Source organism: Equus quagga, chromosome 7, assembly GCF_021613505.1.
Source record: "Equus quagga isolate Etosha38 chromosome 7, UCLA_HA_Equagga_1.0, whole genome shotgun sequence".
NCBI classification, from domain to species: Eukaryota; Metazoa; Chordata; class Mammalia; order Perissodactyla; family Equidae; genus Equus; species Equus quagga.
Genome location: NC_060273.1, coordinates 35,636,468 through 35,751,629, shown reverse-complemented (window position 1 = coordinate 35,751,629; position 115,162 = coordinate 35,636,468). Strand labels below are relative to the sequence as shown.

At 52.5% G+C, this 115,162-nt stretch overlaps 7 protein-coding genes and 1 non-coding gene across 18 annotated transcripts in view; 3 read left to right on the top strand and 5 right to left on the bottom strand.

Moving 5' to 3' along the window:
• Nucleotides 1–5,444: 5,444 nt before the first annotated feature.
• TRNAW-CCA (transfer RNA tryptophan (anticodon CCA)) lies at nucleotides 5,445–5,516 on the bottom strand. Its single transcript has one exon. It is a non-coding gene; the product is annotated as a tRNA-Trp (tRNA).
• Nucleotides 5,517–30,190: 24,674 nt separating this feature from the next.
• On the top strand, nucleotides 30,191–37,622 carry ATP5MF (ATP synthase membrane subunit f). Its single transcript, XM_046665926.1, has 4 exons — nucleotides 30,191–30,259; nucleotides 35,248–35,355; nucleotides 36,622–36,738; nucleotides 37,491–37,622. The coding sequence occupies exons 1-4, from the start codon at nucleotides 30,247–30,249 to the stop codon at nucleotides 37,517–37,519; spliced, it is 267 nt and encodes an 88-aa protein (XP_046521882.1). The 5' UTR covers nucleotides 30,191–30,246; the 3' UTR covers nucleotides 37,520–37,622.
• An 890-nt stretch (nucleotides 37,623–38,512) lies between these two features.
• Nucleotides 38,513–55,313, bottom strand: CPSF4 (cleavage and polyadenylation specific factor 4). 6 transcript variants are annotated; one of them, XM_046665912.1, is made up of 8 exons: nucleotides 55,071–55,313; nucleotides 52,104–52,154; nucleotides 50,260–50,412; nucleotides 45,888–45,983; nucleotides 45,419–45,512; nucleotides 44,165–44,237; nucleotides 42,483–42,653; nucleotides 38,513–40,240 (listed from the first exon to the last, which is right to left on the bottom strand). In XM_046665912.1, the coding sequence occupies exons 1-8, from the start codon at nucleotides 55,171–55,173 to the stop codon at nucleotides 40,223–40,225; spliced, it is 759 nt and encodes a 252-aa protein (XP_046521868.1). In that variant the 5' UTR covers nucleotides 55,174–55,313; the 3' UTR covers nucleotides 38,513–40,222. The 6 variants fall into 6 exon arrangements, with proteins under 6 accessions (XP_046521868.1, XP_046521867.1, XP_046521872.1 ...); XM_046665911.1 differs by having other exon boundaries at nucleotides 38,513–39,494; XM_046665916.1 differs by having other exon boundaries at nucleotides 42,483–42,578.
• A 213-nt stretch (nucleotides 55,314–55,526) lies between these two features.
• On the top strand, nucleotides 55,527–69,945 carry PTCD1 (pentatricopeptide repeat domain 1). Its single transcript, XM_046665909.1, has 9 exons — nucleotides 55,527–55,769; nucleotides 56,584–57,085; nucleotides 59,180–59,320; nucleotides 60,676–60,894; nucleotides 62,766–62,867; nucleotides 64,861–65,568; nucleotides 66,724–66,840; nucleotides 67,556–67,738; nucleotides 69,470–69,945. The coding sequence occupies exons 2-9, from the start codon at nucleotides 56,606–56,608 to the stop codon at nucleotides 69,650–69,652; spliced, it is 2,133 nt and encodes a 710-aa protein (XP_046521865.1). The 5' UTR covers nucleotides 55,527–55,769; nucleotides 56,584–56,605; the 3' UTR covers nucleotides 69,653–69,945.
• Nucleotides 69,946–70,096: 151 nt separating this feature from the next.
• BUD31 (BUD31 homolog) lies at nucleotides 70,097–79,236 on the bottom strand. 6 transcript variants are annotated; one of them, XM_046665925.1, is made up of 6 exons: nucleotides 79,115–79,235; nucleotides 77,963–78,098; nucleotides 77,408–77,531; nucleotides 71,626–71,748; nucleotides 71,244–71,410; nucleotides 70,097–70,332 (listed from the first exon to the last, which is right to left on the bottom strand). In XM_046665925.1, exons 3-6 carry the CDS (start codon nucleotides 77,499–77,501, stop codon nucleotides 70,282–70,284), a joined length of 435 nt encoding a protein of 144 aa, XP_046521881.1. In that variant the 5' UTR covers nucleotides 77,502–77,531; nucleotides 77,963–78,098; nucleotides 79,115–79,235; the 3' UTR covers nucleotides 70,097–70,281. The 6 variants fall into 6 exon arrangements, with proteins under 6 accessions (XP_046521881.1, XP_046521875.1, XP_046521878.1 ...); XM_046665919.1 differs by lacking the exon at nucleotides 70,097–70,332 and adding an exon at nucleotides 70,457–70,591 and having other exon boundaries at nucleotides 79,115–79,236; XM_046665922.1 differs by lacking the exon at nucleotides 70,097–70,332 and adding an exon at nucleotides 70,457–70,591 and having other exon boundaries at nucleotides 79,011–79,127.
• Nucleotides 79,237–79,434: 198 nt separating this feature from the next.
• On the top strand, nucleotides 79,435–90,142 carry PDAP1 (PDGFA associated protein 1). Its single transcript, XM_046665918.1, has 6 exons — nucleotides 79,435–79,578; nucleotides 82,579–82,670; nucleotides 84,036–84,146; nucleotides 85,791–85,912; nucleotides 88,086–88,237; nucleotides 89,407–90,142. The coding sequence occupies exons 1-6, from the start codon at nucleotides 79,566–79,568 to the stop codon at nucleotides 89,463–89,465; spliced, it is 549 nt and encodes a 182-aa protein (XP_046521874.1). The 5' UTR covers nucleotides 79,435–79,565; the 3' UTR covers nucleotides 89,466–90,142.
• A 2,984-nt stretch (nucleotides 90,143–93,126) lies between these two features.
• ARPC1B (actin related protein 2/3 complex subunit 1B) lies at nucleotides 93,127–106,486 on the bottom strand. The gene is made up of 10 exons (XM_046665910.1): nucleotides 106,346–106,486; nucleotides 99,370–99,446; nucleotides 98,501–98,605; nucleotides 97,838–98,060; nucleotides 97,250–97,357; nucleotides 96,251–96,457; nucleotides 96,092–96,167; nucleotides 95,019–95,224; nucleotides 93,755–93,845; nucleotides 93,127–93,451 (listed from the first exon to the last, which is right to left on the bottom strand). Exons 2-10 carry the CDS (start codon nucleotides 99,431–99,433, stop codon nucleotides 93,413–93,415), a joined length of 1,119 nt encoding a protein of 372 aa, XP_046521866.1. The 5' UTR covers nucleotides 99,434–99,446; nucleotides 106,346–106,486; the 3' UTR covers nucleotides 93,127–93,412.
• Nucleotides 106,487–111,057: 4,571 nt separating this feature from the next.
• ARPC1A (actin related protein 2/3 complex subunit 1A) overlaps nucleotides 111,058–115,162 on the bottom strand; it is a 28,185-nt gene continuing 24,080 nt past the window's right edge. The window contains exons 9-10 of the mRNA XM_046666872.1: nucleotides 113,278–113,368; nucleotides 111,058–111,432 (exon numbers count right to left, since the gene is read on the bottom strand). Of these exons, the coding sequence (XP_046522828.1) occupies nucleotides 111,394–111,432; nucleotides 113,278–113,368 (130 nt within the window). The 3' untranslated portion in view covers nucleotides 111,058–111,393. The remainder of the gene's footprint in view (nucleotides 111,433–113,277; nucleotides 113,369–115,162) is intronic.

The following is a 115,162-nucleotide window of genomic DNA, read 5'->3' as shown; positions in this document are numbered from 1 at the left end:
ATAAACCCCAATTGAGGATCATTCTAAAAAACGGTGAGCCTATATTCTTCAAAAACATCAATGTAGTAAAAAACGATGGCAGGCTGAGAAATATACCAGGTTAAAGGAAACTAAAGAGACATGAAAACTAAATTCAATGCATAATCCTGGATTGGATGCTGAATTAGGGAAAAAATCTGTATAAGACATTATTCGGCCAATTTTTAAAATCTAAGTATGTTGTATATATTAGATATCATTGTCATGTTAATGTTACATTTCCAAGATTTGATCATTGTGCTGTGATTATATAAGAGAATGCCTCTGTTCTTTAGCATAATATATGCTAAAATTTATCATGATGCATGCTAAAATGTCTAGGGCTTAAGTGTCATGAGGTCTGCAACTTACTCTCAAATGATTCACAACAATGACAATAATACAAATAATATGTATATATGTTTGCATATAAATATATGTATATGTGTGTATGTGTGTATGAATTTATATACCTACAAAGCAAATACAACAAAATGTTAAAAACTAGTAAGTGTAGATGGGAAGAATATGGGAATTCATTTATTATTACAATTTTTCTCTAGGCTTGAATTACAGTTTTATTTTATTTTATTTTATTTTTGGTGAGGAAGATTGGCCCTGAGCTAACATCTGTTGCCAATCTTCCTCTTTTTGCTTGAGGAAGAGTGTTCCTGAGCTAACATCTGTGCCAATCTTCCTCTATTTTGTATAGGACACTGCCACAGTATGGCCTGATGGGCGATGCCTATGTCTGTGCCCAGGATCCGAACCAGCAAACCCCAGGCCGCTGAAGCAAAGCAATGTGAACTTAATCGCTAAGCCACCAGGCCAGCCCCTGAATTACGATTTTAAAAATTAAAAAGTTAGAAATTCTGGCTCCAGTATATTCCTATAATTATAGAGTAAAATAAAGCTTCTACACTCAGGCTCAGCAAGAATTTCTGTTGATTTATATGAATGGATCATCTTTCTTATTTCTTTGCATGCTTCACAACATTTTGCTGAAAATGAATTTTTTTAATATTAGAATGTGGTAACCCTGAAAATCTGATTCATCCCCCGTTCAGGGTTTTTCTGTTACTTGCTGTAGGCTGCAACTGATTGTTTAGTGTCTTTTCTAAACTATTTTTGTAAAGTCTGTATTCTTTGTCCTCGGTGGTCTCTGAAGTCTCTGTTCCTTTAGCTTGCATTCAGCTAGTGTTTTGACAGAGATTTCTTGAACGTCAGGAGGCAAAAAGAGAGAGAGAGAAACTCTCATTCTTTGTAGGTTAGCTCTATGCCTGGGCCTTCATTCAATACTCCGTTCATTTACAATTCTGCCTCCACTTCCTTCACTTCGCTTCACTTGCACTGAGCCTGGAGATCAGCCAAAGGCTGAATTCTAGGGCCTTCTCAGGACTTTTGTGAGCATGTATCTAAAGTAGCAACTAGAGCAGCCAAACAGAGACAGAAAGTAGAAGCGTGGTTGTCAGGGGCTAGGGCAGAGGGGAATTGGGAGTTCATTTCAGTTTTGCAAAATGCAAAGAGTTGTGTGGATGGATGGTAGTGGTGGTTGCACGACAATATGAATGTACTTAATGCCACTGAACCGTACACCTAAAAATGGTCCCAGTGGAAAATTTTATGTTGCGTGTATTTCATCACAACTAAAATATTATTGATGTTGATTACTGAGGTTTTGGACACCCCCTTAAATTTTGCTCCCAAGGCTCATCCTAGTGGGTTTGCATCCTCACTCAGTCTCATCTCAACTGGAAGAACAGGAGACTCTGGGCCAGAACCCTGAATCCCACCCCTAGTTTCATTTCTTGTCCGTCAGTTGCCGGACAGTTCCAGAGGATCCAGGAGCCCCTTACATAGCTAAAGAGGATCAAGGACCCGTGTCTCAGTCCCAGAAACCAAAGAAAGATTTCTGCATCTCGGTTCTGCAGAGGCAAGAACTGAGGGTCAGGTGGCCCGTGGCCCTGATGTAGGAAGCAGCAGTGTGTCCCAAATTGTGCCCCACTGGGTTGGAGAAAATGCTGCAGAGGCTCCACCTGTGCAGAGCTGAAACTAGCAGAGCCTAAAGGACACCTGAGGATTCCGAGGCTAGTGGGTAACCAAGGGCCCAGGAAACCAGTTGGTCACTCCTAGAAGCCCTTGCAACCATGGGCAATTTCACATTCTTCTTGGCTAGAGTTGAGTTGCTTTCCTTCCTCTCTAAGTCACGGGAATGGTGAAGTAGCTTCAATGCCTTCTCAGTCCCTACAATGTGCAGGGCTTTTGGCTCGAAGCAGAAGAGGAAGAACTGGATTTCACTAGGGGGAGGAGCCACAACCAGCACAGCTTATGGACTCCCCGATAAGGCCCAGCCGCCTCTTTCCAGGGGTTTTAATGAGAGAAGCTTCTACATGCTTCACACCAGAAATCTCTTTTCTTGGGGGTAAAAAAAAAAAGTTGTGTGACTTAATTGTTTTGGAAATTTCCATTTATCAAATGATCTAATACCCGAATGACTAATGAGGAATCTTTCAGATTTTCTGGAAAAGAAACCAATTCAAACAAAGGTGAAATCAACGTGCCACACCCAGAAATGTGGAATGAGTGGACCATATTCAATGTAAGCCAAGAACCCTGGGAAGGCAACACCCGTTGCAGTTCCTGGCTATCCGGCTGTACAGGATTTTGCAATGGGGAGTGTACTGTGCTCTCCACTGGGGTCGCCAGTTGGCAACCTTTTTCTTTCTCTCTTGAGTTTCTTTCCTCCCTCCCTGCCTCCCTCCCTCCCTCCTTCCTTTCATAAAGCTGTTTTGAAAATACACATTAAATGTATAGGTGATACCTGTCAGTATAGTACTACTGGGGAAATTGTTGTACAAAAAAATTTTTATAAGAAAGCAATGTTTCAGGATATACAGATATAGAAAAGTATCAGGGAAGTTGCACATCCCACAACAGCCTTGATTTCTCTGAGATGTTTGATTACGGGTAATTTTAACTTTTCTCCTCCAAATTTCCTGTATTTAAAAAAATCATATTTTACTTTTAAGAGGAAAAGAAAGTAGCAATCATCCTCTTTTTAAAATAGAGAGAGGGGCCGGCCAGTGACATAGTGGTTAAGTTCGGGCACTCTGCTTCGGTGGCCTGGGCTTCGCCTGTTCAGATCCTGGGCGTGGACCTGCCCACCACCTGTCAAGCCATGCTGTGGCAGCGTCCTATGTAGAAAAACTAGAATAACTTACAAGTAGGATATACAACTATGCACTGGGGCTGTGGGGAGAAAAAAAAAAAAGAGGAAGGTTGGCAACAGATGTTAGCTCAGGGCCAATCTTCCTTACTCACACACACACTAAAATAAAATAAAATAGAGAAAAACCAAAGTCATCTTCATAGGTGCGACTCTAGTACACTCTTGTGTGAAGGGCTGGAAGGAAGAGAAGCCCTATCCAGACATCAGCGTCTCCTCAGGCTTCCCTATGTGTTGTGCCTGTCAGGTGTCAAATATCTTCAGGTACATTCTGAGACTGGTGCCTCCCTGAAAGCTGGGTCTCGTTTGTTCTCTGACCTGTCGCCAGCAACTAAAACAGTGCTTGGACATCCTAGAATATTGTGGGTGTGTGTGTGTGTCTGTGTCTGTGTATGTGAGACTTATTACAATTATGGAAATGTTTGGGAAACAAATTAGGAAAACTGCTCTTAGGGTCACTCTAAAGAGAAGAAAACCTTCAGAAGCGAAGCCACCGCACAGAGAGCCCATTCCCACAGCAGCGCCCACGTTTCTCTTTACAGAAGACCCGCGCGCGACGCTCAGAGCCCCAGCTAAATTCCAGGCATCTGAACGTAGGGATGGGAGGGAGGGAGGGAGGGTCAAGCATGACCGTCCCTGGGCAGATGACATGGGGAGTCAGTCCTGCAGACCATTCTCAGGAACGTGAAGGTAGGAAGGGAGAGAGTGGACAGATTGGGTCCCCAGGCCACTTTGTGTCCCCCAAATAGGACAGGGCTCCAGCTAAGAACCCAGGCTGCTCCCAAACACCCGCTCCCGGGAAGACAAACGACTCCAAGCGTTTGCTTCCATTGGCTCCTCTCCCATTTCCCCCGTGGGTAGAAATTCCCCCAGGCGCCTGCTGGTCCTTAGGACGCTCTCTTGCCAAAGGGGACTCTCCCCGTCCCACCTCACATTCCTTCTAAGTAAAGCTCAATGGCAGCTGGAACCAGAAGTCCTGGGAAAAGGGTGGGACCAGCTCAGAGCGTAGCCAGAGCCTCAAAAGCCCCAGGGAGAGCTGGTTGTTTGCGGTTGGTAAAGGCAAGTATTTCCTGAGCCCCCATCCACAAGTCTGCTCTAAGTTTTTCTCTACTTTTCCCACCTTTTCACCTTGCTTTTGTACATCCTCCTGATGAAAGGACAAGGAGCCTAGAAGGAATCCCAAACTGTCTGGACACATGGATAGTAAATACCGAACTTTGCAACTGAGAAATTAGCATACGTTAAATATATGAAAAGGGTTGGTGTCTGTGACTTCCTGGCACAGTGTTAGCACATCTGACTTTGGACCCGGAGGTTGGGTGTTCAAATCACTTGGACCTCAGAGCAAGTGCTATGCTGTCAATTTGAAGATTTCATCAATTGTGCCTTTTAAAAACTATACCTAGAAGAGCCTTTTTATTATTTCTTTAAGCTCAGCAAAGGACAGGTTTTAAACTGAATGGGGAGTGGGGCTGACGCAGTGAAAGCTTAATCCTGACAAAGCCACAAAGATCTCCATTTGTGCAAACGGGTTTTTCCTTGTTCTCAGGTTACAACAACTGGTTTGTATCTGGAACTTGATTGTTTCATAGTCCTATTGGAGGGACGCAATTAGATGAATCCTAAGTAAAAAGGAGGTAAATGTCAGGATAATTTTCCACTCTCAGAGAGTTCAAGGACCGCACCCTCAACATAAATTGTTCATCAGCTTCACAGTATTTTCCCTTTAACCACAGTGTTCAGGGGCTTTTGACAAAGGAAGCTCAAAGTATGAAAAATGTGTGTGTGTGTATTTGTGTGTGTGTGAGGGGTGGGAGGAGGAGAAGAGAATTGGGAAACTGACTTCTTCATCAAGGTGACACAAATATCCACCCAGGGACACCATGCCATATCCATTTTGGGACCCAATAAAACCACTTTCACACCAGGGTAAATTCATTAACAAAGTCTCCTCATGCCCTGTTTTAATGTCATATCTGAAGCACAGCCCTGATAAGGAAACGAACAGAACAACCTAAATTTCAGCTCGTGTGGGTTTTTCTTCCCTTCTGGGTCATCCTTACCCTCCAGCTTAGGTGCCTGTCCAACGCTGAGTTGTTCACAAGAACTCCCTTTGGAGTAAAGAAAAGGTAAGAGAGAGTCCGACGTTAGGAGGTGCCAGACAAAATTTACCTCGGTTGCTAAAGAGAAGTCACAACCTTGACCCCGACGTGATTTGAACACGCAACCTTCTGATCTGGAGTCAGACGCGCTACCGTTGCGCCACGAGGTCTTGGGAACTGCCCTCTTTTTTGTGCTTTAGAAGGACAAGTTCAGGGGTTGTCAGGAGCAATTTCCAGTATTTGTTTCTTACACAGCCCTTATTTTGGCTTGGGGTTGACCATGAGCTCTTGGTCCGTTTTATAACCGGGCTGTGCAACCCGAGATGTAAATATCAATGAAGCAGGCGACAAGCTGAGGGTTCAGGAAATACTTGCCCCGGGGGAAACCCACCTCCCTACGGAGGCTCTTAGGAGATTTGGGAAGAGACTGTGGAAAACGCGAAAGGCAGCTCACAAGGAAACCTGGGGTGGGGTCGTCAGGGATCTGGGTTCTCTTCTCCTCAGCCCTTCTGCACGCGGAGCACCACGAGGATTTGCACGTGGGTCACACCGTCGGAGGAAACTAGTCCTCTTTATTAAAAAGGGCACTTAGAAAATTTTCTTGTTTTTGTTTTTTCTGTTTTAAAAAATAGCACTCATTTTAGAAACCTCATTGGATACAAAACAAACAAAGACAATACAACGGCAACAAAAAAACTACAATAAGGAGTGTTGAGAGCCTGCCAGACATGGGGCTCTGTACATCTTGCCACCTGACGTGATCTTTCAGGTTAAAGAAGGGGGTTGGGGAGGGGAGATTAATGATTGGGGTTGGGAGGTTGAGTGTGACGGCGGATAACAGAATTTCAGTCCTGGAAATTGTAAATTGGATAATAGGATTCAGCGCTCTGTTCACTGCGCTGAGTAGGATGGGGAGGAGCTGGCATCAGGGAGATTCTGGGCGCGGGAGTCATGGGGCGGCCAGCGGTCCCTGACTGGGGCACCATAAAGACCTCCTGGGTGAAGTACCGAGGCTTATCTCTCCATATCCTTCCTAGCGTAACCGGAAACCTTCCATCTCCGAGTTTTAGGACACACAGAACAGAGCGATGACTTTGAATTGGGAACAAAGAATCGTCTAATTTCCTCATTTGTGTGTCACAGCCCCGCACTGACAGACTAGCCCTGCGGGGAACGCTTTAGACTGAAGCCTGGAAGGTCTTAGGTTCTATGCTGGCCTTGGGCACTGGCATTGCTTTTTATTCCCCACATCCAGGCCTCCTGCAAGACATTTAGGAGGTCCCACCTCATTTATACAAGAGCACCCACGGCAAAGCTTCCACCGGAGATGCTGCGGTGAATTTGCTGTAGCGACTGAAGAGCCGGCCTTCACCCTTCCCAGCGTTTCGCAGAGCTCAGACGGCGCCACTTAAAGTTGCAACACGAAGAAATGTAGTTTTTTGTTGTTTCAATAATGTATTTTATTTTTCGACTATAGCAAGTGATACTAGTTTCCCTTTCTATTGGAGATACAGACTTATGGGATGTAAAGAATCTATAGATATATCTCCTAGTGGAATATATAAATACGTATTCTTTTTAATGAGAGTCGATTTTAAAATAACAGTACAGTGAGCGCTTCCCGGATGCAGACTTGGACATCATTTCCGTGCCTGAAACGAGGAATTCTCCCAACGCTCGAACCGAGGTGTGGGGCGTGGAGAGAGCTGAAGGGAACGGCCCCGCTATCTATCCCGCCAGGAAGACCCCCTCACACAGATGCCCTCGCAGGGTGGGCTCAGCCGCGGGCGGCCTGCGTCCGGATTGAGGTCCGCGGCTCCTCCCACGTGGACCGCTCTTGGCGGGCGCAGATGGTTCGCGGGTCTCGGTCGCAGAGACGCGCTTTCCTTTTGTTCCCTGTCTCACGTTAGAAGGGGAAAAAAAGTAAATGTGTTGAAACAAGAAACTTCCTGTCACCAATCACAAAGGAAGACTGCTACACTTGATGTCTCAAAAACCGCATTTTTAGTGAAACAAAATTACAGTACTTCCCTCTGGAGAGGCCGGACTCGACCATTCGCGAAGCAGCTCCGCGCCAGCACCTGTGCGGCGCTTCTGGAAGGTTGGTTAGGACGAAAATGAAGAAACCTGAATATCGCTCAGATTTAAAACCTACACCCTGACCCAAAATGTCGTTGAAGCAGAGACCTCCAGATCCGTAGCCCAACCTTCCTCTGCCCCCAAGAGCTCAGACTTGACCTTGACGCCCCAGTGGCCGGCAGCAGACTTCCTTGCCTTTTCCTGATTTTAGGGAGACAGCATCCAGTCTTTCACCAGAGTGTATGATGTGGACTATAGGTTTCTTATAGCTCACAAGAAAAACTACATATTTTCCCTCAGGTTGGCAGTGCCTACTGGTCCTGAAGATTTTGGGATCATTTTTTAGGAATTTTCTGGGAACTTATTACATGTTTACTTTAAAAAACAAGACGTGATTCATCCAGGGCGTTCTGCCTGATGCTCTGCATAGGGCCATGATTGAGGGGCAATGGGAACCAGCTGGGTCTCAGTGGGGCTCCATGAGCCGCCCACTGAAGGAGATTCTGATCATTGAGATGAAGCTTGTTCTTCTAATATAGGAAAAGACAAGAACATCTGCTTTCACCCCTCACATGCCCAGTCACTGCTTAACAGTCACCCATCACTGACCCCACTCAACCACAATCACTGACCCTTGAAAATCCCCAAATCACAGACCACGTTGATCCCTACTCCCCAACCAATGAGACACCCAAGCCAGAGTCCTGTAACTCAACCTCCCATCTCCATTAACCTCTTGACAAACACCTCAGTCACTCTCCCACACAGACCTGAAGGTCCCCCAACCTTCAGACCCTGACTTCCTGTTTCTCTCACTGGTCCGGATCCAGGTCTCTCGAATCTCCCTAGCCCTCGCAGGTCCTGCACCTCACTGCTCCTTCCTCCTTTCCTCAGGATTCTCAATCTGCTTTGAGCCTTTACTGGACTCAGTGATGCACCAGAGGTGAGGAGTGTTGAACAGGTAGCAGTCAGACAATGCTCTCTCCACCCTCACCCTCTGAACATACCCTGACCACACACACATAGCTCATGGTGACCACACATCCTTGGACACAAGCAAACGCGGACAACACACATACTCACAGATTCCAAATGACCAGAAGCCTTATGACTACACGCAAAACCTGATATCACAAGATGTGAAATATCCCAGCGACACATATACACACATCCTGACTATCCATACTCAGCCCAGAACCCCATACATCCCACAATGACCACACACCCTGTGATCACACGCAAATGCTCTCCACAAATGCTCTGACACACAAAGAGGAACCTGGCTGTGCACGTGTGGGCTGTGACCATGGGGCATTTCACTCTTCAGCTTCCCCCTGGAGGTCCAGGCCTGGGAGGGGAGAGGCATGTAGCACAGGTACAAAACGAAGGGTGCTCTTGGATGGCAACTGCATAATGAACATGAGAGCTCTGCAGAGCTGGTTCCTACCGTGAAATGTAAAACCAGAGAGATGGGTAGCCAAAAGAATCTGAGTGGTGCATAAGATATATCTGATACAAACTCATCAGCAAAAATGAAAATGAAAAATAAATGTATATTTTAATAGGACCTGAGTAGAATACATCAGGATTTAATGTGACTCCTAATAATTAATTATGGAGAATTCTCACTGGAACAATTGTCATGATTGCTGTTGAAATTCCTATTTAAGTGTTTCTCTATATAAAAATGAAGTAAAAAAAATTCTTTGATTTATAACATTTCAGGGCAAAAGAATTTCAGGTTCTGATTGTATCTAGCAGCTTTTGTCAGACTGACCCACCAAAGTCAGCTATAAAGCTCAACAAAGCACAGAAAACTGTTTGAAGACACTGGGAGAAGCCAGCACAGACACGACTTGAGGAGCTACCATCCCTGAAAAAAGGGAATTACGATGATGTGGATGCCAAGCTCACACAGGCTTCCCTCTGGGGCATTTGCAAATTTTCAGGGTGGGAGAAGAGAGTCCAAACAGAAAGTAGAGGCTTTCTGGGCTGAAGAGAAAGAGGCTGGCATTTGGTGCTAGGAAAATTGCTGGATGATGGAGGTGTTAACTAATCTTATTGTGGTAATCATTTCACAATATATACGTGTATCAAATCACCATGTTATACACCTTAAACTTACACAGTTATTCGTCAATTATATCTCAATAAAGCTGGAAAAAAATTGCAGGAACTTCTGCCTCCAGGTAGGGTTATTAAGTAAAAGCATGACAACAACTAGAGAAAAAGGATACCTTAAAAAAAAAATTTATGCTTTAAAACACCAAAGCCTGTGGAAGCAAAGAGGATCGGATGCACTAAGATTCCAGAAAGTGAAGAGCCCTTATTAGGTGAGGTGAGATCGCCAGACATTTCCACATCCGGGGGAATTTGCTGAATCTGGACACTGGTAATTAGATTTGTCATAATGGGGTAAATTCAAGGATTTAGAGGCTGATCAAGGGAAAAGACATGACCACAAGGTGGCAACAGCACACACTGAAATTTATTTGGGCAGTGATTTGAACGGTTGCAAGAGAAGGGACAATCCCTCACAGCAGGAAACCCTCCAGTGACAGCAGTGTATATTCATAACGTCACTATGTAGTTGAGATATCACTACAAATCTATCAGAATCGCTAAAAAGAAAGTGACAACTCCAAATGCTGTCAGGGCTGCAGAAAACTGGATCACTCATAGATTGCTAAGAGGAATGTAAAATGGGACAGCCACTCTGGAAAACAGTTTGATAGTTTCTTCAAAGAAAAAAAAAAGAACTAAAACACGTAACTATCATACAACCCAGCAATTTTATTCCAGAGAAGTGAAAACCTATGTTCACACAAAAACCTGTATACAATTGTTTATGGCCGTTTTATTCATAATAGCCCAAACCTGGAAACAACTCAGCTATCCTTCAGTGGGTGGTTAAATAAACTATGGTACAACCATACCACAGAATACTACTCAGCAATGGGGAAAAAATGAACTGTTGATACAATGCAACAACTTGGAATAATCTCTAGAGAATTATGCCGAATGGAAAAAAAAAAAGCCAATCTCAAGTTGGTTACGTACTGTATTATTCCCTTTATATAACATTCTTGAAATAATAAAAATTATAGCAATGAAGAACGGATTGGTGGATGGTGGCAGGAGGATAATTGGTATGGCGACCAGAAGTCAACATGAGGGATCCTTGTGATTATGAAATGTTCTGTATCTCAACATTATCAGTGCCAATATCCTGGTTGTGATAGAGTGTCATAGTTTTTCAAGATGTAACCATGGGGGAAAATGGGTAAAGGATATATGGCACCTCTCTGTATTATTTCTTACAAGTGTATATGAATCTACTATTATACAAAGGTTAAAAGTTTAATTAAAAAATCAAATGACCACCAGAAACAGGTTATTGGGATAGTCCAGAGGAGAAAGAACATTGATTAACACTATTAGGGTCGTAGTATAAATGAAAGAAATGTGGTTTGGCGTAATATATTGGAGGAACAATGCACACAATTTACAATGGGTTGTTAACGAGGAGGGGAGATAAATGGTGAAGAAATCCCTCCAGAGTTTGGAATGAAGTAACCAGGTGAACAGTAGCACACTTTACTTAGATGGAAAAGCTTGGGACACAAGTAGAATGAGGAGAAAGAGCGAGATTTTAATGTTGGATTATTTTTTAATTTAAAACTCACATAGGGGAATATTTGCTGGCAAAAACTGTGAAGGAGCTTTACAAAAGGTAGGAATAAAAGGAACTCAGAAAGGAGAGCGTTCTAAGGAACAAAGATGAGCATTTACCTGGACTACTGCTAGAATATCCAGCAGGATGGTAACTAGACAGTGTCCAGTGGATTTTCACCATGGACGTCACGGGTGGCCACGTCAAGAGCGATTTTTTTGTAGCGATTTGGTGGGAGAAGTGAAAGTGTAGTGGAATAAAGAGTGAATGTTGGGTGAGAATTCTGAGTGAGTGTTGATTGCCCCTTTTAGAAGTTTAACTGTGAAGGAACCCAGAGAAACAGGGGTCTTGAAGAGGGCAATGTGGCCTTAACAGAATGTTTAAGATAAGAGTTAGTTAGCATACTAAAGAAATGATTCAGTGAAAACATAGAATTTGAAGAGGCTGGAAAGAAAGATGTAACCAACAGAGCAAATCCCTTTAAAAGTGAGACTGGATACAATATAGATCTTTTATTTAGGGTTCAGCTTTTCTACCAAGAGGATGGAGATATTTTCTAATATAATGCAGCAAAGAAGGGTACAGCGCAGGGCACAGAATTTTAGTGGGTGGTGTGGGAAGATGATTCAACTCTCACCTAATGGGATCTATTTCTCAGTGAGTTGTTAGGCAAGATCATCAAGTTAAGACAAGGGGGCGTAGAGGCTAGAAGACCATGGAAGAGACTGGTTATAGATGTTGGGGTTTCAGGGAAAATAATGTTTATCAGTTAATCAAAATAATGTTAATCAAACATGAACTTATTGATTTCTAGTGACTGTGTGCTCATAACTGCCCAGACGAGTCAGGCTTCTGTCCTTCCCACGTGCCCCAAAACTTTCGCTTGCACAAGTGCTCAAGCAATAAGGTGCAGAACATCCCCTGAACAGCTCATGCAGAGAAACACTTCCTGTCAGTCCCCGGATCATGCTGTCTGCTCATGCCTACTGATACAAGCAAACCCCTTTCCTGCTTGATTTTGAGGTGCTTGCAGATCCCAAGGTCAGAGTGTTTCCCTGTTGCAATAGTCTTTTCCAGTAAACTCTTCCCTTACTAGGTCCAGATTTCCTTTTGATGCTGGACAATGTTGATTGCCCATTTAGCTTGTAGGTAATTTTGAATTCGTGGTGATATCCAATAGCCCAAAGTGAGTCATCTAAGAAGCGACAGCCCTGGGAACAACCCTCCCTGATTTTCCTTCATTTCCTGGTTAGGCAGACTCTCCAGTGAACAAGCTCCCTGACATTTTGGGTGGGTCGGTTATTCTGGGTCACCCTTGGAGGTAAAAATTTCAAACCCCTCCAGTGCATCAGTGGAGATCATCTCTTTTAAAAATATTCCTCCTCTTAAAATGGGGGTATTTGTACAAGTCGGACGGCAGGACAGGGGACCTACTCTTTTATAGATATAAATTTTCATCAATTTCCCACATAGCTGTTTAGCGCCAACTTCACCAACAGTCTGCAGATAAGCTTTGAAAGGTCATTGTCAGGAACAATCCCGAGATCTTCCACCATGCAAAGCACAGAGCTTGAAGTACAAACACGGTTCTCACCTCGTGGTTAAGTTTCCCATCATGGTCGCTCGGTTCTGAAAAATGCATTAATAGTGCTCAGGTGAGAACGCACGTGCAGCTGACGCTGTCACGGGAAATACAAGTATCTCCGGAATAATCTGCTCTCCCCTCCCCCTTCATTAACTGACACTTTGGCATTTGTACACATAAAATAATAGCTTGATTTTAATGTCCCCTCAGCCCTTCCCTCCACCCAAGAGAGGCGCCATCGCGGCGCTCCCCTCCGGCCTCTCTCTGCGGCATCCCAGACTCAGGGTGTCCGCATGGTGGGTCAGGAGGCGCCGGCGACCCCCGCGCGTGTCCCGGGGAGGGCGTGGAGGAGGGGAGAAGAAGGAGGGGACGCAGGTGCCACCGGCCGCTCCTGCGTGCGGTGTGTGAGGCCCTGCGGACAGCGGTCCTGCGCTCCCCAGGCCCTACCCTCCAGTTGACAGGGCCGGCATCCCCGGGAGCCCGAACGCTTGTGGTCTTGCCGCCCGCCCCGCGGTTCCCCTCTCCCAGCTGCGACCTTAGATCAGACCCTCGGACGGGACTTGGCACCTTCTGAGTGCAACCAAATTAGCGCAGTGAAACTTACAAGGATTCCCTGGGTGAACTAAGCTGGTGACTAAGGGCCCCCGCCGGATCCCCGCCCTGCAGAGGGCCGGACACTTCGGGTCCGGAAGACCCGGTCCCGGTGCCACAGGTGGGGGCTCAGATCCCGCCGATGCAGGTCATGGCGGGAGGGTGGGAGTTACAGACTCTAGCGCAACGGCTGATCTCTCCTGCCTCGAACGGCGGCCCATCTCAGGCTCAGTTATACGCGCAGACACCGTCTGTGGTCATTATAAGCATCATAAGGAAAAATTGAAATTAACTTTGAAGGGAGGGTTCAGGGGCGCGTGAAGCCCTCGACGTAAAAAGGGAGTCGGCCTGAAGGGCTCACTCCGCAGGGGTCCTGTCTCAGGAAGAGGAGGCCTTACTCTCCAGCCCTCCCTGTTCCCAGATGTGGAGGGAGCCGGGGAGGCGGGTGGAGAGCTTTTCGACCCAGCGGTGCGCGGGGACCTGCTCCAGGGAGGCTGGGGGATGGAGAGGAGGGTGGGGGGGAAGTCAGCTGCCCCCTCCGCCTGGAGGAGGGTGTTACTGCCCCCACAGCGGTGACCACCACATCAGGACGACTATCGAGGAGCTCTCCCCCCACTTTCCGCGTCAACTGCCGCTCTCATCCCAGACGCCGGCGCCCCTAGTCTGGGTGGGGTGGCGGCCCCTCCCACGGCGCAGCCGCTCGCCTACCCCCATCCCGAGGCGCGAGGAGGGGAGGGGAGGAGACTGCCACTCAAGGGCCGAAGCTGCGGGTGTGGACTAAGTTCCACCTTGAGCGCACCGGCTCGGGAGCGATGTCGCCTCCGCACCTGGCTGGTCTTGAAACCCTGACGCGCGCACACGAGAGGGGAAATGAAGGTGAAGGCCAGTGCGCTGGCGGGCGGGGGTGGGACCGCGAGGCCCCTCCAGGCTGAACAGGGCGCACCGCCGCCAGCCGCGCGCGGGGACCCGGAGCAGGAGCCGGGTGAGGACTGGAAAGACGGTCAACTCCGGCGGAGGTTGCGAGCGGTCCTGACGTGCAAATCGGCCGGCACAACTTGGGACACCTGCAAAGAAGTCATGGAACCTTCTAGCAGTTGTCCGTCTAGCAGGAAATACGCAGCTTTCTCCGATGAAGCGGATGATTGGAGGTCTGGGGGCCCAAAAGAGCTCAACTTATTCTCAGACTTTAAATGGGTGAGAAGCCCAGCTCGCTACAGATCTGTGCGGGGGAGTGAAGGCAAGGCCGGGTTCAGGCGCGGGATGCCGGCGCTCATCAGCCTCCAGAAACCGTGCTGGTTTAGACACAGGACAGTGGCCATGGGAGTCAGATAGCTGAGGGGGCGGGTGAGGAAGGCGTTCAGAAGACGGATGATGCAGGACCATTGGCGGAGAGAGACAGGAGTGGGCAGCGGAGTCAGAGGGCCGGGCGCTCTGGACATGGCAGGCGCTCAGTGGCTCTCCCCAGCTACAGCACAAGCGCAGCCAGGGGATCGGGCGGAATCCGCCAGAAAGAAGACCAGTTGAGGTTGACTCTGGCCTGGCCAAGTGAAGAGATGTGAGGTGTCCCCTGCCGCTGTCCTTTGTTCACTGACTCAGTGAGTACAGGCTACCGCCAGGGACTTTCCCTTCTTGCCCCATGTTCCAACTCCACGGGGTTGGGGGGGTCACAGTGCCAGATGGGGTCTTTGGCTGGGGAGGAGTACCTGTCAATGGGCAACGCAGGTAGGGTTGAAACTTCCCTGGAGCAGAAAGGTACAAGTCTGCTTGATCTTGATTTTCAGCATGAATGAACGCAGAGCCTGGTGATCCTTCTGATTTGGGGATTTCAAGCAGGAGGTGTCATAAAAATTACCACGGGATAACTGGCTAATCAGCACTTTTTGATCCTGGACCACAACTCTCCCTATCCTTGTGAGGCGGGGTTCACCAAGCCTTGGATGATTCAGCCAATAGCAATAGGGAGCTTGAATCCGAAGCAGGGAAGGCCAAGCCCCTCAGTTAATGTCGGAACAGACACCCGGAGTCCAGCTACCCTGGCCTTCAGTGCAGCCCTGTCTAATGCCAGGACAGCATCCCTAGTTTTTCAAAACGAAGTCAAATTTGCAGTCAGCAAAAGTCGTGGTACCAGAGCATCTCACTGGTGTTAAGCAACGTGGAAAACAGGACTGTCCTCAACTTCCAGGGAATCCTTGAGCTTTCCTCAGTCAGAGACAGTCAACCCGAGTGGAAAGACCCATAAGTACAGGTGGACGGAAAGGCAGTCCCAGAGTAAGTCTCATTCTGAAATGTCTCTCAACCATGACCACTGTGCCTGAAATACCAACTCAATTTCGGTCCTGAAAAGTTTCAATAGGTCTTTATAAGCTGTGCAGGGGAAGGGTCCTCGTGCCCTCTCATTACGCAGGAGAGAATGAGACCCTTCCATCCCTTCCTAGGGATGAGATTGGGGTGGAGGCAGGGGTCCACATCCACCCCGACCTGGTGGAGGGAGATGCAGCTGTAGCCATTAAATGGATGTCTCATGGTTAGCAGGTTGTATTTGATACCCTGTAGGAAGCTTCTGAGCCAGGATGGAAGGTTGTCAAGGAGGTTGATTGTGGGTTCCCAGAACATCCCTATTCTGATAGTTTTCTGTGGATGATTTACTGTGCCCTAGGTGCGTAGGTCACTACTGAAGATGAAATCTCAGGCCTTTGTTCCCAAATTCTCTTGTTGATTTTAATCCCTTAATTCAAATGCAGAAATTCTGAAAGCCAGAATCTCTTGTAAATTTAGAGCTTCTGATATAGCCTCAGGCGTCTCTCCATCAAAGGACTTTCTTCAACTACCCCATCCCTCAGCTGCAGGTTTCAAACTGTAGAGTGTCTGAGAAAACTCGGCCAGTCTGGGGCGAACCCAGTCCCTGACTTTTCCTAACAGAAAACATGTCTGAGTGGAAACCATTTGGGAATCACTGGTGTGACTGAGGCAGACATTGTACTTGGGGATGGCCAAGTCAAAGGAATGCTAAACAGATTATTCTGGTATTTTAGAGTTCATAGTTCAAACACTGGAGTGGAAAGATTAGGACCAAGACCTAGGGGGGAGGGTTTTGACCCATCTCTCTACATGCAGGGTGTTATAATTAGTCATCTATATAATCTGAGTCATGCCCAGTCTCCCAGCTGTTTCCCATTGGGATGCTCAGCACAATATCACACACAGGAGTCGTATGATCAAGTGATTTCCTTTGCCTCATCACCAAGCAGTGAAGAAATATGAACCGACTCTGAGAACGGTACTGTGAATTAAGAAATGCGACATTGCCTTTGCATTTGGAGGGGAAGAAGTTGGATGTATCTTGCATAGATCCATTATGGTGAGGGACTTGCCGAAAGAAAACGGTAAACGTTTTGGTTAACACTTTTAAATTGACTTGACCTCATGCCTACCCACACAGAGCTCTTGATGGAAAGCCCTTGGAGAACAGAGGGTTTGGAGATCTTGGGTAAAGCCTGGTTTGCAATTTTCCTTAATTTGTTAACTATCCTCTGCTCCATGGGGCTGTGTTCACTTATTGCGGTGATAGCTACCTAGTAATTTTCAAGAGCAAAACCCACATCATTCCATACCATCTCAGGAAGTAGAGTCGACCTCTGAATTTTAGTGTCTCATTTTCTGCATTCTTAGATTTCCTTCTTAGCATTATTCCTAAATCAACTCACCCCAACATCAGGGGCCATAGGCACGAAAGGCATTGTTCAAGGATGGGGGCCTCCCTATCAATCTTTATTTTTTGACACAGCACACTCGCTGAAATTTCCTCCCCTGATACTTTTCGTAACCAAACACCACCTCAAGTTTCACTAAATATAACTGCCTGTTGCCAAAATAAACGTTAAATACAAAGACTAGAAACATTTACAAACCAGAAAGAAAAGCTCCTTGATTAAGGTCGACAAATGACGAACGGGGAGAAATACACACTTAGGAACCAATTGAGAAATTAAGAAGGGCTTGTTGAGGCTGGCTTACCGTCACCAAGGAAACTGCTCAGGGGGCGGGGCTTCTGAGGGTCGTGGCTCGGGGGCCCGCCCACCACCAGTCCTTACGCGGCCTTCGTGCTGGGTTTTTAGTGGTTCCTGCTGCTGACTGCGCCCTGCCGGCGGGTTGGGGGATAGGAGGGAGGTTACTGTGTTTGGTGGCCTGTCCGATCCCAGCTGGTGGTGTGATCCTGGACCAGGTCACGATCTCTAAGCTCCAATAAATTCCGCAATAAGCCGTGAGACGTCTCCTGACTCGACAGTGGGCGGAGAGTAGGTGGGATGGAGGAGGGGAAGGACCCTCAGGATGACATCCCCGAAGGAGTCGAGTGGGCTTAGGGACTAGCACCACCTCCCACTGTGATGCACTAGGAAGATCTGCAGGGGATTGGCCGGTTGGCCGTTGGGCGGGGATAAAAGCCCAAGTCGCCAGGGCCTGTGCTTGACAGAGTCTTGGCGCCCAGAGAAGGTCTTCTAGCTCCTGCTCCTTCTGCTGGTTCCTTCCAGGAGCGCTTTAAAGCTGACTCTGCTGAAGTGACCACTCTGACCCACAGCTCCTCTTCTGAGCTCAGGCACGGACTTCTCATCCATATGTACCTTCTCTACCCTAGGGAAAGCCAAAGAAAAAGAGAAACACCAAGCTGAACCCCACTGGGTTCGGACGGAAACACCAAAATTCCAGTGCTGGTGGAGTAGCAACGACAGGAAGTGCATCACGAGAATGAACAACATCGTGAGCTCAGTGATCCCAGTATTATGGGAAACCTCAGAAAGCTTCGGGAACTCTGGCTGACAAAGGAAATAGAAGTGAGGGCGTGAAGTGCTATCAGCATGTTTGCAGAACACCAGAGTGAAAAAGACAGCCTCAGAAGGGGCGGGTGCCAGGTGTTTCTCATAGTCGGTCTTTTACAGTTTTGAAAACGATGCAGACCTCTTCCCAAGCCGAAGGAGAATGGAGGGTCAGGTGGGCAGGGGCTGGATGAACCTTGAGGAGGCTGAATCATGATGGGTGCTCACTTCGTGTGTCACAAGCCAGAGAGGAAAATGTAGGTAGAATCCTGGACCAAAAAAATCAGAGCCCTAATGAGCACCATTGTCAGGGGTTCTGAGTCTGCAAAAGGAGGAGAAAAAGAAAGGTATGCTGCCCACTCGGCCTCACTTAGTGCATTTTCTTCATCAAACTGGATGAATGAACATGTGAGTCCACGCTACTGAATCCTTTATGGGGGAGTGGCCAGCACAAAGGTTGTCCCACCTGTGATATTAACACTTAGCCCCACCAGGCACCCTCGGGGAGCACTGCACGCTTCATGGGGACCTAGCCATGCCCCTTGCACTCCATGGCTCCCCTCTGAGCTCTGCAGGCCTCCCTGCACCTGTCCAGGAACCTGGAGGGAAGTGAACACTGAGGGAGGTTTCTGGAAGTCCCTGAAAGAATCTGGGTGATAGCTTATCTTATCGTATTCTTGCTTTGAACAGGCTTCTTCCCCCATTGTCTTGACATCCCAATAGATTAGCTACCCTAAAACTTCACATCCCTTTGAATGGGGGACCTCCACAAAATGTGAAAAGAGGAAGGGCCTCCTAAAGTTTTTTCCCAGCATTTAATTATGAAAACTTTGAAACATGATGGATGAGTGAAAGAACTTTACAGATGACACATGTATTCCTGCAGCATTAATTCCATCATTAACATTTAAATGTTCTGGCTTTATCACATATCTATCCATCCCATCCATCAACCCATCTTATTTTATCCGTTTCAAACAAAATTGCAGACATCAGTACACTTTCCTTAAATAATTCAGAAGGCATGGTAACTAGAGTTCTACATTTTGTACAGTATTCATTTTAGTTGAAATTTGCTTGCAACGAAATGCACATCTTAAGCGATGAGTTTTAACAAATGCATACACCTACGTAACACGAACCCCTGTGAGGTTATAGAACGTTAACCTCAGCCCCACAAAATTCTCTCATGCCCCTTCCCAGTCAATCCCCACCTCTATCCCCACAAAAACAACCACTGTTCTGGTTTTTTCCAATGTGGCTACATTTTGTCTTATGAATGTCATATTAATTGAGTTTAATCGCCAATGGCCAGTGATTTAATCAGTCATGCCTATGCAATGAAGCTTCCATAAAAACCCGAAAGGACAGGGTTTGGAGAGTTTCTGGGTTGGTGACCAGGTGGAGGTGCTGGGAAAGTCATGCTCAGAGAGGGTGTGGAAACTGCACACCCTTCCTCTTGCATTGCCCTATGCATCTCTTCCATCTGGCTCTTCCTAAGTTACATCCTTTTACAATAAAGCAATAATCCAGTGAGTAAAATGTTTTTCTGAGTTCGGAGCTGCGTTAGCAAATTAATCAAACTGAAGGTGGGGGTCATCAGAACCTCCTCTCTATAGCCAGTTGGTCAGAAGCCCAGGTGACAACCTGGACTTGCAATTGGTGTCTGAAGTTGGGGGAGGGCAGTCTTGCAGGACTGAGCCCTTAACCGGTGGGATCTGACGCTGTCTCCAGGTAGATAGTGTCAGAACTGAGTTGAATTGTAGGACACTCAGCTGGTGTCAGAGAATTGCTTGGTGCTGTGTGTGGGGGGATCCCCACATATTGGAACTGGTGTCAGAATTGGAATCATGTGCTGGGAAGCTAGGACCAGAGGGGGAATTTGCCCTCGGCCACACAAGTCCCAGCATATCCAGGAAAGCAGTGATTTGTGCCCCTGCTGTGTCCTACTCTTGATCACAGCTCAGAGGGAGACAGGGCTGTCGGACTTTTATTTTTTGGCAATTATAAAAGCTAATATTGTTGTAAGAAACATTTGTAATGCCACCTTTTGTTATCTACAAGATTTAAGAGACTAATACATTTTTTTTAAATTATTAGCCTAAAAGTTAGTATTATTGTGATTTTGGTGTGTGATTCTTTATTATTATTATTTTTTACTTTCTTACTCCACCTTCTCAGGTCCCCCGCTTCCATCTGACAGCACAGAGATTAGCACTCAACCTCTGAAGGGTGGGGGTGGAGAAAGGGGACTGATTTTCCTCCTTCACCCTTAGCTTGGGCTCAGGCTATGAGCAGGCCTGGGAAGGAAACCAGATGAAATCTCTAACTCCCAGGATGATCATGGTTCAGCCTTTCACCTTTCCCATGTGTAAATGAAGGATTCACTCCATTGTCCAGGACTCCTCAGTAGATCCGAGCTGGAATGGCTAAAGTGTGGATGGCGTGTCCCCTCCTCTCTCTCCATTGCCAGCGTAGATTCTTGGAGCCCCACAGTCATCCTCTGTGCATGCTCCAGACAGGATCCTGCACACTCCTTGCCCCCCCGAGTCCAGCTCCAGAGAGCCCATGATGGTCATCGAGGGCAGGCTGCCTGGGCAGGAAGGTCACTTGCATGATGGCCTCCTGGGGTTACTCCTCTGACCTCCTGCTCCATCTCACCAGCTTTTGGACAGAAATGGCTCCTGGGACATACTCAGCGCTGGATTCCTGTCCCAGGGTTATCCGTTGGGCTTCAGAGAGAAAGAAGCTTTTTGTGTGTGTCTGTTATGCATAATGACTCTGCGTGTGTATTCTCAGGCAATAGCTTTCATTTATTAAGTGCCCACAATGTTCTAGGTTTTCTGATAAGCCTCTTCATGGAGCATGACTGTCATAATGACAATGTCAGTGCGTACTTCTGCTTAGACCCAGGGGCGCCCTTTCCATCCGGCTGCCTCTGCCATGTTCCTCACCTGCGTGGAGAAGGTGAAGGAAGTTCCTACATTAGGGAGACCCAGAGCACCAACTTCAGGCAGGCCATATTGCTGGGAGACCAAGAAAAAAACTCTCTCTTGGGTTAACTGTGCCCACAGGAGCAGGAGCAGAGAGCTAAGAGGACTTCACTTCCAGTTCGGGGACAACTCAATACTTTGGAGAGAGAATCTGCAGAAACCATTTGCCACTTTCTAGAAAACAATTGAGGCTGCTTTTGGGGCTGGGTTGGAGAACGTGACAACGACACATTTCTTCTCCCCAAAGAAGCATTTCTTAGTGTCTCAATTCTTGAAAACAAAAGGCAACATCCCGGAGTGGGTCAGTCTCTGAACTGCTTCTCTAACGCTGAGGCATCCAGCTGTGAATGATGCCCTGAGCGGGAGGGACCAGTAAGGGTGGGCACCAGAATGCAAGGTAGAGCTGTTTAACCAAGGACCATGGGTGGCCTCAGGACACAGTGAACACCCTGAAGTGGTTACAGATCATGAGGCTGGCAATGCATGGAGAGAGGGCTCACTGCTTTTATCTGATTTCCCCAAATCATCAAGACTCAACGACAGAGGTTCCTTGCCCCAAGCTAAATCATGACCCCAAGGAATTCTGACCCAGATGGGACCTTGCACACTACTCATTCCAAAATTTCCATCTTACGGATGAAGAACCTGTGACCAAATGAAGAAATGGTTGTCCAAGACCACACTGCAATTAAAGATTTGGGAAGAGACACAAAAGCATTGATATAAGTTGGGTGCCTGTCACCTATTATAAATTCAGCAGCACATAATCTTTCTTATTCTTTCACAAAAAGGGGGCATGTTATTTGTTGGTTTCCTTGCTTTGCTCCCCTTAAGGGAAAGCCAGCAGCTGCAGACCCTCCTTGTTTGAGGGTCTGGCTGATGTAATCAAATTCTGTCATGGGGGGGTGGGGGAGGTGTTGGGCTGGTGGGTCAGCCAAAGGATATTTTTTCTGTGTCTATAGTGCCCCCTGGCGGCTAATTGGATAACAACCCACCTCTACTGTTTGAATATAAGATGTGATGGCATGAAGATTTAGGGTCACACAATGATCCTCATGGGGAACTTCTCCATCAGAGCATACCTGGGGAATTCTCCAAGTGCACACGTTCAGAAAACTAACACCTGTGCCAATCTTCCTCCATTTTGTATGTGGGTTGCTGCCACACCATGGCTGACAAGTGGTGTAGGTCCACGCCTGGGATCTGAAACTGTGAACCTGGGCCACCAAAGCAGAGCACGCCAAACTTAACCACTATGCCATAGGGCTGGCCCCAATACCACGTTATCTTGATTACTGTAGCTTTATAGTAAGTCTTGAAGTCAGATAGCATCAGCCCTTCAACTTTGTTCATTTCCTTCAATATTGTGTTGGCTATTCTGGATCTTTTGCCTCTCCACTTAAACTTTAGAATCAGTTTATCAACATCTATAAAATAACTTGCAGGGATCTTGATTGGGATCGCATTGAATCTATAGATCAAGTTGGGAAGAACTGACATCTTGACAATATTGAGTCTTCCTATCCAGGAACCTGAAATACCTCTCCATTTATTTAGTTCTTTGATTTTGTTCATCAGAGTGTTATAGCTTTTCCTCGTGTCCATCTTGTACATTTGCTAGATTTATACCTAGGTATTTCATATTTTTTGGTGCTAATGTAAATGGTATTTTTAATTTCAAGTTCCATTTGTTCATTCTGGGTATACAGGAAAGCAATTGACTTTCGTATATTAACCTTGTACCCTGCAACCTTGCTATAATCACCTACTAGTTCCAGGAGTTTTTTTGTCATTTCTTTCAGATTTTCTGCATAGACGATCATATCATTCATGAACAAAGACAGTTTTATATCTTCCTTCCCAGTCTGTATACCTTGCCTCATTGCATTAGCAAGGACTTCCAGTGCCATGTTGAAAAGGAGTGGTGAGAGGGGACATCCTTGCCTTGTTCCTGATCTTAGTGGGAAAGGTTCTAGTTTCTCTCCAGTAAGCGTGATGTTGGCTGTAGGTTTCTTGTAGATAGTCTTTATGAAGCTGAGAAAGTTCCACTCCATTCCTAGTTTACTGAGAGTGTTTATCATGAACGGTGTTGGATTTTGACAAATGCTTTGCAGTGCTATTTGGCGTTGTCCTGCATGTGCCCCATGCACGGGTCAGTCTGGGGCCTGGGTAGTTGTTTACCCTGTGGCTCAGTTCTCAAAACCTTTGATATGCAGTTTAGGGTCAGATCCACACATGGGCAGCTTGGTGGTGAGGCCAGGAGCTTATATATAACTATAGGGGATCCTGAAAATACAACCTTATTAAAAGAAAATTGCATTTGAACAAAACCAAAGGCCCATCATTTAACAATGATATTTTAACATTCCTCTCACATATTATCCACTTGCAAGAATTTTGTCTTAAATATTTAAAAATTATAAATACCATTTCAGAATCTATTTTACTTTAAATATTACATCTTCCATTTTGCCTAATCCTTTTAATCATAACTCTAAATGTTGCATTGCGTTCCATCAAGGCTACTATGCTAGTATCTTAATTATCGCTCAATTATTACATAATTATTGCTTCCTTAGTATACAATTAAGGTTTACAGTACCGAACCCCAACTCTAACTTACAGGTAGAGCTCTATTAACACCAAAATCATTTCTGGATATGTCCCAATAGATTTCTCAGCACTAATTCCCAGAGAAGGCACATTCTTTGCTATTTTTGTCACCTTCTTCAGAAACTCCCACCCTGGAAAGTGTCAGGACCCATGCGAGCGACATGACAACCACATCCCAGTGTGAAAGGAGATCACTTCACCAGGTTCCTGTAACTTAGATCCAGCCATCCCCCCAGACACAGCCCGTCAATTCAATACCAGCATGCTGAGGCCATGAAACCAGTTCCTGTGGGGCCCCTCTGTGTAGGTGCTGAAAGAGAGAGCCACAGGGAGGATTTTCCAGAGAATTACTACTTAATTCTCTCTATTTCCATCACTGCCTTAGATTCCTCTTATGGACTTCATGTTTGCATCTTCTGAAAATTCATATGTTGAAACCCTAAGCCCCCAGGTCATAGTGTTAGGAGGTGGGATCTTTGGGAAGTAATTAGGTCCTGAGGATGGAGCCCCCAAGGTGAGACTAGCGCCCTTGTAAGAGACTGGAGAGAGCTTGCTTCCCTCTCTGCTCTCTTCCTTGTGAGCATGCAATGGGAAGGTGGCCGTCTGCAAACCAGGAAGAGAGCCCTCCCCAAGAACTGAATCTGCAGACACACTGTTTCCGGACTTCTAGCCTCCAGAACTGTGAGCTATAAATTTTATGTTGTTTAAACCCCCTCGTCTGTGGTAATTTGTTACAGCCCCTCAAACTGATGAAGACAGTCTCTTTTGTTCATTGTTATATTTCGGTCTTTCTAAGATTGTGTATTTCTCCATTTCCACGCACATCCACACCTTCCTTCTTCACTTCCCTTTCATTGAGTCCTTCATCATTTCCTAATTTGTAATTTTTACAATTTTCTCTTGCTTTTCAGTTCTTTTTTGTGTTTCAATACCGTTCCTTGTCTACAACTCTGTCTCACATTCTCTTCATAATGTGTTTTATTTTTGTTACTCCCATTTTTAATTTTTTTCAGCCATCTTTTACAACTTCATTTAATTTTATGTCCCCTCTTCTCTCATTTGTATCTTCCTGATTTGTAGTATAAATTTCATTTCTAACCTTTCTGCCTTTTAAAATTATCTTCTCATTCATTCTGTTTCCTGCTTTCTCCTAACCTGGTCTCTCCCTTTGTTACCCTCCTTCTGTCCTATTTCCCTTTAGTTGTATATAAATCAGATCCTCTGGGATTTTTCTCTTCTCTCTCTCTCTCTTCAGCACCTCTCACCTCTCCCCTGTTATCCTCCCCCCTACAGGCTGCGTCCTCTCGTGCACCACCTCTTTAAGCTTCCTCACCATCATAATAACTCTGCTTCTCTCCCACTCTCACTGTGATTCTTTTATGCACTGTTTTGTTCATTTACCTCTATTTTTTCACACAATAACTTAACAAACATCTACTGAACATCTCTGATGAGACAACCACACTTTAAGTTCAGAAACACAGCTTTAAAAAGGAGCTCAATTTATACTGAATGAAACAGAAAAGTAAACTGACCATTTTCTTCGAGTTTGATGGATGCTACTGCAGACATAGGTCACAGCGTACTCGCCAATAAGAACAGGATCACAGGGAATATTGTTTGATGTTGTGTCTATCTGGCAAGTGAAGGTAATGACCCCTACCCTCCAGAACCTTGGAAGATGCAACAATGATCGCAAAAGCCTTTATTAACTGTAATGAGCTCCCCGATATGGGGCTGTTCTCCCGGCAGGAGGCACCCCTATTGTTTCTGAGGTGATAAGAAAGGTCGTTCAAGGTCACCAAAGCTGGAATGGCCACAGCTTTCCGTCTAACAGAGAGCTGCTGCACCCCCTCTGGAAACCAGATCCCAATATGTCACCCCCAGAAATGCAAACCCCTTAGAACAAGTCTTGATGGGTCCCATGCCTCCTGCTCCTACACCCCTGCACACTGCTGGTGACAACTTGCTGAACTTGGCAGGACCTGAGATGAATTATTCTGGCAACACAAGAAAAACTTGCCATCTGAAGTTTCCTCAGACAGCATTGGATTTTTTGTTTGTTTTTGTTTTAAGAGAAGAAAGGAAAGAAAAAGCATTCCAAAGGAGATGAATGTCAAGAAACTGGATCTCCTCCCCAGTGAAGAGTCTGTTTTCTTGATGGACCTAGGAGAGGAGTAAATTCCAGCCCTCCACCCAGGGTGTGGACCTGACGCTGAGCCTCGGGGCCAGGGGGGTTACATGGTGCTCCTGGGACAGGAGCACCTTTGGGTTCACCCCTTCCTTGTCCCTGCTTCCTTCTGAGGATGAGCAACTAGGGTTTAGAAATCATGGGTCACGGGTAAACCCAGACATGGTGACCCCAGGCTTTGTTTGGACTCGTGGTTTTTACGTAACCACAAATCCTTCTGGTTTTCACACTTAGGCTCTTCCTTGAATAGAGAAGAAAACTGTACAGTCCTCAAAGTGCCCGGAGGCGGGCAGCTCTACCCAAGCCTACCCTTGCCGCTGTCTGCTGGTGCCTGCTGGCTGGGAAGGGGCCAGCGTTTGTCCCTGCGATGAAATCCCCGAATGTGGTTCTAACAACCTGTGCAGGAGCACATCTTTCAAATGCAAATTGTTCCAGAGCCCATACTCCCAACCACCTTCTTTACCGGGCTCTTACACTCCAGGCCACCTGCCCTCATCACTCCACTGCCTACACCCTGGAGCCCCCTGAAATGATTCAAACTTGCCAATCTTAAACCTGTTTTCCCTGCCTCACCTGTTCTGTCCCATGGAAACCACAACAAAGGCTCTTGCCCACATTTTTCCTCCCTCCCTCTGCCTTCTGACCCACCTGGTGCTTCCTCTGTTCTCTGTCCCATCCCCCCCCCCCCACTCCCACACACACATCCCCTTCTCTTGGAAACTGTAAATAATGAGCTATCCTTTCACTGGCAATCATCTCCCGATCTGTTGACCTCACTATATGTGAATAATAATAAAACCTACATTTTAAAACATGATCTAGGTATTAGTCACTGGCCACATTCATCAATCAATCAATTAACTGAAATTAAGTAAATAGGACTCAAAAACCAAATGTGGTCGGTGGCTATGGAATTGGACAGCGCACAGACCATTTCCATCACCACAGACCGGTCCATGGGACAGCGCTGGTCTAATTGCTCCCATCTCAGTGGTAGTTTTCCCACCCATCCCCTCCCAGGCCAGAAAATTGAGGATGTCCTCGACCCCTTCCCACCACCCCCTGTCAAACACAGTCCACTCCCAAGCCCGGAGGATCTGCCCGCTGAATGTGTCTGTCCCTGCTCTCCATTGCTTCCCTTCTGTAAACAGGCCAACCTGCCCTCTCTGCCTGCCGCCTCTCGCGACCCCCAGACGTCCACGTGGCTCACTCCGCGCCCTCACCGGCCTTTGCCACGTGTCACCTCTGGGGCGGTCTGCTCAGTCACCCTGTTTAAAACCACTGCCTCACGTCCCCTGGCACTCGCTGACCTTCACAGCTTTCTTTTTCTCCACTCATCACCATCAAACGCAATGGCGAGATCATGGCCATTTCCCAGGTCTCTCTTACATTCCGCTCTTTGGAGCGGAAGATGGCTTTGCGCCTCCAGGTCCCTCTGGCAGATGAGGCCACGTGACCAATTTCGGCCAATGAGTGTGCGCGGCGGTAGCGGTGCATCTCCAGGCCAGGGTGTGGACCTGCAATGCGGCTCCAAACTGGTCTCTTTCCTCTGGCGTGGCAGTCAGCTGGTTGACATAGTGGCTGCTTGTTAGCCTGAATCCCTGAGTGAGTACAACGAGTGGAATCCCTTGACTATCTGTGATGGGCATAACCTTTTAAAAATAAAATCCCTGGGATTTGGAGGGGTTTTTTGTTTGTTGGTTTGGTTTTTCTTCACTGCAGCCAAACCCAGCCCATCCTGACTATAAATTCCATTTGTTTGTTTATTGTCCTCTCTCCTCTGGAACGAACACTCCACAAAAGGCAGGGATTTTTATTTGCTTTGTTTTCCCAGGATCTCCAGTGCCTGGAACAGTGCCTGGCACGGAGTAGCACTCAATACTTGTTGACATGAGCATCCTGCAGGACTATGTCCCCTGCATAGCTGGCCTGCACCAGTTTTACACCCTCACCCCCCACCCCCCTTCATCTATTATCTACCCAGCAACCTGGGTTATTGTTCTAGTATGTAGGTCTGATCATGCCACTCTCTTTCTTAAACCCTGGCTGGCTCCCCATTGCTCTCAGGATAAGCTCCACTCTTCACCTAGCATTCACAGCATTTTGTGTTCTGACCCCTGCTTGCCTCTCCAGACTCATCCATCTCCAACATTGCTGCCACCATTCTTCTTTCTTTTTATTTTTTTATTGTAAAATATACATAAAACTTACCATTTTAACTTTTTTTTTCTTGAAGAAGATTAGCCCTGAGCTAACATCTGCTGCCAGTCCTCCTCTTTTTGCTGAGGAAGACTGGCCCTGAGCTAACATCCATGCCCATCTTCCTCTATTTTATATGTGGGACGCCTACCACAGCACGGCATGCCAAGCGGTGCCATGTCTGCACCCAGGATCTGAACCACTGAACCCTGGGCTGCCAAAGTGGAATGTGCACACTTAACTGCTGCACCAGCAGGCTGGACCCTTAACTATATTTAAGTGTACAATTCAGTGGCATTAAGTACATTCACATTGTTGTGCAAACATCACCACTATCCATCTCCAGAACTTTTTCATCATCTAAACAGAAACTCTGTACCCATTAAACAATAACACCCAAGTCCCACCATTCTGACCCAAACCCACTGCATGGCTCTATCCCTTTATGCCTTTGTACATGCAGTTCCTGGTGGCTGGAGTGTCCTTTGTCAGCGTGTCTACTTGTCAACTGTGTCTTCATTTTTCATTTCTTTTTTTTTTTAGCTCTTTTTTTTCTTTTTTGGTGAGGAAGATTGGCCCTGAGCTAACCTCTGTTGCCAATCTTCCTCTTTTTTTTCCCCTCTCCAAAGCCCTAGTACATAGTTGTATATCCTAGTTGTAGGTCATTCTAGTTCTTCTATGTGAGATGTCACCAGAGCATGGCTTGATAAGTGGTGTGTAGGTCTGTGCCCAGGATCCCAACTGGCAAACCTGGGCCACTGAAGTGGAGCACACGAACCTAACCACTAGGCCATGGGGCCACCCCCTGCATCTTCATTTTTCAAAAGCCAGCTCAGATGACCATCTCTTCCCTGAAGCCCCCCTAAATCTCTCCCTCCCTAGGAGCTCATGGCTCCCTGCTGCACACCTTCACATGCATCTACGACAGTGCTCTCACCTGTCTACACATCTGCCTCCCACCCAATACCAGGGATCCTAGAGCGCAGAGACCACGTCTGATTGACTGCTATGTCCCTAGTGCCCAGTACATTGTAGTGTGGGTTTGGTGAATGAATAAACGACTGATAAAGACGAGTTTGAAAATTAACTCCCCCAAGTCACTTTTCTGATGAAGTTATCAGTTCACTGGTCCAGTTCCTAATATCCACTCAGTTCCTAATCCTTTATTTATTTATTTATTTATTTTTAAAGATTGGCGCCTGACCTAACATCTGTTGCCAATCTTTTTTTTTTTCCTTCTTCTCCCCAAAGCCCCCCAGTACATAGTTGCATATATTCTAGTTGCGAGTGCCTCTGGTTGTGGCATGTGGGACGCCGCCTCAGCATGGCCAGATGAGCAGTGCCATGTCGGTGCCCAGGTTCCAAACCAGCCAAACCCTGGGCCGTGGAAGGGGAGGGCATGAACTTAACGACTGGGTCACAGTGCCGGCCCCTTAATCCTTTATTGTGACACATTGTTTCATTTAATTCCAACAACAAGGATGCCAGGTGAGGGCTGCATCCCTATCTTAGAGAGGAGGAAGCTGAGATTCAGAGAATCCAGTGTCTTGCCCAAGTCAGAATTGCTTAACCAGGAATGGAGCCCAGTTACTCAAGTTCTTATCAACACCAGATCGTGGCCTTCGCAGAAAAATAAAGATCGTGGTGAAGCATCATTGTGCCTGGAGAAGTGGCAGAAAGAAGGGCGGGAGCTTTGTATCCCTAGGGTCTTGCTTATTTCTGTCCTCAGGTCTCAGATCAGAGCTGGGACACATATAGGTACTCTTGAATCAAACCTACGTATTTGGAGCCTACACCTGGATCAGCTTTTCCTGGCGCCTGGGAATTCCTTGAGAGTCGCAGCATATCTCAGAGGAGGAAAGGCGACAGAGTAGGAAAGCCAGGATGCTCTGTTCTCCTCACTTCCTATTTTCGGTCCCTTCCAGCCTCCCCGTCTTCCTCCCTCCTAGGATTAGGAGCCCAAGCTGAGCCCCGCTTCTCCTCGCCCCCAACTGCTTTGCCCTCCACGGACTTCGCCCTTCACTCCATGGCGCACTTGCAGCCCCAGCCTCGTAGCGGTCGCGACCTGCTTCCCGTGAGCCTCTGCTCCCCGCGGCCGCGGGGCGCGTGCTCCTTTCCCAGCAGGCCTCGCGCGGCCCGGCACAGCGGACACCCAGGACTCCAAGATGGCGTCAGTCGGTGAGTGTCTGCACCCCGCTGGGGCCTCCAGCTTGGCGGCGGGAACCGGGGTCTGGGGTCCGGAACCTTCCTGGGAGGGGAGGGAGCTGCGGAGCCGCCTGCCCGTCGCTCAGGACCTTCACCGCGCCCTCACTTGAGACGCCCCGGGTCCCACGCATCCGACCCCTGTCCGCTCGCCCCGCCGCTCCACCAGCCCGTGCAGGGCCCGCGCCCCCTGCCGCAGCGGGGACGGGGAGGGCAGCCGAGCGCCGCGCCCCCGGGCCTGGGACCGCGCCCCTCGGCCACCCTGCCTCTCCCCGCTGAGGAGTAGGTGCTCTCGTCCCTTCCGCCACCCGGGCGCTTTGCACTTGAACCCTGCGCGCAGCTTCTGTCCCTTTTCCCGAAGCTGAAGCTCAAGTTAAGCCCAAGACGGTGCCTGACACCGCTTAAGATTCGAGGCGTTTCTGTTAAATATGCGCCGAAGAGGCTCAGAGAGGTGGAGTGACCCGTTCAAGGTCACTACTAGTGAGAGGGCTGAGCTGCCATTCAAAACTAGAAGTCGGGGGGGCTTGTCTCCTGGTAAACTGAGCTTTATTCCCAAAGATGACCTTATGCGCAGGAGCTTTTCGGTGACACATAAATCTCTACACTCATCGGACTGTGCACACTGATTTTTTCCCTTTAATACGAAAACCATGTTTTAGCCCTTGATCTTCACAGTTGCCTTGTCAGGAAGTCAGTGCCAGGAACATTGATCCCATTTTAAAGATGAGGCAAATAACGGACAGGGATGTGGGGTGGCCTGCCTGAGGTCACACTGCGTCATAGTGGCAGAGTTTTGATTAACCGGTGTGTGTCTTACCCCAATTTCTATATTCTTAGTCCCAGCCTGGTGAAGTGAAGAGGGGGTCAGAAAAGATGAGAGTGATGCTGTTTTTCCCATCTGTGAAAACAGGCGTGAGAATACTTACCCACGGTGGCTGTGAGCTGTTTAAACAAGGCAACGTGTAAAAGGGAATCATTGGGACTTGGCGTCTTATTTAAGCAGAGGGTTGTTGTGAAGAGCACTGTGGTCTGAGGATTAAACAATTTTGTACCCGTGAGGTACGTGGAACACTGCCTGGCCCACAGTCGAGTGCTGGTCATGCCAGCTTTCACTCTGTGACCCTTGGGCAAGGTCATAGTGGCCCATTCAGCATCACCCCAGGTGGAGGAATTGGGAGTCCAGGTCTCTTCAGTGTTGATGCTCTTTTAGAGGGTGTCTGCTGCCAGAGCGTGCGCCACTAGTTCACTAGCAAGTAAAGTGATGGAACTGTGAATTAACAGCAATAGATGAGATCAGGGGTCGGCAAACTGTGGCCAATGGGCTGGATTTCCCGGGGCCTGTTTTTGTATGTCCCGTGAGCTGAGAATGGTTTTTATGATTTTTAAAAATTTGTTTAAAAAAAAAAAAAAGACTACGCTCCAGAGAGCTTGGGTGGCCTGCAGAGCCTAAACTCTTTACTCTCTGGTCAATCCCTAGGTTGGATTTAGCACCCAGGAAACACTTGGCATTTTCATGCCTCCCCACATAGGTAGGCAGTGTGCTTCTTGAAGTAAAATCAGGCCAGGTAGCCCTGTCCCCAGCCAAGAACCTGTGGGCCTTCCACACCCTTCACTGAAAGTCTGTCATGACCGGGAACTGTGTGTGGGGATGCTCCCGCCTTCAGATAGCTCATAGGCAGAAAGACAGATCATAATAATACCCATTTATGTAGTACCTCGAGCCAAGTACTAAGGTGGGTACTGTTTTTACCCTTATTTTACAAAGGAGGAAACTGAGGCAGAGAGGGCAGTAACTTGCCCAGATGCTCAAGCAGTTAGGAAGTGGCACTCAACCCGGAATACTTGACCCCAGAGTCGGCTCTGTTCACGACTGCCCTCTACTGGTGTGAGTCAGCGACTGCAGAGGAGTGAGTGTCGGGGGAGGGTTCCAGTGAGGCTGCCAAGGACTGAGGCCTTTGTCTTCCACTAAAGGAGAAATCCTTGGAATAAGTGTGGGTGCATCTCTGATCAATGTGATGGTCCCTTGGAGTTTTGTGGGGGTGCTATATTTGGCTCTCCTTAAGGCTAATGTGATTTTTTTTTCTATGTTTAAAAATTTCCTAGTTTGGATTAAGGAAACACTCTTATCTTCATAGTACAGACACACAAATATGTAGAAAAATAAATTTTAAATTGTTGGCTTTTTTCTCCTGTGATGTGCCAGGGCACCATGCCAGCCCCTGAATGTGGTCATGAGAATGCAGAATATATTTTCATAGTTTGTGTGAATGTGAAAAAATAGCTTCACACTGGACCCAGAAGTGACTTTTTTTTTTTTTTTGAGTCACCAGCCTTACACCAATCAAAAATACTTTGATTCAAAATACTGTTTTTCTTTGGCACATCTCCCCCAACATAGTTCTATTTTTTAAAAGCATCTTTAAACTTTTTATTATGGAAGATTTCTGATACAAAGGCAATAGAATAATGTAATGAACGCTTCATACTCATTACCCAGTGTCAACAGTTAGTGACATCCTGCTAGTTGGTTTTAGAGTGACCTTTGCACTCCTCAGCGCATGCGCGAAGGCTTTGAGAGTGTCACAGAGGTACTGACTCTGTTCTTATTCAGGAAGAAATGTGGTACAGCAGTCCTTGGACTAAAAGCCTACCGATGCAAGTGAAGACAAAACTGGGATGTCAGATGTGTGCTTCTTCAGCTTTTCTAGAAATAGCACAGGGAAGGTGACAGAGAAAGGTATAGGTCATTCTCAGATGACATTATTGTTTGGTGTTGAACTTAATATCATTGACACTAATCTTTGCAACAGAGATTTGGAACATATCCTGAAATTCATTTGAGAGTTTCACACATTTCAAAAATATTACCAAACTAATTACCATTTTCTGTTTATAGAAGAACTAAAGGGTGTGATTATCCCCGTGTGGTTATCTACATGCTTAAAATGTCCGAAAGTTGGTTTATATGCCATTTCTTTCTCTACTCTTCTCCTTTTTTTCTTTGTTGGCGTTTCACGTAAACCTTAATGATATTTCAACAGTAATCATAACAGTTTACAGTTCTGAGCACTGTTCCATATGCTTTTACATAGATTCTCATTCAGTCCGTGGAATAAACCATTTTACAGATGAGGAAACTGGAGCTCAAAGGTTATATAGGAAGGAGGCGCTGGCGCTTGAGATAACGTGGGCATGGAAGGAGGCCTTTTAGGAGATGACACTTACCTTGAGAACACCCTGTGGCGATCCAGGGATACTGCAAAGCAAAGGCCTTTGGGTGAAAACAATCCTGTCCGTTAGCAGAAACGGAAGGGGGTTGGCTGAAGTGTGGAGAGCAGAGAGGATGAGTGGATATGAGACGATTGTCTTCCCCATAGAACATTGGCTCCTGAGAGGAAGGCTCTTGTCTGTGGTCAGTGCTGTATCCACAGTGCTTAGCGTGCAGCCTGGCATATGGTGGCTGCCCCACATTTGCTGGATGAGACTAGTTGGAAGGTTGGGGCCAGTTTGTTTGGAACAGGCAGCCTAAACTGTGACCCTAAAGCCATGTATGCAAGTCTCTTGACAAGCTGTCAGTCTGGCCCATCAAGGCCAAGTGTCTGGTTCACCAGATGACTGTGGTAGATTAGAAGCTGCTGTTAAGCTTTGCATTTCTGTTTATGGCCTGACAGCCTTTGCCCTTGTTAAGGGTTGGGAGATGTCGGGAGGCCTGTGGGATTCCCCAGCTGGACTCTTGAGGCTGGTCCTTAAGGAGCCTTAGTCTTTCCTTGGATCCCCAAAATGGAGAGGAAATCTTGGAGTGATCAGTCTGGCTCCTCCTGTGGTTGGTCATTTTTAGGGAGGGACAGTAGTCCTGGACTCCTTGCCCTGAAGAAGACACCTGCTAGGTAGCTTTTTAAAGTTGATCTCTGCAGGGGGAGAGGGGAAGGGAGACCATTTCCTCCTTAGGGGCATCTGGCCATTTACGGGTCCACCCCCTCCCCGACCCCCCCCCCCCACCCCCGCCCCGTTCTCTTCCTCAGCTGAGAGACGAGTACAGTATGGCCTCAACCAGGAGCCCTACTTGTCCTCAGTCCCCAGACTCTCATTGGAATACGGGGCCTGTTGGATCATTTGGAGTGGGTTTTACTAAGTTGACATCTGTGGTCCCAAGTAGGATGCCTGAGGTGGAAATCAGATTGGCTGCAGGAGTGCGGGGGCCAGACCTGAGGTTGTGTCCAGCCTCCACTGCCTGCACGCTGTGTGACCTTGGCCAAGTTGCCCAACTTTTCTAAGTCACTCCTGCCACCCTCTTTAAAATAAAGGCATCAACAACTGTCTGAAGATTAAATGAGCTAATATATGTAAAGTAAATACTAGTTTTGCAGTAACCTTTCTATTCTCTCCTCCACTTGATTACTTTCTTCCTCGTGGCCCTTGGTTCTCTTGTTACACAGTCATTCCCAGCAAGCTGTCATTCAAAATCCTCTTCATTAATAAAGCTGTCGCTGCAGCAGTTCTGCCATTGTATAGACTCCAGCTTAAAATAATGCACTTGGTATGACATACTTATTCATAACATCACTTACGTGCAGCCTCTGTGTAGTGATGTTATTGAATGCACCTTTAGTTTTTTTAAAGATTGGCACCTGAGCTAACATCTGTTGTCAGTCTTTATTTTTTCTTCTTCTTTCTCCCCAGAGCCCCCCAGTATATAGTTATGTCTTCTAGTTGTAGGTCCTCTTGGCTCTGCTATGTGGGACGCCGCCTCAGCATGGCTTGAGAGCGGCACTAGGTCCGCACCCAGGATCCGAACCCGTGAAACCCTGGGCTGCCGAAGCAGAGTGTGCGAACTTAACCACTCGGCCACGGGGCTGGCCCCCAGAACGCACCTTTACTGAATGGGTGAAATAAGTGACATAAAAGGATGTTTTGTGTTTTGGGGAGATTTTTCAGTGTGTGTGTTTTCTGCTCTTCCTTTTCAGTACCATTGAAGGAGAAGAAACTCATGGAAGTCAAACTAGGGGAGCTGCCAAGCTGGATATTGATGCGGGATTTCACCCCTAAGGGCATTGCTGGAGCGTTTCAAAGAGGTCAGAGCCAGCCTTACGGACATGTGTAGACAAAAGCAAATCTTTGAGTCTTCAGTTCTCGTTTGCCCTGAATTGATGTGGGCAGTAAAGGCCTTGCCTCAGACCAGTAAGTTATGGAGAGAAGGACAGGGAGCGACTGTTCATCCTGGAATTGCCGTGTTTGATTGGGCCTACCCAAGGCTGGCTCTGAGATATTTCGGCCAAAATGTTTTCCGTTGCTTTGAATTGGTACCACTGCCAACATCTTAAAGAAATGTCCATGAGCATTTTTACATCAGAAGATTTATTTGAGAGGAAAATGAGTTTGTAGCATAGCGGATATCAGTCCATAATATAATGCTTATCTCCCTGCCAGGCAAAACTTCCAAGATGAATATTTGAAATGGTCTGTCCTTCAGGTCTGTGCATTTTCAAGTGCTCGACTAGTCAGATCAGTCCCGTGGAGCCCGTGGCATCCTTCCAGGAATAAAGACCACATCATCCCACAGGGACCTGCCTGGTGTGCGGCCGCCTCAGGGCCCCTCCTTCTGTGTTTTTCCTTAGATTCTGGCTGCCCTGTGGCTGTCTTGTGCCACGTTTCCTCTTGCCTGAGGCCTTTCCTCAGCCTTGCTCTCAGATTAGAATGCTCTGCCTCGTTCGCACCCTTAGTTACAACAGTGCCTGACTCCTCAGTGGAGATGAGTGTGGCCTGTTCGTGCGCACAGCTCCCTGCCCTGCTCCTTCCTGGCATCCCTCACTGTTGTACACTGGGGCCTGTGATCATTTCATCCTTTTTTATTGACTAGGCCCTGAGCCCCTCCCAAGGGCAGAGACTATGTCTTTCCTCACTGGTGGGGGCATCCAGTAAAGAGATGAATGCACGAAGCCTTCCTCCTCCCCGAGGGCAGGCTGACGCAGCTGGCCACAGCCAAGTGGCCCTTACTGGGGGTTGGGTTCTCGGTCAGAATTAGGGTAAGGGGGTCCGCAGGGCTGGAGGTGAGGGTGAGGTAGGATCAAAGGCCGAGAGGCTGAGCCAGCTCTACGGCAAGGTCCAGACCAAAGAGAAGGGGCAGGGTCAAGGTGGGCCTAGCTGGAGCTTGTCCTGGGCTCTCGGGAACCCAAGACCCTATGGGGCATTTGTGCTTTTCCCTGATCAACCGGTGCATGTAGGGCGAGCGGCTTAGAGCCAGAGCAGGACTGGGTCCCTGAATTTAAGCCAGACTCAACTTTGCACTGCGTGAAGCGTTCACAGCAAAGCAGGATGGTGACCTCCTCTCCTGTTTGCAGGTTACTACAGGTATTACAATAAGTATATCAATGTGAAGAAAGGGAGTGTCGCTGGGATTTCTATGGTGCTGGCAGCTTACGTGCTTTTCAACTACTGCCGTTCTTACAAGGAGCTCAGTGAGTGTCTCTTGGATTGCCTTGTCTGGAGTGGGGCTTCCCATGAGAGGGTGGTATTGGTTCACAGTCAGATTCAGAAGTCCACCATTCTACTGATAGCTGAAGAATTGGAGGGACTTATCAGAATATAGTATATAGGATATTATTTTAAGTGAGAAAATTGTGGCAAAGAGAAAATAAAGACAGGAAAAATAAGATGAAACTGGGGTAAAGGTAATACTTAGGAAGCGTCCTATAAGATACTGCAGGCTGTGCGAAAGGTTGGTGGAAAGTTTGGCTTCATCTTGCTAGCAGCCAACACAATCAGGGAAATGAATTGAGTGGTATGATCAAGTGTCTGTGCAGTGTTCTAGAAAAGTGTAGCTGTTCCTGCTTCTGAGACCTAAGAGGAGCTTGTCTGGTGGGAGACGCTGACTGGGTTTCAGGGGCTGTTTCTGACAGCGTCCAGCCCCCAGCCAGTCTGTGGCATCCGAGGGGATGCTGGCTCTGAAGGATGGGTTCTTAGGGGCTGTCTGTCAGAGTGGGTGTTCCTTCTGGGAAGGAAGAGGCTGGCCAGGTGGCAGATAGCTCGAGGTGCCTCCCTGCCCCCAGATCTGCCAGTTCCACTGAGACACTGGCAGCAGGTTCTGGGTTGTCTCCTGAAAGGAGTTCTCTGGATGGTTCTCCACGACTTTGGCCTCCTGCCCTTGCAATCATCTTGTGCTTTCTTTATACCTTTTAAGAAACTTACTGTTTTGCCTTTCTAACTTCAGAACACGAGCGGCGGCGCAAGTACCACTGAAGAGGGCCCAGTGTGGAGGCGCACTCTGCATTCCTGACCGTGACCTTTGCCCGGCACCCCGAGCCCTTTCATATCCTGAGAACCCAATAAAAGATGACTGGTACACGGACTGCTTCACTGGTGGAGCCACTTCAGGGCTCTAGGAGCGCCTGCTGCCCATGGTGGCATGAGTACAGTTCCCAAAGGGGGGCTGTCCAGACAGCCCAGGGCTGTGAACTCCGATGCCTTGGTGGGCTCCCCACACCACCCTTTTGGGATCTTGTCCCAGCTCAGTAGGGGGGTGGGTATCATCTAGAGCTCCCTGTCAGCAATGTCCAGAGATGTTCCCCTGCACTTTGCCTTGGGCGTCATAAGCACTCTCGGCCTTCTGTCAGCTGCGGCTTTCACACTATAAAGCAGAAGCCCTGTGTTGCCCATCTTCCTGCCTTACCAGTGTATCAGGGACTCAAATGGGAGGCTGTGGTGACATGGGCCCTCCAGGTAAGGAAGGCTCACCTGCAGGAGGCTCAGTGGATGACCCAGAGGGTGAGGGAAAGGACAGCCCTATGGGAACTTGCAGCTGCCCCCGTATCCAGCACCCTCCTTACACCCTCGGAGGTCCTCAGTAAAGTGAGTGACATGAAGGCCACAACCAGTTGCTTGTTGAGGGGTGTGTGGTGAGCTTATGTACTGCGTGGAGTATAAAGGGGTGGGATGCTGTGGCTAACTATCTTCTAGAGGATGCGAATTTGAGTAAACACATATCCAACATCTGAGAGGAAGATCAAGAGACCTGCTAGGTAGTGGCTGTTCCAAAGGCCAAGCTTCCAGACTTTACCAGCTGCCAGTACAAAGGCCTCTTTCGCTGGCAGCATGGCTTCCCTTTGTGAGATTCACATTTGTTGAAAGGGGACAAGTGGGCGCTGCCAGCAGAGCTTCGTGCCAGACGGCTAGTGCAGCCAGTAGCAAGAGTCCTCTCCTCAGCACAGAGTCCCGGAAGTAATGAGACGCAGCTTAAAAAACAAGCTTTAATCAACTTCATAAAAATTGTTCTTGTAATTGAACTTGGATAGGCCCACTTGCCCAGCAGGTTGCAGGTGACAGTTTCACATTTCCAGGCTCAGGAGCAGGGTGGTCTCCTCCAAAGGCCAGAGGTGTCTGAATGACAGCACAGACGCTTGATGGGGCAGGAGGTAGGTGCACAGATGGACTGGGTCATCTATTGAAAGGGTGGTCTGCAGCTCCAGCTTAAGGTATACCTTAAACACTGTTAAGCAGGTGCCCCAAGAAAATAAGCCCAGAGGAAAAAGAGCCTCACCTTGAGAGGCCTGCACGCCTCTCAGCCGCTGCCACCTTGGAGCAGGAGCAGGAGCAGGACCAGGCCAAGGCAACAAGCGCCCTTGAGTTTGCCCTGAAGGGCTGCCTCCTTCAAATCACATTGATAGGCACAGCTCCGGAATCCAGCAGGATATGGAGGAAGCAGGCCTGACCTGATGGCAGCTTTAAATGACCCACCAGCCCCTGGGGTCACCAAGAACCGGTGTTTAATGGGACCCTGAGGGGAAGGACCGTCTCCTACACAGAACTGCTTAGCACAAGCCCTGCCCCTGCCTCCTCCCCTCCTCAGAGGGCAGTGTGCAAGGAGTCCCAGCCAGGAGGCCTTGATGCCTAGACAAACATGATGCTGACCTGAGGGACCAAACTGGAACATACGTCCCCGTTTTAAAAAAAGATTACAGCAAAATGATAGGGAAACTGACAGACGTGGCCCCTCAGAAGGATGAACCCAGCATGCCTGCCTGCCAGCTCTAGCCAGAGTTGCACCAACGCTGGCATTAAACAGTTAAATGCACGCTCCCAAGGATGACCCAGAGTTGTCTCCAACAACAGGGCCCCTCGGGCTGCTCTGAGCTGCCTCCAGCTGCTGTCACTGTCCACTGAGAAAGGCCAAGTGCCCTTTGGTGCATCTGTTGGCGTAGTGTCCTTTTTCACCACACTGGGAACAGCAGAAGGGAAGGAGGAGACAAAAACACCGTTTTCAAATGCAATTTTCAACTAAGGCAGCACCCACCGAATACCAGGTTGGGGACGGGGACTCTGACATTCTCACTGGGACAGATGTTGTCTCACACCCGAGGGAAGGGGAGCTCCGGAAGGTACAGTGGTGCAGAAACTGCAGCCAGCAACTCAGCAGATGGAAGAGAGACTGCCGGGGCGAGAGGAGGATCTGAGAGCGCACAGCAGGAGCTGCTTCGAGTGGGCCCATCTCCAACACGGGGCCTGCCCACGGAAGGGCTCTCACCGTGGGTGACAGGGTGAAGAGGAGCCCATGGCATCAGACTGCCCCGCCTGTCCAGAGACCAACCCTTCTGCACAGCTGGCCAGTCACTCACCTCTGAGGCACCGTTCTGGGACTCCCTGGAGACGGGGGATGGAACAACACAAGAGAAGCCACCTGGCTCCTACCCCAACTCAGGGATTCATTGCTGTGGACACTGAGGGTGGGCTGCACCCAGAGCTTTCCCTCCTGGCTCTTGCACACCTGCCTAAGCTACCCCTGGGGACAGGTTTTGGTCACAGGATCAGAGAGACGGGGCGTCGATTAGACTTGGGTGAACAGACCTGTAGAATCACCTCTCAAAAACCTAGCACCAACCCTGACTTCTCTTGGCTCTGATTATCCTGGCCCTTCCTTAGCTTCTCTTCCTTCGTTCCCGTTACTCCTCAGAAAGCAGGAGGGAACTGTAAGAAAGGGAGTGAACAGCAGCCTCAGGCACTGAACAAGGGGCTGGGAGATGGGCAAGGGCACCACTCTGCACTTCCCCACCCACTGCCCTCCCAGTCCCTGCTTCCTCGGCCTGGAATCCAGGCTCTGCCTGGTCACTGCCCAGCACTCTTGCCTACAGTACTCCTGTGACCCTACAGTCCCCATGTTCTCAAGTCTGTCTGGTCTGTAGGTGTGACCTTCGTGTGGATGGGTGGCCTGTGCAGCTGCCAGTCAGCCCTTCAGCTGATGTGAGGACCAGAGGGAGGGGCCATGCAGGCCCCTTCACAGCACTTGTCATGTCCATCGGCCTCCATGGCTAATCCTGGGGAATCCAGGATTCCCCAGGAGGTATCTTTGATAGTAACTGTGAAGCGTCCTTGGTAAGAAGAGGTGTCAGGTCCCCCCAGCGCCTCTCTGAGTTCAGGACTTCACAGAGGGAGCACTACTGAAGAGTCCTGGCCAGGGCAAGATGTCATCTGGGCTGCCTCAGGACACCTAAGTTTCCTCACTGTCCTCGAGAACTGACCATTTGGAAGCGGTCTGCTCTGTGTGGGGCAGGCTCCCCATTCACCTCACTTCTCCACACCTACTTTCTGTACTCTCCTCACTCAGGGCTCAGGCTCAGACATCTCTGAGGTCTTCCCTGAATCCACGTGCACTTTTAGCTTTGGTGTCTTTGGGCACTTGCCTCCGCAACCCCGGAACACAGATCCCTCCAGGGAAGCAGCACCAGTCTTTGTTTCCTCAGCAGAGCCGGCACAGAGCAGGTGCTCAGTGAGTGTCTGACGGCCATGGGAAGTGCCCAGTGGCTCGGCCTTTCTTTAAAATGTCTATGAACATTTTAAGTGTACGCCTTTTGACTCGGACCTTCCACTTGGAGTCACGGATGACCTTCTACTTGGAGTCAACATCATCAGACAAGAGCTCACAAATGTCTAAGTGTCAGATTCAGCACTGCTTTTAGCAGCAAAAGCTATAAATAACTTAATTGTCTACCAACAGAGAACTGGGAAAATAAACTGTGGTTGTATTATGCAGCCACTGAAAAAGATTAGACTTAGATATACTGACGTAGAGAGAGCCACAATATATTGTAAACAAAAAATTATAGGAATGGTATACATACTAGGGCCCTATAGATGTTAAAAATATATACCATCCTGTGCTTGTGTGAATGGAAGTTGAGCAGAGCAGTTCTCCAAGTAGGGTCCAGGGGCCCTGGCGGGGTCCTCGCTAGGAGTTTGGGGTGTAAAGGAGTACCGAAACCAAAAAGGGTGAGGACACACTGAATAAAGCGGCTGTTGTAGGAAAGGCAGGCATAGGGACAACACTCACTTTGTATCCTAAACACTTCTACATCAACTAAAAGTTTTTACAAAAAGTATGTACTAACTTTGTATTTTGTCTCCTAATTCCCAAATTTGAAGTTTCTGTGAGTCCAGTTCTGTTGTCAGCTGTTTCCACTGACTGAGTCGGTGGTGCTCGTTTCCTCCTACATTTTGTGATTTTTAATTATGAACTCATCTTCAGAACCCCGCTGTGGGAATTCTGTGTGGTCTGGGCTGGGAATAAATTCCTCAAAGAGCCAGGCACTCATCCAGGGCTGTTTTAGGTTAGAAAACTCTGCAGCTTTTCAGCCCTCACCAAGGGCATGAATGCAGGCCTGAAGTCATGGAAGGGCCCGCCAGAGGCTACAAACTCTCAAGGGACTCTTATCTCCCCTTTCCATGCAGAGCCAAGAATGAGACAGACAAGTTTTCTAGTAGATTTTTCAAGTTTACCCTGTAAAAGTGTCAACGTGTCCTATGTTACGTATGTGTGCGTAGGGGAGAAGCCTGTTCTAATCTGATTCCTCCCTGTGTGGGCCTTAAGCTTCGTCCCTTTCCCTTGGGTGTGCCCACGTGGCTTCTGAGGACAACACAGGCTCCAGAGCTCACTGCCATCCCTCAATTTGTGTTTCCATTTTATTCCTAGCCTCTGGAAGATTTCCTTCCCTTTCTTGCAAGTGCGCTTCATTCATTCAGCAGCGTGTTTAATCATTCCCCTGGCCTTGGTGTGTCGTGGAAGGAAGTAGGATGGTCTCTAGCCCAGCAGAGTGGCCCACTTTTACAATGAGCAAAAACAAAGGCGTTTTCATTTTTCAAAATTAACTATCTGGGGAATGTGGAACTGGCCACTGACTGAAGACCCCAGCCCGCCCCCAGCCCCGGGACTCACCTTGTAACAGGTGACCTGCTCCAGCGGCCGGGGTCCCCGGTTGCCTGCGCTGCTGTTTTGACTCTGCATGACCCCGATGACCTGTGGGGCTCTCTGCTGATTGGGAGAAGAGTTCTGACTCGTTAACTGGATCAAGGAGGACGACCTTTGTAATGGCGGATTGTTACTTTGCTGGAAAGAGTTACACAACACGGTTTTACTGCGGAAAACACGTGCACGCAGACTACCAATGGGGACAGGAAAAAAGAGGGCGGGACTTCTCCCGCATGACCAGCAGGAAGAAGGGCTTCCACGGTGGCCCCACTCAGGAGAGCAGGCGGAAAAGAAACATCTGGTGATGATGGCAGGAGCCGCTGCCCGAAAAACACCATGCAGACACACAAAAACGAAAAATAAAAGTAGAAAACAAAACATCAAAGAGACAAGGAGGTCTCTGGGGCAGCGGGGCAAGGGCATGAGCAGGCCTTACTTTTGTTTCTGAGGTTCTAGCTTCAGGTCAGGATGAACGCTTGGTTCAGCCAGATGTTTAGCAGCCTACACGGCGAGCAACAGTCACAGAAAAACAGTTGGAGGCTGACACGCTGACCTGCGGTCTAGGGGCTGAGAGGGCCCTCCACTAGGGAGTCATGAGAGCAAGGGGGACGGGGGCTCCTGGTGTGAGGACGGGACAGCGAGGCCAAAACCCAACCAAGTGGGTCCCTGGCTCTGGCCCCCGTAAATGCAGGCACCTCGAGCTAGAAAGCCCTAGTTGTCCTGGCTGTAGCCACACCCAGGAATTCCCAGCTTTGCTGGTGAGGAGTTCAATCTGATTTGCCCAACCTCCTGCGGGTGGGGGCAATGGAGTAGGTACGGCCACGCCCCCTGCTGGCTGCTCAGCGTCTAGCACTGAGGAGGGCCTGGCGGGGCTTTGGCAACGGGCTCAGAATCCAACCAGGTAAGACGTAAGGTGGCAGGATCGGCGGGCAGGTTTACTCAGCCTGAGACCTTGCCTGGCGCACTTGGCCAGCCCTTCTTCTGCGCCCCACTCCCATCACCAAACCCAGGGTGCCCTTGGTTTGGGGAGGGCTGCTGCAGATTCCCATTTGTCTATAGCATTTCCCTCTTTTCTCATACCTGAGGGGGTGCGCCCACTGCTGGGCTGTGGGACCCCCGTGTCTAGAAAATGGGCCAGCTGGTCCTTCGGCCCTCTGTTCTGTGCAGTTGGGAACCTTCACACAGTGCAATAACGGCACTGGCCAGAGCACCCCGGGTCTGCTCCTGGCCAGCTGTGGCACCTCAGGCAAGGCCCTCCCTCTAGGAGTCTCAGTTTCCCCGTTTGTAAAGGGAAGCGTCTGAACCGGAAGCAAGAGCAGCAGACACATGGGGCCCACACTGCCCTCTGCTCTGGCTCCCACGGCAGGCACTGTTGAGCTGCCACCGCACTCACCAGGCGAGGAGGGAAGAGAAGCCAAGTGGGCATTCAGCTCTAGCAGACAGCCCCCCATCTCTACAGAGAGATGCAAACTGCTTTGCTCCCTAAATTTTCTGCTGGAACACAGGGTGACTCCCCTCCTCTCCCCTCACAAGGGCTCCAGCTAGGTCTCCAGCAGCTCATGCACCAAGGCAGGCACCGAGTTCTCTGCTGCAAGGACACTGCCAGGGCTGGCAGCACCACAGGCCAAGGAAGGGCCGGGGCACGGTACCTTTGTTGGAGGCTGCGTCTGCTGCGGCAGTGGGGGCTGCTCGGTAGTTCCCATCGGCAGTTCAAATCGAGGGCTGGTCACCCAGCAGCCAGAGAGGAGAAGAACAGGAGAAGGAGAAGAGGGGATGAGAGAGGAAGCAGGCCAGGCGGTGTTCTCAAACTTTGGCCCCAGAAAATCACAGCCAGCCCCTGCCCAAGTACAGAGCAACAGGAACCGCCCAGATGTGGGGTGGGTGCTGGCTCTCAGTTCCACCCGAGGCCACGGGACGGCGGGGAGAACCAATCAGATGAGCCTGGGCTCAGGCCCAGCTCTGCCTGCACCTGGCTGTGAGACCCGGGGCAAGGGCTGCTCAGAGAAATGAAGGGAACAGCAGTTGTACTGTCAGAAGGCATGAGCCTGCTCCACGAGGGGCTTTAGACACAAGCCCCTCCAACCACACACTCTTCCCTGCGGGCTCTGACTCAAGTGTCAGACCTTGACACAGATCCCTGGAGGGCACGCCTGCCCACCCTGCCAGCAGGAATCCCTGTGCCACCTGCAGGCTCTTGGGCTGTCATCCAGGAAGCAGGGCACTGTGCTTCTGGGTGGGTGTCAATGGTGTGGACAGAGACAGCACAGAGGTAGGGGTGGGGTGGAGGGATGCTACTCCATGGTCCCGGCACCACCCCAGGAGAAGCCCAGCCCTACAACCACCCAAACTGACACATGTACGCTGAGGCCCGGGAGAGGAGCGCTGAGCCCTGCTGGGCAAGGACAACCTGGCTTCAGAGGCCCACAGACCTTTGACCAGGTGCCACCACGTGACCCCGGCCAGTGGCCGAGCTCTGAGCCTCAGCGTTCGCACATGTGGAATGGGCACATTCTCTCTTTCACACTCGTGAGAGTTACACGAACTAGTGTACATGGAAGCCCAAGTGCAGGGCCCCATATAGGAGGCCCTGAAAGTGCAGTTCCCTTCCTTTAGGGCACAGGTTCTTAGCCTGAGGTCCCTAATGATATGCAAGACTATGTCGGCATGAGTTTCTCTGAAGCACAGGGCCCATAGCTTTCATCAGATGCCCAGATGGCCTGTGACCCAATAAAGGTTAAGTGCTGGTCTAGGCAGAGCCTCCTCTGGGCTCAGGAAGCAGCAGTGGTCCTCCCTTCCCCCGACCCCTCTCCCCGGCCCTGTGCTGACACCACCCAGCAAGAGACATGGAGGAGGGGCAGGGGCAGGGGCAGGAGCAGGGGAGGGGGACAGGGGTGGCTACTCACTGCATGAATTTACACGAGGGCCCCTCGGGGCAGAATCCCACAAGGTAATTCACGCAGATGACTCTCCGCGTGTGCCGGTGCCTGCAAAGGGGACCTGTGGAGCCAAGCATCCAGGTCACGCAGCCAGTCCCCTCTTCAGGGGATGTCAGTCAGAGCCCTGCCCACAACACTGCCTGGGGTACAGAGAGCAGGAGCAGGCCTTCAAATGCTGGCTCTGCCTCTTATTCATAGGGGACAGTGGGCAGGGCACACAACCTCTCCAACGTTAGTTTCCTTATTAAAAATACAAGTGTGAACGAGCCCACACAGGAGCCTCGGGAGGCTCCAGTGAGCTGAGGGTGTGAAAAAGCCTCACCAGCCCCCAAATGCCTAACACCAGGTTTTGCTGAACAGGCGGGACAGGTAGAGTCGTGGGCAGAGGAAGGGAAGACCGGCCTCTCGCGGGGGGCCCAGGCACCCCGACACCTACCATGCTTGCAGAAGCCTCGGTCGTACCAAGGGCAGTCCTTGATCTTGGACTCGGGGTCGATGTGCAGGAAGGGACACTCCTTGTTGCTACATTCCCCTGCAGGGAAACCCAGACATGCGTCCACCTGGGACAGCTCTGGGAGAGCCAGACCCAGACCCACCTCAGCTTCTCCTGAGGCCGGGGCCTGCCGTGCGGCAAGGAGGACCAGGTGGTTCTGGCGTCCGGTCCTGGCCCGGCGAGCCCTGAGACCCAGGGCAGAGTGTCTCAGAGCCTGGTTCCTGACCTGCACGCGGGCTGTGAGGGTCCTCTCACATGTGTCTGTGCTGCTGCGAGGGTCAATGACACTGACAGGGCCAGGAACGGGGTACACACTCATCAAATAACTCATTGCTCCGCCTTTACCCAGTCAGAGGGGGCGTCCCGGGCACCATGGGGGCCCAGATATGCAAATGTACCAGTTGAGACCAGGAAATGACTGTTCCACTCTGATCAGTTCTCCACACAAACCAGCTGGGACAAGGGAAAGGTCTGCAAATTCTACCTTTTAGGACAAAAGCGGGCAAGATTTGGAACTCAAGGCTGGGTCTCCATGGAAGGACGTGATCAAGCCTCTATGACAGCCCCTCTCAGAAGCAATCTATCCAGCTGGCCCCCAGCACCTTTCACCTAACTCCACGAACTGCCTACCTGGCTGGCCAGGCCACCTCCATGCTTGTCCTCTCCAGAGAGGCCAACCTCATCACTGCTGTGCAGAGAAAATGCAAACTCCTTCCCAGCGCCACAGGTCCCACCCCTCCCCAGTCTCTTCCTCCTGCTAGCCACAGTGGCCCTGAGATGTTCCAAGACCAGGCCTCTGCCAGGGCTGGCCCCTTCTTGGCCTTCAGATCCCAGCTCAGGTCTCACCTCCACAGAGAGGCCTTCCCTGGCCATGCTGCCTAAAGCAGATTTCCTTCTGTGGTCCCAGCTTCAGAGCATTATCGAGAATAATTCTCTTCTTTTATCTGTCTCACTAGTGTATCTGCTGCCTCTTTCCCTGGCCACCAGAGCAACAGCTCCACGGGGCAGGGACTGGGTCTATCCTCTTCACTACTGTCCCTCCAGTGCTTAGAAGGGGGACACTCACCTGTGCCACAGGTGACAGGAGCTGCAGACAGTGCATCTGCACCAGGGCAGGCTCTGCAGGGGAAGGGCAGGCAGGGAGCGTCATAGAGGCCTCGGGGGCTCCAGGTTGGGACCATCAGCAGGCAAGGAGGCAACCCAGGCCAGCCTGCAGAGGCGCCCTCGAAAGTCTGCCCAGGAAGGCTGGCTCCATCCTCTGAGGCCAGATGGAAGACAGCACCCCTGGAGAAGCCAACGCCCCCTTACAGTGCTGTTAAGGGCAGGGAGATCGGGGGAGCTGGGAAGCCTAGACCCTACTTCTGTCTGTCTGCACTTCGCCTTCTCAGCTTATGCTGCCTCTACAAAAAAGCCACAATCATCCAGGAATAAGACAAGGGTGCCCACTCTTGCTACTCCTGTTCAACAGAGTACCAGAGGTTTGGGCCAGAGCAATTAGGCAAGAAAAAGAAATAAAAGGAGTTCAAATAGGCATTGAAGAAGTGAAACTCTTGCTGTGTGCAGATGACATGATTTTATATATAGAAAACCCTAAAGAATCCATCAGAAAACTATTAGAAATAATCAACAACTACAGCAAAGTTGCAGCGTACAAAATCAACTTACAAAAGTCAGTTGCATTTCTATACTCTAATAATGAATTAACAGAAAGAGAAGCCAAGAATACAATCCCATTTACAATCACAACAAAAAATCTAGGAATAAATTTAACCAAGGAGGTGAAAGACCTATACAATGAAAACTATAAGATATCATTGAAAGAAATCGATGATGACATAAAGAAATGGAAAGATATTCCATGCACATGGATTGGAACAACAAACATAGTTAAAATGTCCATACTACCTAAGGCAATCTGCAGATTCAATGCAATCCCAGTCAGAATCCCAATGACACTCTTCACCGAAATAGAACAAAGAATCCTAAAATTCATATGGGGCAACAAAAGACCCCGGACAGCTAAAGCAAGACTGAAAAACAGGAACAAAGCCGGAGGCAACACAATCCCTGACTTCAAAATATACTGCAAATCTATAGTAATCAAAACAGCATGGTACTGGCAGAAAAACAGACACACAGATCAATGGAACAGAATTGAGAACCCAGAAATAAAACCACACATCTATGGACAGCTAATCTTCAACAGAAGAGCTAAGAACATACAATGGAAAAAGGAAAGTCTCTTCAGTAAATGGTATTGGGAAAACTGGACAGCCACACACAAAAGAATGAAGGTAGACTGTTATCTTTCACCATACACAAAAATTAACTCAAAATGGATCATAGACTTGAAGGGAAGACCTGAAACCATAAAACTCCTAGAAGAAAATATAGGCAGTACACTCTTTGACATCGGTCTTAGAAGGATCTTTTCAAATACCATATCTACTTAGATGAGGGAAACAAAAGAAAAAATAAACAAGTGGGCCTTCATCAGATTAAAAAGCTTTTGCAAGGCAAAGGAAACCTGGAACAAAACAAAAAGACAACCCTCCAACTGGGAGAAAATATTTACAAATCATATATCAGACAAAGGGTTAATCTCCAAAATATATAAAGAACTCACACAACTGAACAACAAAAAAACAAACAACCCGATCAAAAAATGGGCAGAGGATATGAACAGACATTTTTCCAAAGAAGATATACAGATGGCCAATAGGCACATGAAAAGATGTTCAACATCACTAATTATTAGGGCAATGCAAATCAAAACTACAGTAAGATATCACCTCACACCAGTCAGAATGGTTATAATTAGAAAGAAATAACAAATGTTGGAGAGGATATGGAGAAAAGGGAACCCTCATACACACGGTGGGAATGCAAACTGGTGCAGCCACTATGGGAAAACAGTATGGAGATTTCCCAAAAAATTTAAAATAGAAATACCATATGACCCAGCTATCCCACTACTGGGTATTTACACAAAGAACTTGAAATCAACATTTCAAAGAGACTTATGCACCCCTATGTTCACTGCAGCATTATTCACAAAGGCCAAGACGTGGAAGAAGCCCAAGCACCCACCCACTGATATTGGATAAAGAAGATGTATATGTATACAATGGAGTACTATTTAGCCATAAAAAGGACAAAATTGTCCCATTTGCAACAACATGGATGGACCAGAGGGTATTATGTTAAGTGAAATAAGCCAGACAGAGAAAGACAAACACCGTATAATTTCACTCATATGTGGAAGATAAAGTAACACATGGACAATGAGACAGTTTAGTGGTTACCAGAGGGGAAAGGGATTGGGGGGTGGGCATAAGGGCTGAAGGGGCACATTTATGTGGTGACTGACAAATAACGTACAAATGAAATTTCACAACGTTATAAACTCTTATGACCTCAATTTTTTTAAAAAGCCACATTACCACTAACAAGCCAGCAGGCCAAGGCTGTTGGGCTGCTGAAATAATTAACGTCTCCTCCGGCAACAGTGCTCTGAAAGCGTGCAGCAGGCCCAGCACTCCTCAGTGCCCCCAGAGAGTACAGCAAGCTTCCAGCCTCCCGCTGGGCCCTGCACAGGCCCGGGCCCGGCAGTCCTGGGGCCAGAGCCCACTCTCATCCTGACCAACATGGCTTCTTCCTGGGCAACCTCGCCCAGAGCAGAGAGCCAGGGGATTCCATCAGAACCATCCAGCCCCACCACCCCCAGCCCACCCCTGCTTCTCCATGCAGTCCACTGAGGACACCTGAGGCCACATGTCCTCTAAGCAGGGATCAAGGCAATCTCAGTTTCAAGGTGAGGAGGAGGGCTTCCCCAGACCTGCTATTCTTAAGGGGTGTCCAGGACAGACAGGCTACTACCCTGGATCACGCTCCCAGAGAGAAGCAGCTAATTCAGGTCCAGGGACAATCAGTCCCACGCCAGAAGCAAAGGCTGATTTCGGGGAGAAGGCCGACCTGAGCAGAAACAAGGCCTCCAGCCAGCTGCACTGCTCACTCACCCACCGTGAATTAGTCTCAACTTCCCAAAGTACCTGAAAATGCTCAAAAACAGAAGCAGTACAGAGCCATGGGGATTATGAGAGAATAACTATAACTTCCCGTAACTAAAGGCCAGCTGAGGCTGGAAGGCACTGCCCAAGGTTCTCATGGGAAGCTGGAAAGACAGGAGACAGCAGACACCACAGGCACCTGAGCAGCTGCTGAACCCCTCTGGGCCATGGTTCTTGGGGGACCCTCCCCAGGGCACCTGAGGCTGGGGGTCGGGATGGAGGGGAGACCTGGACATCCTCCTTACCAAACTTCGAATAAAAGTAGCACTCAGGCATCTTGGTCATGTCGTACTCGTGCAGGAACTCGCACTGGTCCCCCTTCTTGCATAGCCCCCGCAGCCAGTGTTTGCACACAACTGTCTTCTCGCCACTGATGTGGCGGAATGGGCACATGCCCCCTGCCAAGGAAGACAGGGCGGTATGAGGAGAGAGGCGGCCCTCGGCCCGGGGCACTGGGCCACGGGAGCAGAGGTGCTCTCCCCCCACACCTCCCTGAGGCACCTGGAAGTAGCATGTCCTGGAAGGTGGTGTTGGTGCCCCTGGCAGAAGGCAACGTGATTTTAGGCAGTTCTGTACATGGGCACATATTTTAAGTTTTAATAGCTATGTATTTTATTTTGTTTGGGTAAGAATCTAAAATACCAAATCATTTCACAGAAATTACTGTAAAATGGAGGCTTGACAAGCCTGAGGAGGGGAGTGACTTTATTTCTTAATTTGCTTAAAGAATAGTTCCAGTGGTACATGGAACTTGTAGGGGTGGTAAAAGAAAGCCTGGGGTGTGGGACACACAGCCCTAAAGTACAGATGGTAAAGACGGCCACCAGCAGAAGCCTGGACTCAAGGCAGGGTCCATCTCTAGTTAAAAGTGCCCACTTAGCCTCCAAGAAGTAAGACAGATCAACTTCAGAACTGAAGAAATGCAGTGTACACAGACTGGAGAGGTCTGCCCTCTGCAGCAGGACCCAAGTGATCATCCCCCCAGATGGGCCAGAGCCATACCCTAGGAAAGGACTTCTAACTAGTGGCCTGGCAGGACTACTGGGAAGGCCCGACCAGCACGAGGCTATGACAGGAGATCTAGACCAGCCCCGGCCACCAGAACTTTCTGCAGAGATGGGAACATTCTCTATCTATGCTGTGGCTATTAAGCACTTGAAATATGGGTAGCGTTATTGAGGAACTGCGTTTTTTATTTTATTTTAATCAATTTAAGTTGAAACAGCCACATGTGGCTAGTGGCTACTACATTAGTTAACAAAGACACAGTTGTAGTGCCCCATGTTGAGGGCAGCTGTGCTGACAGAGGTGGCTGGGCAGAAGGGCAGAATGACCGAGCAAAGACATGGGAATGAGACCAGGAGCCCAGCAGGGGAAATGTCCCGACCAGATGGCCTGAGGTCAAGCTGGATGATCTGCCTGGCAGGTCTGTCGCTTCCATGGTAGATGACTGAGTCAGAGAACCCAAACTTGAAAAATCATCCATTAAACCCATCCCCCTTGCTCTAACTCTGTGCTCCTTATTTAAGCTTCTGATTATAATTTAGTTTCCAGGTAAATTTGCCTACAGGGAGAAAAACGCCCGGACCTATACAGGTAAGGTCTTGCCCAGCGACTCTTATCCTTCTAAGTTAGTGGATGGTCCGCTCATTAGTGGACAGTGCAGCTTCAGCTGGGGCTGGTTAGTGTGAACAAGACTCCACGAGACAGACCATTGTAGGTTTTTCTGGTGCAAGGCCACAGAGGACAGTGAGCCTGTGAAGCCTGTAGAATCAGAAAGGCCTCAGCCACTCACTAACTCTGTGACCTTGAGAAAGTTCCTGAACACCTCGGTGCTAGGGGCCTCTGTCCATCTCACAGGTCAACTCGTGGCCACTAGGAAAGTGAGGTGAGAAGGCAGACTCAGAGCTGGGTTCAGTTCTGTGTTTTAGGTTTTGGGCAGACCACCCCGACGTGTTCCTAGCCTGTCCAAACCACAGCGTCATCTAGGACAGAAAGCAATGCAAGCCTGATAGCCTACAAGTCTGCTAGGGGACAAGGTGGTGGGAGACACCGCAGTAGGAATGTGAGGGAGCCAGGGGTCTCTTACCTTTGCCACAGGCAGCTTTCAAAAAGAACTCGCAGACAGCAGCCCCCGACTCTGGAGAAAGGAGAGAAAAGGAGAGGCATCAAAGAAAGCAAAGTGCGACTGCTCCTGGTGACATCAAAGACGGGGAGGGAAGCCTTCTGGCCTTTAACCCACGGAGGGTTCAGGATACAGGAAACAGACTGGCAAAAGGATGCAAAGCCCGACCAAGCAGGGAAACAGCTGCTTATTTCAGACATTCCCTCAAAATGAGACATATACGTTGAAGACTGGTCCTTACTCAGCGCTTTCTAAGAACCTCCTATTAGTAAGATGCTTTCAGAGAGCTACAAGTGGGTGGGAGAAGGAAGGATGGAGCGCAACATCACAGAAATTAATTACCCCCAGCTCGGACCTTCCAGAGGGCTAATTTAGGGCACTTTAATGTGAGGCAGGAAGCACAAATAAGCAAATGGGGACTCTGAGTAGGGACAGGCTCCAGAGAAGAGGTGGACGCTATTCTGGAGGGAAAAGCATAATTGAAGATGCAGAAGCAGGACTACTCTTAACACACAACACCAACACACAACTATGACAAGAGCACAGTCTTTCACTTCCACAGATGCAGCTGGTTCAGGTGACGGGGACAGGAGAATAAAAAGTGAGTGTGGTGGAAGTCACTGGGCTCCAGGGGCAAGCTGTTCCAATGACACCAGAAATTCACCCACCACGGCTAGAGAATAAATTGTTCGTGGCTTTAAAAACAGTTTTCTTGGGGGCTGGCCCCGTGGCCAAGTGGTTAAGTTCGTGTGCTCCACTTTGGTGGCCTGGGTGTCGTTGGTTCGCATCCTGGGCACGGACGTGGCATCGCTCATCAGGCCGTGGTGAGGTGGCATCCCACATGCTACAACTACAAGGACCCACAACTAAAATATACAACTACATACTGGGGGGGTTTGGGGAGAAAAAGCAGTAAAAAAAAAAAAAAAGATTCGTAACAGTTGTTACCTCAGGCGCCAATCTTTAAAAAAATAAAACAAAACAGTTTTCTCTATCAGCAGGCATTTTAGAATTGCTGAAAACCAACTGACAGCATCTCCGAAGGCCTCTTACGTGCCTCTACTTGCTAACTTGCAAGAGATCCCTTGGCTCCTCGGAAGCAGGCAGGTTTTGCTGACAGACTTAAGGTTGCAGAACTGGGAGTCATCATGGTGTCATTCATTTGCATTTCAAAAAGTCTGAAAAGACTCACACTGAAAAACTGTATCCTTTAAGAGTATTTCTGGGCCTTCATTCTTTTCAGACGTTAAGGTTGCTTCATTCCTCAAAGCCAGAAGTCCAGTCCTGGTGACTGGGTCTCAAGTGGACAGGACAGAAGAGCACACCTTCAGGGCAGAACTGACACGTCTTCCCTAAACCAAGAGGGGAATGAAGTGCAGGGACAAGGGAGAGGGGGCTGCGGCCTCCCTGGGCTTTAACAAACTGAACCCAATCTCCAGCAGGCAGTGAGTGCTGAGGGCGCCTACCAAGTCTGAGGCTGGAAGCTAGGGCCACCCCCTGGCTAGGCTGTCCTTGACCCTCCCTAAGGACAGGTATGTGGGTGCCTCACCACTGCACCTGCCCTCACAGACTCAAGTTATCTGTGGTCCCAGGCTGAAGTAGGGCGGGAGGGAAAGAGCAGGTCCCTGCACGGACCTTCCATGGTCTCAAGCTAGGGCCATCAACACAGGAAAAGGCCATGTGTGCCAGAGCAGATGTACGTGTACAAACACAGTGATCACACGCATCAAGGGGTAGATAAATAAGTGTGTATCTGAATTTGAGCAGCTGCTTATAAGACAAGCACAGTGGAGACGGTGCTCGTGCATGTATAAAATCAGGTTGTCTGAGGGTAAGTCTCTTAGGTATAAGCAATATCTCGCACAGAAGTGTCAGCACAAGTGGGACAACTCAGAGGTCATGTGTGCATGACAAGAGTGGCCACTTGAGAGGAATGAGGCTGCAGGGACAGGTGGTTGAACACGGGCCAAAGTCCTCTGGCAGCTATGGGAAGACAGACAGCACAGGGAGCTGCAGACAGAACCGGTCAAGAACACTGAGAGCTCACTTGGCTGGCCATGCACTCAGTGGTTTCCTGCCAGTCCCTTCCCCCACCCAGGCCTCAGTTGCCCCATCTGTGGATTGAACTCAATGACCTCTAAGAGCCCTCCGAGCTTTAATGTTACAGCATCAGATGTCAACTGTGTCCAGAAAGGAGAGAAGATAAGAAAACTGCTGTTTTCTTTTCAAGTCCTAGACATCCCACCTAAATTGGGGGTGGGCGGAGAAGGTAGCGCTCAGGAAACTGCCTAGGTGTCAGGAATGACCCAGAGTTGGGGTCCAGAGGAAAAGTGGGGGATAGGCTCCCAGGCGCGGGAGTCCTAGGAGAGGAACGGAGCCTGAGAGCCTAATCACGGGTCTCTGGCAGAGAGGGACAGGCGGTCCTTCCCTCAGCACGACTCCTCCGACCCAGTCTGGATGAAAACAAGAAGAGGGCGCTCAAAGCGGGGGGCTGGAGGTGCGCAAGGAGGCTCTCTTAGTACTTTCCTGTAGCTCGGGGGAGGGGAGAGTAATTGCCAATCCGGGATACGCGCCTTCATTCAAGAACTCTTTGAACAGGCGGACAGGGTCCTGCCGTCCCGAAGACTGCCTTACAAGAGCCCAGAGGCTCGGTGATCCGAGGAAAGGGGGCTCCGGAGTCCGAGTGCAGGAAGAAGGGGATCCCAGAATCGGGGGGAAAGGATGCCCGGGACCGAAGGGGAGGAAGTCCCGACTCCAGGGGGAAGGCGTCCCGGAGCCCGGAGGACGGGGTCCTGGGACCGAAGGAAAGGAGGTCCCGATCCCAGGGGTAGGGCGTCCCAGAGCCCGGAGGAGAGAGTCCTGGGACCGAGGGAGGGTCCTGGGTCCGAGTCGGTCGCGCCCCTCGCCCGCCGGCCCCGGGCCCGCGCTCACTGTCCATGCCGGGGAAGGGCAGCGGCTGCGCCCCGAGCTGCTGCTCCACCGCGATCTCCAAGTCGAACTTGATGTGGTCCACGCTGGCGATGATTTCCTGCATGGCGGCGGCGGCGGCCCCACCGGCCCGGCTCCCCCTCAGGTCCCTCGGCGCCCTCACACCTCCACCCTCCGCCGGTCCCGCCGCACACCGTCCGCCGCCGCCTCGCCGCCTCGCCTTGCCTCGCCTCGCCGCCGCCGCCGCCACCGCCGCCCGAAGGATGCCGGGAGCGCCCGGAGCCCGCGCCGGCCCTCCGCCCGTCCAGACCGGGCCAATCGAGCGCGGAGGACAGGCCGCTCCGATAGGCCGGGCTAGCCGCCAGCCGAACGCCCGCCTCTCCTCGCCGCCGTGGGTAACCTGAAACCACGCGCGCCGAGAAGTCGTGACGCGGACTGCGCCTGCGCGAGGTCTCAGGGGCGCGCGGCGAGGGGCGGCGCGGCTGGCGCCCGAGTCGGGGGCGCTTGGCGTGACGCGGGGAGGCGTGGAAGGTGGCGTGGGGGCCGAGGCGGGACCACGTTCCCTGGGCCAGACCCTTGGCGTGAGCTCCTGTTTGACCCTCGCGGGAGCCCCGAACCCGGGCAGGGACAGGCCAGAAGGGCAGCGAGTGTCGCCGCCGGGTCGGAGCCGGGGCGTCTGGCGAGGAAACCGAGGCTCTGAAGGCCAGTGTGGACAGGGGTCCCGGGAGCGTCGGCGGTGGGGCGGGTCCCCGAGGGAGGACAGCGACAGCGTGCCTCTAATTCAGGGGTTACCAGCGTGGGCAGGTTAATGAACTTGAGTAGGAAGAAAATGACACCTTTCTTTTCTCTGTGCGAAATGGAGCATCGCCCTGGCGGAGTCGCGTTAGCAGTGCCCGAAGCTAAGTCGTGATGTCAGGTGGGGGCGAGTGTGAACGGATAGTTGGAGACAGTATCTGCAGCCGCCCCAAGCTGTCATTTACATGCATGACTGCTTGGACACCATGGGGTCTTGTTATTTAATGCCTTGAAAAAGAAGCGTGTATACTAATATAGCGTAAGTTTGTTTTTAGAACATTTTGATACTTATTTCCATATCATATTTGAGTGAGGCACAGGGAGATCGAGCAGTGGGCCCAGTCACACAGCTCTGGCCAGGACTCAAACTCCGCTCTGAGTTTAGTGACCTATCTTGTAGATCGTGGCTTGAGAATAGTTTCTGTCTGTCGGCTGCATCCTGGGCCAGCGCTGTGCTGCACACGGTATATCTGAGACCTCATTCAGTCATTGCCGCAGTGCTTGTGGGCGACGTTGCAGTTAACCCCAGTTTACAGGCGAGGAGACTGAGGCCAGAGCAGCGAGTGCCCAGGGACTCATGGATGGTTGTTTGGCAAGGCTGAAGTCTGACCCTAGGCTTTCTAGCCTCAGGCCCCGGGCTTGTAACCACTTGTCTGTCTTCTTTCTGCCTTTTGTGACTGCGACCCCCAGTTGACTTTATTATTTTTCTGACCTCTGCCAGGCCCTGGAGGGGAAAGCCAGAGATGGACCTCATGCGACTCGCCCTGCTCTTCTCTCGGCCCCGCCCGGTGGGACCGTCCTTCCTGCAACGTCTTGACCCTCTCAGAGCCAGGTGGGCAGGAGGCAGGGAGGGGCCTGCGTGGCTGAGGGCCATGGGGCTGCCTCGGCCAGCGCCAGCAGCCTTCTGCAGCTCCCTCTCTCAGCTGCCCCTCGGCCAGGGGAGCCAGAAGAAGACGGGCAGCCTCAGCTCAGACCCCAGCCAGCCCAGCCCTACGGCCACCCAGGAGGAAGAGGAGGAGGAAAGCTTTGGGACCCTCTCCGACAAATACTCCTCCCGGAGAATGTTCCGCAAATCGACAGCCCAGTTGTACAACCTGCGGCTCAGGGAACAGAGTGTTGAAGAAGACGAGGAAAGGGAGCCGGAGCCAAAACCATGGCGGGGCCGGAGAAACACTCCTTACTGGTACTTCTTTCAGTGCAAACGCCTGATCAAGGAAGGAAAGGTGATTCTGCTGCCCCTGGCTCGTCCTTCCCCTTGGTTCGGTGGTCTGTGAGGGGCCCCGCGTTCCCAATCTCCAAATCTTGGGATGCTCCGGGCTCTTCTTTCCTCTGGCGTCACTCACCCTGGGTGCTGTGCCAGGTGACCCGCCAGCATCCTGGCTTTCAGTGCCCCCCTCCTCGATGCAGTTCTGGCACTTGTATCTCCAGCCCGGCCTTCCCGTGGTCTCCCAATTTGTGTATCTAGCTTCCTCCTCGCCATCTGTCTTACACTTACCCACATCCACCGAAATTTTTTTTCCCCAACCTTGTTTACCCTACACTTTCTTCATCTCGCTGCAGAGCACTGGCGTTGTGCCATCCGCCCAGGCCGAATGCCTTCAGCTCGCCCCCGCTCTTCTCTTTCTCTCACCACTTCTGGCTTCACAGCATCACCAGTCCTAATACTTCTCATGACCCCACCCCTGAATGCCCAGGCCCAGCCTTCTCCTCGTCCGCCTCAGCTGCTGTGACACTTGGCACTGGGCTCCCCGGGGCTCTCTCCTCCGCTTGCCCAGATGTTGGCTGGCAGCACGGTGCCGTCCTGTTAAAGCAGAGAGCAGACGGTGTTACTGCTCTCTCCAGAACTCCCATTGTATTCACTGACACTAGTGATGTTCACTTTCTTAGATATTGATAACGACACTCCGTTTCTGTTTAACAGTCTCTTAGAGGTACGTGGTGAAGACTTTGTGAATGCAATGATAGAATGTCTGGAATTTGTTTTAAAAAATTCAGGTTGGAGGAGAGTGCAGGGTATAGATGAAACAAGATTGGCTGAACATTAATAATCATTGTAGTTAAACTGTTCTCTCTACTTTCGTGTATATTTGAAATTTTCCATAATGAAAAGTTGAGAAATAAACAAAGAGAAGCCAAAGGTCTCACAGTGGCTTATGAAGCCTGCACGATGTGCCCTCCACCCCCCTTATCTCTCTGCCCTCATCTCCCCCTCGCTCACTTACTCTGCTGCAGCCACCCCTGCCTCCTCTCTGTTCCTCCAACTCCCAGGCACACTCCTGCCTCAGGGCCTTTGCACTGGCTATTCCCTCAGATAGCCACGTAGCTCCTTCCCTGGCCTCCTTTGGATCTTTGCTCACCTGTCACCTTCTGGGTGAGGCCCTGCTTGGCTCTCATGTCTAAAACTGAATCTCCCACACCCATCTTCTGGCACTTTTTGCTGTATTTTTTTCATAGCACCTATTGCCGTTGACTTACTGTGTATTTTTCTCAGTTATTTCATTTGGCATCTGTCTTTCTACACTAGAAGATACACTCCCTGAGGGAGCTCCGTCTTGTTCACAGCTGTATCCCCAGCAAATAGACCTTGCCGGGTGCATAGTAGGACTCAATGATTACTGGTTGAATGAATGGATGAAAAAAATAATTAAGTGGTAAAGGAGTGAACTGAGGATTTAAAGGGGATGGTGTAGGAGTTGGGATGGGACAGAGACAACTGTGGGCCAAGGGAGTTTGCAGTCAGAGAAAGCTAGTCACCCAGGGCTGCCATCCTGTGCCATCTCAGGAGGCTGTCCCTGTCAATGGCCCCCTGCAGTTGTGCAGCACAGTGACTCTGAGCGTCCCCACCAAGTGACCAGAACCCAGACTCCTGTCAGCTCAGACGGAGGGGGCTGGCACTGCAGACGGGGTCACCGAGGAAGCAAGGACGGGCAGATCCTGGGATCCGCGGAATTAGCATTTTCTGAGGACTTCCTGAGTGCCAGGCCCTGGCTCCACTCTAAGCCCACAGATATGCAAGGACTGGCCCCGCCCTCAAGGAGTTCACTGTCCTGCTGGAGGGGAGGCAGTCATTGCAGTGGGGCCAAGAGCTCCCATAGGTGCTGGCAGTCCAGTGGGCTTTCCTTCCTGGTCACCATGAAGCTCCCTTGCTGCAGAGCACAGGGACCAAGAGGCTGGTGGCAGAGGCCCAGGGTAGGTGCTTGACTCCTGGGCAGGCCTGGTCTGGGCCCCAGGGAGGGTCCCTCAGCCTCAGTCTCCCTCCCTCTGCTGAGGGTCTCTGGGGCCACCCTGAGCCCCACCCTTGTTCCTCCCCGACACAGCTGGCTGAGGCCCTGGACCTATTTGAGAGACAGATGCTGAAGGAAGAGCGACTCCAGCCCCTTGAGTGCAACTACACAGTGCTGATCGGGGGCTGCGGGCGGGCTGGCTACCTGAAGAAGGCCTTCAAGCTCTACAATGACGTGAGTGTGGGGCGCAGGAGTGGCAGGGGCGAGGCTCCAAAGAACGTGGGCTTTGGGACAAAAAAGAGCTGAATGCAGGGCTGGCCCAGAGGTGGAGTGGTTAAGTCTGTGCATTCGGCTTCAGAGGTCAGAGTTTGCCCCAGGGTTTGCAGATTTGGATCCTGGCCACAGACGTACACACTGCTCATTAAGCCATGCTGTGGCAGTGTCCCACATACAAAAAAAAGAGGAAGATTGGTAACAGATGTTATCTCAGGGCCAATCTTCCTCACCAAAAAAATAAACAGAGAAAAAAAACTGGGTGCAGATCCTCACCTGCTAGTGCATTACCCTGGGCAGATGACTGAACCTCTCCGGCCTCAGTTTCACCATCTGTGAAATGCAGGTGACCGTGGATAAATACATGAGATGGTGTGAAACGTCCTTTAGCACCGGCCTGGACCATGGCAGGCCCTACCTCTCCCCTTCCCTTTCCACTGCCACCCCCAGTTTGTCCATGTTCCTTCTCTCTCACCCCCATCCTCACCCCTCTTCATTTTCAGTTAAGGAAACTGAGGCCCGGAGACATGAAGGCCGTGTCCAAGGTTAACCTACCCCAGAGTGCTGGAGTTGGGATTCGAGACCCAAATGGCCTCATTCTAACTGCTCTTTATACTCTTCCGACACCTGCCCTCAGGCAGCTGGCCCTTCTCTAGGAAACAGCGGGCGCTTGGCCTTTACCAGGGAGTGTGTTCAGTGACCCTGATAAGAGCGTGATCAGCACAGTGTCGACCCTCCCCCAGGGTTTATGACCCAGCAGGGCGGGGGGGCCCTGAGAGGTGCCGCAGTAACTCGCTCCTGGCTGCTGCTGGTCCGGGGGCCACTCTCCTACCCAACCTTTGCAACAGCCTTTCAAGGTGACAGTATCATCTGATTTTTCCCATGACGAGCTAACTTGCATGACCCCTCAGTTAGTAAACACCAGAGCTGGGGTTCGCTTGCCCCCTCCCAGCCTTTCCCAGACCAGACCCATCCCATGGCCCCTTAGCAGTTGGGGCGCCCTGGTCAGCCAGGGGTGGGAACGTTGGGAGGACCCCGCTGCAAAGCACCTCAGGCTCAGGATGGGCTGACAAGCGCCGGGGGGAGGGTCATTTCTTGTCCGGTGTGTCTAGAGTGCCGGCTCAGTTTTCAGAGTCCCTCAGGCTGAGTCGGGGGTTTGGAGAGCCGAGCTATGACATGTCACTCAGCTCTGCCTTAGCACAGACCCCTCTCTCAGGTGTGTGTAATGTGGCGACGGAGTCCTCTGTAGCTTCCTCTCAAGGTGATTGTCACCTGTGCGTCCAGCTGATCCTGGAGCCACCTCTGTTTCTCCACAGATGAAAAAGCGGGACCTGGAGCCCTCAGATGCCACCTACACAGCCCTGTTCAATGTCTGCGCTGAGTCCCCCTGGAAGGACTCCGCCCTGCAGAGCGCCCTGAAGCTACGGCAGCAGCTCCAGGCCAGAAACTTCCAGCTCAACTTGAAAACCTACCACGCCCTGCTGAAGATGGCTGCCATGTGCGCTGACCTCAGGATGTGCCTCGATGTGTTCAAGGTGGGGGTGCCTCTTCCTTCTTGCCAGTCCCGTGTGTCAGTGTGAGGCTGCGGCTGTCTGTGTCCCTCACGCAGGAGGGCTCAGGGGCCAGTGAGACAAACTCCATGCTGGGCCCTGGGCTTCACAGATGAATCCTGAGACTCTGCTCTCAGAGGCCTCGGTCTGACGGTCGGACAGGCCCCGAGCCCCATGATGGGGTGAGTTGTGTGTGCTGCTGCGTGCTGTGTCCCGCTGTGTGGGTGCCCTGGAGGAGGGTGGGCTTCACAGCATTCAAGATGAGTCGGTGCTCCCAGGGGAGGGCCTCCTGCTTAGAAAGAGCAGAGGGCTCAGAAGTCCTGGTGTCCAGGGGGCTGTGGAGTCTGGCCGGTGAGTGTGTCAGATTCGCAGGAAACAGGCGAGTGGAGGTGTGGGCCTGCTGAGCTGGGGCCCATCGGCGTTAGGGCTTTGGCCTACAGCCTCTTCTACTCCCCAGCCACCCTGTAAGAAGGGTTTTACTCCCAGTTCACGTAGAGGGAGACCAGAAGGGAGTTGAGCAGGAAGGACCACAAGCAGGTGGTTCTCAGGTAGCAGGGAGGCGAGGCAGATGCGAGTTAACACCTGAACAAAGGCTTGTGGGAAGCAGGCAAGGCTCTCGGTTCCCTCAGCCAAGCCTCAGGAGAACCAGGGCAGTGTGGGGGTCAGCTCACCCTGGCAGCCTTGTCCTCCTGCTCTTCCCACAGGCCCCACAGGTGTGGCGCTCTCTCCTCTCTTAAGTTCTGCCCACCGTGACTGGGCTGCTTTCTGTCTCGCTCCTGCCATTGCTGACCGACACTTTTCCTCACTGCACGTAGTGAGGTCTCCCCTCCCCATCCCAGGAGAGAGGGGCTGATGGGCTGGCCAGGCACCAGATGGTGCACAGCAGCCTTTGGCCGGTCCCTGGGTTGGCTGCTTTGAGCTGGCGCGCCCTGCTGAAGAGGCAGGATCATGAGGTCTCGAGCCTGGAGACATCCTTGTGAGTGATAAATCCCTCCATAGGGTGCCATGTGCAAGGCAGGTACCTGAAGCTTCCAGAAGATGGCAGCGTGGCTGATAGGCCTCTGGCCTGAGCTGTCCAGAGGTGTCAGATTGGTACTTTAGGCAGGTCACTGTGGCTGGTCGGGGCGAGGGACCAATTAAGAGACAGCTGTGCTTGTCCAGGAAGGGAGAGCATGGACTAAAGCCTCAGTGACGTGCAAGAGTTGGTGACAGAGGAGGAGGCAGGGGAGTGGCAGCAGTGGGGCTGGGAGCTGACAAGAGGGGCAGAGGAAGACAGGCTCGAGGAGACGCCGAGGTGCTGAGAGGTGAAAGGGACATCTCAAGAAGGCAATGGCCAACCCAGACACGCCCGTGAGAGGCGGATGGCAGCTGTTCTGCCCTGGGCAGGCAGCACGCCATCTCGTGGGGTCATTCCAGGGATCCTCTAAGGCGGGTCCTGCGGGTGACCCCGCTCCACGGAGGGGGAGAGTGAGACCAGGTAGCTTGATGCCTGCCCACCCCCACGCTGGCCAGTGGTGGAGCCGGGGCTTAAAGCTAGCTCTGTGCAATTCCAGAGCCTCGAGGACAGCGCCTAAAAGGGGCCACTGGGGTGGTCTTTGCAGAGGGGCTGTGCAGAAGTGATAATAGCAGAGCCAGGAAGAGAGGCCTGCGGGAGAGGGGGAGGAGTGCAGGCACCAGTTGGACAGCTCTGCTCCGGAGCTGGTTCTGATCCAGCCGCAGAGCCAAATTCAGGCCCCACCTCTCCATGGGCACAGACCAGGGCCTGCCCCAGAGTGTCGGCCCTGAGTCAGGCCCGTCGGGCTGGGCCAGGGCTCGGTGGCAGGTGCTCAGTGGGACCTCCTCATTCCCTCCCCCAGGAAATTGTTCACAAAGGGCATGTGGTCACAGAGGAGACCTTCAGTTTCCTGCTCATGGGCTGCATCCAGGACAAGAAGACAGGCTTCCGGTCCGCCCTGCAGGTCTGTCCCTCCGGCTCTGCCCTCCTGCCTCTCCCGCTTCCCCGTGCGCCTGCGTCAGGTGGAAGTCATGGGCCTGTGTGCATTTCTTGAGCACCTGCTACTGCCGTGTGCTGGGTGTTTTTATATTTTTGATTTTTTGGCCTTACCAGAGCACAGTGCTTCCCTGTTTTATGGGTGTAAGGGAAAGGAGGCCCACGGAGGCGGCCTGGCTGTCCTTTGAGTGCGGGCGCAGCCGGCCCACATTCTCCCACTCTGCTGGGTGGCCTTCTGGGCAGCCAGCCCAGATCCGCTGAGCTTATGGTCCCTGAATGCCTACAGCATGCCCACCGGGGTGCTCACAACCCATCCGCCACAGCCCCCCACTCAGCGTCTCTACAGGGGGCCCCCAGGAGCCTGCATTTCATCTTGAGAGATGCTCAAGGACATCAGAGTTGAGACACACTGCTCTAATCCCACCTCAGACCCCCAGAGAGGCCCCCTTATCAAGCGGGGAGGTGATATTAGAAGTGCCACCGCTGCTTTCCTAGCTTCTCAGAGCTGAGGAGGACGTGAAGCCCACGTAGAACCCTCCAACTTAGGGTGGGGCCCGCAGAACAGCGGCATCAGCGTCACCTGGGAGCTTGTCAGCAGTGCAGAGTCTCAGCCCCGCCCAGGTCTACTGCGTCCAGATCTGCATCTCAGCAAGATCCCCAGGTGGCCGGTCTACACGGAGTTTGAGCCCCAGTGACCTGGGACAGCCCTGGACCAATGTTGCCTCCCCTCTGCAGACTCCCTGGAAGCAGGGGCTGCTGGCTACCCTCTGGCTGCTTTTTAGTGAAAACCAGCCAAGATCTAGTTCCTACCACTCCTCGGCCTAGATCTGTTCTAGTTAGAAACGGTCTGTAGTGCTAACAGCCAGTTTGTGTCACGCACTTATTAAACTGCTCGAGCTAGGCACCATTAGCCCCGTTTTACAGATGAAACTGAGGCTCAGAGAGGGTAAGTAACTGTCTAAGGTCCCACAGCCACTAAATGGCAGAGCTAGGATTTGAACCAGGGTCCGTATGACTCTGCAGCCCAAATCTCTGCTGCCATGGGGTAGCATCTGTGTGTCCCTGCTAATCCTCGGTTCTGTCAACATGCCCCATGGAGGTGGCTGCCAAGACCCTTGCCCTCCTCGAGACCCTGTCCAGTGGGCAGCAGTCCTCTTGCCAGGTGACCCGCCCCGCCTCGTCTGCACACTCGTCCCTGATGAAGGCAGGAAGTCACGCTCTTAGCCCCACTGAGTGTCGCCTCCCGTCAAGCCCGCGGACAGAGGAGCAAGCGAGACCAGTGAGCCTGTGCGGCATCTTAGGAATGGCGCGGTCTTGGTGTCAGAACCACCCAGACATAATCAGAGTGGGTCGGTCACCTGTACTCCCCCAAGGAGGGACAGCCAGAGAAGCTAGGTTCTGGAAGAGTCTAGGCCAACTTAAGGTTTGGATTCGGCTGCACTTCCTGAGTGCCTACTGTGCACCCTGCCCCGTGCAGCCTTCTCACGCTTCTTTGAGAGCATGGAGTGGGCTCCGGGGGAGCAGGACTCAGCCAGGCAGAGCCTGGTGCTGGAGCACACGCCGAGTGTATGGACGCCACACTGTGGGATGAAAATGATCTCATCTCTCGAGGAAACAGAGCTGCCAGACCCCCGCACTGAACTCCCCAGGGGAGTACAGAGAAGATGGGCAGAGACCCAGGACAAAGCCTGTTGCCTGGTGCAGGGGTCCTGGGAGAGGGCAGAGGGATGGAACTGCAAGAATGGTTTTGGGGTGAGCTAGAGAGAGGAAAGGACTGGCACCCCCGTGAAGTGTCCCAGAGTCCCCAGATCCTTAGGATTCCTGGTTGCCCAGAGCCTGGTGTTGGGTTAGACACCCTCCGGGTCCTTCTCGCGCCCTTCGCGTTTTCTGGCTGATTGCTGGCTCCCAGAACCTACTCCTTGAGAGGGAGCACAGAGCTGAGGCTTATCTCTCCCCGGCAGGTGTGGAGGCAGATGCTGAGTCTGGGGCTCCAGCCGAGCCGGCATGGCTACAACCTGCTGTTAGGGGCAGCTCGGGACTGCGGCCTGGGGGACCCAGAGGTGGCCTCAGCGCTGCTTCTGAGGCCCAGGGAGGAGATGGTCCTGCTCCGGGCTCCAGCAAGTGGGCGGCGGGCAAGGAGGAGAGCCCGGGCCAGGACGGGTGACGGCCTGTCAGCCAGGCTGCATGTGGAGGCCCTGGAGAGGCAGCTGTTTCTGGAACCTTCTCAGGCTCTTGAGGGGCCTCCAGAGCCTCAGGAGGCTAGAGCCCCTGCCAAGGTCCAGACTGAGGTGGAAACCAAGATGGAGCCTGATCCCACAGTGGCCCTTGCCTCCGTGACCCCAGAGGCACCTCCTTGGAGGCTGAAGGCCAACCTCCTGACCCTGGGGGCGGTCTCCCCAAATGTGGTCTCCTTTGGGACTGTGGCCACCCCAGCCGACAGACTGGCCTTGATGGGGGGCCTGGAGGGCTTCCTGGGCCAGATGGCGGAGCATGGGCTCCAGCCCGACATCAAAACCCTCACGCTGCTGGCTGAGGTGGTGGAGCCCGGGAGCCCCGCGGAGTCCTCGCTGCTGACCATCCTGGACACGCACCAGGTGGAGGCTGATGTGACGTTCTTCAACACGCTGATGAGGAAGAAGAGCAAGCTGGGCGACCTGGAGGGGGCGAAGGTGAGGTGCACAGAGGCAGGCATGGGGCCCTCGACTGGGGCCCCTCTTTCCCCTTCCCTCCTCTGACCCTCCGACTGCAGGACCTGGCTCCCCTGCCAGGTCTGCCATCCGTCCCGCTGTCGGTGGGCAGACGGACCGGAGCCCCTGTTCTGGGCCTGCGCTGGAGTGAAAAGCTGGGAACCTAGCCAGCCGCCCACCTCGAGGAGCTCACAGATTGGTGGGAGGCAATGCCAAACACCCTCACACTGACGAGGGGCACAATGGCTACAGGGGTCTGTGGGGACATGTGGCTCAAGAGGTGGGTGGCTCATAATGATGCCTGAGTGTCCCATGCTTCAGCCACCTCCCCCCGACAGTGCCATCGCACTTACCTGGTGCCACACGCTGTGTTGAGAGCTTCACATCTGTTTGTTTCTTTAGTAACCACACCAGGCAGCTTCCCTGTTTCACAGGTGGGGACATGGGCCCTCAGGATTTTGTCCATTTGTTTCACACTTTTCCATATGATGCCTTTTTTGCCAGAAGCGCTGACCTGGGCACTCATGAGCATCATGTGACAGAGACACAGCCTCTGCCTTCAGCCCACAGTGCAGAGCACACCCTTCTCCAGACAAGCCAGACGTGATAGAGCCCCTCCCCGGGACTCTCCCTGAGCCAGCCAGGCTGAGCAGGCGTCCTCTTCCTCATCCTAGCCTGGGGCCCCCTCAGCTGGCGCTTCTCACATTGTTGTCAGCATTGTCTTCCACCATGGAGTGGGGGACCGTGAGCCCCCAGGGGCCCTGCTGCTCGATGGACGGTGAAGGCCCGAGTGCAGGATTAGATGGCCAGCGGAGGAGCCGGGAGGGGCAGGAATGTGAAGAGTGTTCAGGGAGAAGGGAGGGCATGCTGGAGGCAGGCAGGCTGGAAGGCAGGGTGCACTTGCAGAGCAGCCGAATCTCGGGCAGCTGGGCCCTGAGAGATGGCTGGACGGGACATGGGGCCCTTGAATGCCGGACTGGGGCCAGTGCCCAGTGTGGTCAGCAGAGGGAGCCAGGAGGCCTCTGAGCAGAGCCGTGCCCCTGGGGTGTCCAGTGTCCAGCATGGGCTGTGCCAGAGAAGGCTGTCACCAGGGCTGGTGGGTCACAGCTTACTGTGATGCCATGTTTGTCCCCACAGGCACTACTGCCAGTCCTGGCAAAGAGGGGAATTGTCCCCAACCTGCAGACGTTCTGTAATCTGGCCATTGGGTGCCGCAGGCCCCGGGACGGTCTGCAGCTGCTTGCAGACATGAAGGTGAGTGGGCCCACCTGGACAAGACCCGTGGTGCTGGGGGTGCTCAGGAAGAAAGCTGGGTGGGGGAAAGCGGGGGCCTGCTGAACCCCACAGGCCTCTGCACCCAGACAGGTAAACAGTGTGTGGGGGGGTGGGGCATGGAGAGTGGGGCTGCTCTCACTTCAAGTGTAGAATGGTCATTGGCCCAATTTGGGAGAAAGTAGACCCTGGTGAGCCGCTGCAGGAATGGCCAGTGAAAGCAAGGGGTATTACCATCTTGAAGGTGGTGGCAGTGGAGTGAGATTGAGGGGTGGGGACAGGTCTTAGCCCCAACCCTCTGAAGGGATGGAGGGTATTACCGGAGCAGGGATGTATCAGAATTCTTGGGGGACGGGGGGTGCAGTAAATCACAGCCGAGAGCTGAGGCGGTGGTCTTCTGCCTGAGTCCATTGATCTCTGAGAGCAACACTCGTCCTTCTCTCCAAGCTCTGCAGGTTGGGAGGGCGGGGTCCTCAGCAGGGTGGGATGGAAGCACACAGCTGGGGCGCCCGTGCTCTCCTTTTGGAGGGCACTGCAGCCCATTGTTGCTACAAGCTTCTGCCCTTCTTGTCCCTGGTCGCTGGTCAGCTGAGCAGACCTGACTGGCAGGGTAACGGCCCAGGCTGGACATGCCACAGCGGGCTGCTTTGTCCCAGCAATCACCGTCATCTCGCTGATTGTGTCTGTGCTGTTTCAGAAATCCCAGATGACCCCCAACACCCACATCTACAGCACCCTCATCAACGCCGCCCTCAAGAAGCTGGACTACACCTATCTCATCGACATCCTGAAGGACATGAGGCGGAACAGCGTGCCGGTGAATGAAGTGGTCATCCGCCAGCTGGAGTTCGCCGCCCAGTACCCACCCACCTTTGACCGGGTCTGTGCACCAAGCTCTAACGTGCCCGTTGTCTCCTTAACCAGCGCCACCCCCACCCCTGGTTCTGGCCCCTAGGGTTGGCCTTCCCTTTCTTTAAACTGTCAGTGGCTTCCCTCAGGAGAAATCCCAGACTCCTTAGACCACAGCCTGCGAGTTCCTGTCCACGTGGCTCTTTCATCTCAGGCCTCTCTTCCCTTTGTTCACTGTCAGTCCCAGCAGCCTTCCGTCATTTCTGAAGACACCACCAGCCGCTTTCCTGCCCTGGGGTTTTTGTGTTCCCTCTGCCTTGACCAGGCTCCCCCTGCTCCTCACATACCTGGCTCTTGCTCATCCTGTAGGTCTCAGCCTAAACGGCTTTCTCAGATGCCCCCTGCCTGCCTCCCTTCCTGTCAACATACAGCACAAGTCCTTTTCACGGTGTTCCACAGCCTCTAATTCACGCGTCACTCTTGCCCTCACACAACCATAAGCCCCTAGAGGTGGAGACCATCTGCCTTCCTTGCCTGGGTCCCCGGTCCCTGTCTGGTCAATGCCTGGTGCCCAATACGGACTGTGGTTTGTTGAGTGAATGTGGATGGCAGTAGGGCAGTGATGGAATGTTCTGTCATGGCCACTTCTCTCCCTGCCAATCTGAGGCTATCTGGCTCCGAGGGTTCAGTTTTTAGGTCTACTGAGTCAGACCCTGTGCTGACTGGCTCCACAGTAGCCGTGGCCTGGAGGAGCACAATCCCAGTGAGGAAGGAGACAAGGCAGCAAGGACACACTAAGCCATGGGGACACGGGGTCAGGGATGTGTGGGCTGGTGCGACACTCACGCGCCATTTTGAAGGCTCAGTAAGAATTAGCGAGACGGCAGTGGAGAGTATGTCAGGCGGAGGGCAGAGCCGGGCATGTTTGAAGAGTTGGTTGTTAGTCTCGTCTTATGGATTCCTCAGAGTTCTTTATATAGTCTGGATACTAGTCTTTTGTTGGTTCCATGTTACAAATATCTTCTAGTTACTGGACTGTGTCTTCACTCTAGAGTGTAGGGCCCACTAGGGGTCTTCTCAGGTTCAGTCAGCAGTCACCAGACTACCACAGTCCTAAAGCTTATTGAATTCAAACCATACATCCGCACTCCCTTATGACAGCAGACTGACTTCTATTTGTGATTGTCAAGTTTTTGCTTTGTATGCTTTCAGGCTATATTAGGTACATACAAGTTTAGAATTGTTAAATCTTTCGAATCAACCCTTTTATCACCATGTGGTAGCAGTCTCTCTCTCTGATACTTTGTTTTTCCTATGTATTCCTCTACCAGCTTCCTTTTGCTGTCTGCCTGGTGCATCGTTTCCTCCTTTGCTTCCCACCTCTCCAAGGAGACCACGCTAGACCACTACCACTGAGGATGGTCAGAGGCAGTGGCTGTGGCAAGGAGGAGGTGCTCAGCAGACTGGAGGCAGGCTTGGGGGCACCCCGCCACTCTAGCTTGTGGGCTAGGGCTCCTACCCCTGGGTACAGGAGCAGAGCAGCACCTACTTGGGAAGGATTGTTAGCCCATGGAACAGCAACTTTTTCGCCAGTGAGCTACTCGGTATTGAACAGCCTTTCTGCCCTTTCCCCTTAACCACCTGGAAGCAGGAACAGCTTCCTTGAGGCCTGAGCCGGCTGCCATGGTTTGGGATTAGCTGTAGGTAGCATGCAGTGATCCTAATCATGGCTCCTCTAAACCCCGTACTCTTCCAATTACAGTACAAAGGGAAAAACACCTACTTGGAGAAGATTGATGGCTTCCGAGCTTATTATAAGCAGTGGCTGAAAGTGATGCCAGCAGAGGAAACCCCCCACCCATGGCAGAAGTTCCGGACCAAGCCCAAGGGGGACCAAGACACCATCCCCAAGGCCGACGTGGATGGAGGCCTTGGGGGCAGGTGATGGGGAGGTCCCTGGGGACTGCCAGCAGAGATGGGACAAAGTGCACGGCCTTCACAGTGCTTTGTGGGAGCCCCAGGAGTCCCGTTCATATTAAAGATACGTGAACATGCTGGTGTGGCCTCAAGCATGAGGGAAAGGTCTGGCCCAGAATAAGAGCTGCAGCATTTTGCAGGCGTGGGTACAAGGACAAACGCTGGGCCCAGGGTGCTGACAAGTTCACAGCAGATCCAGGAGCAGCTTGAGCCACCTTGCTGTGTCATTTCAGGCCATCCTTGCCTGAGAAGTTGTCACCCCCATCACTGATGAGGAAGGTGAACTTGCTCATGGTCACGCATCACCTACAAGGTGGAGTCAGGATCCAGTGCCAAGGGCAAGCGGTCTCCAGGGCCTGCACTCTCCCAATGGGTTCCAGCTGGCTCTGTGAAAGAACGAACGCAGGGCCCAAAAGGTTTAAAAGTTTTATTTCTACAAATCACATCTGATGAACAGCAAAGCCTTCGTATGTAGAGACCATGCCTCTGCTCAGGCCTGGGGCACCGCTCTGTGAAAAGAGCTGCTCCTCGGAAAGGGGGTGGCAGAAGCCTGTGAAGTCCAAAGTCCAGGGTGGAGATGAGTGAGGGCCAGGGGCCTCAGCCAGAGCAGCCCCGGCAGCCGCAGTGTGTGCACTCGATGATCCGGCCCTGCAACAGAAGATGGCTGAGACACTGTGCCCACCACACGCCACTCCCACACACGTGCACACGCACAGTAATCCTCCCGCCGACAGAGGTGGCAACAGGACACTGACTCCCTACAGGACACTCCTCAGAAGCCCCTCTGTGACAGTTCTGGATGGGGGAAATCAGGTTCCCCCATGAAGATGCAAACAGCTGCTGTTGACACTGAAGTTCCATCTCTACTCGCATTTAATATATGCAACTTTAATTTACACGCTTGCCCCTGCAAAGAGGGGGAAAAATGTGTGAATGATTCTTGTTATTTGTAAAGCAAGCATGTCATATCCTGCAATGAGCTGGAGGTGGGTCTGCTACTGCTCAGGGGGCTCAGTGCCAGGGGCCTCAGGGCCTCCAGGCTGGGGAACTTTCTAGTGGGGGCACAGGGGGGAAGAAGGGTGTGTACTTGAATCTCTATGGCAGCAGAACCCTCTCGTCCCCAGGCCAGGTGTGGCCCGATGTCTGGCCAGGGGCCTGCCCAGGGGACAGAAGACCCCAGAGCAGTGGTCTGTGTTTATTTTCTCTTTTCCTCTTCTTTGGAGGAGCAAGACCCTTGGCTATGCAAACGAGATCCGATGGTGAAACCCAACTAAATCATCCCCATTTCGTAAGTGAGGAAAGGAATTCAATCAGTTTCCCAAAGATGGAGGTGAGATTGGCTCCCAGACCTAACCAACAGGGTTATTGCCAAACTGCCTAGCATGGCTTCCTGAAGAGAGCGACTCCCAGGGGGGATGGCCAGCAGGACGTCCCAGGACAAAACTAGATTCCAGCCCAGCAAACTAGTGTGAAATCCCTTGGTGTCAACTGGAGCAGAATTGTGAACTGAAAAAAACATCAAACTCAATTGTCAGACATTACAGGGGTGGAGACATTACCACTTCCAGCTTGCTTTTGGGGACCCGGCAAATGCAGTTTGTCCCAAAATTGGTGTCCCGTGTCTGAATGCACCGCAGGCAGCATAAGTTCTCATAGCCCTGCTTTTTCCATTTTGCGATGAGGTTTTTATCTGCATAGCCTTCTTTAATACAATATTCATATAGCTCTGTCAAAAAGATGGGGAAGGGCCTCAGATTAGGTTTAACAGAGTTTCCCCAACCCAGCCCATCACCACCCATAGTTATAGAGTATTTAGCCAACACTGGCCCCTCTCCCTTTTACACTGGTAAGAAAAATCATGACACTTGCTGAGGTTGCAAGAATAAGAGCCATTACTTAAATTACTAGCTGGAAAGGCCAAGAGAGAAGTTAGCCCGTTACCTCTGCTTATGGCTTTCCGCTTGTAGAAGAGGTCAAAGATATAGCGGGTTTTCTGGTGGTGGATCCTGAAGATGGGCCACAGAGATTCCACTTTCCTCTTCCCCTCATGGGGTTCTGTTTCAGCTGGGGAGAAGAAAGTGCGTGTTTGTTTTGTTTTGGGGGGTAGGGTTAATCTGCACAGGATGTAGTGTTATCTTTTTAATAACTAGAGTTAAAGAATGAATCGGACTTTATACCTACTAGGGTGGCTACAATCGAAATGACAGGCAGTAACACGTGTTGAGGATGTGGAGAAATTAGAATCCTTAGATGCTGCTGGCGGGAATGTAAAATAGTGCAGCTGCTGTGGAAAATAGTCTGGCAGTTCTTCAAGAAGTTAAACATAGAGTTATCAGATGACCTGGCAATTCTACTCCTAGGAATATACGCAAGAAAGCTGAAAACCACACATGCGCACACAAGCTTGTGTGTGAATGTTCACGGCAGCATTACTCACAACAGCCAAACAGCAGAAACAACCCCAGGGTCCATCAACTGATGCATGGATAAACAAAATGTCACCTACCCATGCAGCGGATTATGCAGTCATGAAAAGGAAGTACAGATACATGCTACAGCATGGGTGAACCTGGAAAACGTGCCAGTGAAAAACCAGTCCCCACAGCCCACCTATTGTAGGACTCTGTCTACAGAGACAGAATGGAGATGAGCGGCTGCCTTGAACTGGGAGACAGAAAATGGAGGGGGAGGATGACTACTAAAGGGTATGGGGTTTCTTTTGGAGGTGATGAAATGTAAAATTAATTGTGGTGATGGTGACCCAACTCCATAAATATACTAAACACCCCTCAACTGAACACTTTAAAAGGGCAAATTTTACAGTATGTGATTTGTATCTCAACAGAGCTGTTATATTAAAAAAGATAAGCAGCCACATGATTAAACAATTGTTTTAAATTAAAAATGCGCTTTTAATTAGAAAACGAAGATTGAAAAAAATCGTTCAAAGATAACCTCTGTTAACACCCTGCTGTTTATCCTTCTAGACCTATTTCTTTTTGGCTTTTGAAAGACTGGCACCAGAGCTAACAACTGTTGCCAATCTTTTTTTATTTTTTTCTGCCCAAATCCCCCCAGTACATAGTTGTATGTTTTAGTTGTGGGTCCTTCTAGTTGTGGCATGTGGGACGCCGCCTCAACGTGGCCTGATGAGCGGTACCATGTCTGCGCCCAAGATCCGAACCTGTGAAACTCTGGGCCGGCGAAGCCGAGTGCGTGAACTTAACTACTCGGCCATGGGGCTGGCCCCCTCCACACCTATTTCTACAGCATAACAGTTTCTCAAGATAATTCTGGGCCCACAGATGGGCATCCTAATCATCTTTAAGGTACCTCTAAGTCCATTTCCCAACTAAAGTCCTTTAGGGATGAGAAAAAAACCCAAACTGGACAAGTCTGCAAGTTCTCAGCACAGTAGGCCTGCAAGAATAACTGCTCTGTCAAGACGTGTGGGGTCAGCGAGCAGCTCACACCGGCCACAAGGAAACTCTCTTTCCCTTAAGCAGCTATGAGTTGATCTTTGTCTACCACCTCCTCTCAGTTTTCAGAGCAGAGGACAAAGGCAAGGAGTGGTCAAGAAAACCAGACCTCCCTTTCTCTGACTTGGAGGCCATTCTATTACCTAGGATTTGTAATTCAGCTCCACAAACGGTTCTGTGATCCCAGCAAAATGCAGGTGTTGAGGACTCAGCAAGCGAACACTGCATGCCTGCTAGGGGCGAGGCCCAGCTCTGGGTGCCCAAGATACAGCAGCGGGCAAGACAGAGGAGGCCCAGAGCTGCAGGAGGAAAGCAGATCAGCACCTGGTGGTAAGTGGTAAGAGCCACAGGAAAAAAAAACATGGAAGGGCATGGTGAGTGGGGAAAGGCAGGGGAGCGGCTGCTATCTTATACAGGTGATCAAAGAAGGCACAAAGGTACATCTAATCAGAGACCTTAAGAAACGAGGCAGGTGGGGTAGGAATGGAGGGTGGGTGAAGGGAGTCAAAAGGTACAAACTTCCCGTTATTAGTCCTGTGGATGTAACGTACAGCATGGGGACTATAGTTAACAATACCGTAGGGGCGGCCCCGTGACCGAGTGGTTCAGTTCGCGCGCTCCACTTCAGGGCCCAGGGTTTCGTGGTTTGGATCCTGGGCACAGACATGACACCGCTCATCAAGCCATGCTGAGGCAGCGTCCCACATGCCACGAGCAGAGGCACTCACAACTAGAATATATACAATTATGTACTGGGAGGCTTTGGGGAGACGAAGAAGGAAAAAAAAAAGATTGCCAACAGATGTTAGCTCATGGGGGCAAGCAGCTTGAGGGAGCCAGGGTGAGTATGTGTCGGACCTGGAAGGAGCAACTCTGGTTTTACTCTGATGGGGAGGGGAGTCACTGGAGGTTCCCGAGCAGACAGTGATACGATCTGACTCAAAACCCCCACCCTGGCTGCCCTGTGGAGAAGGCTGGAGGCAGAGGGAAAGCAGGAGGCTACTGCAGTAATCCAGGGGAGAGGTGGGGGGGGCTTGGACCAGCAGGTGGGGGCAGATGGCATAAAAGGAGTCAGATTTTAGATTCATGAATTTTCTAAGATTTCACTATGGATAATTTCAAATACACAGGAAAAAACAGTATACTGAATTCCCAAGTACTTACCACCCAGCTTCAACAATTACTAACATTCATTCACCTATTTTTATTTTATGTGGTTCCCTCCACTTTTGAGGGTGGAGGGCACTGGAGTGTTTTAAACTGAATCTCAAACATCAAGCATCACATTCATAAATATGTCTGTATCTAAAACATATTAAAGACTCGAAAAAACTATCCATAATGCCAATATCCCACCCAACAAAATCAACCACTATTCCTTATTAGTATCCCACACTCAGTCCATGTTTTTTTTTGAGTAAGATTAGCCCTGAGCTAACATCCATGCCCATCTTCGTCTATTTTATATGTGGGACGCCTGCCACAGCATGGCTTGATAAGTGGTGCGTAGGTCTGCACCCAAGATCGGAACCGGTGAACCCCAGGCCACCAAAGCAGAGCATGTGAACTTAACTGCTGCACCACAGGCCGGCCCCACTCGGTCCATGTTTAATTTTCACTGATTGCCTCAAAAATACCTGTTGACAACGGGTGTGTTGGGATTAAGCTCCAAACAACATCCAGACGTTGTATGTGGTTGATCTGTCTCAAGTCTTCCTTATCTGTAACAATTTTCCCTGTTCTGCCACCCTTTTTAGGAATCTGGATGTCTCGGATGCTTGGATACGAAGAATCAAGGACCGAGGGGAGTCAAGGACAACTCCATGGTTTGCGGCCTAAGAAGGCAAGAGCTGTGGGGCGGCTGAGTGAGGATTCAGTTCTGCACATGTTAATTTTGAGATGGTTCTAGATATCCAAATGGGGCCATGCAAGAGGCAGCTGGTATAGAGTCTCAGTGTTGAGTCTGGGCTGGAGAAGACATTTGGTCACCTGGGTGGAGAGTGTGGGAAACCATGTGACTGGAGAAGACCACTGAGGGAGCTCCTTATGCCGCTGTCCTGGAAGTGGAAGGTCTCTCCTTGTGCTTTTGAGTCATTTCTCAATCTTTTAATCATAGCATCACCAGCATTTTTTAAATCTCTTTTTGACCCATTTTCACAAAATCATGTCAACATTCTTTGGTATCCTTTTATACAGGTTCACACACAAGGTGGAAGGCAGCTTCTGATGGGCAATGTAGAGTCCTGCCATTATGAGGCTATGAAAAGAGGCCAGAAGTAGCGGGCATCACGGCATACATGAGACTTTGGTTTTTAGCCTCTTTGCTATTGCCAAAACTGCCCATCATGTCAGCACTTGGGCAACAACTCTTTTAAAGAGCTATTCTTAAAAAGTCTAATTAAGTGTTCATTATGCAAGTGTTCATTATGCTTGATTTTCAGTTGTTATAAAAGTAAAGTTATTTATAAGTCCTGGTTACAGTCGACAGAGATAGTGCCTTTATTTCTCAGTCACCCATAAAACCCCCTGCCACACATAATTTCCCTTATCTCGGCCTCTCAGTCCCTATCTTCAGGCTCTTTTTGTTTGGGGCCTTATAAGGCACCAGTGGCTCTACCAACACTTGAAAGCTGGGTAGTTGTATTCAGCTAGGAAATACTGGGGACAAACTAAAGGAGAAAACGAGAATGTTCCTTCCTAAGATAACTTCAGTTAGTGTGAGCTGTCCTGTAAATAGCCCTCAGATCAGGAGGACAGGCCTTGTAACGCCACTGGCTTTGGGCTTCCTTGTGTGAAGGCCACACGAGGGTCCTCCATGGCCATGGAGCATGGCCACAGATCCCACAGGCAAAATTTGTGCTGGAGGCAACAATCTGGAAGCTGGCAGCCCCAGCCAGCCTAAAGGCAGGCTTTGTTTGGCAGCTCCCATAAATATGTTTTTTTTAAGTTTGAATTTTTATTTAGAAGAGTTCACATAAAACAGCTGAATTTCTGGCTTCTCTTGGGGGGTGAAAAATCAGCAGATTTGGCAATGCTGAGCCTGCATCGTACACGGTAAAATGGGCTCCAGGTGACGAGCAGCTTTTGCCCCTGTCCACAGCTCTCTGCACAGCTCCCTGTCCAGAGCTGAAGCCAAGTCTGGCACCACCTGCACCCACTCGGGCTGCTTCCTTTATAGTGACAGCAAGAGTAATGGGATAGCAAGTCTTAAACCTGCGTATTTATCAAAAATGGGAAAGCAAAGAAATGCTGAAGGGTGAAATGGTTAAATAAAAATGGGAGAAAGAATACTTCTTTTGGAGGTAAAGAATATCACATACATCAATACTCTCCCCAAAAAGTCATCCCTTAAAACAGGAAGTAGATTTATTTTCAAGGGCTCACAAAATCTCTTCTATTGCAGCACTCTCCAAGTTCTTTTCTTTTGCATAAAGATCTGTTTGGGGAAGAAATCTTTCAGCCCAAAATGACCTTGATTACGGCAAGTTCTGGGTATTTAATAGAGGTTATCTGACACAGTCAGTTTTGGAAAAAGGAGGCAAAGTAATTTAATGCTGATTTAGTAATTATTTCTAGAGGTTTGACCTCATAATAACAAGGGTTGGATTAGTTACAAAAAAGCTTAAAAAAAAATCACTTTAAAAAGCAATTCAGTAAGTTGTTGCACTGTGATCATATAAGGCCAACAGATGCTTGTGACTTCAGATGGAACTTCCAAAAGACAGCATATGACACCGATCCACAAAGGGCAGAATCATGTAACATTTAGAGGGAATTGAGGATGGTGCATTCTGGAAAACTGGAGGATGATGCAAAAACTCAATGATGATGAAAACAGTGTCAGAAAGCTACAACAACTATCTGAATAAAAATATTTCAGAAAATGCCAAAATGAAAAAGTACAGGGTTTTCCAAGTAAATATATTTTGTATGATTTTGAATGTACATCTAACCAAAATGGTACATAATTTTAGGTACACTGTTTGATCTGTATTCCCTAACACTTTTATATTTAAGCTGGCCAAAAAACATTTTTGAGGACTTTGTCATTAGTGTTATCTTATTTTCTGGCATTTATAATATTCCTCTGAGTTAATCAGCAAATAAAACATGTCCGTCCCAGGAGGCCACAGCGCTGCCACCTGTCTCTTCCCATTTATCCTTGCATTTCTGCCTGGCTCCTGGAGGCACCTGAGCTCTGAGCCTTGGGCACAGCCCACCCAGACAGGAGCTCCCCCACTCACCTTCTCTCATCTTTTGATCTAATTCATCTAGAGTTGGCTCGATCAACTCCCAACCATCTGGGGGAGCTTTCCGGCTTCTTTTGACTTTGGGCATTTTTTTCCTCACAAAAAAGTCTGCAAAGAGCTGGGGGGAAAGATTCAATGAATTAGTATCTGGACCTCAGATGGCCAAAGGCCCTCACCAGCCAACATTTTGGTGTACGTTCACCTCCCTATGTCTGTTTTCTCATCTATAAAATGAGGATAATAGAGCCTACCTTACAGGATCATTGTGAGGACCTAATCGTAACTACATGTAACAGGCCTGGCGTTTAATGTGTGCTTAACATACATTTGCCGTTATCATTAACTAACATGAATAATGAGCCTGGTACTGGATATTGAGAACACAGAATAAAGAATAAGACACCACCTCTGTCCCTGATAAGGTGACATTCCAGCAAGGAGATAGACAGTGAAAAGGCAGTTACAATACAGTGTGACGAGGTCTATAATTGGGGGAGCCGCGAGGATAAGTGTTTAAAAGGGAAAAAGATGACTGTAAAACCAAAATACCTTGCGATCTGCTTCCCAAGAGTGTAAGAGAAAGATCTCTGGTCTCTTCAGTTACAGGCTTAGGTTCTTGTCCAGCTCTCCCAATTACTCTGTGACTTTGAGGAAGTCACTTTCCCTCTCTGGTCCTCAGTCTCATCTGAAAAATGATGGCAGAGGATTAGCCAGATCGCCAAGGTCTCTTTTAAACCCAACAAATATGCTGCATGAAGCCAAGTCACGTAAAGCCCATACATCAGGCCAGTCCAAATCTAAACAGCAAAGCATTCTTCAAACCGCACAGCATTTCCTAGCCAGCAAACAGAACTCAGACTGTTTCTTATTTTTATGCACAGCACACTGATCTCTCCCAAATTCATTCAGTCCCTCCCTTCCATAAGGTGCCTGACGGTTTACAAAGTACCCCTCTTCCCCGACACACACAGACAGCCTCCTTTCATGAATGCTCCATAACAACCTTACAGATGAGGAATCAAACTCCAAGAAAGAAGGTCAGGGTCGCATAGCTGGGAACTGGCAGAGTCTATCTCTGACTGGGGGCTCCTCACTTCCAAATCAGTGGTCTTTGCACCGGTCTCCCCTGAGCTGAAGCTAGAGACGGATGGAATCTGGTCTCTGCCCCAGCGCGCACAGGCTGGTAGGACAAAGACACGGAATGACCATTTTGCCACGACCTAGGCAAATTCGAGGGCCCTGGCCCCGTCTGAGAGGCAGAGGAAGCCTCCCAGGGGAGGTGACAGGCAGGAGGTAACTAGGTCAAGAAAAGGGCGGCGTCGGGCGGTAAAAGAGAGACGGCGAGTGGAATGGCATTCGGAGGAAGGGAGGGAAGACATTACAGTCAGGATTGGACAGAAGGTTCATAAAGAGAACGACATCAGAAACGGGGCTTACAAGAATAAACAACATTTAGCCAGAAAACGTTCTCGGCAAAGAAAACAGCGCCTGGGGGGACAGGGGAAGTCTAGAAGCAGGAGAATCCCCCAATCTCCACGGGCGAAGCGCCGCCTCCTGTCGGGAACTCACTCCGACCTCCTGGCCCAGAGGCGCGAACCTGTCCCAGTCCGGCCGCTCAGAACGCCCTCCAGGCCAGTGCAGACCTCCGATCCCTGGCCCCTTCCGTTACCGAAGTACTCGAGAGCAGGAAAAAACACCCACCCAAGCCTCCGCCGCCATCGGCCGCCGCTTCTCATTCCTCAACTTCCGCTTCTCAGGCGATCTCTTCCGGATAAGGTCCTCGCGGAGCCCCGCCCCGCTCCGCGCGGAGATTGCGTCATCTTAGGTGTCTGCATATCTGCCTGCATAGAATTCCAGAGCGGCTCTTGCCTTTAGCTCTCACGTCCCGGGGGGTGGCCGGCAGGCTCACACATCTCCCCGGGCGGGGAGACCGGGCGCGCTGTCGCCCGGCAGCGCGCGGGCGAGCCTGGACTCAGGCGGCGCGCGGGACACTCCGGCTTCGTGCGCTGGCCTCCCTGAGGTCCCCGGTCCTCACGGCGACGGTGGCGGAGGCGCGCCGAGGGGACTGAACCGGGCGGAAGAAGTCGAGGCCGAGGTATTTCCGGTTCCGGTGTCAGTTCGAGGCGCCGCCGCCGCAGCTGCCGGAGCCGCGATGCCTAAAGGAGGTGAGGGGCGGGCGCGCGTGGCCCGCGGGCCTCGAGGGGCCGCCCGAGTCCAGCTCCCGCTGTCCCCTCAGCCTGCGGGTTCTCGGAGAGCGGCGCAGAGGGAGGACGTCCGCGCCGGCGGAGGGCCAGGCCTGGGCCTCGACGCCCAATTGTCCGGATGGGAGGCAGCATCGGAGTGGCCTTGAGCCACTCCCTCGGGGGTCTCAGGGGACTCGGAGGCTCAGGGTCCTCGGCGACGCGGAAGGCGGGATCTAGGGCGCGCTTCTCCTGCCTGGGGGGGTCTGGAGACCGCTCCCACTTCCAGGCTCGCCGGGGACTGAGTCACCGCGCCCCGCGCCCGTAGTGGGCCCGCCTGACTCGCGCGTACAGCGTGGACCCTCTCGGGCTGTGGGCGAGCCGGGCTTGCCCAGTGAGACCGAACTGGGTGCTCGAGAGCCTGGCAGACCTGGCTTCGGGCTGCCTTCTCCGGCGGCGGCTCGATGTGTGCCTTTGAGCTCGGCGCTTAACTTCCATGTGTTTCAGTTTTCTCATTTGCAAATGGGGGTTCTGATTGTACCCAGCTCATAGTGCTGATCGAGGCTTGAACTAGGTAACCCACGTGGAGTGGGAGTGCGCAAGCCGGTGCCGGGCAGTCGTTAAGTGCCCAGGAATCATTAACTATTGTTTGTAAGACTTTGCCAATGCGTTGGCCGAGAAGGTAAAGGATCCATGGCTTTCCAGTACGGGGTAGACCGTCCTCCATTGTCTTTGCCCTGAGCCAGTATGAAGCGCAGCTGTGTCACTAACCTTGTTTCCTTGAACAAGTTAGTTACCTTTCCTAGCCTGTTTTCCTGCTAAGACCTGCTAGTAAGTCTTAGCTTGGAGAGCTGGAGATAAGGGTCGTGAAATGAATGAGCACTCGAAGTGCCTGGCTAGCTCCTGGCACAGAACAGATGTTCGTGTAATATTGATGGCTCATGTGTCATGTTGGTTGCAATACATCAGCCCACAGGAAAATCTGCTTGGAGCTTTTTCAAACCGAAATGACTTCCTGACTCTCTAGTTCCACGTTTACAGAGCTGGCTCCATTTAAACCTAGCCCTCTACTGATTTATTCTGTAGTAGAAAGAGCCATATCTCCTCTGTGTTCCTCAGTCTCCTGTTCTGCAAAAGGAGGGTGCTAAATGAGCTCTTCCTGCTCCAGAATTCTGGCTGTAGAGTCCTACTTAATAGCTACTTTGAGCCATGGTTGGAGGTGACAATTAGAAAATCCTAAATATGAATTCTTGGTTAAGTGACTTGCCCTTTGGCTGGTGAAAAGCTTTGTGGATAGACAAGGTTTACATTTCTTGTTTTAATTTGCATGAAAAGCAAAAGAAAACATGAAGATGTTAAAAAAAAGTGTAAAATTCCCTAAAAGCAAAGGACCAACTCTTGTTTCCATTATGTAACTGTGAAGCATTTTTAAAGGCATGAAGAGCTTCTGATAAAAGTCGCTGTAGACCAAGATAAGGTCGGTATCCCATAGCCAAGTGTGCAGGATGAGAGCTTATAGTAGCCAATTTTGAGTTACTATTGTCTGGAATATTAAGAGCGCAAGAAAGGGTGTTGGCTTTTTTAATGGCAAGCTTGATCTCTCACAATAGGACTTTCATGAGTATAGACTGAGACACCCTTGGGAACCCAGGTAGTCATTAAAAATGGGTGGTGTGGTCTGTAGCAGTGCAATTATCGCTCTGCAGCTGCTGTCTAGGAAATCGGGGGTGGGGGGGCGCAGTATCTGTTGCTGTCTCTGGAGTCTGGACCAGCTCTGGCTGTCTAATTACAGATCTCTGCTCACAATGAGGGACTTTGGAAACCTGCTGGGCTGCCGCTTCCAGGGGAGGTGGGGATGGGTCGAGGCCACAGCCACCCCACCGTCCTCTGGGACCAGCACAAGGGGTACCACTCTGCTATAAATCTGGCTGATGGCTTTAGCAGGAGTCAGTCTGGTGTCTTGGCTCAAGAGGGTCAGACTATAAAACTGATACTCTTAGATGAACTGTAATTATTAGTCACATTTTAATTCTTGGAGGGTAATCAGGTCTGTTTTCAACTTTAACGCTGTTTGCAAGCCATATTTCTTACTCCAAGCATAAGAACGCTTTCTCCTCTAGGTTTGAAGTTTTTTCTTTCTGTCATACCACTTAGGTGAACGTGAAATATTTTATTATATTCCCTGACATCTGTAGTAAGATACCGATGTGGCCACTGGTTTTCTTTCTTTTCCCCCAGCGAATGCTGTATTAGAGAGAAAAGTAACAGTCATAGCAAACATTTTTGCAGAGCTTATTCAGTGCCAGGCACTGTTCCAACAGCTTTGCATGTGTTGACAAATCCATCTTTGTGACAACCCTCTGAGGTAGGGACAGAGATGAAGAAACAGACTCTGAGAGGTTGAGTACCTGCCCAAAGTCACAGAGCTGGTGAGCAGCGAGCTGAGATTTGAACACAGAGGTTGGACTGCAACATTTGTGCTCTTCACCCGTCTGCCTTGGTCTTAAGTCTCCTTGTCTATAAAACGGGATCAGCAGTGACTCTTGCACCATAGGTTTGTTCTGAGGGTTAAAAGAGGCCACGACTGTGACAGAGCATTGCAAGTAGAAAGCTCTGTAGTGACATCAGGGGCATGTCACGCGTTCTTGTGATTGCATCTGAGTCCACTATGTTTGGATTCCAAGGGAGATTTGGCCAGTCACTCCATGCGGTGTACCCTCCCCCATATCCTGCTCTCGGGTCTTATTCCTGGGAGCCTGCATCCAGCACACAGGTTGGTGGTGCCTTGGGTGGTCACGTGGTGCCTCTTGTGTCCTTTTGAACCCGTGAGGGTGGGGAAGTATAGAATTGGGCGGAGCTTGGTGAGGGGTGGGTGAGGTCTCTGCAGCCTCTGATGAGAGCGCCTCCAGCGGGACAGCTGCCTGGGGCTCGGAGTCAAAGCATCTGCTTCCCACCGGCCTTCCTCAACTGCCAATCCTTGTGCAGGGAGAAAGGGAGGCCACAAAGGCCGGGCACGGCAGTACACGAGCCCCGAGGAGATCGACGCACAGCTCCAGGCTGAAAAGCAGAAAGCCAGGGTGAGTACGTGCCTGTCCAGGCTACGCCAGTGGCCCGGGGTAGCGCCCTGCCTCTTTGGCACTCAGAGAGGCCCGGCCAGGACCACGCATTCTCAGGAAGAAGCCAGCACCTGAGGTCGGGGGGCCGGGCAGCGGGCAGCAGGTCGTAATCCCAGAACAACTAATGACAGTCAAGAGGGGAGCCACCCTCTGACTGGGTCACTTAGAACTTTGTTCACACGGCAAGAGTTGCCTTACTGGGTCTCTGATCTTGGTCCTGTCTTTCTGCCTTCTGGGGGCTCTCCCTCTGCCAGGCCCCGTCCCTCCACATCTCAGACACCCGGCACCCCCCACCTGTCTTCTTCAGCAATGCAGGACTGCTTGTCAGACTCAACATGATGTTAGGCCCTGCCTTCCCACACCCCAACAGGCAAAGCACTTTTTATTCCTCCAGACCTTGCTCAGCGTCGCCTCCTCTGGGACACTCGCTGATGCTACCACGCTTCCCTGTCCAGTCTGAGCCTAGTAGATCCCTCTACTCTGTTCCCGTGGTACTTTTCTAGCTCCCTGTCAGGAAACAGAATGTGTTTCCATCATTGTCGGTATCCACGTCCTCCACCACACCATTAGATCTTCGCCTGCTTGAGGGCTGAAGGGAGCACAGTCAGGCCCGATGAGTGGCACAGCTGTGAAGTCCCTGGAAGCCCCGAGAAGGGAGATGGGGGGAGGGCCTGGTGCCGGAGCTGGCAGCAGGACCTTGAAGAGTGTGCGGGCAAGTGCTGAGGAAGGAAGGATGTATGGTTTTGTAAGGGGGGTTTTTGGTGGGGAGGCAAGAAAGGTGGAGGGTAGTGACATGCCGGGCTGTTTTGTTGGGAAGCTGGCACAGCAGGGCATCTGTGTTGGCAAGTTGGAGTGGCTGGCCTTCCACTGACTGTAGGAGTGGAGAGCAGAGGAGGACTTGCCCAGGAAAGCGAGTACCAAGTGGCAGCTGCATGTGGCAGGTGAGGGAGCAGGAGCAGAGCTGAGGAGGACTATGGTCCGGCCACATGGCTGAGTCTTTCTGATCCTGGGAGATGAGCTTCTCACCCAGGCTGTCCCAGCTACTTGGTCTGGGAAGGGGAGCAAGGCCATTTATGGCTGTATGAGGGGCTTGCTAGACCGTAGGAATGGCTTCCAGGTTGTGGAGCGAAGTGGACAGGCTGCCTCTGAGTCAGGTTCCCCACTGGGGGCCAGGATCACAGAGTAGGACCCTTGTCATACTTAGTCGCAGCCTCCCAGAAGCTTACTCTCTCAAGGTCCACAGCCTGGGGGTGGTGGGGTGGGGGTCACAGTCTTGGGGGCTTGTTTTGCATTTTTGATTCTGCAGGTTGTCCATTTCTGAAACAGGAAGAAGAGGAGCAAGGAGAAGAAGGTGGAGATGGGGCTACAGGTGACCCCAAAAAAGAGAAGAAATCTCTAGACTCAGAAGAGAGTGAGGATGAGGAAGATGATTACCAGGTACTGAGGCTGGTGGGGCCTGGGACTTAGACTCGTTCATGCAACAAACACTCATCGAGCGCCTGTTGATTATCAGCCCTGGTGGCAGAAGCAAACGGAGTCCTTGCTCTTGAGGGTTTACATCCTACCGGGGGGCCGTAGACAGTACAGAAGTAGCCGAACAGTGTAATTGTAGCTGGTGAGAAGTATTACAAAGCAGACGGACTGTGATGAAGGGTACTTGGAGTGGTGTGTGGTGAGAAAGTGACTTTAAACCAAGCTCAGAAAGACAAGGTGGACCAGCCTTGTGGAAACCAGCGTGCAGAGCAGTCAAGACAGCCAGGTTAGCAAGTGCAAAGGCCCTGGAGTGGGGATGACCTGGGCACGTTCAGAGAAGAACTGGCCGGGCTGTGGCTTGACAGTCAGGAGTCGGGTGGTCAGGGGTGAATGAGGAGAGGGTCGTGAGGGCAGCCACCTGCCCTGAAGGGAGTTGGGTTTCACGATAGTGAGTAGTGGGCAGCTGGTGGAGCCCTGGTGGAGAGAGAGATGATGACCAGATTTGCTTTTAAAAGATTGTTGTAGCTTCTCTGCAGAGTGAGTTGTAGGGTGTTGAGGGTGGAAGCAGGGAGATGGCAGCAGGTGTCCAGACAAGAAATTATGGCTTGCCTGAGGGTGATGGCAAGGGCAGAGGTGAATAGTGGGCAGATTCAGGCCATATTTTAGGCAGAGACTCATCGGGACTTGCTGAGGATAGGCCGAGGGGCTGAGGGAAAGCCATGCTTAGGATTGTGGGAGGAGTGGGCTGGGTGAGGGGGTGCATCTCGAGTTCTGTTTAGACGTGTGAAGTTTGCGATGTCAGGTCTTGCAGTGGAGGTATAGGCGTCCGGAGCGCTGTATGGTGGTAAGACTGACTGGCGTTTGGAAGCAATTGCCCTGGTCACTTAAAGTGAGAAGCTAGGATTAACAGAGCCTGAAACTTGGACCAAACCTGCTACATCGAGAACCTGTGTTCTCCTTCCTTTCCGAACTTCCCCAGGGGAGGTGGGAGGTGCGGGCTCCAGGTTCTTGGGCCAGCTTCCCAAACCCACAGACAGTGTGATGTGATGGGTCATTCTCAAGTCACATTTCCCTCCCGTCAGCTGAGATGGCTAGGATTTGGAATTGGTCCGGAGAACACACATCCTTGGCCCACCCTCCTCTGGGGCTCCAGCATTGCTCATTGCAATTGGGTACGAGATTCAGTGGAAAACTGTTTGGAGCCTGAGCTTGAAGTGAGGGAGTAGTGCCCTGTGCTGAGAGCAAGTGAATTAGGCTTGGGTTCACATCTCGTCTACTCTCTACTTCCCGTTGGCCTTGGGCAAGTTATTTTACCCTGTACCTCCATTCTGTCACCTCTGAAACTGGTATAATATCCCCTGGTTGCTGGGACTCAGCATAGGTTGGGCCCTCGTCACATGAACTCGCTCTCCTTGCCCCTCCCAGGCTGATGAAGATACTCCTCAATGCTCTCCCCACTGTGAGGCTTGGGCTGAGCAACCTGTTGGCCTGGGGGTGGAGCAGGAGTTTGTCCCAGTCCAGATGGGCTGTCAGGAGATGGGGGGAGTGGCCTTCAGGGGCTCTGCAGTCCCAAACTTGTCCAACGGCCAGCTTCTTGTCCTCTCTTAGCAAAAGCGCAAAGGCGTGGAAGGGCTCATCGACATTGAGAACCCCAACCGGGTGGCACAGACAACCAAAAAGGTCACACAGCTGGACCTGGACGGGCCCAAGGAGCTTTCAAGGAGAGAACGGTAACCTCTGCTGCTGGGCCTCGTTTCTGGGCACATGAGCCGGGGGCTGACCTGCTGGGATGAGGCGCCCGGCTCCTCCACCTGGATTCCTGGGTGGCTGGGTGGGGCTCCAGCTACAGTGTTTATTTCTGTTTCATCTCATTCCTCAAAGGCTCTGTAGTAGCTTCTCCAAAAAGGAGAAAAAAGAAAAAAAGATATTTTTTTCACCAGTAGAAACATAGCAGGGGAAATGGAACAGCAGATTCAGACCTGAGCGTTGCGATTGAAGTAATGCCCAGGGACATGGAGGGTTACCCCCCAGAGCACCCCACTCCAGGGAGACTTCTTCATCCAGCCTGATCTGCCCGCTGCTGGCCTGCGCCCATCTGTGATGTCATAGCCCTGGGGCTTGGGAGGGGCTTTGGGGCCTGGGCCATCCCCGCGGCAAGTAGTGCAGGGAGGTCCCACTCAGCCCTGCGGCTGCCCCAGCCCTCCTGGAGTCCCAGGTGAAGGTGGAGCTGGAGCTGTAGTGAGGAAGATAGCTTCCTCATGTGTCGTGTGAGGATCCAATCGCGCGCTAACGTGCCTGGCACATGGCTAGTCTTCGACAGTAGTGCCCTGAATTTTGAGGACCACCAGGTGATGTCAGAGGCCTTGTGGGAGGTTGAAGGCCACCAGGGAAAGCAGTCCTGGGTTCCCTCTTGACTGGACTGCTCGGTTTAAATCCACCTTCCTGTGCTGACCCCTGGTGGCTGAGGGGTATGTCTGAAATCCCCACGGGCAAGGCCCACGAGCTTGGGGTGTAGAAGCTACCGCTCCAGTAGCTTCCTTCTCAGGACCAAGTCCCCAGAAACCCAGCAGCCTGGGCTGCTGCCAGCCTTCCTAGAGCAGAAGGGCTCTAGTGCCCGCCCAGGTTCTGCCGCAGCCGCTGTGCACCCTTGGACAAGTCACTGCTCTTTCTGGACCTCACTGTTCTCACCAGTAAAAGGGGGATCCTCTGCTACCCCTGCCCTTTGGGGTTGCCGAGATGAAAGCTATAAAGGCTGGAAGCCTGCCTGGCACATAGCCTTCACTGAGGGGGCTCTGCAGAGCCTTCGGGCAGCCTTGCTCATCATTCCAGATGCCTCTCTGGTCCCCCCGGGTTTGGTGCTCTGGGGCTCAGTGTTGAGGCTCCTGACTCTGCATCTCCCTCCCAGGATAGGACCTGCTGGGCTGACAGGTGTTCCCTCCTCGTCTCTGTAGCAAGTGTCTTGTCCAGTCTCCTGGGTGAGACATCTGCTCATCCGACTTCTGGTGGCTGGGTTTCTCTCCCTCCCCTCCAGCCAGGCCCCACGCCTGTTTCTCCTACCCTCAGCCTGTGCACAGTGAAGGCCTCCGGGAGGCCAAGTTCCTCCCCCAAGCTCCTGCCAGGCAGGGCTTCCCTGACCCTCCTCCAGAACTTGGCTCTTCCAGGAACCTGGTGCAAGTGGGACCCTCCACTCTCACACCTCGAAGGGCACCCACTCCAGTTCAGAATCTCAGGCATGGGAAGGAGGTCCTCAGAGGGAACCGAGTGACTCTCACCCCTCTCTGCCTAGTGAGTTGGTGACTGACACCTTTGTCCTGCGCAGTCTCTCCTTCCTACACCCCTAATGGGGCTCACCCCATGGAGGCAGCCTCGTGCACATCTGGCTGCTCTGACTCAGTGTGTGTCCTGCCATGTCGACCCAAGGTTGGGCGTGCCTGGTTCCCATCTGGCCTCTTGGTCCACTCCTTAGAGAATGTGGTTTCCAGTGCCTTCCTCTTCCTGGTCATCTTCTCCAGACATACAGTTCACTAGGTTTTGATCCCCCTTTCTTACCACGGACACCAGACCCTCGTCAGCTCCTCCTCCCCCCATACATTGTCCGCTCCGCCTTACGGCTTTCCATAGGTCACAGGTGCTGAGCCCATGCCCGTCTCGTGTTTTCTGCCTGGGGAAGCCGAGTGCACCACTTGAACTTCCAGCCCCTTAAGCCTACCCATGCACAAGTCCGGGCCTGTCTGTCTGTCTGGTGCATGTCCATCAGGGAGGGGGCCTGGGGAGCCAAGGCCCCTCCCTCAGCCGGGGTGCCCTCTTCCACTTGGGCCCCAGGCCTTTATTCTGGCTCCCACGTCCAGCTCAGCTGATCATGGTGGGGGAGATGTCCTCTGTGACACCATTTTATCCAAACAGAGAAGAAATCGAGAAGCAGAAAGCGAAAGAGCGTTACATGAAAATGCATTTAGCTGGGAAGACAGAGCAAGCCAAGGCTGACCTTGCCCGGCTGGCGATCATCCGGAAACAGCGGGAGGAGGCTGCTAGGAAGAAAGAAGAAGAGAGGAAAGGTGGGTCCTGAGCCACTGGCTGGGCCGTGGTGGCCACCCACAACCATCCACTTCAGTGTCCTTGTTGTGGAATGGATGGGGTCAGATTGTTCAGTGGAGGCCCACGCCATGCACGTGTGTGTGTGTCTGTGTGTGCACGCGCGTGCGTGTGCACACAGCCCCCTTTCTCCCTGCTGGGGAAGGTGGGCATTCCCGCCCACCGCCTCACAGGGTGCCAGGAGGGTCCAGCCACAGCACGGTCAGATAGGGCTGTGACTCTCAGCAGAGCGCTGTCCAGGGCACCTAAGGGAGGCCTCGGAGGCACACCTGGTGCCTGCCTTCCAGACCAGAAGGCCCACTGAGGCCTCCGGTGGCCTGTGTGGCCGCAGATCTGCCTGGGGTCACCGCTGGCCATCCGAGAGGCTGGGGCGGGGTTAGGCTGGATTTAACAGTGCAGACCCAAAAGAAATCTGGCCCAGGCATCCCTCTTCCCCCACGCCCTCCCTCGAGTGTGGCCAAACATGGCGGGGGTCCCTCTGGGCCAGGTTGGCTGTGGGGAGTTGGTCTAGTTTATGGGAGCGTTTGACTCATGACCTTGTGTCTCCCGGCCGCGTCTCCACCTGTGAGGCCAGTAGTGCTCTTAGAGATCCTGCTGTCTTGCCTCCTCCCAAATCACAAGGAAACTGAGGCCTAAAAATGGGAGATCAGTTGCCCAGGGCATTGTCACCACTCTGGAGATACCCGATTATCCCCCCTCCCCACTAGTAGCTCTTGCTTCACAGTCCCAAGCAGGAGAGGACTCGTGTGAAACTATTTGAACGTTGTTGCTGATTTGAGACTTGCGAATCCATGGGGAGAGGTTGGAATTACAGGGTTCTAGCAGGGAGGGGGGTAAGAGTTTCCATGTGCCCAGTAGCTTCTGTGTTGGTGGGCCTTTGTGCAGGGGGCAGCCACCCAGACGCGGTGAGGTCTGAACACCTGGGTCCGGTGGCTCCAGCAGAAATCCTGTCCCTGGGAGGGCATCAGGCTGGGCCCTCTCCTTGGATCCCCTCCTCTGCCAGCTGAGCCAGTCGCACAAAATGTTTACTGAAGCCTTTCAGACCTACAGATCCGTGATTCTGGGGGGTGTGGCGTTGGTGTGTGGAGGGTGGTTTTGTTCTGACCCCCACCCTTCCCTTCTCACTCCTCAGCGAAAGACGATGCGACTTTGTCAGGAAAACGGATGCAGTCGCTCTCCCTGAATAAGTAGCACGGCCGTGGCAGGAGAGACCAGGGACCTGGGCCGTGCTGCCAGCACCGCTGCCGCGTCCCGCCCACCCTGTGCCCTGGCGCCGCCGCAGCAGCCCCTCACGACGAGGAGCCCCCCGCGGCCTGGGGCCTCCTCTTCATCTTGGCACAGAAATCGTTTGGGGGGATGGTGGGTGGGGGGCTGGGGGGAGGGGGCAGCTGCTATCTTTGAGACAGAAAGATGCAGGACGGCATTTCATATGTAACCATTCGAATGTGTTTGCTGTTTTTAGAATTCAGAACCCTGGTTGGGGTGCCTGGGAGTGGGGTAAGAAGGGCTTCCGTTTGTCCCGTAGATTGCACAGTAGGGGCGGTTGTGCCTGGGGCAGCTGCTGACAAGTTCGCGACAACCAGCCTGTCTGGTGCCTGGGTGCTCACTCAGAGGGGCTGTCATTTGGGAGCCCAGGCCCCTGGGTCCCTGAGGGTCATGGCTCGTCCCCAGCCAGTCCCTTCTGACTGAGGCCTCCCCTCTGCCCTTCCCTGCCTCATTCCCACCCACCTGGCCAGGGCCGGGGCCCGTTCTTAACCCTACCCATCGATCATTTCAAGAACCCTCCGTTTACTGTGCAGCACCCAGGCAAAACATGCTCCAGAAATCCAACTTGTATATTTGCCAGATTAAACTTGACATTATCGTAATGCTTGTTCGAGAGCCATTCCTGGACCCCGTGCTGGGCTATTTTCACCCAGCAGGGCATGGTGTCACTCTCAGGTATCGTTCTCAGGCAGGCCTTCCCTGCATGGTTCAGGTGGCACCACGCGTGGGAGCAGGGTGCGGGGACTGACCCTGGGCATCTGAGCTGGGAGAGACCCCCTCCCCTCTTTAATCAAGTAGAGACCTCAGGCCAGAGTGGCCAGGAACCTGCCTCCCTGTCCTGTGCTGTCTCCAGGTGCCCCCTGGTGGTAAGAGCCTCAGGATCTCAGTGTCGGGAGGAGGTATGTATGACTGCCGGGCATTACCTCATCCAGTCCTTACCACCCTGTATGGTGGGGGAACTGAGGCTTAGCGCCATCGTGTGGGCTGCCTGCAGACTCAGGCCCAGTGAAGGGCAACCAGAGTGCCTGTCCGGCCCCTGCGCCCCAGCGTGAGGGGCGCTCCATCTCACGACAGCAGCATCCTTTGCACACAGTCGTGAGAGGTCAGTATCGATAGCACCAAGCAGGGGGTTTGGCCTGAAGTCAGACAGATTTAGCGGCAGAGACGGAATCAAGCCCCTGACTCCCAGTGACCTCTTCCACACCCCCTGGGCTTGACATGTTGGAGATCAACAGCCCCAGGAGGGAGGGGTACCACAGCTGCCAGCATCTGCAGGTCACCCTGGCCTGCGGAAGACCCCTCTGACCCTGTCCCTGAAGCAGGAGTTACCTCAAAGGTTTTGCCAAGCCTGGAGGTCCCTGGAGGAGGTCGTGCAGCCGCTGCTGCCCAGACTCAGGTCTGTGTCACAGAAACGAAGTTCTCTGATAAGACGAGGAAGGCGAAGGTTGGCTGACAAAGCGGCCTGTTGTTGGCTCCGGGTGCTGCCAGCCAGCAGAACTGGGGCCACACCAGCCTTAATGAGGGGTCTTGTAACACACGTGCTGGAAGTATTCGGTCCACATGAAGGGCCGGCGTGCAGGGGCTGTGTTTGGCCCCAGCCAGCAAGCCTCTCTCTGTGCCCAGGACAGCCCTGCTCTTGTCTGACCTTGGGGCGAGGCCAGAGGCAAGGACTTCCTTGGTGCCTGCAGGCCTCTGAGTGGGTCTGCAGATGTCACCTGCCTACCTGGGTGGTGTGCTGACAAGAGCTCCTCAAAGCGTTTCCCTGCTGGCCCAGGCAGAGCCCCGGGCTCACAGCGAGTCTTTCAGCAGATGCCCCTCCAGTGGAGGTTGGTTGTCCCACCTGAGCTTGGATCCTGGCTCTGCCTGTTTTTGTCTGTGAGACTCTGGGGAGGTAACTTCTTTCTCTGGCATTCGGTTTTCTTTAAAATGGGGATGACAAGGCCTCCTTCCCAAGGGAGGACACACTGACTGGTGTGTTAGGACTCCACCAACTGTGTCTTCTACCATTCACCCAAGTCGCCCAAGACATCCCGGTTCCTCCCTGGCGCTCGTCCCCTCATCCTGTCAGTCCCCAGGGCCCGTGCTGTTTCCACCCCCACTGCCCTGGTCCATGTCACACCCGCACAACCAGCACTCTCCTCGCGGGCCTCCAATCTGGCCTCTGGATGCAAACCTAGCCATGTGTCTCTCCAGCTTTAGTGGCCTGACTGCCCATGATGCCAAGGGCCTCCAGGAACTGGTCCCTGGGGACCTTCCCAGCCTCGCCTTCCACCTCATCCCTGTCCTGCACTCCATCAGTCCTACAGCTCTTAGAAGGTGCCAGACTCTTGCCCACAGCCCTTTGTGCAAGCTATTTCCTGGAACCCTCCGTGGGTGCCAACCCCTCCTTGAGACACTGGGTTGTCATCTCCCCCACCAGACTGTGAGCTTCTCAAAGGCAGCAACTGTGCCCCCTCAACTGTCTCGACATCCAGCAGGGCCTGGCACAGGGCAGGCCCAGCGAGCCCAGCCAGTGGTCCCAGCACCCACTAGGGGATGCGTGCAACATGGAGCAGGGGCCAGGGTCCCCCCCTTTCCTGATGGGACTTCCCACCTGTCACAGGAGCCTCGGCCACCCTTGGAGAAGCCCAGCCCCACCCCAACAGTCCCACGTAATACCTTTCCCTCGTGGGAAGCAGAAGACTGAGCCTGTCAATTTTAAGCCAAGACTCAAGTCTAATGAAGGAGGACAGTTGCCGTCTTTGAGGCCCCCTGCATGCAAACGCGCGCATGCTTGGGGCTCATATTTCTCCAACAGCAGGGGAAAACCTGTTCCTCGGGGGCTCAGAGAAGGGGAAGAATGCTGGTTGGACATTCTGGGGCCACGTTTTCAGCCCTGAGGTTAGCCAGGAACCAGGACAGGCCCCAGTCTTGCAGGAAGAGATGGAAATCAGTTCCGGGACCAGAACCCCGGGGAGCCATCCCAGGCCCTCACTTTGCAGAGGGCTGGCACAGACGGGGATGACCCTGACACTGCCTCTAGTGAACAGGAAGAGCTGTGTGGCCTGTCTCCTGGGGTCTTAGAATTTCTCCCGCATTGTGATTTTAAAGAGAATCGATAGGGTCTCTTCCAACAGAGGAGGCTCCTGTGAGCCACAGGCCCTGGAACAATGGGGGAGAAGGCAACTTTAGATACCTTTTGTCCTGCAGATGTGGGAGAATTCACAATTAGGAGACGTGTTGGTGTCATTCATTACCTAGTTAGACTGGAAGAGAAAAACCATGACTCTGTAAATAGGTATCTAAAAAGCAGGTGACTAAACGATCAGAAATACCCTCTGAATAAAACAGGAATGAAAACAATCGTCCTAAAAAACGGTAAGCGTTTACCAGAGACCAACCGCAAACATAGAACCAGCCTGGAATACGCAAGCACTTGTCTAGGAATCTGACAACTGAAGGAATGACAGAAAAGACACCCGGTCCTGGCAGCCCCCAGGTGGACTAGCGGGGAAGGCCCTTGGGTTTAAGGGTCGATCTTGCTGGCAAGCAAAACTAAGCCACCTATGACTATGCGAAAACCAATCACTCCTCCCAGACACAGGCGAGCATTTCTACAATTGCATTTTTATTACCTCCAGTTTTGAAGCAGTTCATGACCAGCAGAGTGCTTTGGGGATAATTTTTACAAGAAACGAAAGCATTTCTTTAAGAAAAAGGCACGTGTTCCTTCAACAGGTAAGAAAAGCTTCCCACCCCTTCCCCTCCCCTCCTGAGGGAGCAGCTCCTGTGGCGCCCCAAACTGGTACCCTAGAAACATTCAGCAAAGCGACCGTAGCCTCCCTCACCCCTTCCCCCAGCAGCTGGGATGAGGGCCACATAATCCTGGCAGGTCATTTGATCTTGAGGTCCTTCAAGGCTGATTCCAAGCTCTGGAAGGAGACAAGCAGAACAGACAGGCTGCTTCTCAGCTGTGCTGCAGACAGCCCCTCTGCAGGGACCTGGCCCACACCCACCCCAGCCCCCAGCCTAGCACAGGTCAGAGGACCTGGGCTTTGGGGTCACACAGACCTGGGTTTGAATCCCAGCCCTAAAGGGTGGTGCCCCAGAGGGTGCCGAGGCCCAGATGTCAAGGGTCTGCCCCGCCCCCATCCCCACACAGTGCCTTTCTCTCCCAGGAATGAGGGATGGGGCATCTGGGGGCCTGGCAGTAGTCGGGGTGGGGCAAGCCTCACCTTCACATCCCAGATGCTCATGCCGCCGTCCATGCCCGTAGTGCAGAACTGCGAGCACTTGGCCTTTCCCCCGCTGAGCACCGAGATCTGGCTGCAAAGAGGATGAGGGCTTTCCGGATCCCAGCCTGTGCCCATGTGGGACTCAGGCCCACCCTGCCCTCCAGGAGGTCCCAAACTTCTGGGGGAGCCAACTCTCATGAGAAGTGCTGAGATGGGGTGTGCCCATGCAGGGACAGCTTGGGAGCGGGCGTGACAAAGGATGACAAAGAATGGGGCTCACAAATCTGCGTTAGGGACGAACAGTAATGTGCGAGGTGCAAAAGGCAGACCAGGCAGATGGAATACGGTACACAAAGGCCTGGGCAGGGCGTGAGGATATGTGTCTGGGGAGTGGGCAGAGTGACGGTATTGTGGCAGGACGGGAAAAAAGAAGAAAAACATGAGACTGGAAGGACGCAGGCCTAGTTCTGAAGAGCCTCGAAAGCCGCGGAAAGGTGTTTAGTCTGAAGACATTGGACCAGGCAGCCACAGGAGGGTTTAAGCGGCCGAGGGGCTCGGTTGCAAAGTCTTGCCACACTTTGCCCTCTGATTCGCCGCGAGGGTGGACACCTGTAGCTGGCAGGATTGGGGAGTTTTGGAAGGACTCTCGCTCCCTCCTCCCACCGCACTTCCGAAAGGAGGTTGCAGCGGGACCCTCAGTTTCGCGCCTACCCTCCAGGTTCTAGACACTAGGCCGGCTTCAGCTACGGCGCCGCCCATAAGAAGCTGGCTGGTCACTGCCTGGCGGCCCAGAGAACCGCAGGCCCCACCCCTACAGCCATGTCCTAAAAATGCAGAGCGAGATGGACCGCTCTGCCCGCGCCTGGTGCTATTTTTGTGCAACCTAGAGAGATCGACCGGTTTCCTAAATCAGGGCCGGCTCTTCGACGCTGGGGAGGGGGGGAGAGTTGAGCTGGCCCCGCCCCCACCTGACGCTGTTCTTGCGCAGCGAGTCCAGGCCGGCGCCTGCGGCCGCGCCGCCCTCCGAGCTCGCCTTCCTGCCGGCCACGCCCCTCCTGTCCCCGCCCACCGCCTGGCCCCGCCCTCACCTGACGCTGTTGTGCCGTCCAGGCCCGCCCCGCCCTCCTGGCCCCGCCCACCGCCCGGCCCCGCCCGCCATCTGGCCCCGCCCTCACCCGACGTTGCTCTTGCGCAGCGAGTCCAGGCCGGCCACGCCCCTCCTGGCCCCGCCCACCGCCTGGCCCCACCCCGGCCCCGCCCTCACCTGACGCTGTTCTTGTGCAGCGAGTCCAGACCGGCGCCCGTGGCCGCGCCGCCCTCCGAGCTCGCCTTCCTGTCGAGGTTCTGGAAGCGCTCGCGGGCCGTCAAGCCGCGCTGCGAGTTCTGCTTGGGCACGTCCAGCCGCCCCCCGAAGCTCAGCGTCCCCGCGGCGCCGTCGTAGGTAAACAGCACCGGGAAGCAGTCGTGGCCCTGCGACGGGGCGGGGTGCCATTGGAGCGCCGGCCGAGGGCAGGCGCAGCGTCCCCATTTGCACACGGGGAAAACTGAGGCCGGAGGCAAAGCGCAACACCGAGGGGCGTCTGGCCACGAGTCTGGGGCCACGGGGGCCAGATGCGGGACCTGGGTGGAGCTACCGAGAAGCCAATGCCGCCGTCCCCAGGTGTATTCGACAGGGACCAGATGGTGGGGCTGAGCATCTAGGGGCGGCCCCTCCCCCAGCAAGGCTCGCGTCTGATTGGGAAAGCTTATCCGGGCCTCCCCTGGGAGCCCAGGGCCTTCTGTCCTGCCCAGCCGGTTACACCTGCTCCCGGAGAGACCCCACAGCTGGAAGCTTCTCTAGGCGAAGCGGGCCTTATCCCCCTCTGAGACCCCCCATTATGTTTGCCGAGGGATGAAAAGGGCCTGGACAGATAGATGGGCCGGAGGGGGGAGGGAGAGTCGTGCCCTTCTGGACACGTGGTAGAACTGCATCACACACAGCCACCTCTGAGTTAGGAGTGGCGGTGTCATTTGTACTGGCCAGTAAAATGAAAGCAGAAACGCGAGGATCCAGGGCAGGATTCTCCACTCTCTGGCCCCCCACAGCAGTGAGCAGAGCCCCCCACAACACCCACGCTGGACATATAAAGTGAGCGAGAAATAAATATTTACTAGTCAAGCCACAGCAGCTGGGGATTTTTTTCGTTACTGCCAGACTGTTCCGACCGATACTGATACATGGATGGATGGCAGGAAGGAAGGGAGAGACGGGGACAAGTGGGGAGCTGCCTGGGCACCTCGGGGCTCTGGGAGACCTGTGCTAACTGGCCATTGCTCCCCTCCTCGCTCCCTCCTTACCGCTGCCACCAGACTGTTGTCTGTAATGAAGGTCAGGGCCAGCAGCGGCAGCGTTTCAGAGGCCAGAGTCGCAACACTGAGGGAGAGAGAGACGTCAGCCACGCCAGCCCCCACTGCTCTGTGCCTTGATTGCCCCCTACTCAGGTGGCCTGTACTCACGCCATCTTCTTCTCAGCATCGGCCAGGCACACGGTGCTGTCATGGCTGACCCAGGCCACGCGGCTGCCGCTGGCTGAAAAGCAGACGCCGTGCACCCAGCCGCAGCTACTGCTGGACTCGAACATCAGCTCCCCAAAGGGCATCTTGGAGCCCCATGGGGTGGGGGCCGGCCGCTCTTCCACCTCCTTGATGTAGGCTGAGAAGATCCTGCCAGGAGAGGCCAAAAAAAAAGGGTGACCAGGGGTCTGGGAGGGGCCTGAGAAGGGACTCTCTCTCCCAAACCGGCCTGGTGAGGTCAGAGCACCAGGCTAGGAGCTCGTGGGGACCACAGCCGGCTTGGCACGACCTGTGCCTTCAGGCTCGGACAAGGCTGAGCCTCAGTGCCCTCTTGATGCAATGGAGCGGGGCCAGGAGGCCAGCCAGCTCCTACCCATCAACAAAGCCTCATCAGGACATCATCCTCTCCAGGCCCTGGGCTCCAGTGGGGCCTCTGGACCTGCTGCAGCCTCGTTTCCATGGTGGAGATTCAGAATCCCAGGCCTTGGGATACTCGAGGGTGCTGGCCCAGAAGACACAGCCAACAACTGGAGACTCTACATCCCAGGCCTTAAGATAATGAGGCAGAGTTGGTCCCCAACTTATCAGTCATTCACACCTTAGTATGAAAAAGTACACCCACTCATTTTGCTTCAGATAGAAGCCAGGAAACTAAAGGGGTGGGGAGTTGTAATGAGGCAGGAGAGGAGGGCCTAGGAAAGAAACCTTGCTGACATTAAGAGGCGGCAAGGGATGCGTCCTGCTAAGCCTCTCCAGGGGCTGGAGACAGGACCCAATGATGAGCCTCCAAAGAGAAAAACCTCACAGATTCTCACTGAGGACACCCCGTTGGCAGCAGAGCTGGAGCTGGCCTGGAAGACGAATTTGGGGCTCCCAGGACAGGACTTCCCGGTACCCTCCAGTCCCTGCTCCGGTGTGGATGCCAGGGTCCCGCCCTCTCACCGGCACTTGAAGTCGCAGGAGCCGGCGGCCAGGAGCACGTTGTTGGGGTGCCAGTCGAGGCTGAGGACGGTGGAGCGAATGGGCTTCTTGATGTGTTTGCACACCCACCTGGACACAGAGTCAGACGGTTGGTGGGAGAGACGGACAGACAGGTGGGCCCCCACCGAGTCTCCCAGACTCCAGCCTGAGTCCTGCCTGGCCTCTGCCTTCAGGGGAGATTATGACGTGGCTGAGGGCTGGCGAGGGGGCCTAGGGGTGAGACAGGCTGGGCTCCTTGGGCAAGTGACTGACTCAGGGCCTTACTTTGTTCATCTGTGAAGAGGGGGTGACAATAGACGCCCAGGCCAGGGTCCTGGGGGGAGCCAATGCCAACATGTGTGCAGGGTGGTCTGCGCGCTTATTACTGAGACGGGGCTGTGCAAGGACCCTCGCCTCACCCACGACGTCCAGAGAGGATCCGCTTCCCCAGGGTCACATGAACAGGGGTCCCGACACCCCGTCTAGTGCTTTCTGGGACACCACCCACCACCTGTTGGTCTGCAGCCCTGGGCCCCTCCCAGCCCACTCTGGTCCTGCCCAGGCACCCACCAGTCATTTTCCTGCTCGAAGTAGCAGATGGAGATGACCCGGGAGCCGCTGCCCACAGCGAACTTGTTCTCATTGGGGGCCCAGCGCACGCAGCGAGCGGCCCGGTTGATCCGCAGGATGACAAGCGTGGGCTTCCATGTGTGACCCTTCAGCGTCCACACGTAGGCGTTGCGGTCTGTGCCGCAGGTCACGATGCGGTTACTCTCGGGGGCCCAGTCGATGCCTGTGGGTGGAGAGCGGACACTAAACTGAAGCCATCCAAGCAGAGGTGGCTCTATAGTGTCCCTGTAGGAGGGGCTCAGAGGCCATAACCTAGATGAAAGCTGCTCCAGGGGGTGCTACTAGACCTAGTGGGGGTGTAACAGCTCTCCACACTATCTCCAAACATGCTGGAAGGCCAAGCCGAGAGACAGAAAAGAAATGGGTCCTTGGTAATGCTGAGCTGTTGGATCAAGCCTTTCCTGAAGTCCACAAACTTCTGAGTTTTTTAGTAACATGAACCAACATAATCCCTTTATAACTTAAGCCAGTTTGACTCAGGGTTGTGTTACTTGCAAGCCAAACTATCCTGCTTGACACAGTGAGTGAGTCGATGGCCCTGGCTGGCCCTGCCCTGTGCCCCTGCCTCCCCTCAGGAGGGTGATCCCAGCCAGCCTGACCCACCTGTCACCTGCCCGTTGTGCTCCTTGAGCTCGTGCACCTTGACCCATTTGGCCCCGCTCTTCTCATAGATGTGCACCTCGTGGTTGTTGGGGCAGATGGCAATCTCTGCGGGAGAGACAGGCAGGGAGTGGGGAGTGAGAGGCGGCGTGGGTGCCAGGTCCCCGCTTCCCAGGCCACCCAGGCAACGCCTCAGTCTTCATGACTGGGGCTCCTCCTCTGCCTCACAAGAGCCCTGTGCTGGGCCTCTGGTGACACCTCCTCAGGGACTGGCCACCCCTTGCCTGCACCCACCACCCCGGACACCCCCAGAGCAGCCTCATGACCTCTGGGAGCTCTCCCCGTCCCCTGCTACTGCCCTCTGCTCCCAGCTCCAGCCACGGGCTCCTTGCTGCTCCTGATGACACCGGGCCCTCCCGCCTCAGGGCCTCTGCGCCCGCCCCTCCCTGGCCTCCTTCAAGTCTGTGCAAATGTCACCTCCTCCGAGGGCTCGCCCTGGCTTTCCTAACTGGCGCCTCTGCCCCCATCGCTTCCCCTCGCCCTGCCTCCCTCTTCCCAGCTCCTTTCACTACCTGCCATGGCAGGTGCATCATCATTTCTCGGCCCCTGAGCCTCCCCCACCTGTGGGTCCTAGAGGGCAGGCCTGGCTGTCACACCCCCTGGGGCTAGGGCCATGCGGGCTGCCCTCCCACCTCCACCACACCTCCCCCACCACCCCACCTGGCTCCACTTCCTCCTCAAACTCAGGACCACGGTGAAGGGGATCAGGAGCCCGCACTGAGCCCACAGTCAGGGCGCCTGCTGCTTAGCACCCATGTGCTCCGGGGGACAAGGGGTGGGCACCCACAAATGCTCCAGGGGGCAGCACTCACGTGTGCGGTCCTTGTTCCAGGCGTGGCAGCTGATGGGCTCCACCAGGAAGCTGTGGTAGGCCATGGCCGCTCGGCTCCTGTGCCCAGGACAGGGAGGGGACCCGAGTCAGCCCTGCCCCTGCCCCTGCCCCAGACCAGGCCCCAGCCGAGCTCGGGGAGGCCTCCTGACCCTGGCCTGGCATGTTGCTTCCCTCCTGGGGCCTCAGTTTCCCTCCTCAAAAAACAGCACCTCTCATGGGATGTCTCTGAGGCTCCGGAGAAGAGACAAGGGATGGGTGGGGGGTGCTATCGTGAGTGGGGTGTGCTGAGCCTGCGCCAGACAGGCCATCGCTCATCGTCTGTGCCTCAGTTTCCTCCCAGGCGAAGCTCCCCGAGAAGGACGGGGTGAGGATGAATGAAACAATCTCATAAACCGAGCGCGGCGCCCAGCGCTCCACGCCCAGAGCCCTGGTCTTCCCTCACGCTCAGGTGGGGGCGCGGGGACTTCAGGCGGACGGATAGACAGACGTCCCAGTCTGCTCCAGAAAACCCATCTGATGCTCCTGTGGCTGGGACCTGAGTGGCTGGTGGGGTGTCCAGGGCCCAAGGTGGCTGGGCCGTGGGGATGACGGAGGTACACGGAGAGCAGCCAGACGCTGGGAGGAGCGGGGCTGGGCCCACACTGACGGTGCAGGGTGCAGCCCTGGGATCGGTGCAGCCCTGGGATCGAGCAGCAACTTACCCTCCCCTCCCCATGTCCCAGCTCAGCCCCTGCCTGCATGTCGCCAGCCTCCTCCCCTGCCGCTGAGCCCCCTGGGCCTGAGGAGTGACCGGGTTGGGGGTGGGGGGGGCGCGTCATGGGCAGCCTCCCCTTGCCCTCGCCCCTCCTGACTCAGCTCTGCTCATTTCGGCCCCATGCCCGGGACAGGCTGCTCCTCCCAGCAACACCCATCTCAGGCCACCCCCTTCCTCCCTGGCTGTGCCGACCCTGCTGGTGGCCCCCTGCCTGTTCTTCCTGCCAAGCTTGCTGCCCTCCGCCAGCCTTTGTGCCTGGGGCACACCTTGCCTCCTGGCCTTCGCACATGCTGTTCTGTCTGCAGAAAAGGCAGCCTGATGTCAAGGCCAGCTCTGTCCACATTTCATGCCTGCGTGCCCTTCTCCCGAATGCCCACCCCGGTTCTATTCGGCAAAATCCTGCTCACCGGGAAAGACCCAAACTGACCGTCACTTCCTCAAACCCCTTCTCTCCCAGAGTCGCAGGGCCTGGGTGTGGGGCCCAGCAGCACTGCTCGCCAGCTGTGTGACCCCAAGCACATCGCTTGCCCTCTCTGAACCTCAGTTTCCACATGTGCAAAATGGGAACAGGAATCCTGCCCCCAGAAGCGTTAAGAGGGTGAATAAGACGATCCGCCACGCCCGGCAGATAGTAGGTGTTCAGGAAAGAGCCACTCTTAGTCCACCATGGATGGGACAGCATCTGTTCAGGGGACAGCCTCCCCAGCTAGACCGGGGGCTGATGCTGGGGCACACAGGCCTCAGACCTTCGCACTGGCTGTTCCCTCGGCCTTCGAAGCTCTTCCCCCAGATGCCCATGCGGTTCCTGCCCTCCCTGCTGCCATTCCAGTCTGGCCTCCAAGCCAGCCCCACCGATGGGAAACTGTGGCCACCTCCCCCGTGCCGGCCCTGCCCTGTCCCCATTTCATTTTCTCCGCAGACGATCGTTCCTGAGCATACGGGACCCTGGACTCATGGACTGTGCCTGCTGTCCACCTCCCCCACGGGACTACAACAGGCTTGATGGAGACGGACACCGCCGACCACCTTGTTCACAGTCCTGTCCCCGAGGCCTCAAGGCTTCGGTGGGAGGTGCTCAAGAAGTATTTCATGAACATGTCATTTATCGCTGTTAGTGCCCAGCAAAGTTCTTTATTAAAAAATTTTTAAAAAGAATACCACCACCGAACATTTCCAGAACGCTCCCTACTTGCCAGCTCTCACCACTCTATGGATTCCTGACTTCAGTGCTCAGATGCCACAGTCCCGGATGACAGACATGGAGACTGCGGCTCAGCGAGGGGAAGCCACCTGTTCAGGGTCACACAGCCCCCAGGTGAGTGGCACCAGGCACCTGGTGGCCACCCCCACTGGCCTGGCAGGTGCATCCTGCGGACCAGGCTGCTGGCAGGCTGCCCCTCACTGTGGCCTGAGCCCCAGATGCCCCAGGCAGCCAGTGGGAGACCCCCAGAAGGGCTCCCGCTCAAGTGAGCTCACCCGCACAGCCAGCTGGGGCCCCACTAGAATCCCGGGGGCTCTCCCCTCCCCCAGTGGGGCTCCACCAAGCCCTCTCTGGGAGGAACAGCATTGAGTCTGGGCCCAGGCGCGAGGCGGGCATGAGCTGTAGCACAGCCTGTCACACAGGAGAATCCGGGGTTCAGGGACCACCCACTCAAGGTTGCACCCCAAATCCCACTGGACCTGGCATCCTGCCCACCCAGCTCACTCCAGGTCCACACTGCCTGCTTGCATTTCACAGCAGGAAGGCCTGGAAAGCTCCGGGGCAGCACAGGGCACACACGCGCGCATACACACAAGTATGCTGCTCCCACACACTCAGGCATATTCAGCCTTGCACACACACAAGCACACTGCTCCTGCAGCTCATGCGTGTTCAGCCTTGCACGCACACCCAGCACACTGCTCCCACACACTCAGGGGTGTTCAGCCTCACACACATAAGCACACCGCTCCACATGCAGGCGTGTTCAGCTTCACGTGATCACACAGCACACAGTTCCCTGCCGCCACAGCCCCCACCCCTTACAGGCCCCTGTGGGAGGTGGCAAAGGCCCAGAGATGGTGCTGCAGAGCCGGCCGGTCAGCAGGCCTGATGGGGTTGCCCCAAGCGCTTCCGGCATCTGGGCTGGGCAGCACCAGCACCCATGTCCAGCTGGCTGGGGCAGGGGGTCATTGCTGGCCACCCCTCAGACAACAGGACTCAGGAGGGGGAGAGCCAGGCCTGTGTGACCTCTGTCCACCCCCATTTCCCAGGTCACCGACAGGGCAGGACCAGCGCCAAAGCCAGAAGCCCACTTCCCACCCCTGGCCAGGCTCCTGGTGGCCCCCGGATGCCTGCTGAGGCCAAGCACCCTCACCCCTTCAGCCCCAGGCGGCCCAGAAGCAAGAAGGCCTGCGGCTGCAGCCCCAGGGGGCGGTGGCCCCTGGACCCTAGACTCGGGCCCAGAGCTGGTCAGCAGAGCCAATGTCCCAGCTCCAACTGTCACAGACTCGCCATGCTGCCGGGCGTCTCTGCCCCTTCCGGGGTCTTGGTAAGAGTGTCCAGACATGCGGGCCAGGCTGTAAAAGCCGGGCTAGCTGATGATCCAGACTTGCGCTGTGAAGATGGAGAGGTTGGGTCTGCCAAGGACGGCAGCCCCCATACTAGCAAACGACGCAGCTGAGAGGACTTGGGGAGCCCTGACTGCTGTTTCCTGGAACCCAAAGGTTCTCAAGTGGGAGAGGTAGCAGCTGGTAAAGATGGCCACAGGCGCCTGGGACAGGCAAGGGAGGGCAGTTCAGACCACAGCTATCAGCCAATCACACTTTAGCATGAATTCAGACAGAAATACTTCCTAGTCCATTGAACCAACACCTTAAAGGGGGTAGGGGGTAGAGGGTATGGGTGAAGGGGGTGGGAGAGAGGAAGATGCATTTCCCCCTTTTCATAACTTTTTTCTAACTTCTGCAAAGCAACTGAAACCAGCAGGACCTCAGGGAGGACGACTCCCCTCCCCCACGTTACAAATGAGGAAGTGGGAGCGCAGAGAGGGGCGTGGCTTATCCTTCTGCGGGCACTGTGGCCTCAGGGCTGTAGCCTCCTAGATCTGGAATCAGTGGATTGTTCCATGTGGTCAGACCCAGGAAGCAGCCTTCACACTGGGCCACCCTGCCGGGGCAACTCTGTCTTACTCCCAGGAAAACATCTCCCCTACCAAGGGTGGGGCGAGTCCCCACCCCCTCCACCCCAGCCAGCCACCCCACTGAGGAAAATGCCATTAGGGCTGCTTTGTCCTAGTGTGTTGACAACACAATGCTCCTGGTGGAGACGAGGGTAGGCTGAGGCCGAGGACTCAGGGACATCCACCCACTTGTCACCATGGGCCTATCTGACTGCTGAGGACAAAGAGAGAGGAGGGCGCCCTGAGGACTGTGTTGGGACCAGTGCTCTGTGCCCCTTATCATCCAGAAACAGAGTGAGGCTGGCGGAGCGGGGGCCAAACCCTGACAGACTCTATGCTGGCTCCAAACCACCCCCACCAGTCTGGAGCCAGGATCTCTCTGTGCTCCCAGGAGCACTTCCCCCATATCCGGCACACAGTGGGTGCTTTGTATGAATGGACCCAGGATTGCCTGGGGCTGGGCGTCCAGGGCACAGAGAGGGCAGCATGACGGCTGGGAGGGGGTTTGTCTGTAAGGTGGGGTGTGGGTTTCCATCGGGGGCGCCATTGACCATGTACTGGAGTGTGGACGTGAGCTCCACGGGGGCAGGCATATTTGTTTCATTCACTAATGCATCCCCACCACCAATTAGAGGGCCTGGCACACAGTAGGCACTTGATAAATATTTTTTGAACATGGTTGAATGACTGAATCACATTCTTTTTTCCGTATCTGTCTTAAGGGATGGTCTGTAAGGAGTATGCTGGTTGCTTCAGCAGCACATATATGCAACTTGTAAATATTTCCTGGGGAGGATGTGCTTACATTTTTTCCCTGATGGGGTCAATGATCAGAAAAGCCTGGAAACCTGCAATCCAGGGTCCTCTCTGGATGTGGGGAGAATGCAGCTCCCCTCCACAGCCAAGCCAGCCAGGCGTGGCCTCGGGCTGCCAGGCCAAGGGCCTCAGACCTCAGCGCTCCTTACAGCGCTGGGTTCAGGTTCTGGCTGTCCCCACACCGCCTGGGCGCCCTCGGCCAACACTTTCCTCGAGTCTCTATCCAGAGAAGGCAGGAACTGGATGGGGCACCGGCCGTAGGTTCGTTCTTGCTGTCAGAGAACCTCTGCCAGCCTTCTCTGAACCCAGAGGCTTGGGTGGATATGAGGGAGGCCAGAAGGAGCGGCCTGGAGTCAGGATCTCGGCCCTACAGGACTCAGGGAAGTCCCCACCCAGCTCAGAGGCTGGAGGGAGCTGCCAGCAAGCCATTTTGCACGCGTGCTAAGCGGTTACTCAACTTCCTGTTGTGTGTGGAGCAGCCCTTGCCACCCACACAGCGACCAGCCAACCCTCCTCCCCAGCCTGGCTCTTAAAGTCTTACAAACGAGGCAAAGTCAAGTTAAGACACAAATGAAAACAGTCACAAGGCACCATGAAGCACCCGCTCAAGTAATCCAAACAAAACAAAATCCAAAAACACATAAAACTCAATGCGGGCAGGGCTGCGGAGAAAGTCTCATTTGTTGCTAATTTGAGCAGCCTTTCTGGAGAGCAATGAGATAACTCTCAACAGTCGGGTGGGAACAAACGGGACAGAATCACATGAACAGGAACTTAAAAATGGTTAACACTCTTTGGTTGCATAAATTCATTCTGGCGCTAAGAAAATAGCCACTGACTTTTTTTTTTTAAGCAAACACATTCATAATAACCCTCTTTATAATGATGACAGGGTGGAAAAGTCCAGATGACTACAAATATGGACAAAGTAAAGAGTGACATTAACACGTTGGGATACTATTTAAGTATTAGAAAAGACTTGGGTTATATACAAACACACACGTAATGAACTAACTTCACTGACAGCTGCAAACGCCAAAGGTTTACCCAGGACTTTGACACACATTCTCTTTTACCTCCTAAAGCAAACCTAAGAAGTTTTTTGGTATTTTTCTTTCAACCTTCATTTTGTGCAGGAGGAAGGAGACTCAGACAAAAGGCAAGATTTGGTCAAAGTCACATGGCTCCTAGATGGCACAGTTTGGGATTCTGACCCCAAACCCCAGAGTTTAGGTTCACCCAGGGAGACACTTTGGTAAACGCGAGCAGGCGTTACAACAACAGAGACAATACTAATAGCCCCCATTGATATTGTGTGTGCCTGGCACGCTGCCCAGTGTCTTACACACATTATCACATTTGAGACTCATGACTTGAAAGGTCCCCATTTTCCAGATAAGGAAAGTTGAGGCCCAGAGGGGTGAGGTTGCTTACTAGGGTCAGCGGCTGGGGAAGGAAGACGCTGGCACTCTTAATCAGGGCCCTGAGACCTCAAGGGCCATGGGCGTTCTAACCTCCAGGGAGCACTGCCCGCCAGGCGGGAGGAGCCGGGGACAGCCTCCAGCCCGGTGTCCAGCTCCCGAGGCTCACGCTGGCCGTGACTGTAGGGCTGTCCCCGCCCGCGGGGCGGCCCGGCTGCTCCTCTGCGCCGCCGGCGAGGGAGGGGCCCCTGGGATCCGCGGGGTCCAGCGCCCGGGGCTCAGAAGGGCCGTCGCCGGACCCCTCCGACGGCCGGGGCGGGAGGCGGGCGGGGGAGGGGGAGGGGGTGGCGCGGCGGGCGGGGCAGGGGCGCCAGCTCATTTCCCGGCTGGAGAACCCGGAAGGCTGGAGGCTGGGGGAAGTGACTGGGCGTGGGGCCGTCGCGGCCCGAAATAACGGGGGACAGCGGCCGCGGGGCAGGGTCGGCAGGTGGGGGCCGGGGAGGGACAGGAAGGGGGCCGGGGCTGGGGGGCGCCCCGAGGGCGCCGAGAGCCCCGCGTTTCCCTCGCCCGGAGGCCACCGCCTGCCCTCGGCGCCGCCCGCCACCTGCGCCCACTCGTCCCCTCACCTCCAGGCGAGACCCCTAATCCCACCATCATGGTCCTGCGGCCCCCGCGCACTCGCCACCTGCATGCGCCCCCTCCCCCTTCCCCCCTCCCCGACCGCCCCCCCGACCTCCACGCGTCCCCTCCTGCGCCCCTTCACATCCCCGCATCCCGCCCCCCCTTACCCCCGCGCCCCCTCACCTCGGGGCGCCCCGGCCGCGGACTCTGGGCAGTCGACGCGCCGAACCGGCTCTGGGCCCCTCGCCTCGCCGCAGCCACTTCCTCGTGGGCGGGGGGCGGGGCCTCCCAGCCTCGCCCCCGGGGACCGGGGCGGGGACCAGGGGCCGCGGTCTGGAGACCCGAGGCCCCGCCCACCCCTCCGGGTTTAGGGCTGCACAGACCCAAGGCGCCCAGAAATCGTCCGCGACCACCCCTTGCTACTCTATGGATGGGGAAACTGAGGCTCAGAGAGGGGTGCACAGCCTGAGAACAGCTGGGCGGGGACCTGGGAGCCCGGCAGGGCGCGCATGCCCCCCATCCCCCCCACCGGGAGTGGACAGCGGGACGGCGGGCTCTGGGCTCACACGCTGGCCACCGAGCCACTTAGCGAACTTCTGCAGGCCTCGGTCCCCAGCCGCGCCGGGACCATCCCTTCATTCGAGAGCTGATACCCGCCGGGCGCCAAAAGTGCAGGCCCGGTGCGGGTGTAGACAGTAAGGCGTGGCCAAGGCAGCCAACCCCGCCCTCCCCGCCCGGCGTCCTCACTGCAAGACCAGGATGCGGCCCGGGCAGGGATGCACGCTGGCCGCCCCGCCTGACTCTGGCTGGCCCGGCTCGTCTCTCAGTGCTGCCTTCTTGCCCCGCTATTCCAGCGCGGGCAGCTTCACTCCTTTGTTACCTGGCTGCTTGCAGCCACCTGAATTTGGGTCTTGGGCCAGGTGGTCCCCAGGGGTTTTTCCATCCCTACCCTCTGCCTCATCAATGAAGTTGAGGCCAGGTGGCCTGGCGCGAACCCTCCTCAGTTCCTCAGGCCCCTCTCTCTGGGAGTCCAGGACTTCGGATCACGATGGAGGGCAAAGAAGCCCCTCTGGGCGAGCTACTTCACTTTTCAAGCTGGTTCCAGTTGAGTTTTTGTTGGTCTCTTTGAAAGCGTCCTGACCGATGTGCTCACCGGGGGACTCGCTTTTCTCGTTGTGAAAACTGAACCGCGGCAGCCTGATTGATGGAAAGGTCATGCAGAAGCTTGGTGCGAGCGGAAGCCCTGTTTGTACTGTTCACGCTGCTCTCCCGAGCCTAGAACAGCGCCTGGCAGACAGCAGGCCCTCAGTGCGCATCTGCTGAATGAGTGAGTGAGCGAGTGAATGAATGAACGAACAGTGGTGTTAGAACACTGAACCGAACCCTGGCTCTGCCACTCAACCCGAAGAGTAATTTCAGGCAAGTCCCTCTTCCTGCAGTGCTCGGTTCCCCGCATCTGTAAAGTGAGGCTGACTCATAACAAGCACCGCTTGCCCGCCACCCTCGCAGGCCTGCGGCCATTGTGGGAAGACCCAGTGGGTGGGAAAGCACACCTCAAACTGGGAAGCCGCGGGAGGTGTTCTTTGGAACCGCTCCCTTGGGGGACAAAGTTTCTAAGCCTTAAGTGAAGCATCCTGGGTGAGGGGAGCTTGGGGCTGGAAGAATTTCTTTTGGAGAAAGCTTTCCGTTTCTTCCTGGAACCTGCCTCCCCTGGTGCCCTGGGATGAAGATGCTACACTCCCCCTTCTTTTCCGCCTTCTCGGGTTTCCAAGAAATGCAGCCACACACTGGGGGCGACTTCAGGGCTGGCTGACTTGGGGGAGGGCAGTCGGTCAGGGGCTGGTCTTGTCTCCAGGCATTCAAGGTTCCTTCCGGCTTGCTGCTCCTTCCTCCTCTCTGCATTGGCCTTACTGCCTCCTGGTCACAAGATGGCAGCCAAGCTCCAGGCATCTGGACTCAGGAAGTTGTGGGCTGGCCAAGGCAGCGTGATACCAGGGAAGAGAACCCCCCGGCACGATCTCCCTCTGTCTCAGCATGTGCCCACCCAGAGTGGGGACCAGGGATCTCTCTCCCTGGGATCAAGGGATTGCCACCTGATCCCTGTGAGCAGGCCACACATATTTGTGTGGGCAAAGCCCAGGAAGGCAGATGTCCGTCACGGCCAAGGCCCTGCTCCAGGAGGCAGTCTTCTGAAGGGGGCAGCACCCTGTCGCACACCCCGTTCCAAGCCACACGGCGTTGTGTGTCAGTTAATTGAGAAATTCAGGTCTACACTGAAACCCCACAGGCTATGTCAGAGGGGTCCCCTCTCATCAGTTCCAAGGACATCCTGAGCTTGGGAGAACTCAACTGGGCTTGGTCACTATGCACCTCTCCTCCCTGCCTCGCCCTGAAGGGAACATACTTCGTGGTTACCGCTGGGGCTCTGGAGAGACTGTCAGGATTGCCACGTAGGCTGTCACTCCCCTCTCTGGCTTCCAAACTTTGTTTGATCACCACCCACAGTGATATATATCGTGGCCTAGTACCCAACCCCACGTATAGCTGAAACCTAAGTATCATGCAACAACTTACTACAGGCAACGCAAAAATCTGTTATTTTCTCGTTTCATTTTCAAATTGACTTTTACAACCACTAACGGGCTCTGAGCCTCAGTGTGAAAAACTGCTCTAGACCACACCTCCTCCCCCTTTCTGAACTGACCGAGCTGTTAGTTTCCTATGGCTGCTGTAGCAGCTTACTACAAACAGGGCGGGTGCAAACGACACAGACTTACCCTTACGCTTCTGGAAGTCAGAAGGCCCCAGTCAGTCTCAGCGGGCAGGGTGCTGTTCCTTCTGGAAGCTCCGGGGGAACTCATCTGCTTGCTTTTCCAGCTTTTAGACTGCCTGCATTCCTTGGCTCTGGGGCCTTGCGACACTCCAACCTGTGACTCCATCGGCACATCCCTCGCGCCCTCTGCCTTCCTCTTATAAGGATCCTTGTGCTAATACTGGGCCGCCTCGATAACCCAGGGTCCTCTCCCCATCTCAAGATCTTTAACTTCATCATATCTGCAGAGCTCACGGGTTCTGGGGACTGGGACATGGACGTCTTTTGGCGGGGCGTTGGGGGGGGGGGGCGTTGTTTTGCCTACCACACCTAGTAGAACTTTACACAATCTAACGTAAATCACATGACCTCCCAGTTACACACTGACCTGTGCTGACCAGTCCGCATGGGCGGCTTCACTGCCTCAGCTACTCTGCAGGCACGGGGGGACCCTGGACCTTCACATCACTGCCTCCAGAGCTGGGCGCACATGGGAACTAGACCATTTGTGTGGTGACCGTTGGGCCACACTGAAGAGTCGTGCCTAAGCAATTGATCTGGGTTCTGAAGCTGACCCATTTTCTCAGTGTCATATTTTGGAAAGAACTGAATTTTTTTGGTTAGCAAAATCCTTCATACACTGCTTCCCATTCCACCCACTAAGGGTCTCCAAGGCCAGTGCGAAGCCTGAAAGCAAACCTCAGCTTTACTGAGTATCTAACAGGAGTCACTCATTCTGTATCACCCCCATTTTACAGGTGAGGATACTGAGGTGCAGAGATGTCAACTATATCGCTTAAGGGCACACAACTTGGCAGAACTATAATCTGACACCAAAGCCCAAAGCCTCGAATCAAAGGGCTTCGGCCAGTGTGTCCTGGCATCGTCAGAGGTCACCCAGAACCCCTGCAGACTGGTAGTCATTGTGGACCCAGGCCTGGCCTGAGTCTCAAGGGTAGGGCGAGAGGAGGAGGGAGCTTCCCCAATCTCAGCCCGCAGCACTGCAGCACAGCACTGAGGGTTTCTGGGGGCCATGACCACGATGGGCGTTCTTCCGTGGGTGAGAATCGGCCCAAGTTTAAAAAAGAAAAAAGACAACTGTGACTATTAAGTTTTTGGAGGGAAAGTTAGTAAATTTTGTTTTCTGATGCCGTTGCTCCTTTCATGGAAGACACCGTTTCTCTAAAAACCTCTGGGCTTGCCGGCCAAACCTTGTGATCCGATGAAACTAAAAAGAAACTTTCAGCTAATTCCTACTTTGGGGCTGGCCTTTGTCTTCTTCACTGTGACCACAGCCTTGCTGATGTGCTGGTGCCGGCCCGTATGCACAGAGGAGCTCCAGCACTGGGGATCCAGAGAGGACCCTAGAGCAGAGGGAAGAGGCTGGCCCACCACGCGGGCGCCCCAGGTGTGGGGCTCTCTCCGGGAGGGAAGTTAAGGCTTCCCAGGAGTCACCAAACGGGCAAACTCACGGCGCCTCTGAAAAGCACTGTTCCCAGTGCCCAAAAACCAGAGCTGGGCTCGAATCACCGCTCTGCCTCTCCGGGCCAGGGATGAAGACACGGGCACGCTCAAGGCTACTCGTATTTATCTGCTATCCAGTCACATTTGCACCTCTCAAGATTCTCGGCCTCGGAATGGCAAACTTCCTGTCTAATTATGATGAAAATAACTTAGTTCGGGGACAATAATCTCTAAACCAAAATGATAACTTGTTCCTTTCTCACAGCACTGCACACTCGCGTGCAGCACGCCCTTGTGGGTGCACCCTGGGCAGCAGCTGCCCCTGCTGTGGGCACAGGGTGCAGAGGCCTGACCTGGGGGTCTCAGGCTCCCATCTGGGCCCGGCGGCTGAGTGGCGGTGCCTCACGTGCAATATAGGAACAGGACACCCACTCCGCAGAAGCACTGCAACGCTAAAACATGGCATTCAATAAATGGCTCTTTTGGTCAAAGGTTGTATAGACAGCTCAATTTAAGAAACTAAGAATCTAAGATTTTACTCTAAAAACTAACCAGTCTAACAAAGAATTTACTCTTTTTCCACTAAAAACGGAAATCGTATAAGGAAACAAAATCAAAGTCACATTCAGTATTTTTATTTAATTTTTAGTAGACAATCTCCATACCTCCCCACCCTTTAAGTTAGTGTGACAATGTTCCATAATAAACTACTTAAAGAGAAGCTTTGGTCAAGAATGGAATGAAACAGCAAAAACAAAAAAACCCAAATCACTGCCGCTTTTAAAAAACCAACACTTTCACCAATTATATTCAAACAAAAACACACGATATTTGCACGATACGTGTCTTCAGTGTTTCCTTGCGGCTGGCTCTCGTCGCCATCATGCAAATGGCGGGCGGCTGCCGTCGGTGCGGTGTGTCAGTTTGTCACGCGATCCGGGAGGCTCACTCAGCTTCACATTATCCGAAGGCCCTGGATAGAAGACTCCAAGGTCTTGCAGAGGCAGGAAGAACACTGAGCGTTACTGAGGACTGTCCACCCTGGCGTCGTCCCCACGGCACCACACTGCTCCCCCTCCTCCTTGGCTGAGGAGCAGGACCCCGCACCCCCAAATCTGGCCCTACCCCCCTCTGAGACAGCTCTCCCGGCTCTGCCCGGCACACTCCCCAGGACTGGGCTCCCCCTTCTGGCCCTTTCAGGCCATGTGCTCCCTGGTCCCCATCGCCCAAGCCCACAGCTCCTCTGTGTTCTTGGGGCACGCACTTCTTATCTGTGTGGTCCTTACTCATGGGGGCCATCTGTGTGCATGTCCCTTGCCTCTTCACCACCTTCTAGACACCCTCATGGCAGGCACGCCTATGTTGTGTAGGCCACACAGCAGCCAGCCTCGTGTACAACACAGAGCAGGCCCTCCAAGGGGGATGGATTAAAGAGAATACTGCACGGGGACTTCCTGGCTTACACAAGGACAAAAGGACAGAAAAGGACTCGGCCTGAGGGATCAAAGAACAAAGGGCCCAGCTGGTGCCAACTACACAGGAGCTGCCACGTCCAGGACACGAAGCATGTAAAGGTGAAAAGGGGGGAGGGGACTTTTAGAAGACTTCCTCCAGAGCGTTCCGGAGGCTTTTCTGTACTAGGTATTTGACCCGGGGAGGGGAAGGAATCGAACGTCATGGAAACGCACAGGCAGCCGCGGCACTCTGTAAACGGGCGCCTGTTTTGGAGGTTAACCAGGAGAAGGTGGATTCAGAGCCACACACAGGAGCCACCCTCTCTCACCCCTGCTCCTCCTCCCTGGCCCCTCATCTCACCCACCGTCTGCCAATCTCTAAGCGGGCGTGTGCAGAGTCCTCCCGGATTTCTCTCTCACCATCACAATCCCCTTCCATTCGGCCGCTAAATCTCTCTAGTCCAGAACCTCATGGCCACACCCCCTGCCAGAGCTGGAGCTCCCATGGCATCACCTGTTCACTGCACTCGATGGCCTCTGCCCGGAGCCCACGGCTGCCCAGCCCACTCACACCTTACAGCCTGGTGCTTTTCTACTCGGGTTCTGGAACGGCTCCTCGATGTCTGCAGACAAAGCCCAGCCTCCTCTCTCTGACCACGCCACAGTTCTTTTTTATAGTTCCATCTCATGCTTCTATGACCCACACATAGCCTAACCCACTGGCAGTGCCTCACATGTGGTGTGAGCTCTCTGAGCTCCAGGCCTGGTCTGCACACGCTGCTCGTGCCACTTAGAATGCCTGCCCCCACCCACCCCGTGCACCCTGAAATCCCACTGCATCTGGACACGCAGCTCAGGCACAATCTTTTCCTTGCTGTGCTGACAGCCCATGCATCCCCCAAAAGTCCTGAAAATAAAGACAGGCACTGGCTTCTCTTCTGGAGCTCCACCTAAGCCCCCACCGCCACTCCCTCTTTACCAGACAAGCTCCTCAAGAGCTCCTTCAGCTCAGTATCCTCAGAGTCTCACACCATGCCTCGCACCCAGTGGGCACTTACTCAATGTTTATCAGATTAATCAGTGTAAACCATAAAAATATATGTCTGTAGTTAAGCAGACTGGTGCCCAACACAGGGCCCACTACAAAAACAGCACTCAGCTTTTCCTCAAGGACTAAATGGACACCCAGAAGTATGTATTCCAGCGCCCTGACAAAGCGTGCTTTCTTGCTGCTAATGACTTGTAGGGTTTAGAGAGAACTTTAGTCCAACGGCCTACATTTCTATGTGTGCTGGACTTGACATTTTGTTTCAAGAAATGAGAAACATTATTCTCACGGGAAAAGTTTAACACAAACAAGACTTGTTCTGAAAGATAAAAAATACCTTGAAATCCCAAATTGTCATGGCTCCATCGATGCCAGTAGTGCAAAATTTGCGACAATCTTGCTTGTCCACCTCATAAATAGACACTTGACTGAAAAAAGGCCAAAAGAAGAGAGATTGTAAGGTATGTGAGAGAAGTGAGCCCCACCCTTCCTAACAGTGCAACGGCATTTTAAGGGAACGAACAGTCTATCAACTCTTGGATGTTAAGTTGGCCATCAATATTAGGCTGCAGCAATCTGACTCAAAAAATATTCAAATGCACTTTATTAGCAGATGTCCAGAAAAGAAAAGACAGCAAAGAGGGAAAAGTCAAGAACTTGCATTAATTAGAGTGACGTGGAGAAACAGGACAACCAGGCCACACAGCATGCAAACTGCCTGGAAGCAGGGTGTGGGCAGGACCACAGCAATGACTGAAATGGAAACAATTTAAAAAAAACTAGAGACATGACAAAGCATGACTGAAATCCTAGTGGCTCCAAAGAAAACCTCCCAAGTCACCCTCCAAGGCTGCCAGGGCATATAAACCAAGAGCTCTCCTTGCATTTGAAAGCAATCACCATAAACATTAGCAACATGCAGACCCACCACAAGATTCCAAAAAGCAAAGCAGAGGAAGAGACTAATGAAACAACTTGTCTCAGCCTAATTATCTGCAGAGCTTTCAAGAAAATCAATTCCACATCTCAGACAATATTGTTTTCTCCTCTAAAATGTCTATAACATTCTCTCTAGGGGATGGGATGGCCAACTATGGCACACACGGCCTGTTTTTGTACAGCCTGTGAGCTAAGAATGGCTTTTACAACTTTAAATGGTTGAAAAAAGATTAAAAGACTATTATTTCATGATGTGAAAATTAGGTGATATTCAAATTTCACTGTCCATAAAGTTTTACTGAAAGACATCCACGCTCATTTATTTATGTATCGTCCACGGCTGCTTGCGTGCCACACAGCAGAGTTGTGTAGCTGTGACGGAGACTGCAAAGATCCTCAGAGCCTAAAATATTTCCTCCAGCCTCACAGAAAGAGGGCTGACCCTGCTCTAGGGCAAAGAGGATTTCTATCTACAGATAAAAGTAGACATGCCAATCTGCAAGAGTTTGTCTTTTTATTTTTAACCTCAAAGTCTCAAAGAGGCAAGGAGAGCTGTTTCCTTCCTGATACAGAGTCTGCATAGAAGGTTAAAAAATTCACAAGAAACAATTCTGAAAGTCATTTAAGACAGAAATCTGAAAAGCGTGCAGAAAAGTTTCGCTATGCCTTCAAGTTCTATTACTTGACAATATAGCACAGACATTTTCAGCCTATTTTAAGGCTAGTGGCCATTTACACTGAACAGGATGAAAAGCACAACCTGCGTTTAATAATTCTCTCAAAAAGAAAGTCTAGAGGTTTCCATTATTCTTCCCAACATCATTACCAACATAGTCCCTCAACACAGAAGGTCTAGTCAAAAACGGAAAATTCTATGGTAGCCAACTCTGAATGCAATAACTTAAAATATCAACAATATATTGCATTTTTCCTCTAGATATAAAAAAATAAAGCTTCTTGGATCAAACACAGTTCTAACTATCTTATATAATCACATATGCCTGATGAAAAGTAAGTAACCTCCTCAGCTTTGTCATAATGATGCTAAGGAATTCTGTTTCTCCAACAAATGACCTTCTTACTTGAAAACATTACTTGAAATCCATGGTTGAAACGACAGCTAGAAGTACCCTTCCAAACAGGATAGAACTAATCTTCCTGTCATGTGATCACTACCAGAGGAACGTGACATGATGGAAGGTCTCCTTTTGTTCTCAATCACGTTTTTTTTTTTTTTTAAAGATTTTTTATTTTTTCCTTTTTCTCCCCAAAGCCCCCCCGGT

What these genes read in the sequence shown, in the direction of transcription:
- PTCD1 (XM_046665909.1), top strand. Translation starts at nt 56,606, where the DNA reads ATGGACCTCATGCGACTCGCCCTGCTCTTCTCTCGGCCCCGCCCGGTG. An exon ending in GCGACCTGGAGGGGGCGAAG is followed by an intron (nt 65,569 to 66,723) that starts GTGAGGTGCACA and finishes TTGTCCCCACAG; the next exon opens with GCACTACTGCCAGTCCTGGC. An exon ending in ACCCACCCACCTTTGACCGG is followed by an intron (nt 67,739 to 69,469) that starts GTCTGTGCACCA and finishes TTCCAATTACAG; the next exon opens with TACAAAGGGAAAAACACCTA.
- PDAP1 (XM_046665918.1), top strand. An exon ending in ATGAGGAAGATGATTACCAG is followed by an intron (nt 84,147 to 85,790) that starts GTACTGAGGCTG and finishes GTCCTCTCTTAG; the next exon opens with CAAAAGCGCAAAGGCGTGGA. An exon ending in GAAAGAAGAAGAGAGGAAAG is followed by an intron (nt 88,238 to 89,406) that starts GTGGGTCCTGAG and finishes CTCACTCCTCAG; the next exon opens with CGAAAGACGATGCGACTTTG.
- BUD31 (XM_046665919.1), bottom strand. Translation starts at nt 77,501, where the DNA reads ATGCCCAAAGTCAAAAGAAGCCGGAAAGCTCCCCCAGATGGTTGGGAG. An exon ending in AGATCAAAAGATGAGAGAAG is followed by an intron (nt 71,749 to 77,407) that starts GTGAGTGGGGGA and finishes TCTTCTCCCCAG; the next exon opens with CTGAAACAGAACCCCATGAG. An exon ending in CCAAAAGCAAGCTGGAAGTG is followed by an intron (nt 70,592 to 71,243) that starts GTAATGTCTCCA and finishes CCCTCTTTGCAG; the next exon opens with GGGCAAGCGTGTAAATTAAA.
- ATP5MF (XM_046665926.1), top strand. An exon ending in TGCTGGAGCGTTTCAAAGAG is followed by an intron (nt 35,356 to 36,621) that starts GTCAGAGCCAGC and finishes TCCTGTTTGCAG; the next exon opens with GTTACTACAGGTATTACAAT. An exon ending in CCGTTCTTACAAGGAGCTCA is followed by an intron (nt 36,739 to 37,490) that starts GTGAGTGTCTCT and finishes TTCTAACTTCAG; the next exon opens with AACACGAGCGGCGGCGCAAG.
- ARPC1B (XM_046665910.1), bottom strand. Translation starts at nt 99,433, where the DNA reads ATGGCCTACCACAGCTTCCTGGTGGAGCCCATCAGCTGCCACGCCTGG. An exon ending in TCCTGCGACTTCAAGTGCCG is followed by an intron (nt 96,458 to 97,249) that starts GTGAGAGGGCGG and finishes CTCTCCTGGCAG; the next exon opens with GATCTTCTCAGCCTACATCA. An exon ending in GATGCTGAGAAGAAGATGGC is followed by an intron (nt 96,168 to 96,250) that starts GTGAGTACAGGC and finishes TCTCTCCCTCAG; the next exon opens with TGTTGCGACTCTGGCCTCTG.
- CPSF4 (XM_046665911.1), bottom strand. Translation starts at nt 55,173, where the DNA reads ATGCAGGAAATCATCGCCAGCGTGGACCACATCAAGTTCGACTTGGAG. An exon ending in GCCCTTCCCCGGCATGGACA is followed by an intron (nt 52,155 to 55,070) that starts GTGAGCGCGGGC and finishes TCCTTTCTCCAG; the next exon opens with AGTCGGGGGCTGCTGTCTGC. An exon ending in GAAAGCTGCCTGTGGCAAAG is followed by an intron (nt 50,413 to 52,103) that starts GTAAGAGACCCC and finishes CTTCCTTGGCAG; the next exon opens with GGGGCATGTGCCCATTCCGC.